This window comes from Phodopus roborovskii, unplaced genomic scaffold (assembly GCF_943737965.1).
Source record: "Phodopus roborovskii unplaced genomic scaffold, PHOROB, whole genome shotgun sequence".
Classification (NCBI taxonomy): domain Eukaryota; kingdom Metazoa; phylum Chordata; class Mammalia; order Rodentia; family Cricetidae; genus Phodopus; species Phodopus roborovskii.
The window spans coordinates 13011045-13155223 of NW_026126469.1; the positions used below are offsets into that span (position 1 = coordinate 13011045).

At 38.2% G+C, this 144179-nt stretch overlaps 1 protein-coding gene, 1 non-coding gene and 1 pseudogene across 3 annotated transcripts; 2 read left to right on the forward strand and 1 right to left on the reverse strand.

Annotated features, from left to right (window-relative positions):
* Positions 1 to 16531: 16531 nt before the first annotated feature.
* On the forward strand, positions 16532 to 83993 carry Ccdc50 (coiled-coil domain containing 50). Of its 2 annotated transcripts, XM_051191251.1 has the most exons (12): positions 16532 to 16682; positions 47234 to 47296; positions 48223 to 48349; positions 50468 to 50558; positions 62897 to 63014; positions 67741 to 68268; positions 73977 to 74092; positions 74786 to 74830; positions 74913 to 75017; positions 75758 to 75834; positions 81302 to 81408; positions 82897 to 83993. In XM_051191251.1, exons 1-12 carry the CDS (start codon positions 16634 to 16636, stop codon positions 82914 to 82916), a joined length of 1446 nt encoding a protein of 481 aa, XP_051047208.1. In that variant the 5' UTR covers positions 16532 to 16633; the 3' UTR covers positions 82917 to 83993. The 2 variants fall into 2 exon arrangements, with proteins under 2 accessions (XP_051047208.1, XP_051047209.1); XM_051191252.1 differs by lacking the exon at positions 67741 to 68268.
* Positions 19962 to 20874, reverse strand: LOC127227024 (40S ribosomal protein S2-like; annotated as a pseudogene).
* Positions 83994 to 96078: 12085 nt separating the features above from the next.
* On the forward strand, positions 96079 to 96211 carry LOC127227293 (small nucleolar RNA SNORA13). The gene has a single exon (XR_007834978.1). It is a non-coding gene; the product is annotated as a small nucleolar RNA SNORA13 (small nucleolar RNA).
* The last annotated feature ends 47968 nt before the right edge of the window (positions 96212 to 144179 follow it).

Below are 144179 nucleotides of genomic sequence, written 5' to 3' on the forward strand. Positions count from 1 at the left end.
AGAGAATAAGTCTCCAACTCTCCAACTATTCTGCACACAGCAAGGCTATTCCAAGCAAAGATGAAAGTCAGATGTTTTCAAAATTATGCATTTAAGATCAGAGCCAAAAGAGAAAAGAGTGGTGTGTGTGTGTGTGTGTGTGTGTGTGTGTGTGTGTGTGTTAGCCTCCTACATGGAGGCTCTGTAGTGAGGGAGTGAGATGGAGGGTAGGTAGCTGAATGTGACTTGATGACTAACATGGTATGTCAATTACAGAAATACAGATTTTGAGAGGGCGGGGAGAAGAGAGAAGAGAGAGAGGCATTCAGATATGGCAATAAACTATAAGGGAACTTATTGTGCCTGTATGTAATGTTGGTATCTGTGAGAACGAATTCTACTGAGAGTTACCGCAAAAGAAGATGGTGGGCCTCCTACAGAAACGGGGTCTGAACTAAGGGGGGGGGGCGGTATAGGAAAAGCCTTTCTACAAAATTGCCATCAAATAATGAGTCTCCCTGTAACTTGTGCAACTTTTCTCCTTCTGTGTGATGTTTGGATTTGGACTGTTGATTAATATAAAGCCTTTGACCCTTCATAAAGTCTGACTCAGGTGTAATATGTCCGCACTTGGCCCCTTTCTTACCTCTATTAGGTTCTGTTCTCTGGGGTTTTCTTTGCCCTCTTAAACCTAGATTTTAGCTTTTCCTTTTCTCTTTCACTGATCACTGTCTCGGACCTGCCTTACTCTACAGAGTAGGTAAGAGACTATCCTCAAGAGACCATTCTGTGTTCCCATAATTCTTTTCCTAGAAAATTCCTCATACTTTGCACATTGTACCTGGAAAATTGATTATTTTTAAATCAGAGGTACAAGGTCATACTTTCCAATTTAGAAGAATCCTTGATTTTCTTAATAGGGCAGAGTCGGTTGCTTCATTTTTTATCTGTTTATCCACTTTTTGCATTGTATTAGTGTTACAGCCATTTATCCAAACTCTGTCTCCCACTAAATTCTTGGGTCTGTGAAAATAAAGACAGTAACTCCCTGATTTTCCTCACACTATACTTCTTTTAGCTTGTCATGGGGATTAAAAGGAAAATGAATATAACATAGTGGGACATGTATTTAAAACAGTGCCTGGCACATGGTATTGATGTGTTGCCTTCTCCTTGACTAATGTTCATTACTCCTTCTTTAGGTGGACCGCATCCCTTTTTTGGTGGCCAACCACATCCAGAAATTCATATTTCTTGTAGTCAAAGCTGAGGACAAATTTGTTTCTTTCTATCTGGAGACCCAAAACTTTACAGGAAGTATAAAAGAGCAGCTCTAACCTGGTGCCTCATACAGAATGGTGATTTTGCTTGGTCACAAGAAATTCAGATGCCACCCTGCCCTGCTCCATAGGTTCTATGTTGCCTTTTATCACAATATTTTTCAGGGATTCACTGTGTAAAACTTTCAATGATACTGATACATCTAGTAATAGATGGAGTTATATACTGAAAAATTTAGCTTAATTTTATTAACTACATTTTTAATATGTCCACAGAGCCTGTTCAAATAACAATTCATTAAGAAGTTGCTGCTGGGCATGGTGGCATACACCTCTCATCTTGGCACTTGGGAGGTAGAGGTAGGTGGATCTCTGAGTTCAAGGCCAGCCTTATTTACAGAGTTCAAGGACAGCAAGGGCTTTCACACAGAGAAACCCTATCTCAAAACAAAACAAAAAAATCAAACCAAGAAAAGACTAATGAACAAACAAACAAAAAAGATGAGTTTCTAGAAGAAATTGTCATCATTCCAATGAGATTTCTTCCTCTGACAGAAACTATTAGTTGGTGTTCATATTTGTGGTGATTTTACCTTGACTTGTACAAATTGTAGTTCCTGCTGGGCTTTGACTTCTCAGCTCAACTAATCCTAAATCTATTAACTACTCTAATGGAGTGAATTCAGATTTATTGGCACTACAAAGAGCTTTGCTGACAGGTGGACCTGGAGACAAATTGATTCCCTGAAAGGCAGGGAATATATAAACAATCAGTTTTGCTGGCTGCTATGGCTCAGGTCTTCCTAGGGTTAAATGGATTCTTTCCAAACCTTCCTGTGTCCCATCAGGATTCAGTTCTTATCTTTATTTAGTCTGTCTTCCCCTCCAATCTGTTGTCTCCTTTTAAGGGATCTCTGTTTCCCAGAGAGATTAGAGCTATCAAGCTTTGTGTAAAACTACCTCATGCTGAGAACTTTGAGGACTTTTCAAGCTCTGGAAACACAGCACCCTACAGAGCAAGACTGAACAGACCCCCACCTGGCTGGGATTGCTATACATAGCTCTTGTCTCCCTCACTCCTACATCCTTGTCCTTTCCCTATGTAATACTGGAGCTAACATCAATATGGGTAGAGCTTTCTCTAACATATTTAGGTGTCCCAGTTTGGGAAAACAAAACCCTTACCTTTCCTGCTTGAATGAGAATGCCCTCTCACAAGCTTCTGTGGTTGGCTGCCTTGTCTCCACTGGTGCTACTGTTTTGGGAGGTCTGGTAGTGTGAGTTACTGTGTTTAGGCCTGTGAGAGTCATAGCCTTCACCACTCCTGATCCTTCATTCTGCTTCTGTCTTGGGGTAAGGGGCTGCTGCACAGTCCTGCCACTGTAAGCAAAGCCACAGCAGCCATGTCTTCCCCACCACAGCAGAGGGTTACCCCTGACACCATAAGATCCCACCACAGCAGAGGGTTACCCCTGACACCATAAGATCCCACCACAGCAGAGGGTTACCCCTGACACCATAAGATCCCACCACAGCAGAGGGTTACCCCTGACACCATAAGATCCCACCACAGCAGAGGGTTACCCCTGACACCATAAGATCCCACCACAGCAGAGGGTTACCCCTGACACCATAAGATCCCACCACAGCAGAGGGTTACCCCTGACACCATAAGATCCCACCACAGCAGAGGGCTACCCCTGACACCATAAGATCCCACCACAGCAGAGGGCTACCCCTGACACCATAAGATCCCACCACAGCAGAGGGTTACCCCTGACACCATAAGATCCCACCACAGCAGAGGGTTACCCCTGACACCATAAGATCCCACCAAGGCAGTGTTATTCTTGACACCATAAGATGATATAGATCTGCCCTCCCTTAAGTGACTTTGACTGATATTTTGTCACAGCTACTAGAAAAGTAACATTCCCCCCCCCCCAAGCCTCTATCCTGAAGTTGTACTGTTTTGATATGAGATCACCAGAATCAATCCTCTGGCCTGCAGCAGCTTTAGCATGAGACACATCCATCTCGATCATGAATCCCTTACAACACAGTAACAGATTTTCCCCTGGGAACAGGAAAATACACATAGAAATGTAGCAGAAGTATCTACAAATGCACTACCTAAAAAGAAAAGCAAAATCTAGCAATTTTTAAGTATCTGTTCAACCCTGAAAACATAACTTCCAAAGGTTATAGAGGAGGAAATTATTATGTTAGCTTATTTCCCTTCTTGTTTTACCCCACCAAAAACTGTATGAAACATACATTACTAATTAGATTCTGTATTAGTTCCAAAAGTTGCCTAATGCACTGTCCTTATTAACATCAAAGCACACAGGGCTTGGTTTGAGGTCCTTATGATACATGGACATCAGCCAGTCCTCTTGAAAGAGTGGGAAGCAAGGATGATGATTCCCCTGCTTGTGGCTGCTGCTTGACTTTTCATTAATTCCCTGCAGAAGCCTTGTTCACCTCTGACCTTTATCTCTCCTGATGAGACAGAGGAGTTACTGGCAGGAGTGATGTAATTAAATGAAAGGTCCTCAAGGACTTGTGAAGAGAACCAGCAACATCAGTTCCTCAATTTAATTAGCTAATGAAGGCCTGAGTGGCTTTTATTGATGTGGAGCCTTGTTCTTGCCACTTAGTGTGAATACAGAACTGCACATTGCTGGAAGGAAGCATGCCCTTAATCCTTAGGTCCACGATGAAGATTATCCATGATTTGAATTTAGCACAGATGTCCAAAATCCTCACCAACTATATTTCAATATGCCCTCCACATTCTGGGTTACCCCACCTTCACCTGAGTCTTTGGAAAGGAAAATCTGAGGCAAAATTTCATACTGAGGCTATATTGAAGGATACAAAGGAATACAAAACACACATATAAAAAGGTAAGAAATGGATGGGGAAAGACAACCATGTGTGATGCTGTTTCTTTCACATGAATGCTCAGTCATCAGTGAAGGATAAATCTACATAGCAAAAAGGAATGCATTCAGTATCAATTGCAGTGGAAAGGAGCTTTCTATTGTTGTACTGTTTCTGCCATAACCTGGTGTCCATCACTCTGCTACATTAACAAACCTGACATAAAGCCAATCAGAATGACAATGTTTATTGAATAGCTTACTGTGTGTTTCACCAAACATGGAAAAGATCAACATGTTCCGGATACCTTAGAATTATGTTACAAAGGAGAGTGGGAGAGGGAATAGAGCCATGTAAAGGCCTACTGTATTTGTTCCTAATGAGATCACTGATTTGATAATAGCATACCAAAGTTCTAGTGGTTGGCTCTCCTCAGACAAATAATAGGTTTGTTTCTAGTTTAGAATAAGAAAGACAATGTGCCTCACCAAGCCAAGGATCAAGGAAGATAGGTACCATTATAAAAGATTCAGGATGCCTAAGCTTGAGGCTCCTCTCTTGTAACACATCCATTAAGTAGGTAGATATCACCTGGCTGTCTTGCTACTACCCTGTGATACTGAGATGTTATGTTCTGACTATTGTTCTTTCCGTAAAAACAAATAGTCAAAAATCACTCCATTTTGTATCTAACTCTGAAGTATTACATTTTCTGTCAACATTCATGAAATGTAGCAGACTAACTTACTGACTAGCAAGTGGAGACTGTCCTAGGATCCTTCACCATTCTTTACAATTGACACTCAAGCAATTATGGAAGGTCCAATTTGGTTGAAGTTATACAAGTTTACTCACATCTATTGTGGTCCAGTTGTTTATTACAAAGATCACATAGGTGAATTGATTAGAAAATTTCCAGTTAACAATCACCTCACATAATTTAGATGGTTAATCGTGAGATTTTTCAAAAAAGAAAAATCAGTTCCACATTATTGAGACACATTTAAAGCAAGCTTTAATTAAATACTGACCAGGATGGACTTTGGTCAGGATCACTACCTGGAATTCCCAGCAAGTGGTAACTAGATAGACTAGATGGGTGTTGTAGGGGCTTTTAAGGACAAACCTATATTGCCATTGCATTTCCCATAGGTCTTTGTACAAGTCCCAGCATTCCTAGAAGTTACCTGGTCTTTGGTCAAGTGGGGCTAACAGATTAATTTTTGGCCTTACAAGATCTCTGATCATGGCTCAGATCTCTTGCATTCCTCTGGAATATGACATTTTGCCTTAATTATTATCCTTTGTGTAGGAAATGTAATTTCAGATGTTTAAGATTATTTCCATGGCTTTTTTTTTTATTTCAAAGGCCAGAGAATCATAGTCAGAGTTTCTGCAGTTGTGTTATATAGGTTGTATATTTGTTTCACTGTGGCATGAAACATAGGTTATTTTTACAAACTTGGTGAACCTACTTAGAGACAGATTTACAACTCATCTACTTCTTTACATACAGCTTTAGATAGAATCTCTTTATCTCACATACTAACTACATGACTTACTTCTACTGCAGCATCTCCCAGTGATGATGTGTCTGTTTATTAAAAAATATTTGACATTAATTGTTTCTAAATCTGTTTATAAACATAGATCTGGATTATTGAAAAATAGGCTGACATCTCTAGGTGTATACAATTAGTTCTTCTAATCACCCCAAAGGACATTTGCAGACACTTGACAACATAACTTGGAGACAAAAATATATATATATGTATATATATACACACACACACACAGATATATATATATATATATATATATATGTATGTATGTATATATGCTAGCTAGCGATTACCTCCAGACGGAAACACTTTCTCGTGGTATGAAGCTTACTATACTCACAAAAATTTTTACAGTAACTCTTAAGAAAGATACAAGACTCACAAGCAATAATTACATTGGTTTACCAAGCTATATTTGGGCACAATTTTTATTTGGTTTGCCATTGATACGGCACCTGAGGTAAATGTAGGGTAGATATAGGTTCATGTATTCTTTTGAATTATTAAGCTTTTACTTTGGGTCTGTAATTATCTACTCAAGGTGTTTCTATTCCTGATTCACTGGATTCACTCTGAAAACAAAAGCTGATGTCAGTCACAGGTCTTAAAGACAACAAGCATAGTCAGACCTCAGCATGGTCTTTAACTTAGACTGATTTCTTCTGATAAGCAGCAAGGACAGTCCCTCTGACAGGGATCTACTCTTTTTATTTGTCACAAGAGGTCCATCAAGTTTACATTTATTTCTCTTTTGTAACAATTTGGTAATTGCAATCAGTTCTGTAATGATTGGTTAGCTAGTTTTATGACAGAGATCTCACTGTTTAGCTCAGGCTTGCTTCAAACTCATCATACATCTGAAGCTAACTTTCAAAGTCTCTGTAGTCGTCTGCCTCATCCTCCCAAAGTATTGGGTTACTGGTTTGTGCCACCATGCCTGGCCCTAGGCCAGTCAACCGAAATGACCATTCCCCTCTCGGTGGCTGTCCATCTGAAGTAACTTCTACTCAATCAGAAGTGAGTAACAATTGTGACTGTGATAAGGGCCAGTCATTGCCACTAGGCTTAAGCATTAATGGGATGAGTCCCTAGATCCAGAATGGGTACTGTAGTCTCAGAGAACTCTCTGAAGATTAGTGTTTGTGTCCATTTTGCAGTTAGCTGTCTGAAGCCAAGGGAAACTGGAAGCTGTAAAGCTTGCTCTGCTACATTCTAATACTGTATTCGGGAGGCTGAGGTCATTGCCAGTAAAGATGACAAAAAAATGGGGCAAAAAAAAAAAGAGAGAGAGAGAGAGAGAGAGAAACATTAAATGGTAATGGTAATGTTTTATTTTTCTTTGCTGTCTATGTGTTTGCAGTAAATATAAGGCCATGTAGGTCAAGTGGCATATTAGTAGTAACTGTCAATATGTTTCCTACAGAATCACAGTTTCTTCACCTGTTGCCAGGATCATCCACTCATTGAATTACCTTGGCATCTTTATGAAATAACCTACTCAATTGTATGTCTACATGGACAGTCTCTATCATCCACTGACTCACTTCCTTTGGCAACACTGTAACCGTGAACACTGTAGATTTCTAGTAAGATAGAAAGCTATTTGCACCTGCTGACTTTGTGATGTGTCCCTATTGTTTTGACAATTTTAGTTTTTGCATTTCTACCCCAAACTCAATTTTTAGTGATGTGCTGTATATGTAGATCAAATTCAAGAAAACTGGCCTCCTAAAAGTACTCATTTTTTTTCAAGTGGGGATCAAGGAACAATTTCCTACTTCAGTTTGTCTTCAGTTTCTATGAGCAATCTACAAAGGCAATGCTCACATTTGAAGTCTTGCTTATCTTTGACAAACTTGAGCCTAAAAAAATGAGTATTCTAATGCTGCAATAAAGGGTGTTAATTAAAAATTTCTACTGATTGTGATGGAAAAGTAATTATTTATGTATATTAACCTTATACTCTGTTCTTGACTTTTATTACTAGTGGATTTTTTTTAGATTTCATATAGTTTGTTATTTATACAATCACAGCATATATGTAATAAAAATTACTGTTTATAAAGTGTGGATCACAGTAGAAAACTGGTAATAGTTCCTTAATACGCTTCCTCACAAGTACTACTATTACAGGTGTCCGCCATCACACCTAGTCCCATTGCTACTTATATTTTACCCTGTTTGCATACTTCTTGATTTGGTTTGCTAATATTTTGTTCAAGAGATTTTCCTTTCTCTTTATGACCTATTTGGGTCACTGTTGTAATTTTCATAAAGTCTGTCAGGTTTTATACTTGACCTGGTACATGGAGAGAGAATTGTGCCATGCTTTCTCCTCCTATACAAATCTTCAACACTTCAACCATGGAAATTTAGTTTCATCGATGTCACTTGGTGTTTGCTTTCAATATCATAATGTTTACTTCTACATTCATTTTACATGTCTGTTCATGGATTTTTATGTAGTTTTTACCTTCCTACTGAAGCTTTCCAACTGACAACTCACTAAGACCATATATTTCACTGTAGGTCAATTACATACATATGATTCTTGCTTATAATAATCTGTTTATGCCTTTGCCTACTAAATCCAGATATTGGGACATCTCAGTCTCTGTTCTTTTTGATTCTTTTTTTTTCTTTTTACACTTTTCTTTTATGTTTGCCTTTTTCATTTCTAATAAATTTTAGTTCAATGCTATGGATTATAGCAATGCTTTGTAAGAGTACAGTGTGTGATTTTTGGAGTAGATACTTTTCAGTTTGTTGTGGCAGGTAGCTTATTGTCTTGACATTTTTCATTTTTCCAAGCTTGGTTTTAGGCTCTCAGACTATGTACAAAGCATTCATTGTAGAAGGTCTCTTTCTGTCAAAAGCCCTGGATGTGTGGCTCATTTCTGTAAAGGTTCTAATAGTTTTCAGCTTAAAGATTTTAAAATTAAGATCTCCCTCCATACATAACTTTTAAAGAATGTTTGGTGAAAAGTATACAATCAAAACATCTTACGATTTGGTAATAATTGCAAATAAATTTATGCTTATTAATTGAACTCTCATGTTCATGTAAATATTAGAACTTGCTTTAGGATATATTTGTTACTTGTGTAATCTTCAGATAATTTTTAGTACATATATTAATTTATGGAACTTTCTGATAACGATTCTAGTATGACATAGAGATTGGGGACCTTTACAGGAGTTCCCAACCTGCAAATTATGGAAGTCATTTTATCAATGCTTCTGTTTTCCTAGTAACCTATGATACTAATCATAAAGATCACCAAGGACCATGGGAATGTGGGACATGATGCCTCTTGGAAAAGAAAATTAATTTACTTTGAAAATATGTATAATTGCTATCAGATTATTTTTGTTTCTGATACAGCCATAAAAGTAAGTCTGAGGAAGACTGGCAATTGGATGAAGTATATCAGGGAGAGATTATCACAATGGTGAGCAGATTATAAAGCAGTGGAGAAAAATACTGGGGAGAGTCAAGTGGGAGTAATTCCAAGATAGGAGGGCAAATGGGTGACAGGCTCTAGTGTGGTTGTAAGAGAGGGGGCACAATGCTGCTAATTAGCTCTGGGAGGGTCTGATTGAGATTTGGGTAGGGCAGATCATTGGAAGTGCTGTTTGATTTAAATCCTTGTCCTCTCTGTTATGTTGAAGTTTAATCTCCACAATGTGAGATATTAAGAGGGTGGAAAGAATCCAGCTGTGGGGAGAGGTGGGAGGTTATTAGGTTTTGATAAAGCCATCAGGATAAGTTCCTATGATTAAATAGTGTTGACTGCATAAGAGCAAGGAGAGAAGGACTTGTAAGTATGCGCGTGTGTATGTGTTTATGTGTATCATATATACGTACATATATATGTATATACATACATACATACATACATACATACATATATATATATATATGTCTTACCTCTTGCCATGTGATGCTCTGCACTGCCTTGGGGCTCTGTCAGCAAGAAGGTTAATATCAGATGCATCCATCTTATCTCGGATCAGATTATAAGTAAAATAAGCCACTTGACTTTGTAATTGACCCAGTCTGTGATGTTGTGCATCACAACAGCAGGGAACTGACTAAGATATGAAGTAAGGAGGTCAAAGATAAAGAGATGAGGTTACCAGAAGAATTGTCTGTGGAGACACTGACATCAGTGAGGCATAGGATGACAGGATATTTTGAGGAGTGAAACGTTACCCAGAAGTACAGATAACTGTCATGAGAGGTACAGTGAGAGATGAGTGTGAACATCAAAGAAACTGGGGGTACATAAGAAGAGCCACAGAACACATTCTGTAATAGGCCATGGGGCTAAAAGGAGATAAAGAGGCACTTTCAGTTCATAGGCTTATTGGTCCTCAAATCAAATGGTTACTAATTTAGGGAACTGGTGGGACTGGAAAATCTCCTGGTAGCAATCAGTCTTCATTAGGAATGGAAGGAAAAGATGAAATTCATCAGGATGCAAGAAGGATTTTGTGGATAATGGCTGATAAATTATACTGGAAAGGATTGGGCAACAGTGCTACAAAAAACTCTGGTTATGGTTTTTGACCTCCCCACTCAGTACAGCCACCAGCAGGGACAGAGGAACAGTTCCATTCTACCACCCACAGTAGCTGGAAGAGTTCTCTTTCCATTTTGGGATCTCTATTCAGGCTAACCCAGGATTCATGGCTTTGATGAAGGAAAGACTTTGAGGGTGAGCTGTAAATTAAGACATTGGTGATGCAAATCTTAAGCACAGGGGTCAATAGAAAGAGAGGAATTCAGGAAAGGAATGAGACACTGCTGAGCATGGATATCAGTTTCTTCCAGGAAAGCTGTCATTAAGTAGTGCCTTTGCAACGGTATAGGAAGGATTTGGGTAGCTCCCAACTCACACCTTCAAAGACTGTTAAGAACCCTCCTCAAGTTGTTCATTAATTTATTGTAAAATATTTTATTTTATTTTTTAAATGTATATATGTATGTCTCTGTGTGGGTATGTACATGTGAGTGCAGGTGCCTACAGAAGCTTGAGAAGGCATAAGATCTTCCCCTGGAGCTGGGGACAGACAGCTGTCATCTGCTGGAAAATGAAGGAGGTCTTCTGTAAAAACAGTGCACACTCTCAACTCTTGATCCATCCTCTAGTCCCATCTATCTATCTATCTATCTATCTATCTATCTATCTATCTATCTATCTATAAAGTGAAGGATTTTTTCTATAAATAAAACTGTGAGATGGGTGTTATTGTTGATGTAGGAAAGGGGGCAGTTCTATACAACACTCTGTCCCATATAGAAACACAGCTTATTTATTATCATTAACAAGGTATGTTTTGCTGGCATCTGCAGTTTCCTGTCTTTCTCAGCAGAAAAGGCAGATCATATCCTAAGATGAAGGTGCCATCACCCCACCCCTTCCTTCCATGCTATAACCCACAATTCTCTATCTTTCTATCCTGCTTCAGTGTGAAGGGCCATATGAAAATCCTTTGAAGCCTGACACAAACAAGCATGAGCAAATTTCTGCATGTGATGTCTTGGTAGTATCTGTCTACACTGAGTTATATCTCCCAAAGGAGATATGCTGAATGGCTAGCTCCACATACTTCTGAATGTGACTGTATTTGGAGATAGGGCACCTTTTATGGAAAATTAGGTTAAAATAAGAACATAACAGTGGGTTCACTCCTAACATGACTGATATTTGTGAATAAGGATAAGAAATATTTCTATATAGGCATAGAATAGACATAGTCATTGCATAAACATGGAACACACATTTCATGGAAACCCATGAACAAGGCAGACACCTGCAAGACAAAGAGGCAGAGGCTTTGGGAGAAACTAGATCTTTTATACCTTCTAATGCAGCTGATCTCGCTCCTAAACTCAGAAACTATGACTATCATTTAACCTATATATTGAATAATACTCTGATATGGCGTCAGGGGGTGGAAGGAGGTCACACGATTTCCTTGATGTGGGCAGAATGTCCTTCTATTGACAGCCTCATTTTGGAGCAGCTCCCTTATCTCTTAGGTAGATCCTCTTGATGAGGCAGGAACAATTGGTTGTCAAATGGGAGAGATGAGTCTTTCCTACTTTGTGTACCTGGATGTACAGCCCTTGTTCCTGTGTTGTCAAGAACTAGAATCATTAATCCATTTGTCCCTTCCTATTTGTGATGGTTACTGATAACACATTATATAACTTTGTTCCTTTCTAACAAATAGTTATTGAGTGCTTATTATGTATGAAGCACTAGTCTAAGTGTTAGTGAGGAGGGTCAGCACAACAGATATGAACCCTGATCATAGAGTCATAGAGTGTACATATTTCTAGTTGCTTCAATTTGTGGAGTCTTATGTTTTCCCAGCAGATTTCTTTTGATCTTTTTCTACACATTCTGACAGGTAATCTTTTTATTGATATAAAATTACTCTTGCCTTGTTCACTCCTTTTTTTTTTTTTTTTTTTTTTTTTTTTTTTTTTGTGAGATGGGTACTGATAGCCCAGGCTGTTCTCAAAGGTACAATCTGCTGCCTCTACATCTTGTATCTGATATTGCATATGCCACCAAACCCACTAACCTTATCATATCTTTTCTTAAATAGTAATTAATGGTACCCACATTGCTTCATAAATAAAAGTTCTTACATGTTAGCATAGCATTCAAATCATTACTTGACCCTGAAAGAAAAATTTTAGGATCTACTTAAGCTTAGGGATTTATATTTCTTGCAGGACTATTATCTAAATTACAAAACTGACATTTTAGGATACCAAAATACATGGTTATGGGAATTAATCACACATTCATCCTTATTAAACTCTTTTAGAAAGGAGATATTCCCTCACATTACTTTTAATCCTCTGCTAAAGTTCTCGCAACCCTGAGCTTGAATTGATCAGATTTGGGGCAGGTACAGCATGGGTGTGAGTCACTGAAGATGAATTCAACCATGCAGGGGGTTTCAAATCTTTGACTTTAGAAACTGGATGGGGAACCTCATTCCTTTTCATTACTTTCTCTCTTAAAAGGCTTGAGGAATAGGCAAGACTTTAACTTTTTTGTTTGTTTTCATTTTTCTTCTGGCCAGAAATGTGGGGGTTTTTAAAGGAAAGAGAAGTCATGGCCTTTTGAATGTGTCACTAAATTAGTCAGCTTCTCGACAGGAAATGTTTTATAATCAACATGATTTAACTGAAAAGGAGAAAACTAAGAGACTATTCACAGGGGTGTTGGCAGGATGAGGCAGGTAGCAACACTGGGAAGCCAAGCCATTGCACCCCAGCACTGCAGGGCATTGGAAGGAAATGTGACCATTAGAGAGACTCCTGCCAGCTTGAGGCTATAAAAAAGATGCTGTTGGGCTCTGATTAAACCTGTCATTCCCATTCTCAGGCTCAACCCACAAGGCCATCCCTTAAATCCTTTAATGAAATCTTAGACCACAGAGGAGCCCCCTCCCCCAATCCTCCCGTATCTCACCAGGCAACTGGTACACAATAACTGGATAAATCCAAACCCATCTCCTATTTTGAGTCTCTCCTGATCAGTGGAGGGGCTTCCAAAAGCAAACCAAATCAACACAAAATGAAACAAAAACCAAAAAAAAAAAAAAAAAAAGAAAAGAAAAGAAAAGAAAAAAACCCAAAGTAACATACACAACAGGCTCACTTGTGCTTTCTGCCCTTTTCCCTAGTTAGTAAAACCCTTTCTCTACTCCAAGCCTGCTGCTCTGCCTTCGTATCTGCTGCTAGTTTTTCTAGTTATTTAGAAAGACATATCCATGGTGCACCCTCTTTTACCCACACAATGAGATTCATTAATTTGCTTTTATGTTTTTGGTCTCTGTATCCAAAATTAAACAGATTTGATATTAATTGGCTGTAAACATTTTTAATATTAATCTAGGCTTTGATCTGTTTAAAACTGCTTACTGGGTTCAAAACCTTCCGTAATCTCCCCTTTCATAGCACACCTTGACCTCTTATCAGGGCAGCCATGACCCTTACTTTTCTAATGCATCATTAGAAACATCAACAACTTAGTGTTTTTCTTACCTCCTGCCTGTACTCATATCCAGGACTATCTACTGCACAGCCAATGGAACTGACAGATGAATCTTGTTATCTATCCTCCCCAAAATTACACTTAATAAGAGTATGCATTCTTATAATTACATATATCTCCAGCGCAAACTAAAAAGCCAGAGGCTGTCCCATTGTTAGTTTCTCTTGGCCTCATCTTAGCCATAGGCACAGGAGTGGGGAGAACTTATGAATGCCCAGAACTCCCTAGAACTCAACAAGGCAAATGACCACAATTGTCAGTAATATGGAATCAATTAGATTTACTTATTGCCATCATACTTCAGGCCTATCAGGCTGTAACTTGTAACTGCTTAAGCCAGATCTTGTCTCTATCAGAACAAATGGAAAAATCTTTGTATTTATTTATTTATTTAGCTAGTTAGTTTTTTTGAGATGAGGCTCCCCTGGCTGCTCTGGAACTCGCTTTGTATACCAGGCTGGCCTCGAACTCAAAAAGATCGCCTGCCTCTGCCTCCTGAGTGCTGGGAATAAAGGTGTGCCACACCACCATCCAGCTAAAACCTTCATCTTTAAAGTCAAAAAGTTTGAACAAGTTCAACACAGTCTACAAAGATATCAGTAAAAACAGTAATGATTTTCAAAAGCAAAGAATAAAATGGGGTCTTATTTGGTGTTTGTTCTTTTAAAAAAAAAAGGTTTATTTTATGTTATGTTTTAGTGTTTAACTGCATGTGCACCACATGTATGCTTAGAACCTGTTGAAGCTAGAAGAGGGCATTGGGTCCCCTGGAAGTGGAGTTACAGACAATTGTGAGCCCCCATTCGGGTGCTGGGAATCTAACCCAGATCTTCTGCAAGAGCAACTGTTACTCTTAAACACTAAAGCAGCATTCTAGCCCTAACTGGTATATTTTTAATAAATGTCTGTGGGCATGTGAGATGGCTTAAAGAGTACAGATGCTTGTGTCTGGTCCCTGAAAACAACTGGAGGAAAGAATGGGCCTTTGCAAGTTGTCATCTAGCCCATCATGGTTCCGTTTAGTGTATGGAAGGAGGATGTAATACAGACTCTGTTGTTTCTGTTTCTCTCTTTCTTCTGATTTTTTTTTTATTATTATTATTACTTCTGGTCAAACTCAATAGAAAGCACAAATGAGAGTCCCCAAGTGATATATCTATGGATGCTCATCCTCCAGGATAGTACTTGGTAAAAAAGTGGAAATAATTTAGAGAGAAGGAAAGAAAAGAAATACAGTCATTATAATATTCTCTATAACTATAGAAAATTCAGAACAGATCCATATATGGCAGGACAATTAAAAATATCCCTCAAGCCTACTTTGCTATGATTTTCTTCTTCACACTTAGTTTAAGAAGTGTTTCGTTACAGGGATATGCACATTTTTCTTGTAGAGGCTTTGCTTGTGCTTTAGACTTTGGACTTAAAAGGCAAAATTTAAGAAAGATTCGATGTTTTTAGCCATTTAAATTGTAGCATTTGAACAAATATAAAATAGTCTCTCAAATTCAGAAAGCTGGATTCGGTCTGTGGGCAGCTGCTTGTCAACTTCTGATCTAATTTTGCTCTAATTTTCATCTTAATTTTTGCTAACCAATTTTAATGTCAAGTAAAAACCACACCACTTCCCCCTGACCTCTGCACTGAGTTCTGCACTGAGCTAGAACAGTCCCTCATGCCAGTGGCTGAGGTGACCCAGTGAACTTTCAGAGATGCTGGAGCAAAATTACACAGCCCAGCAATCCTGGGAGCAAACCCTGAGGCTCTGAGGAGGAACTGTTTTTGCTACTGTGTTTCCAACAGAAAGTGCCTTTTCCTTTTTTATCTAGTTTTTTTTTTTTTTTTTTTTTTTTTTATTTTAACTTTGCTTATCTCCAGTTTAGTTTCATTCTCTGCTAGTGAGAGTGACCTCCCACTCAGGAAACAGAATACTAATTTGCTACCGTGCCCTTTATGTAGCAAGCCCAGGGGAGCATGCAGCTCCATCTGATTTGATCTCACACCCATTCTTTAATGAATATGCATGTTTTGTGGACTAATGGACTGAAAGATAAGAGCATGTTTGACACAAGTTTAGGACAGAAATGTTCCCCCTTAGAACCAAGAGACAGTTCGCAAAGGAAAGTGAATGTTGTACGCACGGGAAAGGATATTTGAGGGAAACACAAATGCCAGAATTTGTGTGGCTTGTTGGAATAGTGAGAATCCAGATTCAAGGCTTTGTCACAATCTCACCACCCAAATACCGAATATCAGATTTGGTAGACATGTGTTGGTTATTGCTGAATGACTGACTCACTTCCCCCTGGCTGGTTGTGAACACTTTCCAGCAGGCCCCAAATTCTATTAATTCTGTGGGCTTTAATTCGATGTGTTGTTCCCCCTTTAAAGCTCCAGACATGTTTAAACTCTAGATATAAGAAAGTCTGCTTGGCACTCAGCATTTTCCAGAAGTCTCAATCTCAGAGAGGGGCTCAGAAAGGACCTGTCAGGTCCGGCTGGCAGGTGCAGCCTTCGGTCCAGCGGGGCCTCCAGGACACAGATTTGCGGCCCGGCTGGGCGCGGCAGACACAAAAGCGAGGAGGAGGAGGCAGTCTGGCTCTGCGTGCGGTGCAGCCCTGCAGCTCCCCCCCCCCCGCCGCCGCCGCCGCCGCCGCCGCCGCCGCCGCCGCCTTTCTGTCTCCTCTCTCCCTCCGTACTGTACTCCGGTGCATTTCCGGCCTTGGGGGGGGGGGGGAATTCGGCATCGACCCGGCCGGGGCGCGCGGGTGGCTGCGGCCGGCCCGCGGGGTGGGCGTGCGCCGAGGTCTCCGTGCGCCCGCGAGGCCGAGCGGCCGCCATGGCCGACGTGAGTGTGGATCAGTCCAAGCTGCCGGGCGTGAAGGAAGGTAGGCCGGGCCGGGCTGGGCTCGCGGGGAGCGGGGCTGCGCGGGTCGCGGGGCCGGCCAAGGCGCGCGGCCACCCGGCCTGGCCCGCCCGCGGCTGCGGGAGGTTCCTCGGCCCGGGCTGCGGCCTGGCCCTGCCCAATGGACGCTTAATGTGGTAGAAATCACAGCCCAGCCAGGCTGGCCAGGGCCAAGGGGCGTTCAGAGTAGAGCCTTTGTTTTGAAACATGACCCTCTCCTGCGCTTTCTGCTCCGCTCTTCTCCCTTCTTTCTTTCCTCTACTTCCTCCCTCCTTCCTTCTCTCCCTCCAACCCGCTCCTTTCTTCTGGCTGGCTTTCTCACCTTCCAAAAGGCTTAACATTGTAGGCTTGCAATTGCCTTAAATGGATGGACCGAAGTCCATCTATACACATTCCCCACTCATTTTTTTTTTTTTTTTTAAATAAAGGCCAAAATGGAAGTGGTGGGAATCTTGCGACCCTCATTTTTCAAGGCTCCCGAATAGCTTGACTAGTCCTGGCCAGGCCTAGCACTGCAAACAGCCTTCATCACATGCCCCCGGGCCTAGCATTTTTTTTTTTTTTCTTTTTCTTTAAATATTTTGGTTATTGGCTCATCTTAACCTCACTCGTTGGCTCTCCATTCTTAGGGAGCACTGAAGTTCTAGACTTGAGCATTTCAAAACCTGGAATGGTCAGGAGAGCTACCACAAAGCCAGAAGTTCTGTGGGGGCCTTTGTTGTGAATCCATTTGTTTCTTCTGGGATCTGTGGCTGACACTGGGGAGTGTGGAAGTGAAAAATACAGACTTTTGTTTTCTTGGGACTTTGGGTTTCATTGCTAACTCAATGTGACTCAATTGGTCTTGGTCAAGCTAATTTAGAAATTCGGAGACTTAGAGACTGCTTGGCTTCATCTGCCCCAGCGTTAAAGGGAGCCCAGGGCTGGAAGTCAGTGATTTTACATTCAAATTGTTGTAGGTTTGGATCTACTTCTTTGCTTGTAAAGGGTAATGATGTCCTCAGGCTAAACTTTTAGTGTTAGTATTTTTCCACCATTTAGTTTCTTAGTTTGACTTTGGTTATTGCAGTTTTAAGTTCACTGAGACTAAGTCCCTGAATGCTGGGGAAGACAAATTGGTTCCTTATGATGAGACCTGCCATAGAACTGGTCTCTTAGAGGCCACCGGTTGCTTTTAGATATGGGTTTTGTGTACATGTGTGTGGGTGTGTGTACATGTGTGTACATGTGGTTTTGTGTCTGAGGAACAAGTGTTCCCATGGTAGTACTCTCATTGTTTGTGGGCATTGAGAGCATAAGACTTGGAGTTCAAACAAAGCCTGACACACAAAGCGTGAGCTCCCCTGTGCTGTGCCTACCCCAACCCTCCATCTTGCATTGGTGACCTGGAAAGAACTTAATGTTTGTGTATGCTTTGAAACTCTGAAGTCTTCAGATTTCTTCCTGAGACAGGCCTAGTTCGTCCTTGTTTCTTATTTTCAAGTTCTACACTTTCCATCTAAAACTGTTTTCCACTCCCAAACACTAACTTTTAATACATTCCAATTGGTTTTCATTCTGGATAATATGCCTGGCAATCCTGGTGCCTACTCTGACACATTGATAAGGAAATTTAGTGTGGCTCTTATACATGTCTTTGTTAAATTAGAGTTTGACACTTGCTGTTGAGGTCATTGTCCTTGGGAGCACCTGTCTTCTCTGACTCTAAAGATATGATGAGATGACCCCATCAAAGGACATGGTGGATTTACTAGCAGCATCCCCACAGTGGGGAGATTTTGATCTGGGAAGTATTCAAGTCTAATAACTAGTACCTTTCTTCCATATAATTCTTAATCATGGCCCAGTTCCCATGTAACAATATCTTCCCCCTAATTAATGAGAACTGGAAGGTGCCCATGAGGGAGCAGAGTGTGCCCTGACACTGTGTAGCCCTAAAACTCTCAGCTAAGTCCAAGGGACTTAGTAGCAGTTTGCTTAATATATTGAGTCAGGTTTTTGAATCTCATTAAAATGATCAGTATCTCTGTGTTTTCCTGTTTTCTTTTGATTTTAAACCCTGGTGGGTTTATTAATGTATAGTTACATTTGCCTTCATGGGGTGAACCCAGTAGAGACTGGGTCCCTTCCCACTGTCCTTTCTTTAAGAGAGAGAGGGTACGATACTTTGATCTTTGATGTGTCAAGAACAAGATTCAGGGTACCAGAATATTCCCAAGTGTTCTTTCCTAGGTTGACATGTAGTGCTTGCCTCTGTGGTTTTTATGGCGGTTAGAGCTTCATTGGGAAGACCCTTCGAACACACATAGCTGGGAAGTGTATATGCTTTCAAAAACACTGATTTAGGAGACAAAGACATCTGAGTTTGTATAGGTGAGAAGAGTTAAGTCAGTCAGTACACTCCTGTTTCTTAATCAAAATATGTTTGGAACATCCATGTACTTTTGTAATGGAAAAATGTATCTTCTGTCAGTCTTCTCTTTTTCTTTCCAGTCACTGGTTCTCCAAATCTTGTTTTGTGTTCTCACTTTTCAGGTGGCAGGGCTCATCATTTGCCATGTCTGCAATAATCTGCACCTCCACCCTAGTGTGTGTGTGTGTGTGTGTGTGTGTGTGTGTGTGTGTGTGTGTTGTGTGTGTGTAGCAACATGCTTGCCATCTAAAGTCAATGTACCCAGGAGTGACTTATTTTTAGAGTTTAGGCCCTGTTTGTGAGCCAGTTCTTTTTTTTTTTTTTATAATAAGTGATAAAATTCAATACAGTTTTAGAAATAGCTAAACAAAGAGTCATACCTAGAAGAAAGTGCTGTTTGATTTTCAAGACTCCCAGGTGGCATGGTGGCGTAAATTAAACTAATGGTATAACTTTAGAACTTCAAGAGGAAGCTAAAATAATGCCTGGTATGGTAAATTACCCAGTAGTTCCAAAGATCCAATACTTAATACCTGCCCTCTGGGCAGCTGATGCAGTATCAGCAATTGTCTGGTCCCAGGGTTAAGTTTGCCTTTCCTTTTCTTCAAAGTTCCACAGATTGTGCTGTCTTTAATGAGACCCTGATTAAGGCTCTTTGAAACATTTTATTTATTCACTGTACTCTCATCTACATTCATGTAAATGAATGAATAACTGAATGGGTACCTGTATTTTAGATGTTCCTTGTCTGGCTTAGAAATTCTGTCTATAATGTAACTTTCAGAGTCCTTCTCAACCTATAGGCTTTTATTTATTTATTTTTTTTCAGACTTAATTCACTTTATTTTTCTTGTATAAAACCCCTTATGTGGTGGCAACAGCTGGAGACTGGGTCCTCTGAACAGAGACTCTGATATGGGCTTTCACAAGATGGTCAGTGAATTCCTGATAAGGAGACTTGGTGAACACAGTCTCTTTCCAGAGGTCAGGGGTCAGGTAGCTGTAGGTCTTAGAGATGGCATCAAAGGTGGCCTTGGCAAAGTTGCCCAGGGTGGCAGTGCAGCCCCTGGCTGATGTGTAGCAGTCATCAATACCGGCCATCATCAGTAGCTTCCTGGGCACAGGAGCAGAGACGATGCCAGTGCCTCTGGGGGCAGGGATGAGACGCACCAACACAGACCCACAGCGGCCTGTCACTTTGCATGGAACAGTGTGGGGCTTGCCAATCTTGTTCCCCCAGTAGCCTCTCCTCACAGGGACAATGGAAAGCTTGGCCAAGATGATGGCCCCTCGGATAGCAGTGGCTACCTCCTTGGAGCATTTAACACCAAGACCAACATGACCGTTGTAGTCCCCAATAGCGACAAAAGCCTTGAACCTGGTCCGCTGGCCAGCCCTTGTCTGTTTCTGTACTGGCATGATCTTTAGAACCTCATCCTTAAGAGATGTCCCCAAGAAAAAGTCAATAATCTCGGATTCCTTAATGGCAGAGAGAAAAGGTAGATCTCCTCCAGGGACTTGATCTTCATGTCCTTAACCAGGCGGCCCAGCTTGGTGACAGGGACCCACTCCTTGTCTTCGGCTTTACCTCCACGAGCCCCACGGCCTCGACCACGGCCACGGCCTCGACCACGACCGCGGCCCCTGAGACCGCTGCTGAAGCCTCCGCGGAAGCCGCCGCGGCACGGCCTCCTAATCCTGGGCCCCCGGGCCCTCCCGCTGCACCGGCGTCATCCGCCATTTGGTGTTTTCCCGAAGTAGAAGAAGCCAACCTATAGGCTTTTAAAGACATAGTTCTTTTTAATTATATCATACACCAATAATACCACTGTTGAGTTTACAAGGAGACACACACACTTCTACATATACACATGCATATATACACATTTTGGGTACATATATATCTTGTAAGTAGAATTTGTCTAATATAAACATTTGAAACATACAACAAGAAGTTTTTTGCTTTATATTCTGGCTTTGGAAATAATACTGGAGTAAAAGTATACTAAAACCATTATTTTATTAAGTACAAAGCATTATGACACAATTTGGCAGCTGTAGGGACAGATTTTTTTTAAAATGTTATTTTTTGTTTTATGTATTTGGGTGTTTAGTCTGCTTGTACATGAGTACTATGTAGGTGCTTGGTGCCTACGGAGCACAGAAGGGGTGTTGGAACCCCTGCAACTGGCATTACAGATGGTTATGAGCTGCCATGTGGGTTCTGGAAAGTGAATACAGGGCTAATGGAAGAGCAACCAGAACTCTTAGCCTCTGAGCCGTCTCTCTCTCTCTCTCTAGCCTCCAGATACAGATTTTTAAAAATAATGTACTCGTTGCCATGCAAGGTGTGAGGGTAGCTCCATAATACAAGTGCCCTGGGCTACATGGCTGTGATCTTGACTGCAATTTATACTGCAGGGAAGTTTTCTAAAGAACCCTTAGATTTAGTTGTCTGTGCCATGCCTAGAATCTCAACAAGTAGGGTATTATAAATTTGAGGCAATTTTGAGCTACATAATGAGAACTTTTCTCAGAAACAAAACAAACTTGTACACATTTACATTCATATGTGTTCTAAAAATATTCCTTGCTTAAAAAGGTATAAACCTGTCACTTTATTGCACTATTTAGGCAAGTTATAGTTCTTGAATGAATAAGTACATTATTCCCCCCTCCCCCCCCCACACAATGGACACCTTGTAAAATAGAAAACACCAACAAAAAACTAAGTTTTTTGAGCTCTCAGGTTTGAGCAAATAAATTATTGTGTGAATTATTTGAAGTCACACTTCTGCTTCATTTCTTCTTTTAAAAAAAAGTACTTATTTTTTCTTGTGTACTCAGTCTTCATGAAAAGGTTAATGTTTAAGGATAGAAACTGTCTAAGATTAAACTTTTTAGGGACGTAAACTCAAGGGAAACCATAGTTCCTGATCTTTTCTTACTTCCTCTATGAATTTCCAGATGAATGAATTTTACTTCATGATCAAAAGCATTTTGAGAGCTAGCCACTGTGAGTGGCTGCTCCATTAGATAGAGGATTTCAACTGGTGACACACTTAAAAAAGATGTCCTTGCTTCATAAATAGACAATTAGGACACCTAGATCTATGGTAAGACCTACAAAGGATAATTGGTTTTGCATTCAGGAGATTAATTAGTTATATTCAAGAACTTATTCAGATACTGGAGTAAAGGAGTGCTCAGATACTAATTTTTTAATAGCAGTTGGCAAATGACTCTTCCCTTTGATTCCATTTCATTTAAGAACATACACTACACATAAACACAAAGGTGTGTGAACAGGGTAGTTGGTGGTCATAGTGTCATGAAAACCTTAAAATTTTCACTGTACTTGCTTATACATTACTGTCTCTTTCTTTTCCTTTTGCTTCCTTTTTCATTCAGTTATGATTCATATACAGTAAAGTATCATTCTTTCTAGTGTATGGTTGTGAGTAGTTGTAGAGTCTATTTAAAATTTTGCTTATTTTTGTAATTAGACTTCTTATTGAACTTGGACAATTCTCTATACATTCTGAGTGTACATCTTTAAGACATACAATTTACAAATGAAGTTAGTCTTAAATGTTAGTCTAATATCACAACATTGTGTGCAGCTTTATTAAATACCTGTGTGGAACGCTTTAAATGTCAGCTAAAACTCTTGGAGCTGGTTCCAGAAAGTTCTTATTATCATGAGACTATGTATACACCAAGCATTTAGAAAATACATGTAGAGTATACTGTGGCAGCCTCAATCCAAGGATGCTTTGGTTTTTAGAATTTTTGCAGTGACCATATGTGGTTTTTTCTAGCAGGTGTACAGAGGGGTCTTTTTGAGATTTTAATAGTTCAAAAGAGAATGATTTATAAAAGCTGTGAAGTGGAATTTCAGCAAGTAACACGTAGGAACAGTCATGGCAGAGGTGGTGGCTGCCACAATGTGATGCTACTGTCTGCTATTTTATAAACCAAACAGAAGATATTTTTTTAAGCACAATTCAGTGGGACTTACCGAGGATAACTCTTGACATTTCAGTTACCAGTATGAACACTATTAAAACTTTACCTTGGTGTGAAACTCAGGACTTTCCATGTGCCAGGCAAGCTTACTACCACTGAGCTACAGACCTAGTCCCAAGAGACCCAGCTTTAAAAATACGTTTGCTTTTTTTTTTTTTTTTTTACCTTATTGCTTAAGTAATTGGCTGTCTTCAAAATCTCTTTATGTGCATTTACATAGATGAAGTATTACTTCACAGACTCTGTGCCAGAGGTGTACCTAGGCCAGTTTGCCATCAAACCTTGAAAACTTTTTATCTGATGGATGGGCATTTGCAATGCCAAGGAGGCTCCTTAATGACAGACATGACAGATAATCAGGGAGGTCACTACTATGCTTTTTACTGTGTCTTTTGTAATGAGTCTTGAGGGTGGTGTTAACTTCCATCAGTTTACTCTAGCTGTGCATATAGTAGAAGTGTGAATGGCATCAGTCAGTGCTGCCCTTGCCTCTCTCAGCATTGACAGCATAGTTAGTCATGTTTCTTGACTGTAGGGGAACTCACAGTTTTCTTTAAGAATTATATTCTCTAATTTCAAGGACACTGGGAAATGAAGTAGAGAAAGATGGAGAAAGGACTCAATTAAGGCTCTCTTAATTCCCATTTGTAGTTCTCATTTGTCCTCACATCTGGGCTAGCAGCTCTTTTAGAAAGCACCAGTCTTCATTTATAGGTCACATCCTGGCTTTGCCTACAAAACGTTCCTTGTTTTGTCAGTGATAGCTAGATTCTAAGTTGAGGTCTGCTTCTATTGTTTTCCCAGATGTCTGTTGTTGGCATCATTATTTTAAACAATTGTATATTGTATGTGCAGCTCATTCTTTTGTTGTTTTTCTTCCTTTTATTGAAAATAGATTTTTTTCTTACACATTACATCTTGATTATAGTTCCCCCTTCCTCTGCTCCTCCCAGCTCCTCCCCACCTCTCCTCTACTCCAGATCTACTCCCTTTCTGTCTATCATTAGAAAAGACCAGGTTTTGAGAGATAGCAACAAAACATGACAGAATAAAATATAATAACATAAAGCAAAAAACATCATTTCAATGTTGGACACAGCTACCCAATAGGAGGAAAAGGATCTCAAGAGCAGGCACAAGATGGATACACCCACCCATTCTCACACTCTGGAGTTGCATAAAAATACTAAGCTAAAAAGTATAATATACAAGCAGACGACCTGGTGGGACCCATTCAGGCCCTGTGCTTGCTGCTTCAGTCTTTGAGTTCATATGTGCCTTGTCTTACTTAGTTTATTTTCAGACCTTTTTTCGTGGTGTCCTCCAAGCCCTCTGGCTCTTACGTTTTTTTCTGCCTCCTCTTCCTTGAGGTTTCCTGAGTTCTGAGTGGAGGGATTTGATACAGACATCCCAATTAGAACTGTGTGTTTCAAGATCTCTCTCTCTCTCTCTCTCTCTCTCTCTCTCTCTCTTTCTCTCTCTCTGCAAAGTACCTGTGAGCCTTTGCATCTGTTTCCATCTGCTGCTGAAGGAAGCTTCTCTGATGATGACTAAATAAGGCAATGATCTGTGAGTTTAGCAGAATATCATTAGGAGTCATTTTAGTTATGCTTTTTTTTTTTTTTTTTAAAGAGCAGTAGTGTTTGGTTTTACCCTAGGTCTTTGGGCTATCTGGTCACTGGTTCTTGGTTACCATAGCAGTGTTGGGGAAGGGTTCCATTCCACAGAGTGGGCCTTCAGTCAGATCAGACATTAGTTGACTACTTCCACCAGTTCTGTGCCAACCTTGCCCTAGCTTATTTTGCAAGCAGGACAGATTATAGGTCAAAGGTTTTGTGGCTTGGTATTTATGTTTCTCTTTTGGTAGCCTGCAGATTATCTTCCTGCATTTAAATTACTACTTTTGGTTGATGACAGTAAAGGACTATGGCCTCTAGGTTGGTGTTTCCTCCAAGGACACTGTGTTGTTCCATCCTTTGCTTCTGGGCCCATGCATGCAGTCTATTCCCTTGTTTACATGTACTTTCCAGGTGGCTTGGGGCATCCTCCTTGTGTTGAATGTCAAGCGTTCCATATCAAGGTTATTGTCACCCATACTCATTGGAATATTGAGCCATGAGCATGTTTTGTTGTTTTTATTGTTTCTCCATTAACGCTCCATAGAGTTGATATTTGAAAGCTGCTAACAGAAATGTGGCATTGCTGAAAGACCAGGGATAGGATGACTGAGTGGATTCTTGTTAGAAACCCTTTCTGGCTGTGTGAAGGCAAAGTTTCATAAGGCTGGTAAAACCTGAGGGGTATATGGCTCTCAAGACTGTCTTGAGGGTCTTAATTTATTTTTAAATTCATAGCTATTAAGTGAAACATAAAGTGTGCACCTTAAAAGCAGTAGAAATGATGAGGCCTCATGCATCCAGACTCTTCTTTATGCTTGCTCTCCGTTTGTGGTTTCCATGTGTATTCCCTAAAAATGTGGGGAACGTATGTTGAACTAATTTTGTCATAAAAGAATGCTAAGAAATATGTGTATTTCTGATTCCTCTTTAGCAGTATGTAATATAACTATCATTTTTATTTTTTATTTTAAGATCAGATACAGGAGGCTACTGCTTTGCTGTAACCATTTCTAGTATAAACTTTTCCAGTAACTGAGCCGCCCCTAGAATTACTTTGCAATATTTGTTTCAGTTTAGCAGTACATTCAATTTGACATCTGCTTGCAGTGTATAAAATTTCTATTGACAAGCTTCTTTGTAAAGTAAACTACTTTGTGCCTAGATCTGTAAGACCTGGTTTTATATTTCTCCTTTGCTATTGCTGGACCTGTGGGTTGCAAACCCTTTGGAGTCGAACAACCTTTTCACAGGGGTCGCCTAAGACAATCAGCAAACACAGATTTTTTACATTACGATTTATAACAGTAGCAAAATTATAGTTACGAAGTAGCAGTGAAGATAATGTTATGGTTGGGGTCCTCATAATATGAGGAACTGCATTAAAGGGTCACAATATCTTGGGAGGGTTGAGAACCACTCTATTAGCAATGTCCTAGCAACTCAGAGAAATCAGTCCTATCCTTTCCTTCCCATTTCCTTATCTTTTCCTCAGATAATGTTGGCTGGTCCAAGTATGTGAGCTTGCTGTGAGAGTATCTTAGTACTTGACAGTTGTGCAGTACAGTGGTGGACATTCCGTCTGAGGGCACTGCTGTCCAGGTTGCTTTGACCTCATGCCAGCATTGTTTCTGTGAGCCCCGACTTTAGCCCTGGCTGGAGTTTATGTCTTCACTTTGCAGATGTAGCCTTTCTCCATTTATAACCCCTGGCATACCTAGCTTACTCAAGAAGCGATTCTCTGTAAGTCTTAGCTACCTTGTTCCCATGTGTCTCATGAGCTCCCTTTGAAACACGAACTCCTTGAGTAACCTGCTTCATTCTCTGAATGGTCTACTAGTCTGTTGATTAGGCCACAAGCTGACTGCTCTCACTAGGTTTTAGGGTTTGGTACACTTGATAGTACTCCAGAAAACCGTGTTTCCTGGGCAGGTACAATTGAACTGCTACTAGGGTAAGAGCTAGGATCCTGTTCATAAATTCACTACGGGAACAGTGGGAATGGGGATTCAATCATGTTTTCTTTTGCTTATTTGAATTGTCTTATCTTTCAAATATCTAAAGAAGGCTTGTATCTGGTCCATTCAAGGAAACAATGTAATCTGTCTAAAGATTAGTGTTAGTTTTGTGAGACCCTGGTAAAATATACATATTAATCCAGTAATTGATGTACCAGTCTCATTGTTAATACCAGAAAATACAGTTTTTTAGATGGTCTTGCATTAAATTCAGAATTTTTATGTGTATTGTTTTCTCCTTTAGGCTTATTTTTGGATAAAGGACATTAAAAAAATAACATTTAAGCGAAACAGGCCAACTATGTGTTTTTAAAAATAAAAGGAGTTAATAGCAAAGAATTCTGAAAGTTGTGGATAAAAACCAAACATTATGTGCAGGTTGCAAATTTGTAATGGTTATGATGAAAAGAAGGGAAAAATAATAATAATCAAAAACTCGTGTTTTTGCTTTAGTTATGTTTAGTTTGTACTTATTTTAAAATTATCTCATTCAGTATAAGTGGCAAAGAAAAAGTTAGCACTCCTTTAAAAACACAAATGTTATACATGTATCCGAGAATTTCTTACATGAATACATTGATTGTGTTTTGATCATATCCACTCCTTTTCCTTCCAGCTCTTTTCTTTTCTTTTTCTTTCTTTTTTTCTTTTTTTTTTGGGGGGGGGCTGGCAAGAAGAATCATCTATATTTAGAAAAAGAAACATTTTAAATGCAAGAGGCATATAATATGTCCCAGAGACTAGGGGAAGGACTGTCACTTGGCACACCATCCACCCCAGTCCTAGCACAGAGTCCCCATAACTCAGTTCTAATACAGCACTCTACGAGGCCTCCTGTAAGAACCTCCTCCATATGAGGCCCAGCAAGAAAGAGGAAGAGCCTGGAGATCACAGACAGAGGCCTCTGGTCCTGGGAGCAAAGTCTGGGTGACGAGGAGAGACGAGGCACCACCTGCCACTTCTGTTTGACCGTGGTTCGGGAAATGACCTACTTTAAGACAGTTTCTGGGTGTTGGGAGAGCCTGCAGTTATTTCTGTCAGTTGACAGATAGCACCATGTCCACTTGGGAGCTCAACTGTCCTCATCCTGAGGTCTCTGTCACCTCTGCAGCAATGTTTGTCTAGATGAGGTATTGCTGTAATACCTACCTTCCCTGAAAATTAGAAAAAAATATAATTGAAAAAGATGAAGCATCATGAAAATATCCCAGGATGCCTTCCAGCTCTTTTCAAACCCTCTTCCCTATCACATCCCCTCCCGACTTCATGTATCCCTCCTCATTTCTCCTTTTCTCTTTCCTTTTAAAGAATCAAAAGTAAATATGTGTGTGTCAGTGTGTGGATATGTTTACATGGATTCAGGTTCCATGGGAGTCAGAGGCCTGAGGTATTTCTTCAGTTGGAGTTATAGGTGGTTATGGGTTATTTGGGTCCTGGGAACTGAACCTGGGTCCTCTCTAAACTTTCTTAACTGATAAGTTCTCCCCTAAGTCCTCTCCCCTTTTAATATGAGTCAGGTTTGTTCTGCACACATGTAAATCATTCATTAGAATATGGGTGCCTAATGTGTATTTATCCTTGCAGGGTGAGAGATGAAGATCAAGTTTCCTTCCTCTACATGTAGCTACTCAGTCATTTTTCCTCCCTCTCTCCCGCCTGCATCGTTGGTGCATGCCAGGCAAACACTGTACTGATGGACTACCTACCAGCCCTTCTTGCAAATAATTCTTATCTTTTATGTAACAAGCAACAGTGCATTTAGTAGTAGAGCTTTTGTCTCTGCTCCAGCACATAAAATAAACACAAAAATATAGTTAACACACACACACACACAAAACAAAACAAAAAAAAACTGAAGTCTGTTCTGTGCATCAGAAAGGTCTTTCTGTTCAAGATTCAGGCAGATGGCTATTTTCATGTCAACTTGACACAAGCTAGTGTCATTAGGGAAGAGGGAGCATCAGCTGAGAAAATGCTCTCCCCAACTCCTGCCAGGTGGTGGTGGCAAAGCCTTTAATCCCAGCACTCAGAAGGCAGAGGCAGGCAGAATTCTTAGTTCTAGGTTAGCCTGGTCTACAGAGCAAATTCCAGGACAACCTAGGTTATTATACAGAGAAACCTTGTCTCTGAAAATCCAAAAAGAAAAACAAGAGAAAAAAAAAAAAAAAAAAAAAAAAGAGACTGGTCTGCAGGCAAGCCTGTAGTGCCTTTCTTTAGGTCCAGTCCATTTTTGGTGGGGCCATTGCTGAGACCAGGTAATCCTGGTGCCTGTAAGATGGCAGGCTGAGCAGGCCATTAGGAACAAGGCAGTAAGCAACATTCCTTCATGGCTTCTGCATTAGTTTCTGCCTCCAAGTTCCTGCCTTAGCTTCCTGCACTGACTTCCCTCAGTGATGGACTGTGACCTCAGTTTTAAGAAGAAATAAACTATTTTCCTCCCCACTTGTCTTTTGGTTGCGGTGTTTATTACAGCAATAGAAACCCTGACAAGATACACATAGTGGAACTCTGAGCATCTGGCCCCAGGAAACCTTTTAGCAAAAGGAGCAGTCTGCATTTGTAACCAGACAGTTGATAACTGATAACATGGTCTTCCTTTACACTGATAGTGAAGGTTTTGTGAGGACCTCTGGCTAGAGTAGGAAAATGATGAATGAAAGCAAACATTTGTTACTTTGCTTACTGGAAATAGATTCACGAACTCAGCAGTGTGGAAAATGTTATTTGGTGTAGTACAAGGTTAACAAGTCAGTGTATGTGGGTTGTCTTAGGCTACAGTGGGATAGACTTCTATCATTGTAGTGAATAAACTTTGTTTCTTGCAATGAGTTCATGGGGATAGTATAGACATCCTTCCACAGCACAGGGTATGAAGCTCCTAAGTGAGAAGGAACGTGTCAAAACTCACTATTGATCAGTTGGCAGAGAGCATACAGTAAGGCCATTGTATTTCTGCTTATTGGTTAAACAATAGCATGTTTCCTACAGTTAAAGATACCAAAATGGTATATAGATATGAAGAAATTTTCCATTATAAGGCAATTTAAAGTATAGAAATTAGGAAAATCCTTCTAGTTCTAGTCATACAAAACCATTTCCTATAAATTTTAATGAGTTACTTGGGATTTGTAAGGCTGATGCTTTGATGAGTGTTCTGTTATCAAAAACTGATTTTCATAGAGAATGTTGCATTGCTTTGTTAATCTTATGCATTTGACTGAAAATTGGCAATGATGAAATACTCAAACATTTTTGACATTCTGTTTCACCTTAATTTACACTTACTCTATTCTAGAAATGTGCTGTGGTTCTATTTGATGTTAGTTACAAAGAGGTTCTGCTTCTCCCCCGTCATAGTAATACCTGAGTATCCAGCCTTCACTGAAAATAAAGGACTCTCAAACATCTACACCTGCAACTGGAGAGATGGGTGGCTCAACAATTGAGAGCATTTCTACAGATCGTTAAAGGCTTGTAGTGACTGCATCTTCCAGGGTAGAAGCCCAGGTCTGAGTCAACAATGAGTTAATAAGGCCTGTCTAGAAGAAATACTTAATAGAAAATAACTAATTACAAGATGTTATTAACTTTGATGATGCCAACACTAATAACAGGCTTTATTGAATTACTTCTTGTTGAATGGTATTTTTTTTACCCTTCCTATGGCATAATTTATCTTATTTTATAAAACACTTGCCCCCATTTTAAAGAAAATATTTTGTTGATATAAATATAAATAATTGTACATACTTATATCCTGGTGTTAGATACATGGGTATATAACATAATGTTTAAATGGGAGTAAATACCTACCCAGACATATATAAAAATCCTTTTAGCCTATGGAAATACTTATTTTATTGCCATTTTATATGGAGCTTTACTGTTCTATAATGCACCAGATTCCTGGTACCTAGAACTTAGCACCCACTTAACTATATTCTCCAGATGAGAAACATGAGGTTGACATTCCCCTGATAAGAAACAAAGAGATTAAAATAATTAGCTTAAGGCTTTTAGCTGATGAATAAGTAATATGTGAATCCTGATCCTAATGTTTTGTCTCCGTTGGAAATAATTCTGTGAATAATAAAGAAAATTCACAACATATGCCATTTACCACTGTATGTGTTATTTACCTTGGATCTTAGCTTCTTTACTGGAATCCATCTTTGTGATTTTTGCTTTCTTCCTCATGGTAATAGCTGACTTTCCAGCTTTTGTTAAGAAAAGAAAGTTGTCAATACTCCATATGTGGGGCTGGAGAGATAGTATAACAGTTAAAGACTCCAGGTACTTTTTCAGAGGACCTAGGCAGAATTCTTCTTACCACATGGGACTGAAGCTCACAACTGTCTATAACTCAGTCCCAGGGGAGCAAAGTTCTCACAAGCTACTTAGGCACAGTATACATGTATTATATACACACTAGAAGCAATACAGCCATACACACACACACACACACACACACACACACACACACACACACACACAGTAAAAATTTAAATATTCACACATAATTTGAATGCCATAAGATGAATAAGGTTTTCTTCTTCAAGAAGTAAACAAAATAACAAAAATCAAAGCTTAACCTAAAACAATTTACATAATCACTTTCTAAAGAGCTTTTATTCATTCCCTAATTTTTTGTATTGCAGTTTTTTAAACACAGACTAGTTTCTTCTTTGTAATTATGGCAGGATATCTATATAGGCTTTATTTCTGTAGTAGGATATCTAATTTTTAAAGTAAGTCTCCTTGTCTAACAGCTAGGAAAGTCAGTCTGATCTGTGTGGATACCTACATCATTCTGAAACTGAGTTGATTCTAGGAAGGCTCCTAGATCTCTGGGTATCTTCTGGGTGCATTCCTTATCCATGGACACGACCCGTTTCTGAGATGTGATGATATGTCAGAGTAAACTTGTGGGAATCTCAAGACTTGCTCATGTGTCTCTGACCTAATTTTTATTTTACATACTTCAAGGTTACTGGAAATTTATGTAGATTCTGAAGGAGTTACCAAAGTGAAATTTTGAGTTTTACAATTTATAGGAAACTTTTTAAGGGATATTTCACTTTGTTTGCTTATCTTGTCATCTATATCAGCAATAAAGTTGGAAGTTTTTAGTATTGGTTACTTATTTTTAATGAAATTGATTTATTAATGATAATTGGGGAAAACATATTAACCAAGCATGCATTTCCAGAAGAGAAGTTGAGAGTGTACAGTCTGGCTCAGGATAAACATGTGTTGTAGGAGCTATTACTTAAGGAAACTCTCTTGTTCTATGAAGCCACAGCCCAATAGGGCTTTTTTCCCCTGGTAAGTTGGGTTGGATGTGATCTTTTGGGTTTTAATGAGCACCACTAGGTTTATTCTACGGAGATTTAAGGAGATGAGTGGCTTTTCTTTCTAGGCTAAGGCAAACAGAGAACTAGCTGCCAAACCATATGAGGCCATTAGAGTGCCAGGGCAATCAATGCTCCTCAGAGAGTGAAACAGATGGGTGGATCCATGAACTCAAAGTAGGATAAATAAATTCTTATTATCTGGATAATCTTAGAGGAAAATGCTTTAAAAAAAACTTGTATATGGTATTGCTTATATTCTCTGGTTTTCTTTTGAGGATGCCCTGTGGCTAACAATTGCCTCTTGTTTTCTAGACAATGTGACTGTCTCTGTAGAATGAATCCTTTAAAACACCAAAGCTTTGCCCTGCTTAAATACTTATTGATGGCTACTTCTCTCATGTCACAGACGAGTCAATGTGTGTTTACACTTATGTGTTATCAGAATATTCAATTAGACACTCCTAGAGCTGGCCATGGTTACTCCTTTCTGCTTCCTTGTGCAGTGTGTATCCACTGAGTGCCTCACAGAACCACAGTGTTTACAGTGTACCACAGAAATGGATGAAAGCTCCATCTTTTATAAAGATGATTAGAAAATTTTATGTTGATTTGAAAATAATGAACATTTTGAAGCAGAGGTGCTTCCATTTTAGTAATTTTTTATGATAAAATAATTTAGTTAAGTTCAAATATTCCTGGATTGTTTGTTATAAAGTAGATCAACCACATAAAATGTAATTTTATGTAAGGAACGCAGGGAAGACAGTAACATTTAGGAGAATGTTTTTCAGTTGTGATCAGTTTGATTTTCAAGGCATGCATGAATATACATACACATTTGCTAATCTGATTTCAAGGTCCACGGTATGACTTGATTGGAGTAGGATGAGAGCCTTGTTGAGTGAGCCCTATTAACCATGGGCCTGCTTTCTTTTCTACTTGGACATTGTTTACTTTAGCTTTGTAGTTGTATCTGCACAGTGGTTGCCTCATAAATGCAGAATGACTGTCTTCCTTCTTATCCTTCTGAACTTACCAAAACTACTATCATTGCCAAGCTAAGAGACAAGAGACAGGAGAGATCACAGGATGATACAAGCATCTGAAGCTAAATTGGTGGCTAACACAAGAATACTAATGTGCTCAAGACCCTTCATTGTTTGTGATTGCAAAGTGATTTAGAAATATTGATTAAAACAGGTATACTTCCACATGTATGTGGATACACTCATACACATATCTGCACACTTGTGCACATGTGTTCACTTAAAGGTGGTGTTGCTTTTAGATATTTAATGTTGTAGAGTCTAATCTGGGTTCGAGTGATCCATTTATCTATATGAGCACTGTCCCATTTGTCCAGATCTAATTATTATCTAGAAAATTTTTTTGATAATGAAATTATGCTATATTCCATATGTAGTATATATAGTATACTATATATAACTATTTAGTACCTACCACCAGTTGCATGTGACAGTTTATCACTGGAAACATGGTTCATGGAACTGAGAACTGTTTTAAAACTTTGATGATAATTAACTCTGGCTGAAATAGAACCACGTTGTTATTGCTCCTGCTGGAGTTCAATCTCGCCTCAGCTATGGCCTGTTGGGCAATTCTTTGCCCCCACCTTGACCACTGATTTGGACATGCAGTCCTATGTGCTTGCAGGAAACAAATATAAAAGACTGCTTGACCTTGCCAAGTCAGGATAAGACAGCCATTCTACCTCCCTGCTGTTGTTGTGGTCTGTCAAGTTCTCTTGGCCTTAGCCAAATCTGGGTGTACCAACATGGCTGTGAGACCTCAGGTGACTGTTCAGGTGGCTTGCTATTTCTGTCCTTGCTGCACCTTTTGGAAGTTGTCCATCCGCATTTCCTGTCTACTCTAGTATTGTTAATTTCCTTCTCAGGTCTTAATGAGGTTGAAGATTAAACTATCACAACTATTATTCTCTCTTCCTAGTTAGATATATTAGGTGCTAGACTTACGTTTTCCAGCTTAGGACAACTCTATTGTAAACTCCATATTGCCCTCACCCTAGGACTAGATATGTAGGTCATTTTGTTCTCGATTTTCCTTTTCTTAGAGCACACTTGTTATTCCCTGTTTTGTATATAGTTTTGTATTAAGCCTAAATCTTTTCTTTAGACTAAAAGAAAAATTGTAGTGAGATAGTCCTTCTGTGGCACTGACCACGCCCATTGGGGGGTGGAGCCATGGGCGGAGGGACCTGTGGAAGGAGGTCGGAGGGGAGCCAGGAAAGGCTCTCTTTCTGGCATGACTCGGACAAGAAAGGATCGGGTTGAATTTCCTGGTGTTCAACTGTCTAGGTTGTAAGTTATTTCTCCCTAAATAAACATCTATTTGGCCTATTTGTTTATCCTGATCCTTATTAACTGCGATATCGTGATTAGTATAGTGTGAGACAAATTGTGTCTCTAGTCAGAGATAAATTACACTTCAGAGGAACCTTCAGCCTTTGGTCTTCAAATGAGCTCTCCCCTGGTGTCTGTCTGCCCAATGTTGGGCCATGTAGAATACACATCCCAGCAGTATTAAAGGAGCCCTTGTGACTACTGGGTGGACGGACTGTAAGAAGACAGAGCTCAGCCATCAGTTTGGTGATCTGCTTCAACTCATCTCAGACTGTGGTGTTCCCGCCAGGAGAAACCAACCTGATGCTGTTGTTCATGGAGTATTTCTATCCATCTGTGAGTCTGCATTTTCTGAGAGCAGACAGGATCTGAAATGTCATGTAGTTTTGGTTTGTTATTATTGTGAAAAGATTTAGGGTCATTTCTGCAACAAAGGAAATTTATGGAGTTGTGTTTTTCTGAACTCATAAAGGCAAGTTCACTCATGGAAAGTTCTCTTAAAAAAAAAAAAAAGGCTTTACTAGTATGAGTAACAATTCTTCAATTCTTCTATCCTGCCTGCTGCTTCCCCCCAGAGTTTTCTCTGCTGCTCTGAGCCCCAGTCATTTTCCATCTGATGGAAATTCCTGACTCAGCGTTTTTCTCTTTTAGTTCCCTTACCCAATTCACTCTGTGGTCTTGATAATGAAGTAGATGGCCTGCGATATTAAAGTAGTACTTCTGATTTGATGACTTGTATCATCTCAGCATTTTCAGAACTGCTGGCCTATAATCTGCTGTGTCTGTGGTTAGCTATAGTTCTGCTTGCCAAGTAAGTGGTTTAAGTTACTGGTTTTACACTTAGCTTTGAATTAGAAGGGAAAAAAAATCCCAAACCAGTGATTCAGAAATTTACTTTGATAATTTACATAATAGTAAAAATGTTGGGATTAGATAAATTGTTTTACTTTTTGAAATATCTCTCCTATGCTTAGCCTAGTATGCTGTGTGTGTGTGTGTGTGTGTGTGATTGTGTCTTGTGTTTATATGAGTCTGTATATTTGTTGTGTGTCTGTGTGCATGCATGTGCACATGTTCAAACCCATGTGTATTATCTTTCCATTCTATAATTTTATATTTTATTTAAATTATAACATGAATTTGTTTCCATATTTTATGCTAATAAACAGTACTGACTTTAATTTCTTTTCTGATGATAAGAATATACTTCTTAGTATTTTACATTTGTTGCTTCAAAAAATCAGAAAGATTTTTTTACTTTTCATAAAACACTGAAGCTGTAGTGGAATAGTATATACTGAATCAGTAAACCCCTCTGCTGAATCTGATTCCCCTAAGTACTTGTTGCCTTATGTTTAAATATTTAAATTGCAGTAAGAACACATCTTAATATAGATCTGTTAAAACACAGTTTATTATAAAATTATTTGAAAGGATTATAAGTATCTCCTTTATGGAAAATAATTTGTGAAAAGAAATGTTCCTAAAGAGAAGGGATTCAGTTACATTGTAATCCTACAGTTTTTCTGAAGCATTCTAAAAATTCAACTTAAGTTGAAAAGTCAGACATTTCTTTCTATTGTAGTCAGAGTATTATCTAAGGCTCTCCAAGATCACTGTTGGGCTCTGCTTTTACCACAAAGAATACTTGCCCTGAGCATTGGCCTGTATGATAAACTACAAAAATGGACATCTGTGTGGCGTATAAAACAGTAGGCTTTGTGGTGCTGGTGATGTAGGAAATGTGAATGCCTTTGAGACCCCACTGTTCAGAGTACCCATTGCAGCCAGTGGTTATGTTTTTCTGAAAACTGTTTTACTTAGGTGCATAACAAATTGGCTTGAGAGGAAGAAGGCTTCATGCAACAGAAGTATTTATGAATATAAATTATTGTGGTGCATGCCTTTAATTCCAGCACTTGGGAGGCAGAGGCAGAGGCAGGCAGATCTGTGTGAAGTTGAGGCCAGCCTGGTCTATGAAATGAGTCCAGGAGAGCCAGGGCTGTTACACAGAGAAACCATATATATCTTGGATTGAACAGGGTAAGCCAGGATTTGACAACTACTGAAACTTCTTGTGATTATCACTGTTAATTAAAATTTGGATGAGGTGATAAAGTTATTTCATTTTTTTCTGAATAGTGACAGAATTTAGAAATACTGGAATGCATTCTGTCATCCAGTACCCTTATTCTTGACATTTCTTTGGGATTAAAGGTTTCTGATACTTGGTGTATTGGTGCTCTAAGTGAGGTGGGACTCTTAGTTACACATTTGGAAGGACCTTGCAGAAGATGCTATTGTAGAACCTTTTAATATCAAAGTAGTTTTCTATCTGTTGTCCTTATTATTAAAGATTCTTTTCCTTTATGTTTTTGTCTTGTCATCCTTGAGTTCTTTTTATTTTTATTCTCTTTTCTTTACTAATATTTTCTAATGTTAACAGTATTTGGCAACTTCTGAGGGCATAGGATAGATTTTTCAAACCAGTGAATCAAGCAACTGGTTCTAAATTCTTCTTCAAATTCCTATCAGTATCTTAGCACATATTGCATTCTTTGCTTCAAAGTACCACATACATTCTAAATCTTCTTGATGCTTGCCTTAACACACACACACACACACACACACACACACACACACACACACACACCAGTTCTACATTTGGGCAGCATCACTCTTTCATGATCAGTTTTTTAATGCATTCAGTGATATTTTTTATTATGGTACAAGGAGACCAACAATGGATCACCTGTTTGAGTAGACCCTCTCTTTAGGTGTCCTAGGATTCTGTCAGATACAGCATACTGAATTGGTGTTGATGGAATTCGCTATTGCGTGAAGAAGTGTTGCTAGATTTGCAGTGTTTTATCCCTGCTTTGAATAAGGCGGAAAATGTGAGTGTATCAGTATGCTTGATGGAGATCTCTCTCTCTCTCTCTGTGTGTGTGTGTGTGTGTGTGTGTGTAATGAAATCCTCATTCTCTATTTAAAAATCACTGTCCAGGCACTGTTATCAAGAGTGGAAATAAAATGACCCATAACATATTCCCTCTGTTTGAGGACTTACAACATATCCTGTAGACTCAGATGAAAGATATTTGTGTCAGGAATTAGTGCTACAGTACCATCATATAACCCTCACGCTGATATAGCACTGAAAAAGAGCAAGTGTGTTAGATGGATGCTTGTGAGTGAGCTAGATGTGTTAGTATAAGTTTAGATCATTAAAAATGTAGCGTTTGAAACAGGATATTGAAAGCTGATTATGAATTTTTTACCCAGTAGTAGTGGGTGCATTCAGCAAATGGACAGGGTTCTCTATCACATATAATAATGTCTGAGCTTTTCCACACGTGCCAGGTCTTTCTTTTCTCTTTGTTCCATATATGCAACAACCAGACAAATGAAGATGAGAAATCAAACTACTAAGTATAGGGATCATTAATTAGCTTTTTATTTTAGCCTTTTAAAAATTTTCACACCTGAGTGTTTTGTATGTTTATGTACTGTCTCCATTCCTGGTACCCACAGAGACCAGAAGAAACACTGGATCCCCTAGAACTGGACTAATAGACAATTGTGGGCTGCAGCATGGGTGCTGGGAATAGAAGCTGTGTCTTACACAAGTGCAATAAGCACACTCTAATCACTGAACTACTTCTGCAGCACCAGTATTCTCTTTTATTATTGGTTAATAGTACTTGATCTTTCAGTATACACGAATATACAGAAATAAAAGTTTTTATCTTTTCTGATTTTGACAAAAATTTTAGAAGTCTTTTTGTATTTTATGAGTAATTCAGTAGAGGATGATGACATACAAATGTAGACGGTTTTTTATTTGGGCCGCCAGCTCACAAATAATGACGTGGAGACTTATTATTAAGTAGGGAAGCTCAGCCTATAGCTTAGGTTTGCTCCTAACTAGCTTTTAAAACTTAAATTAACCCATTTCTATAAATCTTCATTTTATCATGTGACTTTCTACCTTTCATTTGCTATGTTCGACTCACTCCATGTCTTGTTGGCGTCTCTCTCTCACACCTTTATTCATGTCCTATTTCCTTTTTCTTTGCCCAGAAGTCCCACCTGTACCTCTTACTTAGCTATTGGCTGTTAGCTCTTTATTAAACCAATCACAGCAATATGTCTTCACACAGTGCACAAATATCCCACAACATACCATGGATCATGTGTTACTGAACTATAGATATATGTGATTGACATGTTATATTGTATGTATGTATGTTTGTATATGTATGTATGCATGTACATAAATAAATACACACACACACAACACCCCTATATTATGGATCTCTTGACCAGAAAGGAACGTCTATCTTCTTGGCAGACGGAACAATATTGTAAAGAATGGGATTTGTAGCCTTGGTCAGAAAAATAGTATTCCCGACATTGCTCTTTTCACCTGAGACTAATATTGGAAGATGGAGCATTTGTACATTTCACCTGTTCAGCACCTGTCAAAATTACTTGTTCCCTTCTTTCTATCATAATGTAGTTTGAATTACTTAATTTTATGTAAAGGGACTCTCAGGGCCTAAAAGAGAGTATTATGACTTCAATCACCCTCCATTCCACAGCACAGCAATTGCTCAAATATCACTTAGATATTCCTTTGTTTTCAACTGTCTCATGTCATTTGTCAGAGAAACCAATTATCCAGAATTTTATTTGCTATTATGAGGTTCATAATTGGTCAGATGTTGAAGAGAACAGCTGCTGAAGGTCTCTTAACAGTTCTGTTTCAACCAGTGGTTGTCCAGGTGGGGTGGGGTTGTGTTAAATGTTAGTGCTGGTGATACTGAAGTCATCTTGGTGTGTGTGTGTGTGTGTGTGCATGAGTATTCATACATATGTACATACATACATGCACATGTGATATATCTTTTAGACCAGTGGTTCTCAACCTTACTAATTGCGACCCTTTAATATAGCTCCTCATGTTGTGGTGACCTCCAACCATAAAATTATTTTCATTGCTACTTCAAAACTGCAGTTTTGTTACTGTTGTAAATCCTAATGTAAATATCTGTGGTTTGACATGATCTTATATGACCCCAGTGAAAGGGTTGTTTGACCCACATATTGAGAACAGCTTTCTTAGACATATTAGTCTAAAATTTTTTAGTACTCTCTCTACCCTGAAGGGAGCTCTTTGATATGAAATGGAGGACCTGGAAGATGTGTGTGTGTGTGTGTGTGTGTGTGTGTGTGTGTGTAGGGGGTTTTGTAAGGTCCGCTAAGGGACTTTGACTCTTTCCCTTGATTTTTCTGCTCCAGTAAAAAATTACCACGATGTTTTTGCTGTAGATCTCCTTACAGAGCACTGCACATGACTTAACCTTATTGCTTTTCCAGAGAGAATTGAGACTGAGTCTCATTGGTAGTAGAGGCCTATTCCAAAAGACTTTGTGAAAATAAATTACCTCCCATCTGTTCTTTTGGGGGAGTTTAGAAACCATTGTATGAATACATATACATACCATCTTTCCTGAGATTTAATTTCCTTCTTCATTCTAAAACACCACACATATGTTTGTATTATTCTAACTAGTATTTAATACTACCACACCTTTCTGTCATTCTGAAATGCACATTGTTTATCTCAGTTCAAATTTTAGCACACTAATACTTGATACCAGAAGAGGTGAATTTAGTTAATTAAGTTTGTTTGTTTGCTGGGTGATCTTGCTTGTCACTTCTTTTTGTTTCAGTTTCTTCACAAATGATCTTGTCAGTATAGCTTGGTCCTTTAGATGATTAGGAGATATAAACACGTGTCTTATAAATGTCAATTTGTGGCTGTCTACCATACATTCCCAGTACAAACTATGTTTGGAATATCCTCATTGAGTGAATGAAAGGAAACATAATGCCAAACCTCTCTCTTAAAGGAATCAGTGAATATTCCCTCTGCTGCTTATAGTATACATGAAATAGTACAGTACATAAAATTCTACCATTTCATAAAAGGGGGATTGAAAGAAATAGTCTCTAGTGAATGCATTAGTAGTGTAGGCATTTTTATAGTTCTGGCTTGTGTTGTATAGATCGATTAGTGCACACATACACACACATACACACATGTACATACATGCAAATACATACACACACACACACACACACACACACACATATATATGCATATGCATATATTCACTCTGTAGCTACAATGTAGTGAAAGGAGGAATTCTTACTTAGAGAATGTAGTTTAATTAAACTTTTGAGCAGTATTAGTTTAGGGAAATGTTACCTTTCTCTTTTGAATCTTATTAAGTCTTTTCTTACCAGTATAACATGTAAATAAAAGGATGTTAGATGCTTGGTATTTGGCTAAAATTTGAGAATGAGTTCATTTGTTGGACAAATAAACAGAATTTCTATTTGCACTTTGGTATGTTTTTATGTCTGTACATGCTTGTAGAGCAGATGTGAGAGGACACTTCTCTGTCTACTACAAAAGGTAATAAAAAAAGATATATCCTTAAAACATGCTTAAAGAGAAGACTTGAAGAAAAAAAAAAAAAGAGAAGACTTGGCTTATAAGCGGCAAGCATGTTTTGAACGTGCTTTTTAAACCAATACGTTAAAACATTTTATGTAATTTATTTCTTTATTGGTAGAAAACTGAGATGATCGTAATCTGACACTATTAATGACTAAGAAAAGATTTCTTAAATACTATTTTTAAGACCTTGCATTTGTTTACTTTAGGCTGGAATTCTAACCATTGACAATTTTTCTAAGTTGTTGATAATTAAAGAAATGAAGTTTCTACTTTCTGATTATCAAGAAGAGAATGGATGGGGTGCTATTTGCATGAATTGTAGTTCTGTAACTGTGTAGAAAGCCCCACAGTTGCTGCAGGGAGAACTGGGAGACAAGGTAGTATCTGAAGAGGTAAAGCTGTTGCAGCAGATTTGTTTGTACGGGCAAATGATGAGAAAACCTAAGAAGAAACAAGTTCGTGATTGAAGAAGAGGAATAGAAAGAAAACCAGAAAGGACAGTTTTTGGTTGGCTTATAGTGGAGTCTGCCCTATATATCAGAGGTTTCTTATAAAAACAGCCCTGGGGATATTGGGGGTTGCCAGTGCATATGCTAGTGTACACAGGGTCTGCGCAGCTCACCACACTGCTGGGATTCCTGGACTTCTATACTCCAGGACACTGAGCTTCAGGAGATTCTGAGCAGGTTTATGTTCCTCATCTGTTATTTATTTATTTTTTCTTATTTTACATATCGATCCCAGCTCCCTCTCCATCCCTCCCTCCCATGCCTCCCCGGCCACCCTCCCATCTTATTCCCCCCCCCCCTACTCCACAGGGAAGGTGATGCCTTCCAGAAGGGGTCAACAAAATCTATCAAGTCATTTGGAGAAGGGACTAGGCCCTCCCTCCTGCCTTTAGGTTAAGGGAGTAACCCTCCTTGGGGAATGTGCTCCCAAAGTCCTTTTCGTGCACCAGGGATACATCCTGGTTCCACTGTCAGAGGTCCCTTAGACTGCCCAGGCCTTCTGACTGAGACCCATGTTCAGGGGGTCCAAGTCAGTCCAATGCTGGTTTCCCAGTTATCAGTCTAGGGGCCTATTGTTTAGCTGTGGGTGTCTGCCTCTGCTTCCATCAGCTACTAGATGAGGGCTCTATGATGGTGAATAAGTTAGTCATCAATCTCATTTTCAGGGAAGGGCATTTATGGTAGCTTTTCTACTGTTGCTCAGATTGTTAGTTGGGGTCAGTCTTGTAGGAGAGAGAGAGAGAGAGATAGACAGAAAATAAAAGAGGAAGCCATTATATGTTTCAAGAGAAAACTGACTCTAGAGAAATGTCATTTGTTTTTCTTTAACTTTCTCTTGAAATCAATTTTTACATGTTAACTTAAGAGTTTTTTGGTTTAAAACACAGAAATGGTATAGCTGCATTGTAAAGCAGTTCTGATTTTAGTTTCATGAAGGATAGCCACTGGTTATTCATACACTGTTGCAATCTCTTTCTTTTTTTTCTTCCTTCCTTCCTTCGTTTCTTTCTTTTTTTCTGTTTCTTTTTCTTTTAGTTTTTCGAGACAGGGTTTCTCTGTAGCTTTGGAGCCAGTCCTGGAACTTGCTTTGTACACTAGGCTGGTCTTGAACTCACAGAGATCCGCTTGCCTCTGCCTTCCAAGTGCTGGGATTAAAGGCATGTGCCACCAACACCCGGTTTACACTCTTTTTCTTAATGAATCAATTTTTCATATACTATTCTAATCACAGTTTCTTCTCCCATTTGGCCATTGGCTCAACTAGATATAACTCAATTCTGGCACTCAACGTTTTACTTGGTAGTGAAAGATGTCTAGTTGAGACATTGTCTTCCTTTTTTTTTTTTTGTGATCCCATTCATATTTCTTCATATGTGTGTAGTAGATTTCCAAATGACCCCTCAAATGACTCTTACTGTTACTTATCCTTCTTCATATTCCTTACCCCTGTCATGCATCCTCCTTCCCATTTAATCCTCCTATTGGAGTCATACCCCTCACTGCATCTGTCCTGTATGCTATTTTCCTTTTATTGGGGAACCCTCCCTTCCCTCCTTGTCACTTACTCAGTACCTAACCTTTGTTATTATGTAGATTTTATCATGCTTATTGAAGGCTGAAATGCTAGTATTCACATATAACAGAAAATTTACAACATTTGTCCTTTTGGGTCTGGCTTATGAATCTCAGGATGAATTTTTCTAGCTCCATTCATTTACCTACAAATTTCATAGTTTTGTTGTATTTTAAATTGTTCACTAATGTTCAATTGTGTAAATGTACCATATTTCCATTATCCACTCATCAGTTGATGGACATTAGGCTGTTTTCAATTTTGGGTTCTTATGAATAGAGCAGCAAAGAACATGAAGGAGCAGGTTTACATTCTTATTGACACAGTGACATAAGATTATTTCTTGTCCCCCATCTTTACCAGCCTTTGTTGTCATTTATTCTCTTCATGATAGCTATTCTGACAGAGGTGAGATGGGATCTCAGAAAACTGTTACTTTATATGCCTGATGGCTAAGAATAGTCAACCATTTTTCAACTATTGCATCATTTGTTTTTTTTTTTTTTTTTTTTTAAAGGCATCTATTTAGCTCACAGGTTCACTGGTCCATTTATTGACTGGTTGACTTTTGGTTTCCTTGTATTTGCTTATGTGTTTAGATGTGGTCTTGTGTAGCCCAGGCTTTCCTTAAACTCATGATGAAGCATAAGATGACCTTGAGATTTTTGATGATCCTACCCCTATTTTTGTGCTTGGATTATAGATGTGTGCAGTGGATAGAATGCAGGGCTTTGTGAATGCTGGGAAAGCACTCTACCAACTAAATTATACTGCTAGCCTTTTTGTTATTTATTATTTGTCACTCTTTATATATTCTAGACATTAATACTTTTCCAGAGGTATACTTGGCAGAACATTTTCTGTAGGCAGGGTAATGTTCTCAACTGTTTCTTTGAGTTTGCTCTTTTCAAATTATCACTGCCTACTTAGGGCAGCATTTCACTTTGGGGTGGTGGCAGGTTATATTCAGACACCTGACTTCTGGGTGTATTCTCTTTTCAAGCCCCCGGTCTCAAGAAGGAGCCTACTCATGGACCTTGAAGTTACATAGTATGACAGAATGGGTGGTACATTTCTGACCCATCACTTCAGTAGGATTCGAATATGTGACTGTTATGGACTTGTTCTGAGATTGGTCCCTTCACCAGGTCTTCAGGGCTTATCCTTTGGACGAGGCTTTTATTTCCCTTGCTTCTGCCAGGGATCCATGCTGCTAGAGGTGCTTGCCTCGACTGCTTTCTGTTATGCTGCCTTTCTTAGTTCTCACGTTTTTCAACTGTTGTGTCACTCATTGCCTGTGTGGATACTGGGAGCTCCTCCTCTTCTGTCTTTGGAATAGTCTGCCCTTACTCTGATTTTATTAGCTGGATTACATGGGGTGCCTTCTAGTTACTGATCTTTCTCAGTACTTTCAAAGTTTTGCATGTAATCATAATCTTTTACTTTTGCTGGGTTCATACATTGTATAGAACACTGGTAGAGATAACACCCACAGAGTCCCTGCCCTCAAGATTTTGCAATTTATGGAAATGCCTGGTGACTGAAAGTGAATGTGTCAGTGAAGGAAAGTTTGAGAAGTAGAGACATTAAAGTTCAGTTGTCAATGTTTTCCCATGTATGTCTTAAGGTGAGCTAGATGGTTAGTATTGTTGCTTCATTTGGAGTAGGTTAGAGAAGGATCAAAGGTTCCATCCATCTGCTGAACTTGGCCAGGTTGGAAGTGTTTTCTGCAGTGCCATTCTGGTTACTGATTTACAAAGATGTTCACATTTGTAACTGCTTCAGCTTGCTTTATAGTGATGCAGTGAACTCAGAGGAAGTCCTTGAATGGAAATGCAGTTGATATAGAAGAATAATATTCCTATACAAATGAAATTATGTATTTGGAAGCTGTTAGAAAACTCAGTAAACTCTGGAATTCCATGCCCATCAGCATGTTTGACAGCATACCTCTCTATGTGTACACATGTATACGTCCTATGATCTTCTTTCCCAGGCAAAGCGCTAATCATACTTTGTAAATACCAATTCAGCCTCTGCAGTGAGAAGACTTAAGGCCACTTATCAATGATTGAATATGCTTCAGTCCAGTCGTTTTGATATTTAAAAAAATCATTAAAAAGAAACCATATTTAGGTGATTGTTAACCCTTTGAACTGTTAATAAGACTGGGCCTGTCTTCACTTTTGAAGATTAGCAATATATGCTATCAAAATAAGTGGATTTAAAACATTGTATGTAAAAAAATCTGAAATTAAATTTCTGAGGTAGAAGAAATAAATACATTACAAAAAGTTTAAGAAATATAGAAACCAAGAAGCTTGTACATATCATTTAGATACATGTATATTTGTTTCTATTTCTACCTGTAATACTGAAAAATAATTTCTCCAAAGCATAATCCCATGTAGTATTATTATAGACTTTGTTTTCTGTTCAGTATTGTTACTGCTCTTATATGGAATCTCATACTGCCTGAACGTTGAGTCTTTCCTCATGTGCCCCTGAGTGCTGGGAGTACAAACCTGCCATTCTTCCTGCACCTTCTCTTTTCTTTTCATTTCCTTTCTTTTCAAAGTGCTTTCTCAGATATAGTACTCATGAGAGTAATCTAAAAACTTGACATAGTCTATCAGTGTAAATGTTTCCATTAATACTATAGTAAAGGTCAATTAATAAGGCCATGCATTTCTTTATATTCATCATTGGCAATACATTGGGAATACTTGTTCCTTATAAGTTGAAAGCACATGTGGATAGCCAAGGAAAATTCTATGTTAATTAGTTGAAATGTTTTAGAGACTCCATGTTGGTTAACATAGATTTTTTTTTTTTTTTCCTTTGTAGTCCTTTCTTCCACAGTTTATTGGAATTAAGAAGTGCAGTCAAATTGTTAGGGAAACCATGATCTCTTACTCATTAACAGTCACTTTAATTCTAGCCTTGCCACCAGTGACCACATTGTATGTATAGTCCTAATGTGGTCCATCTGTCTGTTCCAAGATATTAACTAGCATAATTGGAAAGTACTTTCATTTCATGAGCTAAAGAGTGACTCAAACTGGGCCTCAAGTTGTTAGAATATTCTGAAAATGTACGTGATGAGAATAACATAGATTTTAATTGGAAGTTGTAGTTTATCAGTTACATGTGAAAAGGAATAAGTGGATTATATCCAGCTTGACATACTTATTAGGCAGAAATTATTCCAGTGCCATAAAATCATTTAAAAATAATCCTGACATCTCGAAGCCCCCCTACATGTTTACACACGATCCATAGTTTAAGATTTCCCATTGTCTTGGATTACAGATTATTGGGGAGCAACCCTGCTTTATATATAACTAGAGGTTCCATTCTAATTCATGGGATTGATAATTTATTAGAATTCATTTCTAATTTATGCCATTAAGGAAGGTAACTCTCCTCAGAGTAGAGTTTTCCTATCTGAGGAATAGCAAGGTGAGGCCTCCCCACCCCTATCATCCACACACACACTGAAATAGGCTGAGGTGTATTAAGATGCTGTGACTCCTCTGACCCTGCTAGAAACCAGCTTTCCCTTAGCGGCAAGCCATGTGCAAAGCATTGTTGACTCTGGTTATTTTAACTATACCTTAGAGAGGTGCACAGGCATTTGTAGACCTCTGGGTTCCTAGGTAAGGGGAGGAAAGCTTAACATTGTTTTGTGGCACAGTTACTTGATGTTTAGCAGGCCCTATGGGTTTTTATTTTATGATTTATTTTTGTTTTATGAGTGTTTGTCTGCATTTATGTATGTGCAACCCATGGGTGTCTGGTGCCTGTGGAGGCCAGAAGAATGTGTCGGATCCACCTTTGTAAGATGATGTGTGAGGTGCTGGGATTCAAACCAAGGTCCTTTGCAAGAGCAGTAATTGTTCTTAACCAGTGAGCCATTTCTCTAGCCCATCACTAGTAATTATTGCAAGTATTGAATTAATACTTTACTAAACATTTTATGCACTGTGAATTATTTAAGCTATTAAACTGTAAAATATTGAATTGTTCTGAAGTTCTCAAAAGTCTTCTAATTTTAAGGAAAAGTGCAATAATACTAAGTTTTCTCTTCTGCTTTTCCTCCTCTACAGTGTGTCGAGATTTTGCTGTCTTAGAGGACCACACCCTGGCTCATAGCCTGCAGGAACAAGAGAGTAAGTAACAGCTCTAATTCATGAGCCTGCAGCTCTCTAGTGGCAGCTTGAGGCTAGTTTCTTCCTGTGAGGTAAGGAGAAAGTCACTAAGTATACCTCATATCTACCCTGAAGGATAGGTCTTGGCAAATGACAAGGGTAAATAATGAATTCTTCATGTTTTGAAGTGAGTCAGGGATAAGAATAGTATTCACTGTCTGGAGGAGAAGGAGAAAAATTTTCCTTCCCTTCCTTACAAGGGAGACAGTGGTTATAAATGTATCTATAGTGTGTTGGAAGCTTGCCCTTGAAATAGAAACAGGGACTTTTTCCACAGGTAATTGTAGTGTCTATGTTAAGTCACATTGTGGATTTGTTTGTTGTTTGAGATAGGGTAGTCCAGACTGATCTGAAATCCCTTATCTATATAAGCTCATCTAGGATGAGCTTGAAAATCTGATCCTGCTGCCTTTATGTCTCAACTGCTGGCATTATAGTAATGTGACACCACACCCAGTTGATGCCATGCTGAGGATGGGACCCAGGGCTCCCTGCATGCTAGGCAGGCACTCTGCCATCAAAGGTGCAGTTTTTTGAATCCTTACTTAGTATTTTAGTACAAAGTAAAACCCAATTTATGAGTTCATGATCTGTGAGTTCTTGGATGGCAGCAGAATTAGTAGAAAGAACAATGGTCCACTTAGCGTGTCTGTATAGACATATCCTGGCATTGCTACTTTTATGTCATACTTTCAAAAGCAAACTCACTCCTTTTGGTCTTCTTTTTATTCAGTGGAGTGATTCCTCAAGTATTTTAATCTATTGTTAAAAGCATAAAGTGGAGTAGTGGATGTATAGACCTTTTTAATGGTGAGGTTCTACTTAATTATAAGCTTTTTACTAACCGGTCAACACATTGTAACTCCTCTTTTAATGATTCTGTCCAGTTGAGCATCATTTGGCATCAAACATTCAGCGGAACCGCCTGGTCCAGCATGATCTGCAGGTGGCTAAGCAGCTCCAAGAAGAAGACCTGAAAGCCCAAGCTCAGCTCCAGAAGCGCTTCAAAGACCTGTGAGATCTGGGGAATGGTATTGATAAGAAGTATGCCTATGGGAACAGCAGCTGGGCTTACAAATTGTGTGGTGGCTATCTAGTAATTTTCTTTGTTACTGAAATGTGCAAATGTTAGTCATAGTAGGCACACTTTTATTCTGTGAATTTGTTTGTTTCTTTCAATTTAGTCTTTGTACACATGCCATGGAGAAGATAATCTCTTATCTTCTGATTGTGAGTTGTTTTTGAAGTACTGGAATAAAAGGTACCATCATGGGTTCCTTTAGTTTCCTTAGCTATTTGCTGCACCATCTTTCTTTGATTTCCTTGCCTTTCAAGAAGCACAATGTTCTAGAAAGCGCTGAGTTGTAGGATTATAGGTTATAAGTGCTAAATGTGAGAAATGCCATATTTTTTATAGGACTTCAAGCTGGAAATAGCAGCGTTCAGCATTTCCCTTCTGACAGTCTGCCTGGCTGCCACAGCAGAACTTTTCATTAATGGTACCTTTCACTAAGATTGGGACCTTTAGATACTTTCCAGCCAGGGTGACCAGTACTGACTGCTCCATACTCAGTCCTCCTGCCTCACAGTTCTATACATTTAGCCTATTGAGCTAGAACTAGCCCTATCTACAAGCAGGCTTTGAAGTTGTGAAGCTAAGTTGAAGCTTCATTTCTGTATCTTTGTGTCACTTGTGACCTTTGGAATTTGATCTGCTTTTTTCCTGGTCTAAGTCACCTGTTTAAGTTTATGTCTCTGTTTTAATGGATAAGATTCTAACATATTGACCTAAAGTCTAAACCATTTTTTATAACTTTTCAGTAGCATGAGAAGTCATAGCTCATATTGACCAAAATCAGGTCTACAGACTTCATTTAGGGATTATTTCTCTTAAAACAAAATCTGGTGTGTATATACATTAATGTATATATACTTCTACTCTTAGATATATCTATCAATTTCCAAGAATATTACAAAACCAACATTTTGTGATATAAATGAAAATTATTTTTATTTCCTTAGGTTTCTTAGAATATATGGGTTTCAGTGACTCCAGAAAAAGTTAGGGTTCCCCTGATAGTACTTTCTAACGTAACTTACTGATTCTCAACTTGGAGTATATAACCATGTCTGAGACTCAAAACATATTTGAAGTTCATTTGTTAGAGGGAAAATGAGGGGAGATATATTTATTTAGCAGGTGAAATGCAAATGATAATTTGAATTCTTCCAGCTTGTTTTGAAGTACTCATTTCTAAACATAATTTTGTTCATCTTTCCTAACTTGTATAAGAGCTAACTAACTTCCCAGAGTTATCACACTCTATAATTTTAAAACTCTCATTTTCCTTAAAACCTGAAACAAGACGACTGTATCCAGGATCATACTTTATAGTTACTTCTGAGAGAACCAGACTTCTTAAAGATGCTAAGGAAGACCCATTTGTTGCCCTGGGAAAGCCCTTGGGTTTTGTTTCCATTACCTGGGATTCTCCCATTTAAATGTATAAATGACTTATTTGTTTCCTCTGTTTGAAGCATCATGTTGGGTCCATAGTAGGTATAACTTAAATTTCTGTTTTATGTATTAATATGAAAATCAAGTAAATAAGCAGAAAACTAAAAATGTGACCCTGTGATAGCAACAGTGTTTCTAATGTCCAAAGCATTGAAAAATCTGACATTTTCCAAAAAAGCCTCCATTCTTAACTACAGTTAAAGAATGCAAGCTCTTTTTGTCTGTTTAAATTTTAACACATCGTTTAGTGTTTGTTTTTAAATTTAATTGTACTGTTTATACTTCTGTTTATCCTCTCTTGTCCCCACCTGTCCTTGTTCCTGCCTTGCTATTGGCCATTCAGCTCTTTATTAGGATCATCAGGAGTTTTAGACAGGCATGGTAACACAGCTTCACAGAATTAAACAAAAGTCCCACACCTTAAAATAATATTCTACCATACTTAGTGATCCATCTTTCTACTTGGTTCAGTTCAAAATTGGTCCTTTTTGTAACTCATGCAAATTGAATTAAAATATATAATAATTTACAATGAGTATCCAATAAACTATTCTGTTTAACAAAAATGTTCCTATGTGTTCTTTGTTTATATCATGTTTACCTTTGTTTTCTAGTGAACAGCATGATTGTGAAATTGCTCAGGAAATTCAGGAGAAGCTGACCATTGAGGCTGAGAGACGACGTATTCAGGAGAAGAAGGATGAGGTATGACTTTATTGAGGTTCTGCATTCATGGGAGAGAGAAGGTTAGCTCAGTGCAACCTTTCTGGATGGCAGGAGGACTCCTTATTTGTAGTGTAGTAGTGCCTAGGTGTTGGTTTCTGTGAACTACTGTTTTGTTTTGTTTTCTTTTTTTTCCTCTTTTCTTCTTTTTTAATTTCTTATTTTTATTTTAATATTGATCCCAGTTCCCTCTCCTTTTCTCCCTCCTTCCCTCCCTCCTCCCCTCCCTTCCTCTCTCCCTCCCTCCCTCATTCCCTCTCTCCCACCCTCCCCTGCCCCCTGACCACCCTCCCCTCCCACCAGTCTCCCCACACTCCACATGTAGGGTGATGCCTTCCAGGAGGAGTCCTGTAAATCTGTCAAGTCATTTGGAGTAGGGACTAGGCCTTCCCTCCTGCCTCTAGGTTAAGGGAGTAACCCTCCATGGGGAATGTGCACCCAAAGTCTTTTTGTGCACCAGGAATACATCCTGGTTCACTGTCCAAGGTCCTGTAGACTGCCCAGGCCTTCCTGCTAGCTGAGCCCCATATTCAGGGGGGTCTGAGTCAGTCCAATGCTGGATTCCTAGCAATCAGTCTGGGGGCCCGTTAGCTCCTCCTTGTTCAGGTCAGCTGTCTCTGTGTTTCTGTAGCCTGGTCTTGTCCTTCCTCTCTGCATCTGGATTCCAGTTCGGCTCAGTGTCTAGATGTGGGTGTCTTCTTCTGTTTCCATCAGCTACTAGATGAGGGCTCTATGATGGTGAATAAGTTAGTCATCAATCTTATCAGGGAAGGGCATTTATGGTCGCCTTTCCACCGTTGCTCAAATTGTTAGTTGGGGCCAGACATGTAGTCTCTGGACATTTCTCTAGAGTCAGTTTTCTCTTCAAACCTATAATGGCTTCCTCTTTTATGATCTCTCTCTCTTTCTCTCTCTCTCTCCCTCTCCCCAGACTCAATCTTCCTAGTCCCACGTGCTTTCCTCTCCCCTCCACTTTCCTAGCTCCCTCTCCACTCACCCCCCCCCCCCACTCCCAATATACTCTGGAGATGTTGTCCTTTTCCCCTTCTGTGAGGGACCTTGTATGAATCGCTTAGAATCCTCCTTGTATCCTAATTTCTCTGGTGGTGTGAATTATAGGCTGGTGATCCTTTGCTCTATGTCTAAAATCCATATATGAGTGAGTACATACCATGCTCCTCTTTTTGTGACTGGGTTACCTCATTCAGGATAGTTTCTTCTAGTGCCATCCACTTGCCTGCGAATTTTAAGATTCCATTATTTTTTTCTGCAGAGTAGGATTCCATTGTATAGATGTGCCACATCTTCTTTATCCATTCTTCAGTTGAGGGGCATCTAGGTTACTTCCAGGTTCTTGCTATTACAAATAATGCTGCTACAACCATAGTTGAACAGATGTCTTTGTTGCGGATATGGATCATTTGGGTATATGCCTAAGAGTGGGATTGCTGAGACCTGTGGTAGACTTATTCCAATTTTTCTGAGGAACCGCCATACTGATCTCCAAAATGGCTGTATACGTTTGCACTCCCACCAGCAGTGAAGGATTGTTCCCTTCACATCCTCTCCAGCATAAGTTGTCATTGGTGTTCCTAATTTTAGCCAGTCTGGCAGGAGTAAGATAGTATTTCAGAGTTGTTTTGATTTGCATTTCCATGATAGCTAAGGATGTTGAGCACTTTCTTAAGTGTCTTTCAATTGAGAGTTCTCTATTCAGTTCTGTACCCCATTTTTTAATAGGGTTATTTGGTGTTTCCTTGAATAGTTTCTTGAGTTCTTTGAGATCAGCCCTCTGTCAGATGTAGGATTGGTGAAGATCTTTTCTAGTTCGTGGGCTGCTGTTTGGTCTTGTCTACTGTGTCCTTTGCCTTACAGAAGCTTCTCAGTTTGAGGAGGTCCTATTTATTAATTGTTGATCTCAGTGTCTGTGCTCCTGGAGTTATGCTCAGGAAATGGTCTCCTGTATTAATTTGTTCAAGGGTACCTCCCTCTTTTTCTTCTAAGAGGTTTAGTGTGGCTGGATTTATGTTCAGGTCTTTGATCCATTTGGACTTGAGTTTTGTGCATGGTGATTGACTTGGATCTATGTGCAGTCTTCTACACACCATCATCCAATTGTGCCAGCACCTTTTGTTGAAGATGCTTTACTCCTTCCATTGTATACTTTTAGCTGTTTTGTCAAAACTCAGGTCCGTAGGTGTTTGGGTTAATATTAGGATTTTCGATTTGATTCCATTGATCTCTCTGTCTCTTTTTGTGCCAATACCAGGCTGTTTTCAGGATTAGAGCTTAAAGTTGGGGATGGTGATGCATCCTGAAGTTCCTTTATTTTACAGGGTTGTTTTGGCTATCCTGGGCCTTTTGTTTTTCCATATAAAATTGATTATTATCCTTTCAAGGCCAGTGAAGAATTGTGCTGGGATTTTAATGGGGATTGCATTGAATCTGTAGATTGCGTTTGGCAAGATTGCCATTTTTACTATGTTTATCCTACCTATCCAAGAGCATGGGAGATCTTTCCATTTTCTGGTATCTTCTTTAATTTCTGTCTTTAAAGACATAAAGTTCTTGCTATATAGGTCTTTCACTTGTTTGGTAAGCATTACCCCAAGATACTTTATGTTGTTTGTAGCTATTGTAAAGGGTGATGCTTCTTTGATTTCTTTCTCAGCCCCTTTGTCCTCTCTATATAGTAGGGCTACTGATATTTTTGAGTTTATCTTATATTCTGCTAGTTTGCTGAAGGTGTTTATCAGCTGTAGGAGTTCCCTGGTAGTTTTTTGGGTCGCTTATGTGAACTATCATATTATCTGTAAATAGTGACATTTGACTTTTTCTTTCCAATTTGTATCCCCTTGATCTCCATTTGTTATCTTATTGTTTTAGTTAGAACTTCAAGTACAATATTGAAGAGGTATGGAGAGAGAGGGCAGCCTTGTCTTGTTCCTGATTTTAGAGGAATTGCCTTAAACTTCTCTCTATTCAGTTTGATGTTGGCTGTTGGTTTACTGTATATTGTTTTTATTATGTTTAGGTATATTCCTTTTATCCCTGATATCTCCAAGACCTTTTTCATGAGGGTGTTCAATTTTGTCAAAGGCTTTTTCAGCATCTAGTAAGATGATCATGTGCTTTTTCAGTTTGTTTATATGGTGGATTACATTGATAGATTTTCTTATACTTAACCATCCCTGCAATCCAGGGATGAAGCCTACTTGTTCATGATGGATGATTTCTCTGATGTATTCTTGGATTCTGTTTGCCAATATTTGATTGAGTATATTTACATCAATGTTCATGAGGGATATTGGTCTGTAGTTTTCTTTCTTAGTTGTGTCTTTCTGTGGCATGGGTACCAAGTTATTGTGGCCTCATAAAAAGAGTTTGGTAATGAACCTTCTGTTTCTATTGTGTGGAACAATTTGAGGAGTATTGGTTTTAGCTCTTCCTTGAATTTCAGGTAGAACTCTACACTGAAGCCATCTTGCCATGGGCTTTTTTTGGTTGGAAGGCTTTTGATGCCTGCTTCTATTTCATTAGTGATTATAGGTCTATTTAAGTTGCCTATCTGTCCTTAATTTAACTTTGGGAAGTGATAGGTATCCAGAAATTTGTCCATTTCCTTTGAATTTTCAAATTTTGTGGAGTACAGGTTTTCAAAGTGTGACCTGAAAATTGTCTGGATTTCCTTAGTGTCTCCCTTTTTTTTTTTTTTTCTTTTTTTTTTTTTTTTTTAATTTTCATGTTCTCTCTCTGGCTTTTGGTTAGTTTGGATAGAGGTTTGTCTATCTTGTTGATTTTCTTGAAAAACCAATTCTTTGTTTCATTGATTTTTATTTTTTATTTTTTTTTTGGGGGGGGTATTGCTTACCTCGTTTCTACTTTATTGATTCTAGCTCTCAAATTGATTATTTCCTGGTGTCTACTACTCTGGTGTGAGTTTGCTTCCTTTTGTTCTAAGGCTTTCAGTTTTGCTGTTACTTCTCTAATGTGATTATCCTTTGTTTTCTTCACATGGGCACTTAGTGCAATGAGCTTCCTTCATAGCACTGCTTTCAAGGTGTCCTATAAGTTCGGGTATGTTGGGTCCTCATTCTCATTGTATTTTAGGAAGCCCTTAATTTCTTTATTTCTTCGTTGACCCAGGTGTGGTGCAATTGCACATTGTTCAGTTTCCATGAGTTTTTGTGTTGTTGTTGAATTCCAATTTTAAAGCATGGTGGTCGGATAAGTTACAGGGGCCTTATCCAATTTTTTTTTTTTTTTGTATCTGTTGAGGTTTTTATGTCGCCTAGTATGTGGTCAATTTTATAGAAAGTTTCATGTGGAGCAGAGAAGAAGGTATATTCTTTTGTGTTTGGATGGAATGTTCTATAGATGTCTGTTAAACCTAATTGAGACATAACTTCTGTTTGTTCTTTTGTTTTTTTGTTAAGTTTCTGACTGGTGGTCCTGTCTAGCATTGAGAGTGGTGTGTTGAAGTCTCCCACTATGAGTTTTTGAGGTTTTATGTGAGGTTTGCATTTTAGTAGCGTTTCTTTTACGAATGTGGGTGCCTTTGTATTTAGGGCATAGATGTTCAGAACTGAGACTTTGTGTTGATGGATTTCTCCTGTGATGAGTATGAAATTACCATCTTTCTCTCTTTTGATTGCTTGTGGTTTGAAGTCTAACTTGTTAGATATTATGTTAGCCACACCTGCTTGCTTCTTGGTTCCACTTGATTGGAAGATCTTTTCCCAATCCTTTACCCTGAGGTAATGTCTGTCTTTGAAGTTGTGATGTGTTTTTTTGTATGCAGCAGAAGGATGGATTGTGTCTTCGTATCCTTTCTGTTAGCCTGTGTCTTTTTATAGGCGAGTTAAGACCATTAATGTTGAGGGAAAGTAAGGACCATTGATTGTTAATTCTTGTTTGTTTTAGATTTGTTGTAGGCGGTGGTATTTTGAATATATTTGCCTTGCTTTACCCTTGTGTTCTGGTGAAGTGGGATTATCTATTGCTATGTCTTTGTGAGCATAGTTAACTTCCTTGGGTTGGAGTTTTCCTTCCAATACTTTCTGTAGGGCTGGATATTTAGATATATATTGTTAGGCTTTTTGTGGTTGTGTATCAGAGCACCAGGAGCACTCTGGCTGGGGACAGAACACAGGTGGGGGCAAGATTAGGGGCCAATCCAGGGAGTTCTCAGAGAAGGATGTGGGGAGCATTCAACCTGAACTTGTTCAAGACCCACCTGCAGCAGAAGCCTGGCGATGGGGGTCAAAGATCAAGCAGGCGTGGACTCCCTGTGGACCACTGTTTATGGCTTTTTAATGGCTTTTATTCCTGGGAAAGTCTTGACATGAAATATAAGTTAATTTTCTAGCACTATTGAAAGAGTTATCCCCTTCATGATGACTTAACTTCATAGAAACTTATTCTGAGGAGCAGGAAATCTGAGGTGAGCTTCACTGGGAATCTGTGCCCAAGATGCCCACATTATCCTCTATCTTCATTATCATAGGCAAGAAGCTCATGATTGGTTCAAAGACCATCTTGTATCCTATATGATCTTAAATAATTATATCCACAAGTTTCAAACAGGCCATATCTGATTCTCTGAGTTTTTGAAATGATCAGAGCATTCTTCAGGTTGCTAAAACTCTCTGAATCTGGGTAGCAGCTTTTGTAACTAAACCTAGAGTATAGCTCACACTAGAGTGAAGAGTCAGTTCTTGTGAGGTTCCAGGAGCTGGTATTATTCTCACTGTCTTTATATGCTGACCTAATGCATTTGATTCTTCCATACTTTTAAAGTTTGTTCTTAAAGCCAAAATGAATACATTGACAGTGGTGCTTGGATTGTAAGAAGATGAATTTGCATGTGTTTGATATTATGTTACTTATTTGTAATAATCTACACTGAGAATTTCATTTACATTAAATCTGTGTTACCTTTCACACACATAGCACTGTTAAAATTGACTGATTGGTCAATTTTAACAGTAGGTAGGCTCATAGTCTTACTTGTTATAGATCTAGAAACAGGTATCATAGCTTTGGGGTAGGGGGTGCTAAATGATTACATAAAGTGGGACTGTTGAGTTTTAGATAGATGTGTCACTTTTAGATAGATCAGGTTCATTAGTAAATTAGCATACATACAAAGAGCCATTCTTACTCCTTAAGATTTTTTTCAGTGACCAGTGAGTGTGAGATATCTGAGCATATTTAGCTGTTAAAGAAATAAATCATGATTAACTGATAACTACATCTGCAAGGAAAAATTAAGGTTGACTTCTGATCTATTCTGTTAGTATCACAAGAAAACTTTTCTTACTGCGGGATGTCTTGCCTTTTTAATGAAACCAGGCTGAAGTAAGTCATTGTATTTTATAGATAGGAAACTTCTGTTTGTAAATTCACAGATGGACTGACCTCTTACAAATGCTATTTATATTCTGTGGCCCTACCTCAATTCATGAAAATATGGAATAGAAAGAAAAACCAAACACTTGATTTTAGTTATGTGGGTTCAAGTTAGCAAGGTAGTAATTAATTCCAGTTTGCAGACCAAGAAAGTGAGTCTTAAGTGGTGACTTAATTTCAAGTTATAGTAAGTTGCTAGAAAAATGTGTTGGTACTATTTAGTTCTGACTTATATGTTCTGTGGTACAATAGAAAATATGTGTTTTACAGTTGGGATGCTCAGGCCTAAAGTTTAGCTTTTAACTCTTTGGTTTCTGTCTGTTCAGTTAAGTATGCAATCTTAGGTTCCAAAGTGGCCAGTCATGTCAGTTGATATACCTTTGCATCTGAAAGGCTGTTGAGAGGGTTTCAGTGAATGGTATGTAAGAGGCCTCTGCTACTTACCAAGTTGATAGTTTCCTTTTAGCTTTGGTTGGTTGGTTTTTCCACTTCTGTCCCTTATAGCAGAATAGATTTCCTTTGCAGAGTATATATGCAAAATGAGGGGGAAATTAAATAAGTATGGTTCTTTGTGGTGTGATTTAAGGGTCTTCTCTTTAGGCTTTCCACCTGCTTATCCTCTACTACATTGTGGTCTATCTGTCCCCTTTCCCTAGTAGAGTCAAAAGTGAACTGAGAAGCACACACAGTCAGGGAGATTTCAGCCCCGAGTCTTTATGATTAGCCGTAGAAACAGCCTTCTGATTGTTAACCACTCAGTTCCTGCCTGAGACCAGGGTGGCTGTTGTGGCAAGGTGTACTTTCTTCATGTGAGAAGGGTGACCTTTAATGACTACAGTGTCATCAGTGAGGGTGGGATAGCAGCATCCTTCAGAAGCAGAGCAGGAGTTTCAATTCTCCCAGCCTGATTCTGGCAAAACATTTCCTGTTACTCATAAACCATCCTGTTTTATTTCCCTCTGTCTGCCACTTCCCTTTGTTCTTCCTGTGGAGTCTGTGAGTCTGCTTGGTTAGTTTTTCAGTAGTGTGCCTGTAGAACATCCTCTTTGTATTTTTACCTAGATCTTTAGAAATCTTTAGAGATATGTCCACTCTGATGAGCAGTTTGCCCTCCTCAAAAAGTAATAAAGATCATAGGTATTTTTCTAAACAGTATTGTTCATGAGACATAATAGAAGTATGCAGTTTTGTATATGCGAATGAATATATTCAGCTATTATCTATCATCGTGTTTATTATAGTTATGGCATGTGTTAGCAGGGCAGATATAAGCAAAGTAGCCACTGTGCTAGGAGACAGATGGAGAAAAGAGGGTAGGGAGTTTGCTGGATAGCATTGTGAACCTCTTCTAGTCTCCATTTCACCTATCTCCTCCATCTTTCCCTTCCTCCATCCCTATATATCTTCCTCCTCCCCCTTCACTCTTCTCCCCACAGTCCTCATATATTTTCCTTTTCTGTTTGGAAACAAACAAAACTCTTTAAGGTCACATCTTAACCACACTAGTTGAATTTTATTTAGGTGTCTAATAGGCTGTACTGCAATGGTGGGGTTTGAGATTCATATGTGGGTTGGTTCCAGTTCTGTGTGTATCACTTTGGTCACAGTGTTTTTAAAGTAAAATTAAAGGATGTGTATTTAGTGGTTGTGGTGTGTGTTGTGTGAATATAGAAGCACACCATATTTTGTACACTTAAAATTTGGTGCAGATACATGTTATGTGCAACTATTTTAGGAAAGTTTTTTTTCTTATGTAAATACTAGCGTAGCTAACCCTGTCATGCAAAATTATGGTTCTGGTCTAAGCCATCTGTACGATGAATTGCTCAGAGATAAACTTAGTAACCAATTTATGATCAAAACAAATCCAGTGTGATGTGTGCTAATCCATAGGAATCAGAGTAAAGAGTAATAAGATTCCATAAAGGTATATTTAAATAGATTTTGTTGGTACACTTTTCTGTGATTTGAACTTTAAACTACTTGTATACATATATAGCAATAAGGCTGAGGGATGGGGGTTTCTAGTTGAAAAAACCCTGCTTTTCTACTTTTCTACCTGTAGCCTTTTCCAGTTTTCCTGGCTTTTTGGGGTAACCCATGGTATTATAGCTGCTTTGAGATGCCCTCTAAGTTAAGTATTCGTATGTTAAATGCTAAAGTAGACCTGCAGTCCTCTTCCCACTACTGACATTCATTTAAATCTTATATTTTAGATCTCTTTTAAGTTAAATTTTTTTTTTTTTCTGTTAACACTATGCTGATTGAGGTACAGAGGCAAAAACCTTAAGGGAGAACAAACCCTGACATAGTCCTATGTAGTGTAGAATTTCCCTTAGGTGCTTGGTCCTGGATTAATAGTGTTCACTCTGGGAAAACTCTGAGGGCTACCAGGGCTACAGTAGTGGCTGTGCTAGAGCCTTGAGCCACCATTCTCTGCGTTATTCTCCTGTGCCTTTGTCACTTGATAGATGTTATTAAGAATCCTAGCCTGGATCCAGATTCTTTACTGTCCAGAGCATGATATTTGGTCCCTTCAAGGGAGTCTGCAAATGTATATTTTCATTGATTTCTTCTAGTTTTCTAGAGGTCTGGAACACTGTCCTTCATACATATCATAGATACTAGAAAAGGGAGAGATAAAATATAATAGAAGACTTACATTCTAACTAATATGCTTATTGTGTGGTCCTCTGTAAATGGGTTATTTCTGCAAATTTGCCCAAAGTAAATCTACCTGATAAGTCTGATAAATTAAAGCTGATTGGGCCTGAGTTTAAAACGGTTAAGATATGTTGTCCATTTTGTTTCATAAAACATAAATTTTGTTAATTTATTAAAACAAGACTGAAAACTCCTAGGTTACCTTTTAACTTAAAAGAGTTCTCTCCAGTTTTAAAAAATGTTAAGATGAATTTAATTTAATTGATTTATTTTGGGGAGTAATTCTGATTGAACTCAGAGCCTTGGGTATGTTTGAAATACTTTTCTGCTAAGTTGTATCCTTAGCATGTGCATCCTTAGAATGTGCATTCTAAAGAGTTAACTACGGTGCATGTTTCGAACTGAGTGCTTTGAGTTTGTTTGGAGAATTTATTGAGATAGTGTGCTCTGTTTTGGAAGATGTGTGTTCACAGGAAGGGAGCTAGGATTCAGAAGACTGTTCATATGCAAGGTGACCAATTGAATGGCTGCCTCGAGCTCAGTGAGTAAAATCAGCAGCCTTTGGTCTCAGAGGAAAGCACTTTGGTCATGGCTGGGAGTGCATCAGTCTGCGATGAAGTTAGAAAGCAGGAAGAGGACCCCCTTAGAGTCCTAGGACCTGAGTACATGGAGCTGAGTACACTGGCAGCCGTTCAGTCTTGTCCTTGTCTTCAGCTCTAGAAAGCCGTTTCTTCTGAAGCACCTAGAGTCACTGAGAGCTTAGAAGGAAACATTTGATGTACCTGACGTGTATTCTCATTCTGACTGGGTAGGGCAGCCAGTACAGTAAAGGAGGTCATGATTCTTGTTCTTTTCCTCCAGGGGTGAACTGTGACTGCATTATCACCAGAACGTAACTCAGTACAAGAAAGCAATGAAAAATTTCAGAGTGTCTTTTATAGTGTTTCCTGGCCATTGGGCCTGAGCACTCTCTTTTGTATTCTTTCCTTCAGTTTTGAGTCAGGGTTTGTGCTCACTGTAAAGCCAGCATCATTTAGGGAAATGATATTTGGGATGCATAGGAAATAGTGTGACTTGGACATTTGTGCTGCTTTTTGCTTTTCTGACCAATTGCATAGGAACTTGGGAGAATATGTATATAGCATGATAGTTTCGGGGGTACAGGCTACCCAATCCCCCCTTTATAGTTTGTGTGTTACTTAGTAGGATCTCAAGGCAACTGTCTGGCACACTGGTACCTCGTGAAAGCAGGCAGCTTTACTTGGATGATTGTTGTCAGAGACACTCGAGTTTAAGGTTGAATAGCTTTTATACTTTTTATCATACTGAGCTTAACTGGAACCTTAAGAAATTTGTCTGTCTATCTCATTATGTCACTTTTAGACTATCTGATTTGAACTGGACTGAGAACAGAATCACCAAAAGGACATTTTTCTGTCGGTACACTGTAATTTTACTTTCCGAAGTGGAAAAGCATAAAGTAGGATTGTACCCTTCTCCTTTACTGCTCACTCTGGGCAGTACCTGCTCAGGTGTCTGCATTGTATAATCCGAGAGTTTAAATACATTACAAACATAAGTGGTTGAAAACCATTTGTTAATGACATTTAAAGTTTGAAACTGGACAGTGACATCCATATTGTCAGATATAAAATCTTTATTCATAACTGATAAAAATATCTGTGTTACAGCCATAATTTTATTTCCTGACATAGCATCTAACTTGCACATATCTATTTATTTGCTTTTTTATTTAGGGGGGCAGCATTTCTCTTTGTAATAACCCTGGCTGTCCTGAATTTCACTCTATAGACCGGCTAGCCCAGAACTCACAGAGTTCTTTCTGTCTGTCTCTGCCTCCTAAGGGCTGGAATTAAAGGCCTGAACCACCAGGTCTGGCTCTAACGTCTTTTTTTTTTTTTTTTTTTTTTTTTTTTTTGTGTGTGTGTGTGTGTGTGTGTAACAATTCTGCTTCCTTTGAATGGATTATTTCAATTTCTTAATTTCTTTTTTACAGTCTTTTACCCTGTTCATTTGGACACCTTTAGAAAACTCCAGAAAGAAGAAAAATACTTCTTATCCCCACTTCACTGTGTTCATTCTACATTATGAAGAGCTATCTCCAGTTACCCATGTTCTTACCATCACTTGTATACAATGAGCTTTCTTGCCCTGTTGTCTGAGCCTTGAACAACCTGATGGGGTATGGAGCTTCTCTCCAGAAAAGCACACAGTGTGCATGCATAAAAGGCTTTGTGTTCTTCTAAGGGGCTCTCATGGGAAGACTCTTGATGTTCAGAAAACTACCACCCCAAGCAGAGCTATTAGTAACCTTACATCTTTCCATATAGTGCAGACCACAGACCCAGAAGATGTTCAGGAGTGCCTGTGACCCACCCACCATCTTCTAGCCAACCATTTTGCTTCAGTATTTCACATCTTATATTCCTTAAGCTTTTGGCCATTCCTGGTACCAATTAAAACCCTAACAGCCTTGCTCATGCTGTGTTCTAGATATTGCCTGTTGAAATGTCATTTCTTGTTTGGAACCTAACAGTGCAGAGCTGCAATTGTAATTCTCTGAAGCATAAGCAGTATTCCTTCATTGGTGTCTCTATAGTTGTATTTGAGGCATTGTGTGCATGTTACTGGGATTGTTTATATGTACTTTTGCTGTCATTACAGGACATTCATATTTGGGGAGAGAATTAGAAGCCATAGCAGCTGCTCAGAACAGAGCCTGTGTATGCCAGGCAGAGGCTTATCTTCTCTTTTTTCTGTTAACACAGCAATATTCCTATGAAAAGCCAGCTCAGAATCACCACATGTATTTTTTTTTTTTTTTTTTACAATTTTTAGATCTAAATTATAAGCCAGCTTATTAAGTTTTATAACTTGCTATTTCCTTGCCAAACCAAATCATCTATTTGGATGACAGACTTCAAAAGTCATATTTTAAAAATTATGTTGGAATTAGTTTTAGACAAAACTACTTTGATTATGTTTATAGAATTTGCTAGCTTTTTGTTTTAATTAGGGAAAAACTAAAGCCCAGTGTGCTTTTCTAGATTGTGTGTCCCTTTTGGTGAGCAGTCATGTTGGCGTTTGAGTGATGTTTGACAAAAGCATGGAAGGCCGAAGAGCCTTAGACCTCAGAAGAGAGCGAAAGGAGGAATCCTGTTCACCAGCCTCAGCCTTCTTTCCTCCTTGGTAATAGTAGTTTCACTTCCTTTTTGCTGTTGTAGGACATAGCACGTCTTTTGCAAGAGAAGGAGCTGCAAGAAGAGAAAAAGAGGAAGAAGCACATTCCAGAACCTGGTGGGGGCCGTGCTTTTGGAGATGGCTACTATCATGAAGATGGAGGTAACAGCCAAATCCTGTATCATGACCTACCCCTTCCTTAGCTCAGCTACAAAACTCAAAACTCCCTTTTCAGTTGGTCCACAAAGACAGCTGAGGGATTATGGGCCATGGCTTTTATTCCAGACCCTGGGCGCATTTAGTCTTGTGCCGGCACATTTAGTCTTGTGGCAGTCTTCTGTTTAATTTTTAAATTTGTATCCTATTTCATTTTAATGAATGATTATATTTCTTGTTCATAGGACAGCCATGTTTTGCTTAGAACTTGAATATGGCTTTGTAACACTTAAGCTGTCTTGTGTGCTGAAGCCATTGTAGTGCTGTGTTACTGTCTGAGCACAGAATAGTGGAGTGTGGCAAACCATGGGTGCAATTCTGGGTTTCACATTTTCCTCGAAGCCTGAGCAGTGCTGTTTGAGTCAGGAAGGTGCGTCATGCATCAGTCACTGGGTAAAAGCATTCTTCGCCTTTCTTTCCTCTCTGATTACCTGCAGTACCAACCAAACTGTGAAGTTCACTGTCTGCTATGGTCTTGATGATTTCCCTGCTGTTTGATTAGCATGTAGAGTAATTGATGAAGCCCTTCTAAAGTTCCATGTGTCCAGTGTCACTTTTCATTGTGGTGGTGATGGTTTGGTGGTGGGGATTATCTCTAAGTGTGTTGGGAACAGAATATTTGCAAACACAGAACAAGTTCAGTTCTTTCAAAGATTTGTCAGATGAAGGAAAATTATAGTTTCATGTCTTCCTGATACTGAGGTTCAGTTTCAAGACTATACTAGGGGCACCAGTGAGCAAAACTGAAGAGCCCAGACAGTGAACATTGTCACATCAGTCATCCTAGAGAGCCTTGAAAACCAATTGTCAGCCTCTCTAGAAAGGTTTGTCTTTGCCTTTAATGAGCAGAGTAGGTATGTATGTAGGCACCAAGATTATTATAGCTTGAGAATACTGTTGCTCAGTCACTTTTTTTTCCCCTTTTTCACTAACATGACTGTAATTGGGTAGCAGTTAGCTCTCTGTCCTGTTTGGGGAGTAACGTGATGTCTTCCTCCATTCACTCAATTCTTTTTAAAGAGCTATCTTTATACGCATTTTTCATCTGAAATTGTATGTTGCATCTTACATAAAGAAAGAAGGTTGTCACTATTGTTTTACATAGTAGGAACCAGAAGGTATAGAGTTACTATTCTTTAGTGTTGAATAAAATCTTAGAAATGCAGAATTTGTGTGGTCCTGGGTTTTCTTTGTTTATTATTAAATTTTCTCTTGAAGCATACTCACTATAATAAAAATACTTCAATTTTTAAATTTTATTTGATGTGTGAGTGTTTTGCCTTCACATATGTCTATGCACTGCATGTGCCCATGGAGGCCAGAAAAGGGCATCAGATCCCCAGGGACTGGAGTTACAGGTGGTTGTGAGCCACCATGTGGTGTTGAGAATCAAACCCTGGTCCTCTGGAGAAGCAGCCAGTGCTCTATACCACTTTAGCCATCTCTTCTATTTAAAAAGCCAAGTCTAAAGCACATTAGGATAGCAGAAGAGTCAACTAAAATGTCCATTTTAGGTACTTGTACTAAAACTCACACTAACTTGAGCTGGTATTCAAGCCTGTGTATTTGGGTTACATTACTGGTATCCTGATGCACATTTATTGTTAGAGACTATTTAAACTTTGTATGTTTTTTTCTTTTTTCCTTCAGAAAACCTAAAATTATATTTATTTTATCTGCTTTTAAAAACTTGTAGGGAGTGGAGTGGAATAAATGCTTGTTTCAAGGTGTTAAGAGAATATTAATAAGTAGAAAAAGTTGGCTACTCCAACAACATTGGTATTTTTTCTGCTTCTTTTGTGATGTGTGTTGTTGACTATACTGTTGTCATTTACACTCTAGTTGGGTTCCATAGGGACTTTACAAAGCAGTCATATGCTATATGTAAGGATTCGTTCCCAACACACATGATCAATTCTTGTATTCTGCTGTTATCTTTTGTTTTAATCTGATTTTGCTTTAATTATGTAATAATCATAGTGTATCAATATGCTTGCCCTTTTGTCTTATAATGTGCTAAGCTTTAATACATTTTTTTAAAAAAATCATCTGTAGATTATAAATTTGAAATTATCTAAAATATTTGTGATTGTTCATAGAAAAATAGCATTAACTGTTTCTTTGTAGATCCATGTTTATCTTGAAGGCCTGATAACGTGTTCATATTCACGATTATTTCCTAATGCATAAGTAACCTTTGAGTATTATCACTTCAGTCCCTTAGGACAATTTGTAGTTTGACAAAGTTGTTTACTCTGACTACTCAAAGGCATTTTTCTCATCTGTAAAATGAAGTTAGAGAAATATAATACTCATACAGATTTTGAAAATATCAAATAATGTAATTTTGGTGAATTAAAAGTATTATAATAATACATATATAAAACACCTATACATATATACATTTGCATTTTGTTTAAACAAATCTTACTTTGGATGACAAACATGGAGGCACGCACTTAAAATGTAGATACATATGAGTATGTTTGTGTGCCATACATACCACACATGATTGACAGTGAAGGCATTAATTGTATTTGCCAAATAACTTGGTCTCAAGAACATTCAAATCTCTTTCTGCAACCACAAGGGGTTGGGAAAGACTCAAGCAGAATCCTTTGCTGTGGTCTCTCCTACTCTAGACTTAAAGATGCCATCATAGGTAAGTTATAGAAAATGAAAATACTGTCAACTGTTTAGGAAGAGCTAAATAAATAAACACATAAATAAATAAATAAATCATAGTCTCAGAAATACATCACCAAACAAAATCCTTTGTGTTTTCTCTGAGCTTAATAATGGACTCCACTTACAGCTCCATGAACAACACACTGGTATAAACATGCTGGTAAACCTCTTCCCTGAATGTGGTCATCACTGAATAGCTGGTCAGTATTACATTGATTCTTTTCAGTAGCCAATTATCTATTGTTAAGACAGAGTTAATAAGAGGTAAAGGAGCAGTTTTTTGTTTTTGTTTTGTTTTTCCCATAGAAACTGTTACATTTTACTTTTGTGTCAAGCACAAATGTGACTCTTGAGCTATGGAGAAAATTGTTTTATAAATATCCATTGAAGAAAGACCCACTTTTGAACGAAAGTTCCTTTTCTTTTAGGAAATGTACAAGGAAACTGAGATTGTTGAGTGAAAGCTATTTTATGTGTTGAATTTAGCACGTTTCCTTCTTTATATACATACATACATATATACTTTTCTTTGGGTTAGAGTCAAAATGCCCAATGTGACCAAGACCCCTTAACTCTGCCTACTGATGCAAGCTGTTTCAGAGTTCAGTAAATGCCTGCTTATAGCAAGGAACAGCTTAGTTATCTGAGCATTTTTTCATGGAATGAAAAATTTGTTTTTGCTATTTCTAAAGTGTAGTTTTACTTTAGAAATGTTATAGTTACTGTGGTCTTGCAAATGCTTACTAATTTGCTTTCTTGTTTTTATACTCTCCTTGAGCCTGATAAACAATATAAAAGCACCTTTATATGTAGTTTTTCTATTTTTTTTTTTAAACTGGGCAGTTTGTATTTATGACTTATACTGTTTTTTATATATAGACAACAGTATGGTTACTTATTAAATATATTTGGAAAATAATACCTGTTTATGCATTCCATGTGCCATTCCTTTTTTAGCTTTTTCATTGATAGACTTCAGCTAAAATGAGAAACAGAATTACCTCAATATAACAAGTCAATTACTCCTTAATATTCTGCTCCACTAGAACTTAGGCTGTCCCAGAAGCATCTGGGAATGCTTATTTTGAGCACATGGCAGGGTGGAGATGTAGGGAAGAGATATGTGGATCATTTTGAACTAAGCAGAAGTTAGGAACATTGTATTAAAACACTTCAGTGAGAATGCTTGAAAATCTACAACTGAAATCTCACCCTTTTAAATACCATCACTGTTTTACAAGACTTTACAGTCTCTAATTGTTGGCACCTCTTCTAGATTCAGATTGGCTTTATAAAGTAGAATCTGATGTTTGCTGTCTGCTTTAGGGTTTTTATTGCTATGAAGAGACACCCTGACCAAGACAACTCTTATAAAGGAAAATATCTAATTGGAGTGGCTCACTTACAGTTCAGAGGTTCAGTTCATTATCATCATGGTGGAACATTGAGGCATATGGGGAGACATGGTGCTAAAAATGGAGCTGAGATTTCTATATCTTAACTTGTAAACAACAGGAAGTAGTCTGAGACATGTGGCATGGCTTGAACATATAAGATCTCAATGCCTGCCCTCACAGTGACATTATTTCCTCCAACAAGGCTGCTCTTCCTAATAATGCTACTTCCCATGAGGACCTTTTTTTTTTTTTAAACTACCACGCTGTCCATTTTGTTATAAAGTAGGGTTTGATGACTATTGTCCATCATTTTCTTCTTGGCAAATATGGTGGTGCTAAGCTCTTCCCAATTAAATGATCAGATTTCTTCATGATTCAAATCATTTCACTTACCTTTTTACCTTTTTGGCTATGTGTGCATGGACCATTCCAGTAAGTATTCGTCTCCTCATCTCAATTTGTGACGTTTCAAAGCAATTTTATCCACCTAAAAATATGTTAGTATTGAGTCCCAACTTTCCTGTGTAATGATTTATATTCTCATTAAGTTATCAATGTTTATTTTTATACCCTCTACCTCCACTAAGACCAGCCAAGGTCAAGGAGGGCCAGGGAATTGGGTTCTGGATACTCAAGGTTTTATAGACTCCAAAATGATGGGAAGACTATAAAGCAGAAGAAGGAGAAACCAAAGCATGCACTGGAAAACTTGGAAGATCTGGAGGAATCTTGTTCATCAGAGAGATCTCTGCTGTCTTCTAACTCAGGCAGAAGGAGGGATGGTGCTCAACCTTCCAGTGATTTGCATGAAAGAAAATGGGCTGGTCAAGAGAGGCTCTGCAAACCTCCACTTCCGAAGATCAGTGGTGAGGTATTTCTGAGCACGGAATCTGATGACTGGGAGGCTAACAATAGCCCTAGAACTCGAAGTTGGGAAAAGCAGTCCCGACACCATGGCAGACCTTCACCCAAGTCTTCACAGAAAACAGGGTTTCCCTCTAAGGAAGTTGTGTGTGGGAGGGACCGTGGGCAAGGCGATTACAGAGAAAGGAGACGTAAGCCCAGGACTCCTTCCTTCTCAGAGGATGAAGATCTTCACCACCACCGTGACACAGGTAATGGATCACCTTGCTGGACATCCTATGTGTAAAACCAGTCAGTTCAACAAGCATTGTAAGCAACCTTAGTCTCTGTCCAACTTGAACTTCTGTCCTTAAAATGAGTCTTGGACCCAGCTACTGTATTCAGTATCCGATTGATCTTAGGTCTCTGGGAAGAAGGAAATATCTGAGTTGGAGAGTTTTCCAGGGCCAGGTTGTAAGTGCAGGTGCTGTTTCCAAATCTAGTCTTTGTTTGCCACAGCCTTGAATCAATTACTCTGATTCTGAATGGAAATTTCTTGGATTGTTGGTTTTATTTAGAAGATCTGGTTGTAATTGACTTAAGTGTTTATTTGCTAGTGGGACTAGAAGTACTTTACCATCTAGACCTCATCTCTCTCCTCTGTAAGGGAGATATCAGAGAGGCAGTGTTTTTACAGTACTTCCAGAGAATGGACATTCAGATTATTTTTACAGAGATAGCTAGGGTAGGATATTTTCTAGAACTGAACATTTCTGAGTCAATTTGGAATATTTTAAATCTACAAGTGATACATAATTAAAGCTTAAAAATCATTGTTTTAAATTATCTTTTATGGTTTAATTGCATCTCTTAACTCTGAAGTTCTTCTAAGTGCCAAGATGTACAAGTTCTCAGTTCCTGTAAAGAAACAAGGAGGGTAAGGGCTGGGGAGATGGCTCACTTATACACAGGTATGAGAGCCTAAGTTTTAATCTAGAAACCATATAAAAAGTCAGGCAGCCTGAGCAGCTGCCCATATTTCCAGTACTGGAGAGACAGACAGTGGATCCCTGGGACATGCTAGATAGCTAGCCTTACCAGAAACAATTAGTTCTGAATTCAGCAAGAGACCTAGCATCAATGTATAAAATTGAGAGGGAATAAGAAAACACCTGATAACTGCAGCAGTCCATACATGCACGCATTAACACTGTACACATTTGATACCATATAGATATGTGCAGAAAATAAAGTTAAAAACCACAAAATTAAAAAAGTAATAAATGAGTGTGTAAAGAAATAACTTGAAAGTTTTGGCACCTCTGAAGCTTATCCTTGTAGTCCATCAGGGGACACGGTAGAGGTATTGTGTGTTGTCAGGTACATAGTGAGGGAAGGTTCTCCTTGTGGCTGTCATAACAGCTCTAATTTTAATAAACATGATTTTCATCATTCTGGTTTCAGTCAATTCTCACTAAGTTTTACAGAGATGCAGAGGTTATTGTAACAGAAGGGTCGAGGACCTGCTGTTCTCTAGTCACATGTTGCTGGTGACTGCAAAACTAGTTTCTAGGCTGCAAATTTATTCTGACTCTGCTTGCTTTCTTATCATATCTCACATTAAAAGGACCTGGTTATGAGGACAGATGTGAAGAGATGGAGCAATAACTGGGATTGGAATGGGCAATGAGAAATCCACAAAGAATCAATGAAAGTAAAAATAAAATAAAAACTTAATAAAAAATGGACTTGGTTATAAGAAAAATTAAATTTTAGTTTAGCAAGCTGTACTGAATTCTATATACATTGTTTGAGCCTTATGACAGAATCTAAGCTTCAGAGATGGATGTATTTAAAAATGGAAAAATAAGCATTTTCATATTTGATGCACCATGTTAGGAAGACATGAACAAAGGCCTGGGAAAATAGAGAAGAGCTTATTGGTGTTCATTAAGTAGCCTTTGCAGAAGTTACAGTGTGGCTAGGTTAAACATGTTGGAACTCCATGGAGCAAGAGAGGAGACTTGGTGATTTCTCTGACCTCTGCATTCTGCAAACCTAATAGGAATGTGCTCAAAAGGCCAGTTGACTTCTAGAGCACTTATTCATGTGCCATTGTTTTTAAACTTTGGGGAACTGAAACTAAGCTTGACTTAGTCTTCAGTCCTGGGGCTGTAAGTACACATTTACCCTGTTAACACAGGGGTTTAGAGAACAGTGTGGCTATAGCCATTAACATGGTTACATTGGGAACTATTTAGTGCTTATCACCTGCTTTAGGCTGTTTATTTCCCAGTTCCTATTGGCATTTGACTTCGAGCTTTCTTGGCTTGATCAGGATCAGGAGATTACATTTAAAAATAATAATTAGGTACTAGTTTCAGCTTTTGTTGAAAACAACAGCAATTCTTAAAGATGTGGTATATGCCAGATTCCTTTTCAGTTATTTATGAATAAACTAGCAGGACGGCAACACTAGGTGGGACCTAAAGCATTTGCAAAATATGTTGAGAAATCAGCTGAAAATGGAATTGCTAAATTAAAGTGAGAATTGGTCGACTTTCCATAGAATAGTTGAACTATGGTGACTTCCAGCGGGACTTGCTGTGCTTACATCTGTAACAGCGTATTGGTTACACAGGTTAACATCTCACCTTCCAGGGCCTTAAATACTTGTACTTATCTTTTGTGAATTCTGACTCAGATACATTATGATGTGCCCTAAATGTCAAATGGCTTCTTTTAAAATGTGCATACACAATACCAAAAACCAGTTACATTTTGTTTTAAATCATACTTAGTGTAAATTTATCTTCAATGCTAGCATTTTTAGTTTTTATTGGTTGCAGGCACACACCTCTATTCCCAGCACTTGGGAAGCAGAAACAGTAGGATCTCTGTGAGTTGAAAGCCATCCCAGTTTACATCCCAGTCTACATAGTGACTTGTAGGTCAGCCTCGGCTACATAGCTAAGACTCTGTCTAGTGAGTTCTCCACTCCTTTTTATCTTACTATGTCAATTTTTATTTAAAAAGAACAGTTCATTTGTGGTTTTTTTTTTTTTTTTTTTTTTTTTTGGAAAGTCTGTGTATTCTCTGACTGTAGGATGTTAACAGAAAAAGATAAGAAACAGGTTAATTGTATGAAAACTAGAGGGGGGTGCACTTGCCTAATATGGTCATCGGCTGTACCACCCAAGAAGAAGGAGGGAAGGAGGAAGGAGTTGGAGAAAGAAGGGCACAGCTGAGATGTGGTTCATCTTAAGAGCAGTTTCCAGATTCCATTTAGGGTGTCGAAATGTACATCTCTGTTTTTATAATGATGACTATCCATTACTTACTCAATTTCTCACCGCTTCAGGTTGGAGAACATTGTAGTTGGGGAGGGAATCCTACCCATCCTGAAATCCATTGTCTTAGTCTGTGAGTGTTTCTGCACAAGGAGAGTTGCAAATGCCCATGCTGTGCAAGGATCTGAATAAACTGTCATCATTTATGTAGTTGGGTCTGAGAGATATAGTAGCTAAATTCTGACTTTTATTAATAGAGTTCTATTCCTTTTAAACTGATAGTAGTTAGAATTTTATCATTCTGTTAGCTTAATAATACTATTCATCTGACAATATCTCTGAATTTAAAGTGATATTTCCATAGTTAATTTTGTTGCATAGAATAAAAGAACCCACTGCTGTAAAATGTTGGCTATTTTGAAAGCTGATGGATACTTATAACATTTCATTAGGTAGAAAGTGAGGCATAATCTGTCACCCTCGGTGAGACTTTAAGCTGTTCACTGAACTTGTTTCTTTTCTAAAGATTGGACTATGGTACAACAGTTTATCCATTCACTGACTTTACCAAGTGTCAAGCTCCTTACTTAAGTTTACTTACTTTTTCTAAAATCTGCTTTTCTAAATATGGTCATGCAAATCATAATTCAGACAAGTTTATTTACCCAATTGCATATGCTTGGTTCTTGAGAACATCCCAAGCCAGTCAGAAATCTGTTGTAAATCAGGCCAGACCAGCATAGGATTCAGTACCACTAGAGATGATTTGTGGTGATATGTGTAGTCAGGTCCTGGGAAGTATGAGTTAAGAAAGACAACATTTCTCAACATTTTTATACGATGCACACGTGTGAGTCTATATTTTAAATTTATCACAATATTAGGTAGAATGTTTATAAAAGTGGATTTCATAAGCTAAGCCAAATTCTGTAAGTATAGTTTTATTTTCATGTATGTATGTGTGTTAGCAGCTTGTGAATCAAATGTAAGCAGGTATTTTGCTAGCTATTTTAATATATGCTTCTCTTGATGGCATAATGCACTGAACCAATGCTTCCATGTTGTTTGAAGATAAGAATCCTTTGGAAAAGCTTACTATAGATGCCCAAGGCAAGAGCTCATCCAGACCACTCAAGTAGGAGGATGTGGTGTTGGGGAAAGTATATTAACATGAGTGAGTTGCTTAGAAGTGATTCTAGTAGGTGTACTGGCTCTGACCTGATGATGGAAATTTCTGCCTGCCTGGTCCCGCAGCTGTTTTGTCCCAAATAAACAGACAGAGGCTTATATTAATTGTAAATTTTTTTGGTCGATGGCTCAGACTTCTTATTGGCTAGTTATCTCTTACTTATTAACCCATTTCTGTGAATCTATGTATCTCCATGTAGTATTGGCTTACCGGTGTTTCCTGTGCCACTTTCTTCCTGGGCAGCTATGTGGCCTACCTCTCTCTCTCTCTCTCTCTCTCTCTCTCTCTCTCTCTCTCTCTCTCTTCCTCTCTCTTTCTCTCTCTCTCTGTGTGTGTGTGTGTCTGTCTGTCTCCTCACATTCTGTAGTCCTCTTTCCAGAATTCTCCTAGTCTGGTAGCCCTGCCTATACTTCCTACCTGGCTACATCCTGCCTGTCCATTGGCTGAAATAGCTTTAATCATCTACCAATAAGAGAAACATATATTGACAGCATACAGAAGGACATCCCCCGTCACTGACCAGTTGTACAGAGAATTTATCAGATAAATTTTGTGTCCCTTTGTTGTCCATTTACTGATGATTATACTAGATGCTTGATCTAAGGGTTCTATTAAAAGGTTTTATTTTGATATGTAAAACAAACTTGTTTCAAATTTAAATTTAAAAAATTTGAAAAAGGTTTTATTATTTCTGAGGGCGATATATTCACGCTATTGACTAACTAACTTATAAAGGTATGCAGAGGGACGTATCCACAATTTTCAAATGACATTAACTTTTGCTTTATTTGAAATTTATAAAAGGCTGTGTATTCCTATAACATCACAAAGTAACAAAGCATAATTGTCAGTCAGTTCTCTTCATCCCTTTCTCTACAGAGGAACACAGTTCTGAGGTGATTGTTCTCTCTGATGTTTCCTCTATGTTATGTTTTCCCTAAAATTTGTGGTGTTAATAACAGACGGGTCAAAGCTGTAGGAAAGATTATAGCAAGTGTTTTTGACAGAGGGTGAGCAGGGTCATTTTTGCATGTTTTCCCCTCACTTGTAGGTGACCCTGTCTGATCTGCAGGAAGATGTATAGGCTACAGAACCTGAGAGGAAGCCTCTCCCTTTGTTGTCTAAATCACATTAAAACTGTGATTCTGGAACCTACTTTTCTCTTAAATCTTTTTATTTTCAGTGGCTTTGTTTTTGTTTTCGGTTTTTGTTTTAAAGACGTGCTTTCATTCTAGTTTCTTGCATGACTTTGTGCTGTTGAAGAAACTATATGAGAAATGTTTCTATCAGGTAAATTTGAGGAAGTAACCTTGTTAAAGTGTTTGAATTGTGTGTATTATTAACAAGCCCAGGAGAAAATTCATTTTAAATGTACCCCTCACTGAAATCTATAATTTACAATCATCATTTTAAATATTGAGAGAATGTCTTTTTCCTAATATTTTTCATCTTTTCAGGAAACAGCCCCACTTAACCTCATTGAATTGAACTTTTTTTTTAGGAATGAAACCAAGAGGAATAAAAGAGTCTGCCAGTACTCCTGCACGAATGATGCACAAGGACCAGGAATGGCACGATGCCGAAATTGCTCGAAAATTGCAAGAGGAAGAACTCTTGGTGAGTCCATTTAAGGTCAGGGTTCAAGTGAAGCAGTAGGACTGTATATACAAGCCGAATCATGACCATTATAGAGCAATTGTTGGCACCATGGTTGTATCAGTTGAAAAACTGGTGATTTTTTCCTAAGGGTTGAGAAATGAAGATAGTGGAGTAGTATATCATCCCATTTACCCATGGATTACCTTCTGTAATTTTGGTTAGCTATAATTAAAAGTGAGTATGTTACGTACAATGTTGTTAAAAAGTGGTATCTTTCATTATTGTGGTTTTTTTTTTTTTTTTTTTTTTGTCTTTTCCTGTGACTGATTTGTAAATTAAACCATTTTGAGTTTGTGTGCATAGAAAAAACAGTCTCTGCAGGGTTTGCCACCATCTGCAGCTTCCGGTATTCATTTAGTCTATAGGAATGTTTCTTATTGGATGAGGAGAGCTTTTACATTTAGCTGTGCATATTGATAACCATTAGCAACAGAAATCCATATACTGATTTCGGTATTAATAAGTTTTGGTAGTTCTCTAAAAATATCGTGTCAAGTGAGTTGCAAAGTCCCTTCATTCTGGCTAGTGAAAAATATGCTGTCAACTTCAGAATTCAGCTAGCACTAATTTCAAATTCCAATTTATTTTATATAGGATATTTTAAATGCACAACACAGATTCCAGTTACTTGTGCTTCTGATTTATTCACAGGCCACCCATGTGGACGTAAGAGCTGCTCAGGTTGCCCAGGATGAGGTCAGTTCATATTAAAGAGATTTCCCTAAATTGTTGAGAAACAATCTCAAATCTGTAACTAATGATATTGCCCATATCTTAGGAAATTGCTCGACTTTTGATGGCAGAAGAAAAGAAAGCTTACAAGAAAGCCAAAGAGCGTGAAAAGTCATCTTTGGAAAAAAGGAAACATGACCCTGAGTGCAAGGTAGTGTGGGTCTCTTCTGTTTGCTTCACTTTTAAATCACAATAAAATGAGAGATGGAAACAGGGCTCTGCTTTTAGGGTGAGGTTTGAACATGATCAAAATGAGTTTTGCAATTTGAGCAGTACCAATTCTATGATGTTTTCCTTCTGAAGCAACCATGACATGTTAGTCATGTGTGTTATGCAGGTATTTTACATAACCAAATGGATTTTCAAAGCTCACTCTAAAAGCAGAGTCCTGTTTTCATCTCTCATTTTATTGCTTTATTGTCTGGTTGGAAAGTTTTCACCCTGAGTTAGATATACAGAAAAGAGCTTAAGAACTCAAATCCAGAGTCTGTCAACTGTGTCTTCTGGATTTGGTCAGCTGTGCATCTCGTTTGTTACTAATTGTGGCTTGCATGCCTGTGAGGATCACAGTGTGTGTGTGTATGTGTGTGTGAAAGAAAGAGCATGTGGTGTGTGACTCACTCATCTACACATGCTTTTGAGGATTGTGGGCAGGTGTGTGTGTATGTATGTGTGTGTGTATGCGTGCATGTAGTATGTGACCCACTAATCTGATTACCCAAATAGACTGCATGAGACCATTGTGTCACTGGCTTGAATGACTGCATATAGAAATGTTTTGTTATTCAGCTAAATGTAGCCTGAAATTGCTAAAGGAAAGCTTGTTGAAGAATACATATTTTCTAAAGTTCACCTTTCCTGTTGTTTGGTGTTTTGTTTTTCTGTCCACAGTCAAAAGCAAAGTCATCACACTCTAAGTCAAGAGAGAGTGAAGAAGTATACCGTTCCAAGGTGGACAGGCCATCACGGTAAGATGACCCTGAAAGTGAGAGAGAGGGAATTAGCTCTAGTGAGCACACATCAGTTGTCTCAAAAGAGAACTGTTCTTTGTAGCAGAGAGTCAAAACTTTGCAATTGGGTAGTTTTGAGTGTCACAGGGTTATTCTCAAACCCTGTTCCGAATCTTACATTGGACTGCTTAAATCATGCAAGGGATAGAAGGAGAATTCTTTTCTATTTTTTGTTAAGACTATTTCTTGGCATTTAAACAATGCATACCCTCAGTTAGAGAGATGAGATTAACCAATTTCAAAATTAAACTCTCAGATTTTATACTTTGATTGTGTGTGTGTATGTGTGTGTGTGTGTGTGTGTGTGTAGTTAACTCCCTTGTTGCACACTGAGTTTCACTGATCAGGTAGCTGGCTGTGCTCAGTGCTTTTCTTTCCACACAGTCACAGTATTGAGGAAATGCTGTCTGGAGCAGCAAGTTCTTTTTTCTTTATTAGTTTATATTGCCTTTTCAGAAAGTTTGACTAAAATATGAGGAGAAACATTAAATATGGAAGGATGGCATGGAGGAAACGGGAGAAGAGTAGGGGAAGTTTGATTCATGGAGAGATTAATCTGTAGTTAAATAGGAACAAGAAGCTTTGGTTTAGCAAGAGCAGAATTATAAATAACAGTTGTGATATGTGTATTTCAAGTCCCTAGATAAAAGTATAGTGAAAACTTTCAATATAAAGAATGTCTAGGGGCTGGGGAGATGACCCACAGAGGACCCAGCCTCAGTTCCCTGCCACCCATGTGATAGTCCACTACCATCATAATTTCAGGTTCTGGGAGCCTGATCTGTTCTGATCTCCATGGACACAGAGTATGCAAGTGATACACATAATACATGTTGGCAAACACTCATACACAAAGCTAAAAATAAATACACCCTTAAAAAAAGAAATGATGGTGCTGGAGAAATTGCTCAGGGGTAAAAAGAACTGGCGGCTCGGAGGAGCTAGGTCTGATCCCTAGTATCCACACGGCAGCACACAACCATGAGTAACTACAGTCCCATGCACCCAACACTCTTGGCTTCCAAGGACACTGCACACATGTGTTTCACAGATGTGCATGCAAGCAAAAAACACCCATAGTCACAAAGAATAAAATACAATAAATAGTGTAATAAAAGCAATAATAAAAGAGGATGGGTATGTTTAATCAGTTTTGAATGTTAGACAACATACTTTTTTATTGAATTATGTTACCTTTTAACTATTCTATTTTTATGTACACATTAAAATTAGTTTAGATGAACAGATGGGGGCTGGGGATATAGCCTGGTCTGGAGAAGGGTTGCCTAGCATGATAGAACCCTGCATAAACTGGATGTAGTGGTACTTGTGTGTTGATCCTAGCAGTAGAGAAATGGAGGCAGAAGATCAGAAAGCCAAGGTCACTGTTGTCTATACAGCTTATTCTGTATTCAAGCCAGTATACAAGAAACCAGGACTCAAGGAAAGAACAACAACAACAACAAAAAAGTACACTACTAATATTTCAAAAACTCTGAATTAATAAAACCTTGACTTTTAATCCTGACTTAATAGTTATTAAAATTACTGGGCTTTGAAGATGGCTTCCCTTGTAATCATGAACTAGAGTTCTGATTCCCAAAATTCATGCAAAATTGTCATGCTTGGTAACTCTTGCACTTGGGAGGCAGAGATGGCATCCTCAGTGCAAGCTGGTTAGCTAGACTAGCTGTTGCTGCAGGCTCTGGTTTCAGTGGGAGACTCCCTCTATAAAAAAAAGTAGAAAGTTGTTGAGAGAGACATCAGGCATTATTATCAGATTTTTGTCAAGCACACATGTGCATATGTCTCAGCACACATATGTGCACCAACACAAGTTTGACACATGTACATACAACATACATACAAATAAAAGTTATTTTTAAAATGTGCATTTAAGCTTATGTGGTTTCAAAAGATAAATACCTTTCAGAAAATGATACTGGGTATATATTGCTCTGAGGACAATAGTAACATAATCTATGTAAAATCTGTTGGCCTTCAGCTTTTGCTGAGCATTTATAGAATGTGTACTTTTGTAGTTCTGTACATACTACAATATCCAAGCAAAGGAAGAGAGTTTGTTCTCGGGAGGTAAATGGCTGGTTTTGACTTAGTAACATGAGTACAAATCATTTTTAGGGGTGGTTTTGTTCAGCCTTCTAAGTCCTTTGCCTCTTTTGAACACTAGCATCTTTGACAGCAGGTAAAACAGCGCTCTGCAATGGCTGTTTTTAAAGGTTTGTTAAAATGGAAAACAAGCTCACAGAATATAAATAGGCCCTCTGAAGAATCCTTGGCATATTGAAAGTGAACAATCAAATGATATTTTAATGGCTGTTAAGAGTTACTATGGAATGGCACAGACATAGATCCTTACATGTTTTTTTGTACTGATAGGAACACTTGTTCTAAATATTATTTGCTAAAATATTGTGTATATGAGAATACAAATGAAGAAGGACTTTATGAAACATTATTTCATAGTATAAAACCTCACAGGCTTAACAAATTTGTGAGTGTGTGCATTTTGCATAGTATCTGTTTCCTCTTTCACATTTAATCATAGTGGAAAGGTTGGGTAACTATTTGCATAGACAGAGTTAGTATGAAGGACAGGATAGCATGGGTTTCCATGGTCATTCTGTGAAATTTTTAACTTATCAATGGCATCAGCAAACAACAAAACAAACAACAACTTTTACTGTCAATGTTCCAACTTCTTTTGTTATTCAAAGTTTTTTTCTCTTTCTTGTGGAATTAAGGATCAGTCATTGGTATGGATTAATTCCAAGTCAGAAACTTCAGAGGAGGGTGTGCTTGTGTACACTTCAGAACCAGAGGCTGTGCTTGTGCACACTTCATACACTTCAGAGGGTTTGCTGTGCATATTTACAGCCCAGTGAGGCTGAGCCAGGAGGAGGTTGTATTCTAAATCACTTGGGAAGAAAGTTTGCTTAAGGAAAGAAAAACAAAGCAAAGCTTCAGCTCTGAGGTTTTATACTGAAAATGCCAGTTGCTGCTTTTATCAGTATATTCATATGAATATCAGTGAAGAAGCTCAGACCACTGTGATGACTTAGTTAAGTGACATGGGTGAAATCACTGGGTGAGAGAAGGCTAGGAGCCACTTATCCTACTAGGGTGCAGGCAAAGTGGATGAAGAACATTTAGCAATCTTAGTAATTAAATCTTAGTAATTAGCAATCTTAATATTTAAAAATATAATTTCATGAGTAATTTCTACACAAGAACTACAGAATAAACTATTAGTAAGAGTTTTCCCATCCTTAACCATAAATATCAGTAACTTTGAAGCAATCCTTTCCATTGCAACATAATAATTATGTAGGAAACAGTAAGTCTAAGGAAGTCTGTTGTAAACTGGCCACTTCTAAAAATGGCTACATGAACAAGATCTGAAAAATAGTATCAATAGATATATTAACATGGAAGGGGGATGTTTTTTCTGGCTTCTATCTCTAAACAAAAAAACCACAGATAACTATTGGCTGCTGGGAGAAGAATTAGTCTCTCCCAGTTGGTTGTCCAATACAGAGTAGTCAGCTTAAAACCATATACACAGAAACAACATAAATGGATTCAGCAGGCTGTATTTTATACATGTGTGTATTTGTGCATATCTGCATACATGTGTTACATTCATAAGTGACAAATATAAGCAAATAAAAAGTGATTATCAACTTGAGAATGGGGAATGGCTTGTCAGGCTGGAGGAATAAATGGGAAGTGGAAGTGATATAATTATTTCAACTAAAAATAAAATACATAATATATGGGGGGAAAAAAAGGAACACAGCAACATAGAGAGAGAACCAAGAGTATCTTAGAGTGAATTGCTTGTCTCTGCATGGATGTCCTGTATTTTAGTCTTTAGGTTTGGGGAAACTTGGTGAGATTTGTGAAAAACTAAGGAGACATCTCTGCTACAGTGATAAATGATACACACTTTTCTTGGTCTTGATTCTCATCTTCAGCGACCTTGTAAAGCTAAGTCCTGAGGTCACTTGATCTGCCTCAGTTCTTCCTAACATGTCTTATGTCACTTTCTAAGGTGTTGGGAATATTAGTCAACATTGAGAAAACAAACAGACAACACAGTCAATATTTGTAGGCCAATGATTCTGAATGAAAGTTTTTCCATGCTCACTGTGCTTAAAGTGTTTTTATGTATATAAGGGACAAAATTATAAAAACATAAAATTAAAAGTGTATTTTCAAGTGACATTTGAATTTTGTGATACAAGGAAAAACAGATAATTTTAGCTGGCCCTTGATTCTCATACTTCACTGTTCTGATTGATTTGGGGCTGCTCAGAGTATATATTTGATTTACTGCTTCCATTTCCAAATATGCAGACACACATGTCATATGTGCAGGCACTACTGTTCCTGATGATAAACATATGTGGAGCTCTGCATTAGCCAGAGCACTGTTTCTGGAGTCTGACTCTGTTAATAGCAGTATTGACTATGCTTAACAAGTATGCAGTTGGATTGGCCACTCCTCTCATCTAGCAGTGTATACCATGCAGATTTATGTTGTAGGTTCCACATTGAGATATGTGGAATTCTCCCTGTACATACAAGTCATCATTTCTTTTGAAAGCGATTTCTGCTAGGGATAAGTGGAGAAATTCAAATGTAATTGCTGTAACTTATAGATTGATTACAATCAATTTTATAGTAAACTGATTACAACTTTTCAAACCTCAGCCTACTTACACCTCATGATTATACAAAAGATCCTGTAATAAGGTGTGTAAGTCTGGTTCAAAATTTAATGCAAAATTTTGACTATACCTTTGGAAAATTAAACTAACTTTTCATTTTCATAAATAGCAAGTATTCACAAATTTCTATATTAAATAATTAAGTTAATAAATGTTTAGAATTTAAAATTTTCCCTTTTGAACATTTTGTTTCTCTTTGGCAGAACTCTTTGTAAATGGGTTGCACAGAAAGTACCATTTGTTTTAAGGTCGACTTTGCCATCTGATGACTAAAGACCCCTGTTGTTCATCAATGTTCTTCCATTCTTAGTATCCTCTACCCTTTCTGGCTCTGTATTTTCTTCTTTCCTTAGCTTTATTGATTTATTTTCTTCTTTCTTTCCTTGGTAAAATCTGGCAAAAGGAAGTATATTAATGGCAGGCCATACCTCATTCCCATTTGCTTTTATGGCACAATGCCTCACACACTGGGAAATATGCTTAGTGAGTGCCAGGCCTCAAGAACAGTAAGATAAAAATGATTTATTCAAGAACACGCAGCTGCCCAGAAACTAAACTGGGAATTCTGAAACACAGTGGCGCTCCCATTCTACAGAAAAGCTTTGCCATGTTGCTCAGTGAGAGATGGAATTGTAGTAAACATCACATAGAAAAATTCTGACTCTTTGCAGACCACCACCACCTACAGTGATGGACCCTGAGGATCTGGACCACACCTATTTTACAAACCAGCACAGTGCCACTCGTCACTTCTCAAAGTCGGAGTCCTCACATAAAGGTAGGAGTGTCTGTTTGATAAAGCTGAGATCCTGGAGTAGGAAGTGGGAGTGGGAAATAGACCATCCTCCTCAGAAGACATTAAAACACTGGAAAGCCAAAAATAAATCACTTTAAATGAAATGCCATGTTTTCTGCATTTTTACCTTGTCCTCTATGTAGAAGTTATTGTTTTTTTTGTCACATATTGGAGGGAATTGCAACCTCCAATTAGATTTGCTGGAGTGCTTTATCTGCTCAGTTTTAACAACTGAAATATGAAGGCTGAAGGTTTCCAATACTGTGTGTTCTTCAGTTTCAGATATTTGGACCTTGTCAGAATAGGGGTTCCTCAACTGCCATCTGTAGTCATATCTATTAGAAGTGAGAAAGGATAGTTTATGCATATGTTTCAAAGAACAGTTTCGAAAACTAAGACAGTTTTGATTCAAGCTTGACATACAGCCATCCCTGACAGTAGGAATTAGATTTACAATGTGTACACATAGACACTGCATAGCTGCTCACAAATGAAAGGTGCAGTAGAGAAAATGGGGAAAGAAATAGTAGATTCATAATTTCACAGTGGAAGCATAGTTGGATGCATTTGTTTTTCCAGTGTATGCGTATGCACAAAGACAGACAAACACATTTGTCAGACTACTCAAAACATTGCTAGTAAAATAACTAGTCCAGAACTGTCAGTTATGAAAGAAGGCTGCATATGGTGCTATATTCCTGTAGTCCCAGCACTCCAGAAGCAGAGGCAGAAAGATTGGGATGCCTGGCAAATATGAACTACATACTGAGACCTTGGGAGGTGGCGAGAGTAAATGAAAGATGATTGTAGAACAAGTTTCAAGCATTAGGTCTTAATATTGGATGGAACTTATTTGAAGACTTCTTAGGTGATATTTTTATCATTCTTTTTCCTTTAATGATATTTTCAACATCTCTGATGTAGCTATGAGTTGCTTGTGGGTTTGTTTTTTTCTCAAGCTGAATGTATATCATTTAGGGTAGGGTATGTCTTTCTGTTCTTGACATATATTTGCTGCAAACTATTAAAATGACAAATTGATTCTGTACATTGCTATTTTATAAGACAGGCTTTAAAAAGAAAAGAAGCAAAGAGGAACCACTTGGAGTGCTTAGAAATGAAGATAAATCTTGGGTAGGGAGATAATGAATTTCAAAAACTTTATTTTTTTAAAATTTATTAAAACTTTATTATAAAAAACTTGCAAATGAAAAACCATTACACAGCAAAATTAGCCAGGTGCTGCGGTCACACATTTCAATGGAAAAATACAGTTAGAAAGCTTTGCAGTGTGGGCCTTCACATGGGAGTGTGCACTTTCACTCTCAGGACTTGACTGCACTTTTGCAACATCAAAAAATGAAAAATCCATGACGAGGTTAAAACTACAAAGACAGTTTTATATTCTTTCCTGACTGCAATGCGCATTACCTGTATTTTAATTGTTTTTCCTTTTTCTTCTTTCCCCAGGTTTCTATAATAAGCAGTAAAACAAAACAACAACAGAAATGTAGTACCTGCCTTGAAAATGGACTTGCTGTAGCACATATTAACTGAATGATACAAAATGCATTCCACGTTGGCTGTTCTCCTTCTATGTGCCATTCCTGGGAGTTACTCTCAAGTGTTTTCCTATAAAAAATTTCAGTTCACTTCAAATGTTTTGGTTGTTCTGGTCACTTGGGCAGTATAGGGAAATACAGCTTCTGAATAGATTTCCTGGGATGTAATTAACTGGGTGAAATGATACTTGGTAGGTATTGGCATCTAGGGACTAGGTTTTATTTAGCAATTAGAAGTGTACAGAGATACATTATCAAGTAAGTCTTAACATTTTTGACTCAAGAAAGTATAGTTAAGTATATGAAATAGCTGCTTTGTTGTTTATTCATTTGATATTTTGAAGGATATAGTGTTTGGTCTTTATCCTCTTCAAAAAAAAAAAAAAAAAAAAAAAAAAAAAAAAAAAAAGAAGAAAAAGAAAAAAAAAAAAGAAAGTAAAATCACAACAACAAAATATAGAGGGAATTCCCAGAGCAGTGAATTTTGTTACTCTGGACACATGGATCAGTAGATGCTCTGGATAGTCACGTAACTAACCTGTTAGGAAAGTTGCTCTGAGAGTCATACTGTAGCATCGTGATGCTATTTCCTCAGTAGTCCTTGGGCAGTACATCACATGCTAATATTTATTTGTAAAAACCTTAATTGTCTGATACTTTCACTCAGGTTCTTGAAGAATCAATTGAAAATTAAAGAAAAAAAATAGCCTTGCAAAGCTTTGATTTTCTAATTTAATGTGGAGCCAAAGGAAATGGAACGATTTTCTTAAGAGCTGATGCAATCAATCTTATTGCTGTGTACATCAAGTGTTTTGCTCCTAGGATGTAGGAGTTTTTGTTGGCAACCACTCAGTGATGTTTTATGAACCTGCAATGATTATACTAATTCAACACAAAGTTGAATTTGATGAAGTGAATTATTATCCAGGTATACAGTTCTGCTTCTATGTTGATGGCCATTGTATTCTTTTCCAAAAGACCTTTAAACTCCTCTTCAAAACTGGAGTCTTTGTCTGGCTACTAATTTATAGAAGTGTTTATTTGCCCATACCACTTAATTAATATAAATGGCAGCCAAGCTATTTCTATATCTGGTTGACATTCTCCCACCTGGACTTTCTGTTCTTTTCATTGTATGGATTTTCTTTCTTTCTTTCTTTCTTTCTTTCTTTCTTTCTTTCTTTCTTTCTCTTTTTTTTTTTTTTTTTTTTTTGTCACTTCAATATGCTGTTTATTTAGGAAAGAAGAAAATAGGTTGTTGAGAGAAATAATGTAGGGAATGCCTGCCTTCCATTGCCTTGTCTTTCTAGGCTTTTTAACTTATGGGAGGATTCTGTGGAGCTGTTCCCAACAGATTTTGATCTCTAATTTTGCATCTTTGGTTTCATAAATTGCATATGATAGAAATGTGAGTGAAAAAAAGCAGCTAAGAGTGAAGCTGTGGGCAAATAGTAATCTTGGAAGAAACAAACCGAGCAAGCAGACACTTGGGAAGAGTGGAGGAGAGGGGAATTGGAGGCCTGAGCGCCGGCCATGGAATACAAATAGGAAGATCTTTCAGACAAATGGAAAACCTAGCCTTAAGTCAGAGTTTGCACAATGGTTTCCATATCAAAGCTTAGTCTTGTTGGTTTATGCTAATGCTGTATCTTTCTTTATCTGCCCTGTGATTTTTACTTCATGTATTTAAAGGAATTTTGTAATGGTAACCTTAAAGGAAAAGTATAGTTACACTTTTATTTGATAATTAGGCAGAACAGGCAATATCTTTTGCCATATTTTTGTTTTATAAATGTTTATTTTTCTATCTCATGAAATGATCACTTTACTTTAAAAATCCATTTCTTTTGCTTTTCATGGACTTCATTTTATCATATTTATTACTGTAAAATGAACATGTTTCAGTTTAAAAAATGCCAAGCCACTTAACCAGAATGTTGGAGTCTTACTTGTTTTGGTGGATGGCCAAAGGCAGAGCTGCCCAGGTGATAGTCAGCTCAACATCAGTATTGGAAAATGTGTTACTTTTTAATTTTTTTTTAAAGTAGAGTTTTAAAATATTTTGTTTATTTTTTGTAAAGTGAACAGTTTTTTAAGAGTATCAGTAATTATTACTTATAACTAAGAAGATAGGAAAATGTTCTTAATTATTCTTAATGTTCTCAAATTTATGCTATCACTCAAATAATGTGTCTTTGAAATGATAGGAGCAACTAGCAGCTCTTAATGGGCTGCTACTCTTCACTGTGGGTTTTGCTCATTAATTTGTCATTTTTATAGAAAAATGAAAGCATTCATTGTGTTCCTCCAGCTGTTGAAGTACGTGCAGTTTAATTATTAGATCCTTACTGTATTATGCTTTGCTGTCAACTTGTAGACTAATTCTTCTGCCCTTGAGAATTGTTTTGTTTCTGAATTTCTCTGCAGGCCCTGCCCTTATGACACCAGAATTACTGAATGAGCACAGTGTGTTAAGGAGCCTCATCGCAAGGCCACCTGACATAATGCTCTCTCCTTTCCTTTCCTAAAGTGTTTTAAACTTTCACTTAGAAAAGAGGGGTAGTTAAAAGTCAGATTAAATATGCTGACATGAAAGAAAATTGATTCCAGTGTTTAAGCTATTGGTTCAAGCTACTCTTAGTCATAATTGCTTGTTGGGAGAATAAATAATTTCTTCTTTTATTCTCAAAGAGTATTAAGAAGTTTTGGAAGTGACTTTGCATGTCACTGAAATGTTATGGGTCAAGTGATTTTAGGACAAATGGCAGTATAGTAATAAACTAAAAACCAAAACAGCAACAACCAAACTATAGTTTTCTGGTCTTTGAGAATTAACTGAATTAGGTAGAAATATGTGCATAAATGTGCACCAGAAGAAACCTTTTCACAGTGGTCTTGGTCACGAGGATCTAGATAACCATGTTCTAAAATATGTAACTTGTGTTGCGTTGGACTCTTCAATACTGTCATAACTTCTCTAAATCTGTTTGTGCCAAACTGAAAAAAAAAAGCCTATTATAATATGGTGCATTCATTCTGTTTACCACATAAGTGGTTAACATTTTACAGCCTTGATTTTTCATGAGTATTGCCTTTATATAAAACTCACTTTGGAAAATATGAAGATCTATTATTTGATACTTTTAAAAGATAACTTCTGATTCAGATTGGCTGAGGCCATCAGCCTAATGAAGGGATGAGGCCCATGAAGAAATAACTCAGAGGAAAGACAGAATAGAGCTTGGAATAAATGGCTTCTATTTGGGGAGGAGAGTGTTTGGCAGGTGGGGCATTGACATTGAAAGGAAATATTGCTTGTCTTGATTTCACTGCCTGTACGGTGTCATGCTCTTGTAGCAGGCTTTTTAGAACAACCTCTGAGAAAATCAAAACCTGATCTTTCAGGAAAAAAAAAAAAAAGATTTTTTTAAAATATATATATATATATATAGTGTGTGGTGTGTGTGTGTGTGTGTGTGTGTGTGTGTGATATACTGCTCACAGCAGAGAAGTGACCCCATCTCTCTCCCTTCTGTTGGTATCTGTGCTTTAGAGCCATAGCTGTGTATCTGAATGGTGACAGGATGCTTAGTTCTTTCTACCCTGTGGTAGGGCAATGTAAGCTGAGAGAACCCTACTGTCTGGAGTCCTGTTAATACTGCATGGAGCAGTGTTCTCCAGATACCCAGTGGAAGTTGTTTTGTTTGGTTGGGGTTTATCATGATGATTTGTAAGACAATTAAAGGGAAGATTCAGAGGCTTTGGTTGCTTCTGCTATGTAACTCATCGGAAACACTCAAATTTACTTGTAGAGGCACCAAGAAAGCAAGAATAACCTAGGAAATCGTTAATGATAGAGTTACTTTTCTGATGAGCCCTGCACTTTATGTCAGCAATGTCTGTGAAGATCAGTTTTGCCTTAAATTACTTTAACTCCAACTGAGGCCCTTGTGTTTGGTGTATATGAATTCCTGTGAGCTCTCCATTTGCATATAGTTCATAGAAGCACCTCCAACATCATCAGCAGCATCAGCATAAGCATCATCAGCATCGGCAGCATCTGGAGTTTTGAACTTCTCTCACTAAATGTGGGTTGACTTGTAATATTAACAGATGTATTTCTCAGTTCCTTGAGGAGCAGAGGCATGGCCAGAAGCTCTACTAGTGGAGAATTCTTTGCCTGGAATATTCACATACAGTTATCACTGTCTGAACCATTGAGCTTCCTGTTCCTTTTTGTGATGATTGTGCAAAAGATATTCATTCTAAGGATTCTAGGGTTCTGTAACAACAGTAAGATTATTTTTTAAGAATTTTAACAATTATGTTTATGCATTAGAATGTTTATTTACCATTAACAAAAATAGGGGAAAAAAGCAAACAAAATGGAGATACTTATTTGACATGTTGATATGAAGACTTATAGTTTCTTACTTTTAAAAGAATTAAGCAAAAAACATTTGGCTATAGTAGAGAAGATAGGACCGCTTTTAGAGCCCGTGTTTGATGTCACAGACAAGCACAATCATGCAAGCAATCACATAAGTCTTTGCCACTGAAAGCCATTCTCTTTCCCTTATAAATCCAAGCACTTCTGCTAACATGTTCATCATAGAGTTAATATGCCTTTGTTCATGTTAAGCAAAACGGAAAGTGGTTTTTCTCTTTTTAAGTTGCTATTCATGGTATGCTGATTTCAGAATTTAGATCAGGACAGAATTAATTATGTAACTTTGTTGTCCTGGTCTTTATTGATGATGTTCAAATATGAAGAAGGATTTGAGTAACAAACCAACAAGGACTGCAAACAGTAAAGAGTAGGCATTGCGAGACTATACAATGATGAATTATATACTTTGAGTGTATTTTACTATACTAAATTTGAACTGTAGTTGCTGAAATTGATTCCAGCTAATAATTTGGTAAGAACTTTGAGTATTAGAAACTTTCCACTTCTGAGAAATTTTCTCTAAATTCCTACAGCCTATGGCTTTAGCCCTTGCTGTAATCTGAAAGGCAAATGTACTTTCTCCATGACAGCTATATGTTTCATGTAAATTTTAATGAGTAACTAGATATTAATTTCATGAAATCATGTAAATATTGGAAAGTAAAATGGGGAAGTGACATTCTGAAAGAAAAGTCTCTAATGCTGGCCATCTCCTAAGAACAATCAATTGCTGCAAAACATTTGAAAGGTGCTGAATTTGAAAGTACAGGTTTGTTCCATAAATCAAGTTTCTCAGGAAATTTGAGATGATACTGCCATTTGTCTTATAATTTAGAGAGCGAATCTCTTTAGCTAAGCTCTGCAGCCACTACACACTTCATTTGACAAGAGCCCTTTAGGAATGGTGAACTAGATACGCTTATACAACAGATGAGCTGGAATCCCAAGTGCTGTTCAACTTATAGTCAATGTGGGAGGGGAGGATAATGGCTGTGAAGTACGTATATCATGGAGCTGAACAAAACCACAATAGACTATTATCTCTTGTCTGAAGAAAGAGACCACCTCAAACCACATGCCTATGTAGATATTGAGTAAAACTGTGAGGGACACTGTGTGAATGCCTTAAGGTGACTGGTGGAGGTTTGGTGGTCATGTATGCAGCCATCTGAATTAGGCTGTGGGGAATAGTCTATTCCAAACCATCTTTGTACAGCCTCAGTTACTCCTGCCCATAACTTTGTTGAGTAAAATGAGAAATATGGTGCTGGTTACTTTCATGTGTGTAGGGAAGCTGATGCCATTTGTTAACATCATAAGGCACTGTCCAGTGTCCACGCCTTCCTTCAATGCCACTTGTACATGTACATCAGTTCATCTATGCAAGCTTGTGTTTTTGTGGTTTGTATTTTACACCTGAACATCAGGTTTAGCATTGGTGTTATAAATACTTTTTAAACCAAAGTATTGTATGAGTAAGTTTGTGCGCTCTGTTTTTGTGGAAGGTTTGGGGTAAATACCTATCTTGTCTTCTCTTAATAAAGTCACCTGTTTATTATGTCAATGATGGTCTCATGTTTTCCATATTACACCCAAAGTCTGAGGAAGCCATAGCAGTTTATTTCATCTATTATTTCAATGATGGCCTCCTGTTTTCATCATTATGCTTGAAGTCTGAAAGACTCATAGCAGTTTATTTCATTTTATTTTCCTTTACTTTTAGATGGAAGATCCATTAGATCTTTTTTAAGTACTAGTAAAATTTTACCACTTCCTTGTTCTTTGCTTGAACTCATATTATAACATGGTATGGTTACACTGTACACTGAAGTTTCCGACACATAGTCAAAAATGTAAATCATAAAAATACCTCAATTTTGCCTGTGTTGTTTGTTGACAGAATTGATATATTTTGTCGGGTGGCAAAAAAAGGTAGTTTGTAGTTCACGTAGTAACCCTCATGACTACACTAGTATGAGTAAATTTTTTGATAGACACCTAAGTGAATTTTGAGAAAATAGAATTATTAACTGGAATTTAATATTTTATTTTTATAAGGATTGTTCTTACTGTTCCAATAACCGTGGTGTAAAAGAATTGTGCAGAAATAAGTCTGTTTTAGAAGTAAAATGCTATTTTACTTTACAACCGAATTTACTGTTAAATACCCCTGGAGCAAACACTGAAGTTCAGTTTCTTCTCTAGTAAATATACCAGAAAGTTGTACTGGTTAACTTTTTGTCTACTTGACACACAAGTCACACTCAGATAAGAAGAGGGACCTCGTTGAGGAAGTGTCCCCCATCAGATAATCCTGTAGGCATGCCACTGACTGGGACATTTCTTGATTGATGGTTGATGAATATCTTAACTGCAGAATGATCTGTAGGATATACTGGGAAATTACATGGAGCTGAGAGGATTATCTATTAAAGATTAATATAAGGCTGGTGCTATTTTCATATAATTGTAGGAAGAAAAGTGGCTAATGAAAATTTTAGGTTAACTTAAGAGGTTAAATTGTATTTAGGAGGTATAGAAGCTATAATAGGATATTCTTTATTTTGAAAATTCTGTCTGAATTAGGTATTCTAAATAATTATGAAGCACCATTTTATAAATAGATAGTAAACATCATATACAGTAAATGGTTTCAATTCTCCATATTTATGTATCAATTAGCCCTAAATTTCTCTACTGGTATCTTTGTAACTATGTTTTATTGCCTCACTTATTTTTCTGCCTATATATATGTACCTATGTATATTTCACCCCTCTGTTTCTCTGTCTCTATTTACTTATATGTTATGTATCACTTTTCAAATTTATTTGTATCTATGTATATTTTTCTTCCTATGTCTGTGTAACTGTGATTTTTTTTGCTCAAGTTTCTTTGCCAATATTTATGTACCTATTTATTTAACTGTATCCCCCATTTCTCTACCTGTTTCTATATACCTATGAATTTATAGTCCCCTAGTTTCTCTTCCTACTTCTGTGTGTTTATTACCCCCACCAATTCTTTCTCATATACTCAGAATATTTAAAACATATTTGACATTGTCACTTCACTAATAATGCCAGGAAACACTGACTCAGTAGAAATAACTACCATTCATGGTCATATTGTAATTTTAAATAATACTTACTACAAAAAGGTAACAAACCTACACACACAGATTTTTGGGTTTTTTTCAGGGGAGGAAATATATATTTTATTTCTCAATATAGTTTATAGCATCATAAAGGGAAACCAGGGCAAACTGCAAGAATCAGGACTAAATTCAATGACCATGGAGGAATACTGCTTACTAGACTGCTAATTGTGGTATGTTTAGTTTGCTTTCTTATACATTCATTCATCCGCCTAGGGGTATCAACTGTTCTTAGACAGTTGGTCCCTCCTACATCAGTTATTAACCAAGAAAACGTCCCATATTCTTAATCACAGGTAATGTGATGGAGGCAATTCTTCAATTGAGGTCCCCTCTATCCAGATGGCTTTAATTTATCTCAGGTTGCCAAAAAGCTAACCAACACACATGCCAATCAAATGATGATTGCATGAAACAGGATTTGAATCCAGGTAAGTTGGCAGTTATAAGTGCTGTGCTACAATCCTTTTGCTACTAGTTGCTTTTGCCAATGACTAGAAATGTGTGTGAAGTAATTATATTAGTCGGTATGACTAAACACCTGACTGAACATCTTAGAAGGAAAGTTATTTGCTTTAGTTTACAGTTTCAGACGTTTTAGTCAGTGATGTTGGGAAGGGTTTTAAAAGTATGAGAAGAATGTAAAAATTATTACACTTCTCAAAAACAAGCAGGGAGCATGTCTGGAAAGATAGCTCGGTAGTTATCACACTTGATTTGCAAACCTGAGAACTTCAGTTTAGATGCCAAGAATGTGGAAGTAGAAAGCAGTAGTTCAAGTGTTTATGATCCTAATATCTCCTACCTGAAAATAGGAGGTGAAAACTGGAATAGCTAGAAGCTTTCAGACAAACCAGCTTGGTGTAGGCAATAGTGGCAAATGCCTGTCTCACACTTAAGGTTTCTGTTTCATCAAACATGGAGAAGTATAGATGGTGCAGAACTGGAAGTGTTATACCTACTGACCAGCATTCATGGTACTAAAAACACTTTGCATGGATCAGAGAAGAAAGGTAATTCACTTACTAACCCTACAACCTATAACATTGACCTCCCTGGGAGATACACTGGTGCAATTGATGCACAAATATTATGATAGAAACCAGTTACTTTATGATTGAGTTTTAAGTTTCACTCCATGAGTCAATATGAACCCTTTCCTGACACTGTTAAAGTGGTCAAGAACCTGAGACTAGATAGGCCATGGGCTCGGGAAAACCAAATACTATTATTCTGCCAAAGAAATGTAGCAATACAATGATATTCTACTATACTCCTACATCGTTGTCACTCAAGCTTCCCCAGAGACATTGCTTCTTGCAGTAAATAGGAACTAACACAGACCCACAACTGGAAAATGTCCAAAGATTGGGAGACTGGGGCACTTATTCTCAAATGGGATGTCTTTATCAAACCCCTCTAAGGCTCAGGATGTATGTGGAAGAGGGGGTGGAAAGATGGTTAGAGTCAGATGTGATGGATGACTACACGGAGACTGTTAGGAGCAATTTTACCGCCAGCCTTGTCCCAGAGCTGGGTCAGCCCCAAATAACAGAGACACTGGATTAGATATATAAAGCTGTTGACCTGTTACTAGCATTTCTTATTGGCTAGCTCTGTCTTAAATATTAACCCATCATGTAGGTGTTTCCACGTGGTCTTACCAGAGAAAGGGTTCAGACCTCTTCCTCTCAAGTCCCTACATCTTGAATCTCCTCCTACATCTCCCAGAATCCTCCTTGTCTCCTAGTCCTGCCTATCTTGCCTTCATATTTGCCAACAATGCTTCATTTGTTAACAATAAGAAAAAAACATATTTACAGAATGACATCTCCCATCTTCTCCTCTGTCTAGAATATAAAGGTTTTAACTTTAACATAGTAAAATATATAACAAAACAGTTATCAAATAAGAACTATAGTTATTAATATTTAGTACATTAACATTTAGCAAGGTTTAAAGAAAATATTCCATCATCTATCTTATCTTTGTGAGTATAAAGTCTTATATGTAACTTATCTTTAATCCCAACTAAGGAAAACTGTAACCACAACTATCTGTCCTCAACTCCATCAAGGACCATAGAAGGATAGTATATAAATACTAGAAATGAAAGAAATATCTCACTACCTGGACAGTCACCCAAAGTCTCACAGCAATGTTGGTGCAACCAGTTTTGGCTAAGGCCTAGACTATCTGACAGACCACTATAGAAGCAGGGAGGTAGAAAGGCTGTCTTACTCTGACTTGGTAAGGTTCAGCAGTCTTCTGTTTGTCTCATGCAAACACCATAGGACAGCATATCCAAGTCAGTGGTCGAGGTGGGGGCAGTTCTTTGCTCAAGAGGCCATTAGCCGAGGAGAGGATGGACTCCAGAAAGAGTGACATCAGTGCCTGCTGTTTCTGTCCTCGCTGAACCGTTTGGAAGCTGCCCATCTGCACTTCCTGCCTACTCTAGTATTGTTATCTCCTCGGTCTTTAATGAGGTTGAAGATTAATTAGACTATCACCATTATTATTCTCTCTCCCTAGATAGAAATATTAGGTATTAGACTTAAACTTTCCAGCCTAGGACAACTCCATTATAATCTCTGTTATGCCTCCACCCTAGGACTAGATATGCAGGTCTTAAGTTTGTTCTTGATTTTCCTTTTCTTAAAGCATACTTGATATTCACTGTCTTGGTATATAATTTTGTATCAAGCCTAAATCTTTTCTTTAGACTAAAAGGGGAATTGTAGTGAGATATCCACCACACCCGCACCTGTTGCATTGACCACATCTATCAGGGTGGGGATAGGGACCAACATGACATGGAAGAACTAGGTCTGGGGTTGGGAATCCTGGAGCTCTCTCTTGCTTCCTGGATGGAGACAGAGAACATCTGGAGGCATCCTTGGGTCTGGAACCTGATGGCATTCATCTGTCTCTGTTGTAAGTTATTTCTTCCTGAATAAACATCTATTCAGCCTTGTTTTCCCAATCCTTATTTTTCTACAATAGGAGACAGTGTCTTCATACACAACAGACCTGATGCATAGATGAAGTCACAGTACTGAGAACGGAATGTGGGCATGGGCTCCCACACCTCACCAAGAAGCTATATGCAGTTGCTATCCACTGGCAGAGGAAAAGTTAGTTTTCTCCACTGGATTCTCACTGGGTATATTAACCACACCCCAGGGCAGGCTCCATGGCCAACACAAAACTAATTCCCTGGTGTTTTGGGAGATTTCTTGTCTCATTTTACTTAGTTTGTAAATTACTGGTTTTTTTTTTTTATCATATTTGCCTTTTATTTCTATATTTTGGTTTTTGTTTTGTGGTGATATTTTGTGTATCGGTGTGTGTGGGTAATGGGAGATGTCATTCTGTATATGTTTCTCATACTGGTTAATGAATAAAGCACTGTTGGCCAATAGGAAAGGAAGCTAGGAGGGACTAGGAGACAAGAAGGAAAGAGGAGGTAGTAAGGAGGAGCCAAGATGGAGAGACCGGGGAGACCAGACGCCTGCCTCACTCCCCGGCGGGCGGAAAAACAGTACTACCTACATGTCTGGGCTGTTTTTATTTCTTTTTTCGTTTTTTTTTTTTTTTTTTTTTTTTTTTTTTTTTTTTTTGGCTTTTAAAGAGAATAACAAATTTGGATAGGTTAGTGAGGATCTTGGAGGAATTGGGTAAACGGGAAGATGATCGTAATACATTGTATGAAAACAAATTTTTCAATAATAAAGAAAAGGGGGAAGGTTTCTGTCTGGACAAGTGCAAGACCAGAACAACATCTGAGCTTGTCCCTTTCATCCACATACTCACCATGGCATGTGCACACACACACACTTCAAGCCTCCCTCCCACACACAAGTATGTCAATAATATTTACTAATCCACTACAGCATGGTGGTAGGTCAACTCATTGTTTTGAAAACTTGTAAATAATTGAATAATTATTCTCATTTAAGAAAAATAAGATTTGTACCTCAGAATAATGAATGTGTACCAAGGGTTAAGCACCCTTGATAGGAGTATTTTAATTAACTCCTAAATGAAGACGATACTAGACTATGGTAATTTTCAGAAATATGTTCGCATAAAATGAAGGTGAACTAGACATTCTATTTCTGCACATGGATGCCACATTATTAGAAACAATCCTTAGGTGTCAAGATGTGTGCCCTTGTGTATATCGAATAAAGGCTCTGGAGAGCATTTGTGTTGTGTGTGTGTGGGGGGGGGCTGGTGGAGGTGGGGATTGTGCATTTTGTGGAGGTTGTCATCCATCTCTTCACCTTGTGCTTTGAAACAGTCTTTCAGTGAACCTAGAGTTCATTATTTACGCTGGACTGGCAGTCCTCAGTCAAACTCTGCCTCTCCCTCCTCAGCACTGGGATTATAGGTATGCTACCACCTAGATTTCCACCTGGATTCTGGGGCCTGAACATACATGCTCATGCTTGTTCCGCATGTACGTTATCCATTGAGACATCTCTTTCTAGTCCTTGAAAAATATTTAAATGTCAAGATAAATTTACATTCTCGAGAATCCAGAAAACTTAAATAAATAAATAAATAAATAGATAACAAAAGTACCTCCAAACTACATATACTTGAAAAAGAAAATTGGAGAAAGGACAGGGATGTTAGTTTGCGGTCTTTTAGTTACAAGGCAACTGAAAAGAAAAATCTGATAATTGAGAAACATGAACACTTTTGATAGTTGATGCTATTAAGAGCTGAGTGTTAATGTTTTGGGTTCAATCGTGATCTTAAGATTAGACCATAACCTAAGGACAGTAGTTGCATTCCATGGAATGGAAGTACTACTCAGCGGCTCAGTTGGTCTTCCAGAGGACTGGTGTGAATACCCATGTGGTGGCTCATAACCATGTGTGACTTCACTTCCTGGGATCTGATGCCCCCTTCTGGTCACTGGGGGCATTGCACATGGTGCACTTTGTGCAGTCAGGGATAACACTAATTCATAAAATAAAAATTAAAATATCTAAAAAAGTTCAAAGTTGTAGTTCAGAAATAACAAAATGTTTGCAGATGAGTACAGATAGTAATGGATATGAAGAGAGTGGTGAATAGGAGACAGTGATCATATTTCAACCACCAAGGATCTGTACATCTGATTCTGCAGATTTTCTCTTGTAGTTTAATTGAAAACGAGCCTGGCTTTTCTATGCTCTCATGAAGTGTGCAGCATGGCGGTGCTGGTATCTGGGCCTTGGTGGGTGGTTATGGTATGGGAATCTGAAGTGTCCACGGTGACTTGAACTCTTCTGTCCATTTCTGGAAAGTGGGGAGACAGTGAGGAGCACATCCTGCCAGATCCCATGTGAAGTGGGTCCCGTGAAAGCCAGATGCCGTATGTTCAGGTGTAGAACTGGACAAGAATGGAGTGGATGACAGGAGTCAAAGGGTGGATTGATTACCCCTTTCCAAGCTTTGAGTAGGGTGGAGGCGCTTGGGGCTCTGTTCATATAGCCTTTGTGTTGCTGGTTCACCTTTGGTCACTAGAGCATGTGGTGTCAAAGGGGGCATAAATTAATGTTTTACAGCCTTTTCTTACCCTGGAGTTTGGTATCTTGGGTGTAGGAGCTGCATATGTAACATAAAATAAATAAGAAAGAAATACAATTTTTAAAAATCCTGATATTTTTTAAGTGAAAGGGAAATACACTTTTCAGATAAAACCTCAATGCAAAATGCATACTGACACAAATGTGTATATGTGTGTTTCGGGCAACAGAAAATTCTTGAATTAAGGACAGAAATGTTATAACTATAATTCAAAAGTCTGTGTTTGTTGTCAATAACAGGTGAGTGCTAACTTTTTAAACTGTGACACTTTTGGATTGAAAATTCAAATATATGAAGGTGACCATAAATGATGAATAATGGTATTAAATTACTCCAAGGTAATAATATTTCTGGAGCTTTCTCCTTAAACATCTAAGGAGTTTGTGAAATCAGAGATCAATATCAGAAGATCCTATACTGGGATCTAGATTTTTTCATAACCGACAAGCTTGCACAGGTATCTTTATGCTGCTTATCTAAGTACAGATTCTCAGTTGGAAGAGGTTTCTTCTGTATCCTGGAAGAATCAAAAGTACTATTGTGCTATAATTTTGTGTAATTATAACTAGCAGAGAGGACAAGAGAGAATATAAAATAACCAAGAATCTGTTTCCCAACTTCTAGTAAGAGAGCACACTTTTAGGCACAACATCTATGAATCATATTTACAGCTTTCAGGTAGGCACAAAGGGACAGCAAAACACAAAGATTTCTAGCAAGCCAGTTCGCTATGCTAAGGAAATCTGCAGGGTGAAGGACAAACCCTCCTCAAATGCCCAAAGCACTGCAGTTAGGGTCACTGAAAGTCAGCCTACCCAGAGTTATACACACTCCAGGAAGATGTGACCACTGAGCCACTCAATGTGTTGACAGTGACTTGTTTGCAGAAGACAATAACAGAGCCCAGGATTTCCCATCACGTCCCTTCCTGTTTCAGGATGTTCGAACTATTTTCAGTCTTTTGTGGAACGTACATAAGAGGAGAGTGAGGGCTTGGGTCAGCAATGGCTATCTAGAGAATTCTTTTGCCCAGCAAACAAGCACTGGGGGAAATATGACAGTAAGATGTCATCAGTCTGGAAGGAACACAGAAAAGGGGGTCAAAGGGAGAGCCAGAGTTTAAATAATAGATCCAAACTCAGTTTGAGGATCTATTAAAAAAGTTTTGGGCTCAATGTTCCTTTTGAAAGAGACAAGACTATCTGGATGCTAAAGTCCATCCACTGATTCTTTATAAGAACCACTTGAAACAAACACTACAGAAATAATGAAACTCATTTTTTTAAAGTTTCATATAAATTAACCAAAATGTGGTGTGTGTGTTTGTGTGTGTGTGTGTGTGTGTGTGTGTGTGTGTGTTTGCTAGAGAAGCAGAGACACAAACTGTGAAGGTAAAAACTTTATCTCACTAGGAACTTTTTGACAGAATGGGCAAACACACTTCCCTTCAAGTCAAAGCTATTTGAACAGGCTGCATTATCAAGCAGACAATTACCCACCGCTCTGCTTCAGTCATTCCAAAGCCATAATCAAACCCTGAATTCCACTGTAAGAATAATGAGAATGAGTGACCATTGAGTAAAAGCTCCAGTGCTGGGCATGGGAACCCTCTCTTCAAGCTGTTGGTCATCAGAGTCCAAGAGACTCCCCAGACAATATAGGCTATAGCCATTGTCCTTGCCTTCCTCCCGGGACTTCAAAGTAGAGTTCTAGTCCTGAAAATGTCATGCACTTCATACACATGGATTGAAGGATTTGACGTGGGTCCTAACTGGAAGATTACCTCTTGAGGATTAGGTCTCCCAGTATACAAAGATGTTAGGCAAGCTTCCACAATCAAGAGTTGTAGCCATAACGCTATAAACTATTCTATACTCCTGATTTTCCTGTTTGTACCTGCTAAATGTTAAGATTACAGGCCTGGTGTACTACCAGGCCTACCTTTGGGGATAGACAATGTTTTGGGCTTTAAGGTAAGTTTTTGTGCTATTCTTCAATGTTGCCAGCAGAGGGCACTCAGAGATGGCAAGACAGCCTTATCTTTTCCACTCTAAGCTGATGAACTGATTTTGCTGAACAACATATAGGGGGGGAGAGGGGGGGAGGAATCCGTAAGTTTACAAAGAGCTAGTTTATCTGCACGTGCACCAAACTGTTATGATAAAATAACTTTAGAATATTAATAAGTATAACATAAACTAATGAAAGCACTCCCTGGTCCACTGAAAAGCACTTAAAAGATTCACTGTCTTGTCCCAAGCTCTGTTCTGTAATCACTTATAGTTACAGTTACATTAAGAGAGATTTGGCACAGAGGGAACTCACACATGCTTAATCAGTGTTGAGAATGAGCAACAAGAAAGGGAAAAACTTAAAATACATGGAAAGTGTGTTAACAACAAAAGTTCTGGTATAAAGAACTGGAGACATGTAGTATGACACAACGTATATGCATCTATAGACAGAGAAACAATCAACTGCACATGAACCATGGGGTACGTCACAGGCAAAATAGGGACAGGAGAAAGCAAGCTTCTTCAAACAGCGTGTATTTCCCCTACTGAGAATGAAAGGGACCCTTTGGGAGATTGAGGAATGTAATATGGAGGGGGTAAGGTGTAGTCAAAACTAATCTGGTGGCACTTGATGGCTTGTGGAGAGTGGTGACAGTTTAGAAACAAAATGGCTGATGGAAATGATGGAGGGCCTGGACTAGGGTTGCTGAGTATAGTGGATCTAGAGAGCAGCTGTGATCAGATTCTTGCATTTACGGCAACATCAATCTTTACGGCTGCTTGGGTTTAGCAGCTGCATCAGCAACCCATATGCACAAGCAGAAATAAATGGATGAAAGTGACCCACGCTGAGGTTGAGGTGGGACTGAACGACAGGGAGGTGCAAGGCCAGATGTAAGTAAAGAAATTGAGGAGAAGCACCTTGGAAGTGACTGGGGCTAGGGAAAGGAAGTAACATTGTCAGTGGATAGGAAAGTATAGTCATATATGAGCGCATGTACCAGGAAATAAAGAACTTATTCTCAAGAATGAATTGTTATAGTCATAAAACAAATACTTTAGATATGGAATAGACTTGTAGGTAAAGGAGTAAGAACTGCAGAAGAGAATGATAACCACGATGAGGGTTCAAGGATATGTAGCCCAAGGGCGCCAAAGTACGATTTTTGTGGGCAGCACTGATCTCTGGACATGGAAAGAGGCAGCATCATGGAAGTTTGTATTATTACAAGAGAATTGATCCAGGGGAAGCAATGTCTTCTTGTGATGATCTTCCAGGTAAACCCTGAGACAATTTGTGTACATTTCTAGACATACTACTTAACAATGCAAAGGGGCCATTAAAGAAAATTGAAAATACTTTTGGCTTAATGACCTTTAACTGCTATGAAGCCATGCACTGTGTGATATCAAATAGCTTTAAGTTAGAAATGAGTTTGTCAAGCTATGTGCAAACTCTGAAATGTAGTGTGTTAGTTACCTTTCTCACTGTTGTGACAAAATACATGACAAAAAACTTAGAAGAGGGGTTAGGAGAGGGGTTTAATGGGCTCACACTTTGAAGGTTTAGTACAAACAGCAAAGAAATAGGTAATGGCAGAGTGTATGTACGGCAACTGATTATATTTTTGGTTGTGAGCCTGGCTTTTAATGTTTGAGCCATCTCTTCAGCCTGAGGCAGCAGATCATGTCTTGCCTACCTGCTGCTTGTCTTCCTTTTCCTTTCTTATTCAGGCTAGGACTACAGCCATAGGATGATTCAGCCCACATTCAGGGAGATTCTTCCATGCTCAGCTAAATTTTCTTTTGGAAACACTCTCATGGATGCACTCAGAGGTGTGAGTCTACGGTGATTGTAAATTTAGTCAGGCTAATAATGAAAATTAACCATGACACCATTTCCCTATATATGAAATTGGGGTAAAAATACAAATATTGCAAAAACCTACAGTGGTATTTTCAAGGAAATGATTTAATAAACAGTAGTTACTGTAATCAAGGGTAAAGAAAACCACCCATGCATTTGCTGATGAACACTAGAGCATGTTATCAGGTCAAAGTCATGACAGGATCTAGCCAGAACCTAGAACACCTTCCATCTCCTTCTTAGACTCTGCAGCCTGCAAATCCCTTAAGCATGGCTGCCATGCTTTGCACATAGCCCAGGGTGGAGAGCTCACCATTGTTCAAGAAAATCACTTTTCCCTGCTTTATGACAGACTTTTTATTTCCGTGTGTGTGTGTGTGTGTGTGTGTGTGTGTGTGTGTGTGTGTGTATGTGTGTGTGTCTGTGTGTGTGTGTGTGTGTGTGTTAGTGGTGGGGTTTGGGTCCTGTGGTGGTTTGAAAGAAAATAGTCCACAAAGGGAGTTCATTATTAGGCGGTGTGGCATTGTTGGAGAAAGTGTGCCGTTTTGGGGACGGGCTTCAAGGTCTCCTTTGCTAAAGCTTCCTTCAATGTGACTTTCAGTCAGCCTCCTGTACCTGCAAGATGTAGGACTCTCATCTTTAGCAACATGTCTGCCTGTGGGCCACCATGCTCTCCACCATGGTGATAAGGGACTGACCCTCTGAAACTGTAAGCCAGCCTCCTTATAACAGTTGTCGTGTCATGGTGGATTGATGTCTTTCGCAGCAATAAAAACCCTAAGACAGGAAGCATACCTACAAGACATGAGTCTTTCCTTTTTAATGCGGCAGATTTATTTTCCACATCTTCAATTTTTTTTTTTTTATTTTCTTTGTGACAGCTCTCTCAGCATATTGAAGATAACAACTGTCTTATGTGAATTTCTAGTTCTCTAAATGGAAACCTTAGGATCATCAGTTTCTTTTTCATTTTACTTATTTGTATAAGTATTTTTTTTATGTTTGAGATTATAAAGTAATTACACCATTGCTCCCCTTCCTTTCCTCCCTCTAATCGCTCCTGTATACCCTCCTTGTCCTTTTTTCAAAATGATGGCCTCTTTTTTCACTAATTGTTGTTACATGCATATATGTATATCACATTTACTCTTAAATACAAGCCATTCAGTCTGTATAATGTTACTTGTATGTGTGCTTTCAAGGCTGACTATTTGGTACTGGAAAGCAATCTGTGTGTTCTCCCTTGGGGAAGGCTACGTCTCCCACTCTCAGCATTCTTTAGTTGCTTATAATTCTGAGGCCTCATGGTCTTTCTACTGTCCACTGTGGCAGACTTCTCTTAAATACAACCCAGGGCCTCTGCATTTCTCATTTCCTCCTTTAAGTGGTTCCTGTTGGCACCTCATCTGCAGGCAGGGTGTGAGTTACAGGAAATTCAGTGTGTCACACACTTTTTAAGATACAGGCGCAGGCTGTGCATTGACAACCTACAATGACTGACCATCTAAATCTGCCCTAAATTTTCACTCTCCTTGGTCACACACCACAATTACTGACTTCCCAGGGTTTTAGCCCATTGTGGGGCATGTCTTGCCCTGTTCCTAGGTTAATTTTATTAGATTTATTTACAATTACAATTTGGTGAAATTACTATGTTTTTTTTGTTTGTTTGCTTGCTATGCATCTTATTTCTGAAAACTTGGATTTATGTGCAGCTTTGATGAACACTGGCTTAAGCTCCAGTGTCCAGCAGCTGATACATTCGGTACTCTGGACTGTGCCTGTTCCTTTAGAGCACCAGAGATCAGAATCTCTCTGCATACATTGGAAGCTGGGAGGAAGGGGGTTTCATACAGTGACTGGCTCCTTTATTGCTAGGGATGAAGTAGAGCTAATGGCATCAGTGTGTGTGCTGAGCCTGCTCAATAAGAACATGCTTATCATCAGAAGCAATGGGTTGTTTTTAATGGGAATGATTACTTTCTGACAAAATAGTTCTCCTCTAGCATTTTGAAGTTAACCTCTTTAGTTTATAAGGCATTCATGCCAATGAATGGGTAATATTTTTATTTTCTCACTTGGAAAAGTGAAATCTGTCAATCTGTTGAGGGAACTATTAATGTTTCCTTGTTAATGGACCCGAATTTGTACACACAAAACAATCAATAAACTAGATTTAACATTGTATGTTAGGACTTGAAAGTCTAGCAAGCCCCAAGCATCTGAACTCACCATTACTCCATAAGGTTGCCATGCTGAAGGAGGAAGCTGTTTGAGTCCCAAGGCCAATACGGGCAGAATGGATGCAGTTTTTAACAAGTTCATTTTATGACCTCTGGGTATTAATCCAGGAATTTAAAAACATGGCCAGCATGCGTATGTAGCACATGATGTACAAATGGAGTTGTACATCAAATAGGAAGCTGGGTGACAGTTGGTGATTCAGTTCGATTCTTCCAGCTCACTTTACTCTTCTATTTGGCTTTGTTGTATCAAGCTCTGCTCTAGCTTTACAGAAGTATGTCATTAAGTAAGTAAAATGCAATGGAAAAAAACAGAAGGCTTAGCCAATGAAAAGAAAGGAGTTTGTGTGCTCTGATATACATAAACTTATACATACATACATACATACAGCACTTGAAAGGTTCCACTAATGGAAATATATGATATTTACAGAAAATTTTAACTAGACAAATCCTTTCCGTTTTCTTTGCTAAACAGGCAAGCTAAATAAGGTCAAGTAAAAATGGGCTCTACGCTCATGGTGTGTGGGGAGAAAACCAACCCATCAATCAGATAGTATCACGATGACCACTAAAAACCACGAACTCATGAGGAAACAGGCTTCTTGGTAAATGGCAGATCTTCCATTCATTTTCTGTACTCTTTTGCTGTATTTTAATTGGTGTGTCCGACAGTTATGACCTGTCATATTTAAGAGAGAACTGGTCAGGATTCTTAATATGACACTAGGGCAGAAGGGACAGAGGAGGCACTGCCTATGCCCAGGAGTCTGGGCTGTCAGGATATGACAGGGCCCTTCCCTACTGAAGGGGGTGGCCTGTGCCAGAATTAGGTGCTGTCACTTAGAGGTAGCAATATTTTTGAATTAAGAGTCTGTGCACCAGGCAGCTGGCTGGGAATAGGAGGCCAACAAAAAAGAATCATATCACATCTGCAAGAGAAGGTGATCAAAAGCAACAGGGCTCAGGCAGCTGGGGAAAGGTGACCCTTAGATGCATGAATGCTTCCAAACAGAGCTGATACTGAAGACCTAGAAAACGAATGAGGCCATTCACAGCAGGCTCTGTGAAGATAAATGCCATCTACTCTCCCTCCCTCACTTTCTCCTCCCTCTCCCTCTCTCCTCTCTGCTTTCCTCCTCTTTAAAGCTTATCCTGCATAGTGTACTACTCATAAGCTATCAAGGCATAGTGTTTAATTGTGGGTCTTATCTATTCCAATTGTATTCCAGTTATTTCTTGGAGAAATCTATTACTTTGTTGAATACACCAGAGACTACATGTGTGTCTTCCTTGCTTCCCATCAGTTAATTAAAAGCCAGATGTTGAGATGAAATTAAAAGCCGTTTGTAGGAGATGGCAACTGTAACCCCTGCTTCGTGGTTCTTTGGTCACATTTTCCACTGGCTGTTCCCTTCAGTATGTGACTAAGTAAAGAGAAGAGGTCACTTTCTCAGGAAGATAATTTAATTTTTCATTTTCTTTATAATTAAATAGTTACTGGGATGTGTTCTCAGCAGGACCGTTAACCTTTTAGAATAAATACATTTGCTGTTATTAAACTGCCTGTAAAATGTTTATTCATTAATGGCAAAATTAAAAGTCTCTACTAAGAGTACTTTATATCCTAGAAAACCAAGTCATAATTCTATTGTGAAGGACACACTGAGAACAGTTTGGCCCCCAAAGTTACAGGCTCTGCCTATGTCACCCACCTCATTAAGAGCTGAGACAGGCCTTGAAGTCTTTCCCCTTTACACACACAGTCCTACTCTTCTCAAACTTTACAAATAAAAATATATTGTCTGGTAAAAGTCAATAAGAGGTTTCCATGTCCTTGTTACTCAAGGTGTGTTCTGAGAGCAGCTATCATGGATGGCCCAGGTAGCAGGTTAAGATGCAGAATCTTAGCACCTGTCTTTATCCCATGGGTGCACAGTTTGAATTTTAATCAACCCCCAGCAGCTACATAGGCAAACTGAAGTAACTGATACACAAAGTGCTCAAGTAAGGCTTTTAAGTTTAATTGATGGGTATTTCATTAGGGTGTGTTCTTCAGGACTTATGAAATCATAAAGTGATACATCAAATATGTTTCCATTCCATGACTCAGGTCTCTCCAGCACAGAAGTTTGGGGTACAGACTCATCCTATGTAAAAGATGACCTCATCTCAAAATGGGTGGTACATCATACTGACCTTGGATAAGGTAGCACCCGGTGGCTTCTACTCTAGGTCTGTCTTAATTTGATGTACACTAATAAGGGATTGTAAAAGTTTTACAAAGAAAAAATTAGATGTCAAATGAAAAGATAGGAAACAGATAAAGTGTTCCCCTCTGGAGAATAAGCAATTTTTTATAACTCAGTCTTAAAAGTCCTTTGCAAACAGGTTGATGGCCAAGAAAACTTCATATACCTCTTATGGAAGTGAATTTTCCCAGCAGTAAAGACAGGTCTGATGATGCACATTTTAAAACTATTTGTTCCTACTGCAGGATGTGGATAGGAGACACTTTGGAGGCCCCAAACAATAAACTTGTGTATTTTCCTTATGCTCCCAATATGGCATGAGGGTAGAGCACTCTACAGCACATCCATGGCTTTGTCCAGCCAGACTTCAAGGATGCTGCAGAGATCGCTAGGGTCAGACAGACAAGTCCTGCAGATGTTCAGCTGCCGGAGCCAGAATTTGCTAGTGAAGCCCTGGAGGCATGGCGGCTCTCAGGAACCCAGAAATGCAGACACACAATGGCATATTGCCAGCAGAAGAGAAATGCAGGCATCTAACCCCTCCAAACAAGAGCCATGCAAACTCTGATCAACAAAGTCTGGGGGATGAACCAGTCCTCATCTTCATGTGTCTGGATTGGAGGACATATAGTCAGAGATGATTCTCAAGGCTGACAATCTAAAATACATTGGTATAATTGTTGACTTAGACATATTTGGTATCTGTTACTTCTCCCTCCCTAACGTTCCCTTTGCAATGGGAGCACCTAGTCTTTGCCTGTCCTCACCAATGGAAGTCCATGATTTATTCAGTGTCAGGGGTTAAATCAACACTGAAAAGATTTAAGATGTCTGAGGCTACTGGGACTGAATGAAGGTATAGCATATCTGAGGAGGACATAAAAAGGCATGCTGTACTTTGAATGTTTGTGTTTTCTACCATATTTATTGAAATTTGATTGCCATATGCCAGGTGGAATCTTGAGAGGTGATTGGGCAATTAGTCTGTACCTTCCTGAGTGATGCTATAGTTAGAATATGGTTTATCCCTTCTGATCACTTTAAATTTGATTGCCACAGAGATGGTTCTGAGAAGTGGTGCCATTAAATGGCAATTAGGAAATTAAGCTGGTTTCATGTCTTTCTTGATGGGGTGGGTTTGTTACTATGAAAAACTTGTAATAATTCAACCATGTAGTTATGTCTTTGCATGTTTTGTGTTCTGTTTTTTTCAACACTCTTTTATGGAAGCCCACTAACATGCTATGATGCACCAGGTTTAGCTGCCCTATTATAGATCAATCTCCAGAATTAGGAGCCAAATAGACTTCTTCCTGTTGTAAGTTACCCAGCCTTCTGACTCAGATGAATATGCATAGAATGAGTGCAATTTTAAAAGGCAAGTCATAGGCACCTGTGGTGAGACTATCTTTTAGACGCGACAGGAATCTATACCCATAAGTTTCAACAATACAGTCATCAAGGCCTACATAATGATGATACTAGTTGACATGCCAATGTGGATAAGGAAAGTTTCCCAAGGTCTCATCCCCAGATGAAGAGCTACAGGCAATCAGTGGCTGCTGGAGGAGAGAGAATCAGTCCTCTCCAGGAAGGACTGTCCTGAGATGTTATCCAATCCCAAGTGGTCAACCCTAAACACAGGTACATATGAGCAATGCTAAACCGACATAGTAGATTTTGTGTGTGCAATTAAAGAAGAGGTCATAAATTTGTGAGCCAGTATTTTTGGACACACAGGAGAAATAGGGGGAAGAAGGGAAGAGATGCAAATGAACTAAATACAGTACTCAACTGAATATTAAAAGGACAAGTCATTCCCTTTGTCTGTGTCCATTCCACTTTCTTTTGTGTCGTGACAAGTCAAAAGGCTCACTGCCAGAGGCCAATGCCTTCATCTTTGGTTTTCTAACCAGCCTCCAGAATCAGAATCAGACAATTTTTTGAGATGGTAAGACATTTCTCCCTTTCCTTTCTTCCATCTAAACTCTCCCCATTCTCCTTCAAATTTCTGGCCTCTTTTTCAGTACTTCATGCATGTATGTATAAACATACATATTCCAAAATATAACTTGCTCAGCCTGTATCTTACTTGTATGTATGTTTTCTGGGCTGACAAATTTGATAAAATTGCCCAGGTATTGTTTTGGGCTTGCCGTTGTTAATATCACAAAAGCAACAATCCAGAAAGCATGGGTGGTAATGAGGACATATGCTACAGAATGTGGGCAGTTAAGGAACCTGGGAAAAATAATTTTAGGATTTCTTTGTGTTATATACAGCTATTTTCTGAGTATAATTTTCAAAATGAAAATGCAAAGTAATTTAAATTTTTTGTCAGATTGTCACACTGACCATCTGTCAGGCATACCCTTTTATTATAGTAATCTCCATGAGAGGTATTCATGACTATGTTTGTGTTCGTTTTGTTTTTGCAGCAAGTTCTTCCTATGTGGTTTAGGTTGGCCACTAATTGCAATCTTCCTTCCTCAGCCTCTTGAGTGCTGGAAGTACAAATGTGTGCCACCATGTCCAGCATGACCATTTTAATTAATACACATTGCTTGCACATATTGTGATGTTTTCCCTCATGTATATAGTGTGAAAAATCTGCTTTCCTCTACTCTATCCTCCACCCTGCATAGTCCCAGGCTTTACTCTCAGGCAGATATTTTTTTTTAATTTCATATATAAGAGAAGTTGACTTACATTTTAATAAAATAAAACTTCTAAGTAATAGGCATAACATGATTCAAATGATGTAAACTTTGTGCACATATCTATCAGGGGTAGAACACCATTTGAGATGGTAAGCTTATGAATGGGAAGTGTGGTTATTCCTTGTCAGTGGCTTTTATGTGTTATTGTAACATTTTTTTTGCTTATCTACTTTTAATTTATTCAAATGACTGCATTATTTGTTAAATGAAAAGAATAAATGTATTAGACTTGCAAATTCTTCCTTTGTTTCTACATTGCTTGGAAATTAAGATTACAGGGAATGGATTTACTTTGCATTTCAGTTTACAAATCAGTACCTATTTTAACCTTGATGATTTCAGTTATTCAATTGTTTCTTTTATGTTTGCTTTTGCTTAGTTGTTGGTTGACATTGAATAAAAGGAGAAGAAAAAAATCCTTTCATTCTTTTTTAAACCTCAACCAATAGTTTCCACTTACTTTGACATTTGAATTTTCTTTGTATCTGCTAGAAGTGGACAAACTAAATGGTATACTTTAGAAAAGGAAAGGTCTTTTTGACATGATGTTTTTAATTCTAAAACAATCTTTTCTCATTTTACATACTAATCCTAGTTCCCACTCCTTCCCCTCCTACTACTCTGTTCTCTCCACTCCTCAGAGAGGGTAAGGCTTCCCATGGGGAGTCAAGAAAGGGTGGCACACATCTCTTTGAGGTAGGACCATGGCTCTCTGCTCTATGTCTAGGCTGAGCAAGGTATCTCCCCATAGGGAATGGACTCCAAAAAGCCAGTTCAAGTACTAGAGAAAAATCCTGGTCCCACTGCCAGTGGCCCCACAAATTACCCAAGCCACAGAACTGTCACCCACATTCAGAGGGCCCAGTTTGGTCCCATGCAGGTTCCCCAGCTGCCAATCCAGAGTCAGTGAGCTCCCACTAGCTCAGGTCAGCTGTTTCTGTGGGTATCCCCAAAATGGTCTTGACTCCTTTGCTCATATTATTGCTCCTTCCTTTCTTTGGATGTTACGAGTTGGTTTCCCGCCGGCCTGGTCTCACCGCCATGCCAGCCCCAATAACACACACAGACTCTGTATTTGATATTATGCTGTTGGCCAGTTATTGATTTCTTATCTTAATTATTAACCCATTTCTATTAATCTAAATATTTCCACATGGTCTCATCTTACCGGGCAGTGGGGCCAGCATCTGCTCTCTCCAGTCTCTACATGCTGACTCCTCCCTACTCCTTCTTCTTTCCTCCTTGTCTCCTAGTCCCTCCTATCTTCCTTTCCTATTGGCCAACAGTGTTTTATTCATGAACCAATAAGAGAAACATATTTACAGAATGACATCTCCCATCATCTCCTCTTTTCTGTCTAAAATAAAAAGGATTTTCACCCTAGCATAGCAAAATATATAACACAACAGTTATACAATAAGAATCACAGTTAACAATATTTAGCTCATTAACATTTAGCAAGATTTAAACAAAATATTCTATCATCTACGCTATCTTTGTGAGTCTAAAATCCTATATGTAACTTATCTTTAATCTTAACTAAGAAAAACTATAATCATAACTATCTGTCTGCAACTCCTTCAAAGACCACAGAAGGATAACATATAAACTCTAGAAATGACAGAGACAACTTGCCTGGTCAGTCACCCAAAGTTCTTCTGTAATGTTCCATCTTCAGCCCATAGGCCATAGTGTATCTGACAGACTCCTCAGCAAAGCAGGAATCTTTAAACTGTCCACCTGCATTGGCAGTTTGTCAGTCACTTTTTTCTGTGTCTTGCAGACTGTATGGCAGATTCTTCCATGAAGCAGGAACCCTGTAGCAATGTCCATCTTGTTTCAGCAGTAACTTTCCTGTGGGTCCTGCATGTCCAGTTTATACAACATAAAGTCGAACAGTCCAAACAAGAGCAATATCTTGCCCAAACGGCTAGTCTTGCCATATTGAAAGCAAACTTCATAATTCAGACTCCTTACACATAATGCCTTTCTTCGATGTCCATCTTCTTTTCTGACACAGGTGGTGGTGCCAGAAGCAGTTATGTCTATCAAGAAAAACCATAAACCATTTTAAATGCCATATTCTGTAGGTCTTTGAAAGCTTTGAAGAATTCCTATCCATCTCAAATACATCTTGAAAACCTAACTAAATTAACTCTAAGTTTTGACTATTATAGGTAACTATTCTGTACTAAATTATACATTACATTTCTAAATGAGCTATATAAACACAATACCTAAACAAGAGAAGGAATATACATATCACAAAATTGAACTTAATTTGTATCAATAAATGAAAATCCATTCCAAAATAAAGTATTCATATCTATACCATAATCCCCTTTTTACCTTTAAAAAGATGGTTGTGGTTACTAACCATTTATAACCAAGCCCACTTAAATGAAAACAAACATTTATAAACAATATTTGGGAATTTGGAGGTCGTTTTTTTTTTCAAACTGCTTCCTGCTGGTAGGGGGTGCTGTCATGAGGATCCTAAGAGGATGAAGAAACCCTGGCTGTAGTCTGCAAGGCTGGCTTGTCCCAACTGTTTTGAATGTTGGATCACCTGGGATGCTGTTTCAGGGGGCCTGGCTTGCTCAAACTATGTTAGTCTGGAAGGAATCCACAGGTTTTCATTTCTGTGGAAACAAAAATAGAAATCATTTTCTCCAGGAACTTGTCCTTAGACTTAAATTTTGGAGTCAAGGCATTTTTAAAATATATAAATTGAATTAATCCAGCAGCATTTCTTTTATCAGTTGTTGTTATTTCCTCAGCAGTCAAACGATACAAAGACAATATAATACCGTACAGTATCCAGATTCTCTCCATCTTTACATGGCTTTTTTATTACTCTTTTTCTTTTACTTTTATTTTTTTATTTTTTTGAGACAGGGTTTCACTGTGTAACTCTTATCTGTCCTGGAATTCACGCTGCATACCAGGTTTACTTTGAAATCACAGAGAGTTTCCTGAGTGCCGGGATTAAAGGCTTGTGCCACAACACCCAGTTCCTCTCTGTCTTTTTTAAAACCATTTTATTCTTTTTCTCTCCCAAGCCTACATATATTTTAAAACACACTGTAAACCTTTAGAGGTTTTCTTAATGTGAATCTGTCTTTACTGTAAATCTTTATTTTTTGTGACCGTGAGTCTTTTATCTGGTAAACAACAACATTGCTAAAATGAAAGCCACAGTTGTTTCAGCCTCAGTCAATCAAAGATGGCGGTGAGTACCTTTACCGCCAGAACTGAGAGCTGTGCTTACTGCCTTCGTTTACACTGCCATCCAGCAGCATTCTGCCAGCTTGGAGATGTGGGCACTGCCATTGCCAGCTCTGGTACACACCAATGAATTCTTAGCAGTGCTTCTTCAAAGCCTTGCGGTTTTTTTGCCGCTTATGCTGAGTCAGGAAATCTCCCTTAAAAGGAGCAGCACAAATCTTTGCTTGTCTCACGCAAAACAGAGTCCAACTCAGAAAAATGCTATCAGCAAGAAGCCTTGCTTCTCTTTGTTCTTTTGTTTCTGAAACCCTTTTTTAAGCTTTTGTTAAATTTTAAGTGGAAGTTTTTATTAGCCACATTGTGTTAGGAGTACTTTTTCTGCCGGCCTGGTCTCACTGCCATGCCAGCCCCAAATAACACACACAGACTCTATATTTGATATTATGCTGTTGGCCAGTTACTGGTTTCTTATCGGCTAGCTCTGTCTTAATTATTAACCCATTTCTATTAATCTAAGTATTTCCACGTGGTCTCATCTTACTGGGCAGTGGGGCCAGTGTTCTGTTCTCTCCAGTCTCTACATGCTGACTCCCCCCTACTCCTTCCTCTTTCCTCCTTGTCTCCTAGTCCCACCCATCTTCCTTTCCTATTGGCCAACAGTTCTTTATTCATTAACCAATAAGAGAAACATATTTACAGAATGACATCTCCCATCATTTGGACTCTGGGAGCTCAGCCCAGTGCTTAGCTGTGGATTTCCACATCTGCCTCCATCAGTTGCTGGAGGAAGGTTCTATGATGATATTTCACGTAGTCATCAATCTGATTACAGGGGAAGGCCAGTTCAGGCACCCTCTCCACTAATGCTGAGAGTTTTAGTTGGGGTCATCCTTGTGGACTCCCAGAAATTTCAGCAAAGGAAAGCTTTTCTCAGCAACTGAAACTAATTCATGTTTATTTTCTGTCTTTTCTTCTGCCTACTGCTGTTTGTCTCTGCTAATAGAAATACTCAGATGACTATCACTAATATTAACTACCCATGTACATTATTAAATATTTTTCTCAGGAAAAAATTGGAAAAGATAACTACTAACAATTGTGCAGTTTTCATAAATCCAGTTTCAAGTAATCTGATAACCTTTTCTGGCCTCCACAGGCACGCACACACACGTTCCATACACTGGCATAGACTTTTTGTTTTGTTTTGTTTTAGATACACACGTACAAATAACTAAAAACTGAAAAAGAGAAAACTACATTGGATAAATAAGATAGAGTAAGTGATACACACACACACACACACACACACACACACACATATTACAGCTTGAGAGCTTGAAAATATTATCTTGCTATAAAATACCTATTATTGGCTACTAGAAATAGCAGTCTTTGAAGGTGCTTACTGGCTATGCATGCTTCTTGCATAGCTGGTCTTTCATTTTCTAACTAATGATGAAGTGCTAAATTGTGCACCCATTCATATGGGTTCCTTTCTTTGTCCATGTAGATCTTTAGACTAGAGAGCTTTACTTCAACAGCATCATAGAAGGAACTCTTGAAGATGAAGATGCCTGCAGAGACTGAGTGGGGATCCTTGGGAGCATGAGACAAAAAGCAAGAAAGTTGTTTTGAGGAGAAGTTTGTGTAATAAGATAGGAGATAAGGCTAAAAGAGCATGTCAAGACCAATCAGGAAGGCTGGTGACACAGTGGGTGATTGCTAAAAGCAGAAGTTGAAGCCAGCAAGAGAGCTGGGTTCAATATGGACCTAGTATAACTAGAAACTGACAGCTAAGGCATGAGGGTAACATCTAGGACACAGAGGAATCTGGTGAACTACATTGATTTGATAGAATTCTTGCTGAAGGTAGTTTAGGGCGCTAGGTGTCTTATAGGATTGAGGGATTCAATCAAGTACTTCAGGTTTTTCTTTTCTATAAAGAATTTTATCACATATTTATAGGGATTTCTGTGTTAGCCTTATATGATTATTTTTCTAAATTGAGACAATTAATAAATGAGTATAGGATTCAGATTTAAAAAAAAACTCAATGGGGTTTGAGTTTATCTAAGTAGACTTGGATGGAGGAGAGAATATTTACCATGGGAAGACACACAGGGAAAGGTAGACCAGAACATGCAAAGAAAACGGGTGCATACCATCTTCCTCTACAGGTGGCTAACTCCACAGGGGAATTGCAAACCTTGAGTATGTTTCCAGGAATAAGTCAGTAGAAAGGTTAAGAAAAGGTAAGAGGAATGGAATTATGATGAAGGCTCCTATCATGCAGGAGGTCCAGGGCTATGAACTAACACTGCCAACTAAAGAAATGTTTCACACTCGCGAGTCTTATGATACACCAGAGGTCTGGCTAAAATGTTAAGTCTGGTGAAAAGGTCTACATACATTCTGTATTTCTAATTGTCTCCTAAGGGAAGCAAGTGTCACTGCCCACTGGGACATAGTAAAGGAAAATACCTAGCTCATTCCCTTCATTTTAGAGATGATTCACTCTGAACTCAGATATTAGGACTTACATATATATGTATATGCTAGCCTACAGAACAGAAATCTGTCCTCAACACCCCCACCTCCTGGCTTCACAGGGCAGAGAGGTGCTGAATGAAATGTGGTTGAATCTAAATGAAAGCACATCTGAGCTTGAATTTAATTATGTAAAGTCTGCAGGTGTACCAAAGAGGAAACCGAAAAGCAGAGTGTAAGTCCATAAGCTTTCCTGGAAGACACAGAGAAAAACTGATCTTATTCTCCAAGTGCATTCTGAAAAGTGGGGATTGTATTCTGTAAACCCAGTGCACAGTAATTTAACAGAACTCAGCTTTCATCCAGGCTTGCTTAGCTTGGAGTGTAGCACGGGGGGAGTTAGGAGAAACTAAAGGGAAAGGCTTTCTTTTCTTTTCCTTTTTTTTTTTTTTTGTTTTGTTGTTGTTGTTTCATTTTGTTTTGCATTTTCTTTCTTTTTCTCTTCTTTATTTTGTTTTTGTTTTTGTTTTGTTTTGGATTTTTCAAGACAGGGTTTCTCTGTGCAGCTTTGTAGGCCAAGCTGGCCTCAAACTCACAGAGATCTTCCTATCCCTGCCTCCCAAGTTCCAGGATCAAAGGCTTGTGCCACCACTGCCCAGTTTTAATAGAACTCAAGGAAACTTTTATCCAATGTCGATGCAGGAACAGCTAAACCTTACTATAATTGTGCTGTAATGAAATAACACCCAAAGGGGAGAAGACAACTGGATATCAGACCTGGTGAGTCTGAGAGACCTATGGGGCTTGTGGGGAAGAATCAGTGTGAGGACAGTTCCTTGGTGGCATGAGCACTAGATGGTGACCCTAAAGAAAGATGAGGGTCATGGTGCAACCCAAACATCTCCCATATTGGGAAGTTGAGGACAAGAGGAGGAAAGGGAAGCATTCTTGAGAATAAGTGACCTAAAGGGAGGAAACCCTTACAGGCACTGTCCTCTAAGGTGTCTCGGCAGCAGGAGAGAATGACCACAAGAGTGCTGTCAGGACAGTTGCTATGGAAAGTTCTTATGATTATTATTTGACTTTGTAATGAAAAAGAAACAAAGCAATTAACCCAAAGTGCAAGTGGAGAAAGAGGAAGTGGGAAATTTTCTCAAAAATGATTATGAAAATTGGTCTTAAAAGAGCAAATAGAATGAAAATTTGTATGTGTGTTTCTGTTGTAGAACATCATTTACATAAATCCTAAAGTATGAGTGATATGTACATGTGTATAAATATGTATACATGCACACATATAAACATTTACTTACACATTTATGTATAACATAATATCAGCAAAATGAAGAACTAATAAACAGTTTTGTTTTATTTTTGAATTGCTATAGTAAACACATTTTTTTCAGTTTTATAGAAACATAGAAATAGTTGGTCTCAAAGGTATTTATTAAGGTTACTGTCAGGGCATGTAAACTTCAACCTAAAGGCATAACCTCAAGGAGGGTGTGGCTCAGCAGATTCTTGGGTCCCTGGAAGATAATTCAGCCTTATTAAAGGATGAGACTTTGTATGTTGAGAGAGTTTCTGTATTTCTTGGTCAGTTTTGGGATACCATAAAAAATATGGCAGATTGTGTGGTTTATAACAAATAGGGATGTATTTTTGTTCTGATGTTGGAAACAGGATTAAAGTGCTGACATGGTCCAGACCCAGTAAGGGTTGCATATGGCTACCTAACCTCACATGGTAGAAGGAGATGAGAACAGAGCTTCCTGGGGTGCATATTATAAGTGCATTAATTTCATTTATATATCTGTTTATGTTAACCTCATGACCAAATTATTCCAATAGTGCACAAATGCTCATGTTGGAGTGAGGATTTCATCATAAGAATGTTAGAGTACATAAGTAATCTACTGCATGCCCTTGGTAGAGAAATTTCTCTGGATGCTCCATGCAGGGAAAATGGAGATTTCCAGGAAATAACTTCCCCATGCATAGTAGATCTTGAACACTTAATTTTAATTGTTTTTATTTTTATAATGCGCATCACTAACATCAAGATCTTGAGATTGGAAGAGACATCCAGTCATATGCCTCTTCATATGTTTACATAGTGCCAATAATCCCTCAAATCTCCTGCAAGTTCACTTAGGAAACTATATTTATTTTAAACTGAGTATCAGCTAAGCAGCTAATACACACACAATACACACACACACACACACACACACACACACACACACACAGGGACCTTTTTTTCCCTGTCTCTCTTCTAGACTAAGTTTGCCCAAAGGTAACTCTGCAGAGATCTCTATATTGAGCCCTTTTGTATATGAACAGAACATAGTCTATAGTTACAGGTTTAACTCAGTTCCTAACAGGGTCAACCTCACTGGGATCTAATTGTGTGCCAACTTCAATATCTTCATAGTTATTGGTAAACTTAGAAAAGGATACTAGCTAATGCCACCTGACTGATCCAAGTTCTCTTTGTGCCACAGATATTCTTAAGGTTAAACATTTCAAATGAGGGGGTTGTTTACAGTTGTGAAATAGAACTATCTTATGAGAGGCTGAAGTCTGGGAACTCCCTCCTCCAAGAAAAGATTGTTACTCCTTGCCACTCTGCTGAGAGGAAATATTAAGTCCAACATATGGGGTCGAGGTAGCCAGTTGTAAACCTGTATATGAAGTTCTTGAATACTGGATCTCTTCTGGCTGTATGGCATCTGTTATACAAGCAATGGAATGTGGGGCACTTCAGACTCCTTGGAAAGAGCCTGAGAAAATACCTTGTTTCCAAGATGACATTGATACTAGAATCCACTGCAATCCCATTGCTTGCTTGCTGTAGGACTCACTAAAGCACAGCTTTTGCTTGCTGGCATGGCTAGCTATCTTTGGCAAAATTTCACAGGTCTTGGCTTATTTAAGAGGACAACCCTGACACTTAGAGGATCTGTGGGTGTTTATGTAAATTATTTATGGTCTGAAAATTTGTACATTCTGTCTCTAAGGGAGTGATGCAGGATGGATGAAGCCCAAATTCTGCTTTCAGTATATTAACCATGCTTCATATCCTTACAGAAAGGTCTTCCCCGTGTGAGTCTTTTGGACAGCTCTGTGCTTTTTTAAACCTTTATGGCCCAAGCATCTCCCAAGGTGAATTGGATATGTGTGGGAGTTTATTTCTGTTGTAACTTCCTTGTGAAATGGTGTTTGATGTTCTTTTTTCATTAGAGTATATCTGAACTGTGTTTTCTGCATCAAAGCAGGGTCTCTTGTCTATTTAATATTTGAAAATAATACAGAGGAAGTATTATTGTATTCATTTTGCTGAGGAAGTTGACTCTGATAAGTAGTCTACTCAAGATTACATAGTAAATGATTGAGTATATTCACAACATCGACATATAGACCTTGTGCTGAATTCTATCATTCATTAGCCAGAGATTCTGAAACATTGGCACACACCAGAATTGCCTGAAGGAATTTCTGAGATGTAAATATCTGGTTGCCAACCCAGTGTTTGTGACTCACTGTGTTAAAATTCTTGCTTTTCCAACACACTCTTGAGCTCCCCCACCCCTCATCCATATGCTGAATTCTAAAGCAATGTCTAAGGCATTACCCTTGTCAAAGGGATTTAGTATCCGTCTAAGGAACCCCAGAGAATCCCTTTCATCTTTACACCTAGAATCAGTTGTCAAGAACAAGACAGTGAGTACTCACTGGATATTCAGTGTGTCAGCACCTGACCTTGACTTTAGACTTCTCAGACTTTGGAGTATGAGGAACAAACCTCTGACACTTATGAGCATACAGCATGCCCTGATGAACTAAGATACCGGTGCTATTGATGCAAAGAGATGTTCTGAACTCTCCTTTCCAGACTATCCTGGCCTCTTGAAAATGCTACATTTCGGTAGTTATGACTGAAAAGTTTATGTTGCTTTTTAATTTGGAGACTATCTTTTAGCACCTTTCATATTGTTATACATAATAGAATATTTGAATTACCCAAGGGTAGTTCTAGGTTATGTTAGAGGTTTTATTCCTGTACTTTCTTCTTTGAAAGAAAAACTTTAGCTCCTTAGGGAGGTATGTAACTCAATAATTTGGTTTTATTTCCCTGTGAATATAGGGCAAAGCTTTGCTGGAATCTAACTGAAATAATTTTGCCTGTGAAATCTTGGGAATAAGTTCTTGGTAAAACTTTTCCCTTTCTTTAGAAGTCATTTTAAAGTACCCGGTTGTCCTCTTTCTGCTTGGGGACATGGGGGGGGGGCGCCTTTTGGAGCTTCCTGATGACTTTACCCACCATGTATAAATATCTTTGTGATGTGTGGTCATGGCCCAAGACCCCATTTCCCATGAGTGTTGATATTTTTTATTGGTTAAGCCAGGGTGTTACGTTGATCATGCCAGATGAGATGGGGAAAATTACATGAACATTTGTTTTTCTAAAAACATGAAAACTATTATATTTGAAAAAAGTCAAATAGTATTAGTAGGAGCAAAATGATTGTGCATGGTTAATCTGTCTCTATATACATTTATGTAATTAACTATCATGTCTGTCTAAATTCTTGCAGATAAGTAGGAAAGTTCCAGATATCCCTGGCATCTGTTTTCAAGATGTTACTGGATCTTAGTTTCCTGACAGGTTGTATGTTCTTGGGTTGGTAGTGGGCTTTCCAGAGAACAATAGTTTGGAATCCTCAAACTATTGTTCATTTATAGCTTATGAAGCTATAAAACCATGTCTCAAATGAACTTTAATGGGTGCTTTTACTTCTATTTATTTTGTTATCCTAAAATAAATTTAAGTTGTCATTCTGTTTTCTGAAACAAAAATATCGAACATTTAAAAGAACATTGTCTTTAATCCTAAAGATACTTCAATATGATTATGATGCTACTGTTTTCCTTTGCTTCCTCGCTGAAAATAATGAGTAGCTACTGGGGCCAACATTTCTGCAGCAACTTTTAAAGTAATCAGAAATTGGTTGTTGTTGTATAAAATCTCTGAGCTCAGAAACTCATGGTGAATTATGTTTGTGTGTGTGTGTGTGTGTGTGTGTGTGAGAGAGAGAGAGAGAGAGAGAGAAAGAGAGAGAGAGAGAGAATACTTAAATTACCCATAAAACTTTCATGAACAAAGCCGTTTTCAAAGTTGAAAAGCATAAAATAGTGTAGAGGCTTTCAAAGTGAAGAAAATAAAATTATTCCTTACCACTTCAACAACCATCCTCCTTGCTTTTGACCTAGTTTTGGGTTGAAAGCTATTTTATCATATTGGTCTCCTCCCCACTTCTCTGAATAGCTGGCGTTTAGCGAGGTCTGCTTTTCCTTGGGTGACTTCAGGGAATACATCTTTAGCATACTGGGTTCAGCGCGTTTGTGTCTATACCATTTTCTGGCTCCAGAGGGCTGGACACTGTTCTTAGCTTTCTCTGAGTCTTCCCATCAAGCCCAATTTATAGTCATCAGAGATGGTCAAGACTGGCAGAGTATCAACACTTGAAAATCATGCAGTATTTTATTTAAGATACAGTGGATAGAGACGGGTGAGATGAAAGAGGTCATCAGTGGACTGAGATAATAGTTACAGACAAGCCTGGGGGAAGGAGTAAGGGCAGCAAAATTGGACCTTCTATGCTTCTATGGTCAGCTTCAGGGCCACAGAAGGAAGAGGTCCAACGGGACGGATGTCATCTCTGTTCTCTTCCTACTTCCCCATAGTTCCCTGTAACTTTCCCACAGTTCTCTGTGCCATTCCCATAGTTCCCTATAATTCTGCCTGTCTTTTTTTTTTTTTTTTTTTTTTTTTAATTTACTTAGTCACCTGACAAAAGAATCTGGAAATGGAGTTTGAGTCCCCTCATCTCAGAGTGAAAGAAATGTAGAAGAAAGAGGAAATAATAATCCACATAGTCATAAGAGTTCGAATACAAAGAGAGTCGTTTTCACTATATTTTGTATTTATATAGAGTCATCACTGCTGGGCTTCTTATGTAAATAATTACACTGTGAAATTTGTCAAAATTTCCTATTATTGTATTATTCTTTTTAATGGAGACACTATGTGTTTATTCTCTAATTCATTAGTTTCTACCTCTCAGTTTTGGTTACAGAATATTTTAAGTTAACATTCATAATTTACAGTAAAGGATTTTTTATTTCTTGTGCTTGTTTATAATTGACTTTCTATATAAAGTATAATTGTACTTGGTCTAATAATATAGAAAAAACAAGCATAATCATTTAAAAAGAGTAAACATAGCTGGGTGGTGTTGGTGCATGTCTTTAATCCCAGCACTAAAGACACAGAGGCAGGCAGATCACTGTGAGTTTGAGTCCAGCCTGGTCTACAAAGCTACATAAGAAACCCTTGATGGGAGATGCCATTATGTATATATGTTTCTCATACTGGTTAATAATAAAGCACTGTTGGCCAATAGGAAAGGAAGATAGGAGGGACTAGGAAACAAGGAAGAAAGAGGAAGTAGTAAGGAGGAGTCAGCATGGAGAGACCGGGGAGACCAGACGCCTGCCTCACTCCCCGGTAAGGAGACCACGTGGAAATACATAGAAATGGGTTAATAATTAAGACAGAGCTAGCCAATAAGAAAGTAGTAGCTGGCTAACAGTATAATAACAAATACAGAGTCTCTGTGTGTTATTTGGGGCTGGCGCGGCGGCGGGACAAGACCGGGCAGCGGCAGGCGGAAAAACCTGTACTCCTTACAAACCCTGACTTGAAAAACAAAACAAAAACAAAAGAAACAAAACAAAAACAAGTAAAAATATGTGACAAATTATTTTCTTCTAGTTAAAAGACTCTGGGGGATTTGTTGAGGCACTTAACAGCTTATCTAGTGGATGAACCTTCAATTTCTAGTCATTTCTTTATTTCTTTCCTAGAAGAATTTAGTACTATTCTGAGACAGTATTGGAAATGATGGAAAGAGATTTCCTCATTACACACATGACTTCAAGCCCAATTTTCCTGACTTGTATCAATGTGGAATGTTTGAAGGATATGAATGAGTAAAAGGTACCCAACAAGGAAAAAAAGTGGACTGAGGTGAGATACCACCCGAATTTTAACTGGGGACTGGAGGGAGAGATAGCTCAGCAATTAAGAACACTATTCTTCCAGAAGACCAGGTTTGATTCCCATCATCTATCTAGTAGCTCACTGTCTGTAACTCCAGTTCCAGGGGATCCAATGCCATCTTCTGTTCTGGGAACTGCATGCATGTGGCATGCAAGCATCTTTACAAAATACCATACACATAAAATAAAAAATAAATAAAATCGCAAAATATTTTAAAAGCTATAATTAAATATGCACAAGATATGAGACAAGTATTATTTTTGTCTGTTCAATTATCTTTGAAGCATCCTCCTTCTGTGTACTCAGAGGGAAATGTTTTAATTCTTCAACAGAGGAATTATCAAACAATTTATGGTGGTGAGACTAGAATTATACAGATATTTATTTAGTGGGACCTTACATATGAGAGTGTGACTGCAGTCTGTTCCTGCCACATAAGAGCTAGAAGACAGTTGAAATTAGCAGTGGGGCTCATTTCTCCTGTGTAAGAGTTCAGAGCTTTTGTTTAACTGCCCACCACTCAGTGTCTGCTCTGTGGCCTTCATTGTCATTCCTACTCACACTGTCCTTAGGAGGTAGTGAAAGGCCTGCTCTTTCTCCTTTCCCTAGGTCTGTGCCCCCCCCCCCCCATGGCCGATTTTCTCTCAGCATGAAACTCCTGATGAAATCCAACCTCTCTTTCAAGACTCAGTTCAAATTTCTGAAGATTCATAACCTCTTCCCAGATTCTCTTATTCCTTGAAAATTTTCCTTTTTTGCTGTGTTTCCTATGTCTATAATCCTTTACTTCGAGGTAAGATCCTTTGAAGATACTGCTGTGTGGTACTGTAGGTGACAGTCATGTGACAGCCTTACATGCTTCGTAGAAAGCTGTGCATACTACACTCAGGAAAGTTTACATTAAAATTTGCTGATAGTGAGCTGGGATTTTTAGAAGTCTACTTTTTTTTATAATTTTTTTATTTAATTTTATATAACAAAGTCCAATTAAATGAAAACAAACATTTATACACAATATTTGGGAATTTGGGCGTTGTTCTTTCCAAACTACTTCCTGCTGGTAAGGGGCACTGTCTTGGGGGATTCGAAGAAGATTCAGATATCCTAGCTGTAGTCTGTAGGGCTGTTTTGTCCAGCTGTTTTGAATGTAGGATCAGCTTGTACTCTGTTTCAGGTGGTCTGGCGTGATCAAACCACATTAGTCTGGAAGGAATCCACATCTTTTCATTTTCTGTGGAAACAAAAATAGAAATCCTTTTCCCTAGTAACTTGTTAGAAGTCTACTTTTTCAGATGTTTTTAGTACATCTTTTTTTTTCCTCTTTGTCCTCCATCCTCTCCTACCTTCCTTCCTTCCTCCCTCCCTCCATTCCTTCCTTTTTTCCCCTTTTCACTTTTAGCTTTAAGCTTATCTTTCCTCTATTCAAGTGTCTTTTAAATGCCTAAATAACGATATTCCTTTCTTTAGATGAATGCAAATCTTGATAAATGAAGATCCTGGAAAACATAAATTGATATTACTCACTGACTAACTTAGTTAAATTGTTCTCTGCATCTTGTCATGTGCTTAGCATCGCTGTAGGATACAGCAGTGCAAATAACTTGGAGCTCAAAGGCAGCAGGTTAATTTAATGGTTTGCAGCTGATATATATATATATATATATATATATATATATATGCATATGCTAATTAATAGAATATGCTTTAACCTATCATCACAACAAATAAATGTGTTTATATGATTGTAGAGACCATGAAATGTCCATATGAACCCACTTTTTGAACTTTAGATTAAGTTGTAGAAATTGTTAATATTTTCATAATGACTAAGAAGCCATATAATGTAAGATCATATTTAAATATGAACCTAAAATATGTTCTAGAATACCTAACATTTCAGAGAAGGCAAGAAGAGAAATTTGTGAAGATCTGGGTCAGGGAAAGTTTTAGAAAATGTCTTATTTATTGCTCCTTGTATTTTATCTCATTATAAAAGGCAAAATGTAAAGTTAATCTGTCTCATGCACTGAGTTAGTACAGTCTGTGGGATAACTGTGCAGTGGAAGTGGGAATATTCTATGGCAGACAAAACTTGGTTAGCTTCTCAGCATCCTTTGGCCTAGACTCTATCTCAAATGTTGTCAGTATGATCCTGGGGATGAACAGCTCGCTAAGGGGAAGTCTCAAAACTCTTTTCCTCTGAGTAACTTTTCCTGTGAATCACTGCTTCATGTTTCTTTAGGATGCTTAAGATGCCGCTGGCACTAACTCATTCCAGGTTGTACTGCCTAGGTTACACTCTAGGTGTCAGGAGCTAAGTTTTGACAACAGAATTGCCCTAGTGTTATCCATGGCACTTTCCCATGAGAGCCTTATCCTGATTGAATAGTACTACAGAGAATCACTACCCTTGATTTTTGTCTTCAAAATCTAAACTGTGTTTTAAAATCCCATAAAAGGCCTCAGAAGCCACGAAATTGAAAATTAAGCCCGTCATTAACAATAAAGGAATGGGACAAACAATTTTTTAACTTCTAAATTTTTTGATGTTTCCAGTTTCAAAATCTATAATTTCACTCATACCATTTTTCCAAGACTAAATTTCTTCTTTTAATATGAAAAGATTGAGCTGTACATCTTAAATATCCTTTAACCTCTAAGATGCATTTGGTTATCAAAAATAATGTTTTAATGATACTTATGTATGATGTTTCTGTTTAAAATAATTAAATTTGCCACATATATATGTATCTATGTAATTTTCTCTTTGTCTTTTTATCATTTTGGTACTGAAGATTGAACTAAGTGTCAATAGCCCTGGTCTCCGAAGAAAAAGATTTACCAGAGAACCATAATCCCTCAAATACAATTGGAATTCCTTCATATATACAATGCCTCAGTTATATGTGCCTAGTTATAACAGTCTTTCATACTCACAAAAGCATTTTTAATAATTTGAAAATTGATGTTTGCTAAGACAGCATTTTGTATTTTTATGCAACAAGAAACCTTTGTGCATATGAACTTGTGTGTGAAAAATTATGAAGAATGTTAGTGTGGTAATAAGAAAATTAAATCCTGATTTAATTTTGGTTTCTACTCTTACTGAGATGGTTAATATTGGCTGTCAATTTGATAGGATATACAATCACCTAAGGGACCTCTGGGAACATCTGGGAGTGAGTTTCTAGATGGAGTTTTTGGGAATTGGAGCCCAGGACTGAACGTAAAGGAGAAAGCAAACTGAATACCACCATTGATCTGTACTTTATAGATGTGACTAGCTGCCTCTTGTTACCATGCCTTCCTCATTGTGATGGGCTGTATGTATCTCCTCAACCTGTAAGCCTAACTAAACTCTCACATTAAGTAAGTTGCTGTGTGTGTGTGTGTGTGTGTGTGTGTGTGTACTAATTGTTGTGTGAGTGCATGTATCTGTTCTTAAACATGAAGTTTAGAAGAGAACGCCTGGATCTTGCTCTTTCACTCTTTATCTTATTCAGTTGAGACAGGATATCTCACTGAAGCTGGAACTAGGCCAGCAGCAGCAAGCTATAGCTGTTTCCACTCACCACAGTGCTTGCCTCCACACCCTACATTTAAACGCAAGTCCTCATACTTGCACATCGAGTCTTGTGCCCACTAAGCCATCTTTTCAGTCCCTTTTGTTGCTTTTGTCTGGTATTTTTCTCATAGTAATGAAAAAATTAACTAACACATTGAAATAAAATTAAGCACTTATAAATTTAAGTAAGAACATATGTATCTTTTCATAAACTGATTAACATAAAAGGATGTTAGTAAATAGTACTTGAATTCTTTTGTTCATCACAGATGAAGAATGTGGTATGTGCCAACCATCGCAAAGGGTAATAGGGAAGTGAGGAAGTCCATGACCTTAGGGAACACTGAATATATCTGCCTAGAGAACACAAAGGTAAACAAAGTAACCATTGCAATAATTAAGAAGATCCAGTAGCTAAGACAGGCTCAATGAGTTTGAGGGTGAATGAACACTGGGAGAATGGCCATGCTCCAGCTGTATCCAGTGAGTGGTATGTGCTGTGATGAAGATGTTTAAAAGCACAAGTTCTCAGGCATTCATTCCAGGATGGCTGGAATGTCAGGATTTGTAGGGTGCATTTCAGTCTGATAAAGCTTAGGCTGCAGGACAACTGTAGTGAGAGGATGCTGCCCAGACTGGCAGCTCTGCACTGGCAGCTGGGACTCAGCAGGAGCTATTTGATTTTGGAGACTGGAAGAAGCCAGTTAATCATTTGGAAGCTGGAGAAACAGAATCTCAGCTTGATTGACTTTGCATTTCAGAAAGTTTGCATTGATAATGTCATAGGGTTTACGTTAGTGGTGGCAGAGCCAGGGACAAGGAGCAGAGCTAAGTGGTTAAAGTAAATACCAAGGGTACAAAGCATTGGAACTGTTCTGCTGAGAACCATCTGACAGAATTGGGGGACTTTTGTAGACTGACTCCACAGCACTTGGTGTGAGTGTGAAGAGCAAAGGGCAAGAAAGTGTTAAGTCTAATTCTGGGTTCTTGTTTAGACAGTGGGGTAATTACACTGACAAGGAAGGGAGGGGTATGGTTTTCTTTGCACTAATTGAAAAACACTAAGGACTATCTGTCAGGGATTTTTTTCCCACTTTGTTTTTGGTGGTATATAACATTATATCCAATAGTGAAAGTTTCATTTTTGGAAAGTAAATGGATAGAAAATATCATCCTAAGTGGGGTAAATTAAATCAATAAAGACAAATATATGCATTCATTTATGTGTAGATATTAGCTGTCAAGTCAATGGTAAGCAAGCTATAATCTATAGAATCACAGAAATTGGGTACTGAGTAAGGGGTTAGTGGTGACAGAGACCTCTGTAGGAAAGGGAAATAAAATAGATTGAGACTGGGGACTTCTGGAATGGAATGATCAATCAGGGATAAGGGAATATAGGGAGAAATAGATAAAATGAAGGACCATCTGAGGAGTAGCATAGAAAACTAATAAATAGAAACTCCCTAAATTATATTCATGTGTGAAGTCAATTTAAATGGAATTGCCAAATATTAGGGAACGGAACCCCAACTGGACGTCCCTTATCACCAAATGAAATCTCTATCTAGCATTGAGAATGATTTACATCTAATTAAGTTGTTGGTCAATGGGGTCCTAAGGGAACCAGCAAAAACCAAAGCTATTGCCAAGGTTATAGGTTGCTTTTCAAAAACTGACTACAAGGCCCTATTGCTGAAATCAACATTTGTACATCTCACTGAACCATGTTCTGAACTACACAGTGGTTGAGTTGATGCCTATATAGAACTTTCACCCCTATAGACTAGTGCTCTTAGTATAGGAAAGTACTCTGCATGCTACCAACGGAGAAACATAAACACCAACCCAATTACAAACCCTTCAATTTACGATGGTTTCCTTTTGTCTGATATGGTAGTGCAATGGTGGCACAAAGCTTATGGTTGTAACCAACCAATATCTGATCCGCCTCCACAAGACGGAACCCATGCCTGATGCTGCTTGGGTGACCAAAAGCCAGAGACCTAGGGTAAAACCAAATACTACTGTTTTATTAAAAAGACATTGTAAAAAAGTGACTCCTAATGACATTCTGTTGTACTCACAGATCAGTACCTTGCTCAACCATTATCAGAGCAGCTTCCCCTTGCGTAGATGGGAACAAATACAGAGACACACAGCTAGACAATATGTAAAGAGTGAGGGACCTGTCTCCATCAAATCCCTTCCCTTGGGATTCACCTGAGGAAGAGGAGGGAGTAGAGTGTAAGAACCAGAGTGGATGGAGGACACCCAGGAAACAAGGCCTCCTGAACACAACAGGATGAAAGCACACATCAATTCACAGAGACAGAGGCAGTAGACCCAGTGCCTACATGTATCTGAGTCCCTGTGTTGAGAGGAGAAGCAGACACAAACATCTATAGCAAACCACTCGTAAAAGAGAACTTTGTTTTCTGCATGGGAATCTCACTGGGGGAAACAATGCACCCTTAAGAGTGCTTTGATTATATTTTTTATCAGCCCACTTCTGAAACTTCAACTGTTTGTATCCATTCTAATACACACACACACACACACACACACACACACACACACACACCTATTTATAGATAGAACTACTGACTGTGTGATGTTTGACATGTAAAATGAGAGTTAATTATCAAGATCGGAAGAGAAGAAATTGTTCACATTAGCAGCATTATCAGGCATATTTCTACCTTTAAAAGTGCTGTACTTTGTGATTTTATTCTAATTCAAGAATGCATTATAAGTGTGAAGAGACACAAGCATATTAGAAAAGCACATTGTTTCTAGATTAGTGTTCTCAAGACAGTACCCATATTTGTGTGAAGTTTGAGACTGTGGTATGGCAACTTAAAATTTTAATATTACTATCTCTATAAAACTACTTTGAGAGTTTCTAAGATCATCATTAGTCCTGCCCATAGAAGCATAGACTTTTCCCTCCAGGTATAAAATGATCATCACTATTTTTGAGTAGAAATTACCTTGACCTAGTAACCATAGTAACTAATTGAATAGAACAATACAGTAATAGCTACTTCTGTATAGTGGTAATAGAGCTATTGACACTCCCTAATAGATGTAACAAGGCAGTGCTACAGGAACCTCACATTGAATTCCAGCCATGACTTCCTCTTGCTTCAGTCTCTTCTCCCCACAATTGCAAATGATCATGCTGTGTTCTGCTTGAAGTTTAAAAACAGCAAGTTTTTAAAAGACTATGCCTTGACCTGAAAGCCTTTATTTTGAAAGCAGAATTTAACTCCATTTTGAGTGCAAATCCAGAGAGAGGCTGATTTTCCACCTTGGTGGCAATATAAACATATTTCTGGAAACCCTCCTTGAGGCACAGAATGAGTTATTTGTTGAAATGAAAATGTGCCTTTCTATAGACTTATCAAAGTAAATTGGGGCTGCATGTTAATGGAGAAGTATTAAAATAATACCAAGAAATCAAGGCCCATGAATTTCTTTAAGACACTGAATTGAGAAAAGTTTGAGACATTTTCACCAGGACATAGGATATCTATTTATCAAGGTGATGGCATCTGTCACCACCAACCTGTCCTCTGACCAGCTGTTATGTCTAACACCAAGCAGAGAATCTTAACTATACTGGGGGCTTCATCTCAGCTCAGTCCTCAACTAATGCAGCTTAATTTCTATATCCCTACACCAACATCCTCTGGCTGGACCTGCTGTCCATGTGTCTGCTTCTGTAGAAGATAGACATCCATCTAGACCCAGTCAGACCATTCATCTCTATGGTTTCCATGATCCTGCACATCCCCCTTTAGCTTGACTCAACACCAAGTTTTATCTAAAAACTCTGACCTTGTGACAACTCTGAAGCACATCTTTCAGCAGTCATGCAATAGAGCTCACTATCTGATTCCCACAAGACTCCCATTACATTACTGCCTGCATCCTGCTTCTGCCTCTGCATCTTTGAAACTCCTTGAATCTCTTTCACTGCCATGCCCGTGTGTGTGTGTGTGTGTGTGTGTGTGTGTGTGTGTGTGTGTGTGTATGCATGCACATGTATGTGTGGAATTGTGGAATGCATGTGATTTGAGAGTTAATATTAGCAATTAAGATTGAACTAAATTAAGATTGAACTAAAGAAAACTATGTTTCCTGTTTGTCTTAGCTAGCTATTAAGGTAATCAAGACTACTTGGAAAATTGCTGTCAACACAACTGCTGTACTTTGTAAATTTATTTGTACAAAGAGAATTTGGACATTGAGGAAAGACACAAATGTGATTATCTATTTGCATAGAATTGATGCTATAAAGGACTCACTAATTGATTTGCTTAGGAGACATTAAGCCACCCAAAGTTGAATTTAGCTTAAGGAGTGCTACCTCCAAAAGACCCCAAAGGTAACTAGTATGCTAATGAGCTGTTACAGATAAGGGAAACTAAGGGTGCTAGGAGGCTAATGTTTGTTTACTAAGATTCACCTCCAATTAGGCTCCATTTCCATAACAAATAAAACTCTGACTTAATCTGGCCATTAGGCCTTTCCCTGTATCAAAGAACATGCCTCTGAGGGCAGTTTAAGACCAGTAAGTCCTGGTCTGCCTTTGTGTTCTTATTAGGAAAATCACAACTCTGTCAGGTAGGCAAGCTCAACCTGGGTGATTACTATTTGAGAAGAGCAACATCGATGTGCTTAAGAAATAATGTGGCAATATCTTTGCTGTATAAATATGCCATCTGCCCAAATGATCAGACTTGTAGTCTCTTGTCTCACTTTAAACTGTTCAAAGTGTAATGTGGGGCTGGGACCTGAAAGAGATTTAAAGATGACAATGTTTATGGAATGCATAAGCCTAAGGTGTATATAAGTTAGCTAAATCTTCTAGTGATGGCAGGCTCTTATCTGGGCATAAACCACAGGTAGAAGAGAGCTGTATTAAGGAACAAAGTGAAATAGAATGAATTTTCATTGGGAAATCATATTAATATTAACTCTAGAACACTATGAGTAGTCAGTTACCACTCCAAAGAAAACTGGAGGGACAAACTATCTCCTAAAACACTATACTGGGTGTAAAGATTACTTGCTCAGTCAGGGATGCCTTCAAACACCAACAATGTCTGAGAAAGAGTCAGTGTCAGTGGCTATAACCTCTTTGCTGGCCTTGAGCCTACTTGACATGGGTAGCTAGCCTGTGACAGGCCAAGGCCTGTCACAGCCTCACTGCAACTATTAGGGGTGGGGAGGCTCATGGTAGCCCCATGGCAGTATCCTAGGATAAGGAAAAAACATGGATCATGGAAGGTGATTATGAATTATATAAAGCTAAAGAAAAGAAGGAGGGGAAGGAGGAGAAGGAGGAGGAGAAGAAGAAAAGGGAGAAGAAGATGAAGAGCCTTTCACCTCTACTGCTGTACCCAAAATAACTCTTGTGGAGAAATGATAGAAGTCACAGGGTGTTTTCATGCTATATTAGACATGTCTAAGGTTTTTCCCTTGTTATCTTCTAAGCTACTGAGTTGGAGTCCAAATTGTTCTTGTTTGGAATGGGCAGTAGTGCATCTTCAAAGTTCCTTCCCACCTTCTACCAAACACGTTTTAGCCTGAGGGTGATATAGAACTGTGGTGGTTATTGATTGTCAATTTGAAATACCTGGAATGAGAAAACCTCAACTGATACATTGCCTCAATCAGATTGGCATATGGGCATGTTTTCAGGGCATTTTCATGATTGATAATTGATGTAGGATTGCCTTATCCATTACGGGCAAATGTCACTCCTGGGCAGTAGTCCTATGTTGTTTAAGGAAACAGCTGAGTAGAATCTGGAATAAAGCCAGTCAGAGGCATTCCTCCATGCTTTCTGTTTCAGCTACTGCATCCAGGTTCTTGTCTTGGGTTCTAACCTTGGCTTCCCTTGAGGATGGACAACAATCTGTTAGCCAAGTAAACCTCTTTCTCCTAATTTTGTTTCATTCAGTGTTTTATCATAGCAACAGAGGCCAAACTAAGGTAAGCACTAATCTCTAAGTGTCTTACATTAGAAAAGCGACAGCTAGTGAACTTAAAATGAAGTGTCTTAAATGGGTAAGGCAAAGCAAGGTTGTTGAACGAACTGCCAAGAGTGACTGAGTTGTTGGTCAGTAAGACCCCCAGTGCCTGTTGCCACTGCTTTTGGCCGTATTGACAAAACCTTGATTCTAAAACTATTGCTGGAGACAACACACTTATTGGTTAAGGAAAAGATCTGAGAAATCAAGCTGGAACTGAATTGGAAGCTCCATCCTGGTAGGATATCACAGCGTATAATGAGATATCCACCCTGCCCTCACCTGTTGCACTGACCACGCCCATTGGGGCGAGGGGACAGGTGCAGGGGTGACCTGGGGAGACTAGGTCTGGGGTCTCAGACACCAGTTTGCTCTCTTACTTCCTGGTCTGAGACAGAGAGCATCCAGAGGCATCCTTGGGATGGGAACCTGTGGTGGTCTTCTGTTTCTGGTGTAAGTGATTTCTCCCTGAATAAACATCCATAAGCCTATCATTTTCCAGATTCTTATTTACCACACATCAATGGTGCCAAAAGATATACCTTATGTGATGTTGGCAGAGAATCATCACCAAGTTCTACTCTGTTGTGAACCCTGAATTTGACAATAGCAGTATGCCAGACAAAATGTGCCCATTAGTATAATTATCATGCAACTGTTACAGTTGCAACCAATATCTTTCTGACTGGATTTAAGGACTGGTTCATGGTGTGTATGTGTGTGGGGGGACTGTCAGGTAATTTCAGGTTCTGTTAATCAGCATAAAAACCTCTGACTGGAGAGGTCTTTTCAGTGGAGAATAAGATGCTATAGTTTCTTTAATGGATATGGTATATTTTTTATTCAAATTTATTTATAAATATTCGTGCTTATGCCCACAGATTGTTGGCACTGATTGGAGGGGGAAATTCTTAATAGTAGGCCATAACTACTGATGGAGAGATGCAAAATTAGTCAAATTGCCAAGATGAATGATGATTGTGTTGGTAAGGGTTGTATATAAACTGATAACCTGGCTTCATAATATCATTAAGGGGAAGTTTCTATTATAGAATATGAAAGAGAGAATATCCAAAGGCATCTGGAAGAGTCCAAAGCAGAGACAGAAAATAAAGAGTAGACTGAACATGGCCAGCAGACTGGATTGGACCATGAGGAAAGCAATACTGTGTATGTGTGTGTGTGGGGGGGTGTGGGTGTGGGTGTGTTGGGGGGCACAGAGAGAGGGCAATCACAGGAAAGTAGAGAAAAGAGGAGGAAGCCAGAAAGTCAAAGAGAGTGAGCACAACCAAATATGAATAGGGAAGTGGTAGTAGCTGATAGTAGCTGGCCCATGATAAGCTGGCCCATGAGCTGGGTGTTAAGGGTTGGGAAGGAGGTGAAAAGAACTAGGATGTTAGCACAAACTTTGAAATGTGACCAGTACTTGTGATTCTGAAAAACCTGAAGGCTACCTTTAGTATGCTAATAGGCACCACGGATAACCATTTGTCCCTTCTGTATTATTGGAATTTGGGGAAATGGAGTTTCCTTTGGACATAACAGATTGGGGTCTGGGCTATTTGTTTGTGTTGTAGAATATTAAGTTAAGGTATATGCTCTGGAACATTTGCTTAATGATGCAAAGATGTGTTTGGTTAAATAAAATTCACCTGTGTTCAGGAGGCTGGGTCAGCAACTAGCTGACAGGAAGTTGTATGGAGGAGCCATGTGGAGAAGGGTTTATAAGGAGGGGAGGAAATCAGCAGAGGACTTTTTGCCTAGGTGAGCTGCTTGCCATTCAGCCTCTCTGGCAAGCAGGACTCTACCTCAACATTTGAATGTTGAGTTCTTTAGTGGGATGGAGATTTAAATAAGTTTCCAAAGTAGCTTTGAAAGAGTAGGTGCCTAAGGGCACTCCCAGGCTTCAGCACGTGCAGTCCTAGCTACTGCTGGGGTGGAGCTGCAGTTTGCTGAGTAGGATAGCCTAGTATAAAGGGCCAAAACAATTAAAAGAAAGCAACAGTTCGTTTTCAACTCATCAAGTATCCAAGTACTCATATATTGAAACAAAATCTCAAATAACTTTGCAAAGTGGCCATGTGAGTGTGGGTTTTTGTTTGAGGCTTCTGTTTAGAGAGCTCAAAAAAAGGGGGTGTGTGGGTGATGAGGGCATTGCATATGTGGCCCTTTATCTTGATTGATATAACATCTTTTCTGCTACACATGTATCCTTTCACAATGCATCAGATTTTAGCAGTTTAATACATAAGTATGCTTAAGTGTAATATGGTAAATAAGTGTTTCCCGTAAGAGTTTACTTGGAGGATAGAGTTTGCCTCTTAAACATACGCCTATCAATCCAAACCAGATCAATCTCATTTCTTTTATTCCCTGACATAAGTATAGTTGGATATATTCCATTTAATTATGATGGTCATTAAGGGTAGAAGAAACATTTCTTTGTTCAGTCAGAAGTGTTTGTACATCTTGATGCAGGTGGGAGTATTAAGTTGATTACAGGATGTTAGGTGCACAGTTCTGAGAGATGTATATGTACATATTTTATGCAGGTGAAGTCCTAGGCTGCCAAGTGTATTGTTTTATAGAGGTGTGAGTATAACATAAGCCAAGTGGAGTCCCAGGTTGCTGATCTATTCCTTATACTTACATGACACATCTCCTGTGCTCAGAAAATAACCTTGCACTTATCACCCCTTCCAAGCCTCAGGGAGCATTGCAATAGACAAAGGCATAGAAAGAATGTAGGAGTTAGGAGGAAGAAGTGAAATGATGCAATATGGCTTTTCCTCTCCAGGGATAATATTACCATCTCATCATCATTTTGGAGTAGAGGTTACTTTGGATCTGTAGCCATGGTAACTAGCTGAGCAGAACAACAGTGATAAGTTTATGATCATCGTAATGGAGGTGCTAACATTCTTTTAGTAGGAAGAGGAAGGAGGGATTCCATTACCCTCAGCCAAGATTCCAGACATTATTCCCTTTTGTCTCCAGTCTCAGTTGCAAGTTATCTTAAATACTAAAGTGTTTAGGAAATGGACGGTTAAATGAAAGTGAGATTCCATGATCTATCTACCATGAAGCTTTCATCTATGTAGGGTATGGCTTTTTCATCATGCAGCTGTTTTGGTGTTACCCATGCTCCTGTAAGTAACACTATATTTGTGCTCTGTGAATAACACCCCCCCAACAACAATAACAAAACATAACTGGTTTTCCAACCTAGACTTTAGATTGTACCTTGATCTTTCATGTGTGCCTTACCTGGGCTGTATAGACATTTGCTTATGTCTCCCAATGAAAAGTTAATGCAATAAGCCCACAATTCATTTACTACTGCTATGCAGGATGTAGAGAGCTCAGCAATGTCTGAACCCTTTGCAAGAATTTAGGATAATGGGAAACAGAACGAATGGTTTTTCTGTCTCATCTATGATTACTGTGCTTTTTCACCAAATCATCATCCTTAAGCTTTCCCTTAACATATACAACCAGATGGTCAGATGAGGAGTTGGTAGGACAGTTGCCTCTGAACTGTTAGGTGTTTACTTCTTTATTTAGTTCAGGTGGGGCACTTAACTCTTTCCTCTGTTATGTCTTATTAGTGCTTGGGACTGGGTTTCAGGGTGTAATTTTTAGTATACTCATGTGCCTCTCTATATTCCCAATTTACTCTGACAGATTTATATAATGATACCCTCCTCCTTCCAGGATGGGTGATATGGCTGCTTGTAAGATGGTATATCTAGGAATAAACAGGTTGGAAAACATTGTGTTCAGCCAATATGGAGTAACTTAGGACTTAGAGCAACCTGATACCATCACACTGTTCAGAAGGCACCAACACTTGAAAAGAGCCATGCCACAACAGCCATTTTCAGGCAATTCTACTGCCCAAGACTTCTGGCTTTGGGAGCAGCAATGTCCAAGGTTCTGGTGTTTAGTATTGCTGTTGATACAGGACTAAGCTTTCTATCTCCTGGACATTTCTCTCATCTTCATCCACTAATGGACTTACAGTGTCTTTGTTCTGAATAAATTACATTATTTTATGAGCCTACAGTCTCATAACAGTTATTTACTTTTTTCCTTATGAACAAAATTGATTTTCTCTTAAAATTTTTATAAACTTTACCTTATGGAAATTATTTTTAAAATTGTTAAGCAAATTCAATACCCTTATATTTGTAACATGGCCATCAAATTTTTGGAGAAGATGGCAGAAGAAAAGGGAACCAGAAAGACTTATAGGGCCACAGGTGTAAGAAATGAAATACACATGATTTCTGAAACACTAGAAAAGTAGGAACTAGCAATTTATTTTTTCAGTTTACCTGTTAGAATTTGTTTATCCTTATCAAAGCAAACTTGCCATAAATAGTCACAAAGAGTAACTTGGATGCCTGTGTTTAGTCCACATCCTCTGTTTAACTGTGTGTTTATATAAACATAACTTTAATTTTTAAAATTTATTTTATATAACAAAGTCCAATTAAATGAAAACAAACATTTATAGACAATATTTGGGAATTTGGGCGTCGTTCTTTCCAAACTACTTCCTGCTGGTAAGGGGCGCTGTCATGGGGGATTCGAGAAGATTCAGAAATCCTGGCTATAGTCTGTAAGTTTGTTTTGTCCAGCTGTTTTGAATGTAGGATCACCTGGTACTCTGTTTCAGGCAGTCTGGTGTGATCAAACCGCATTAGTCTGGAAGGAATTCACATCTTTTCATTTTCTGTGGAAACAAAAATAGAAATCCTTTTCCCCAGTAACTTGTCCTTGAACTTAAATTTTGGAGTCAAAGCATTTTTTTTTAAATTTAATTTATTATTTTACATGTCGATTCCAGTTCCCTCTCCCTCCCTCCCTCCCTCCTTCCCTCCCTTTTACCCTCTCTGCCCTCTCACATGCACTCTAACCACCCTCCCCTCCCATCCCCCCACCCCAATTCCATATGTAGGGGAATGCCATCCAGTTGGGGTCATGTAGATCTGACAGGTCATGTGAAGTAGGGACTAGGGCTTCTCTCCTGTCTCTAGATTAAGGCATATTTATTTGAAGTTAGGGACTGGGTATACTGTCCACCTGAAAAGGGTGCTTGCCTATTATGTAGACAGTAGAGGAATAGAGATGAACTTCGTGACTAGTAAGAATTGTAAAGATTGCTATGTCTAATCTGTATTTACTTCTAGAGTTCTGATCTTTTGAAAACCCCTAAATGCTCCAGAGAGTTGGACCATCCCATGGCAAGAAGCTGCCTCCTTGCATTTTTAATGGAGGCTAACCTGATAAGATAGACAGCACCATGTATGTATAATCACATTAGAGCTAAGAAAAAGTTTCACCATTTCATAATTTAGTCTTTCTCTGCTAGAATTCTAAATATAGCCTAATTTATGAACATTGAGGAACAGTATGCTTTGTTTCATAGGATTTGGAAAGTAAATGGAAGGAATGTTTAATATATCTGAATTCAGACCTCTACAAACTCTGTTTGAAAGTGCATTCCTTACACCGAGTTGAGTTTACTGGTAAGTTTCTCATTCAGACTCTTTCGGTGCGGGAACAAAGTTGCCTACTTAAAGCACTTGATTTACCTTCTTTCTGGTGAGTAAGCTCAGGAAATAAGGTTTTCCTTATATAATAATGCCAGCAGTGTCACCTATGTTCTCATTGGCCTAGACCGAGTGACATGTTCTTTGTGAATCCCACCATTGAGGTTGTAGAAATGGGGTTCTCTAACAGCCCACATTTGGATCAGATGCAGAAACCCACCGGTGAACTTACAAGGAATTTTGAAGTTCAAAAGTTTGTAGTGAATGGGAAGGAAGATTCAAGATTGACAAGTTGAGGAGAAAAAAATGCATCAATGGCAGATATTCTGAGAAGCAACCTCAACCAAAGTATTAAGAAGTGTCTGTACAAAATTATTAATGTTGCCATAAAAGGTCACACATGCTATAGCTTCCATGTCTAGCAATCCATAATGTGGACATTGCTCCTGTTACCTTGGGAGCAGCATTCATGAGGGCATGGTGATTGTGCTACTGTAGAGGTAGAGAGGAACAGAAAGGTTTCTGCATGGCGAAAGGAGCAAGAAGAAAATACCAAGGACTGTGACTATTTGGAATCTGATATTCTGAAATTTATGTGAAGGGCTACTGGCACATAGAAGTTTCATCCTTCCTCAAAAGCACTTTGGAGGGGACTACCAAGAAGGCCAAGCAATCAAACAAAGTAACCGAGTCTCTGCAGGGAAGTAGTGCCACTGTTTTCATCACTATACTTTTTCTCATAATATATAATGTGAGGCAATATGGCATTTTCCAGTGTTAAGAGCAGTTGTGCATAAGTGGGAAGAGGCCAGTTTCACCTTTGCTTTGGGGACATATGAGTTCTTATTATAATACTGTCTTAGATATGTCATATGGATTCATAAGATAGAGCACTTGCCTAGCAAGCCCAGGCTCTGGCTTTGGTCCCCAGGATGAATACATATGCACAAAAAAGAATATCTTATGTGTCCTAGCTTGAGTCTCCTTCCCCAGGTTGATGACTTTTGCATCTTTCTAGAATTTCTTCTTTAAACCCAAGGAGACACCTCCCCATTATATCTTTTCTTACAAAACTTCATATGTGCCTTTCAAATGGTATGTTTTTGAGTGTTTTTCATATTCCTGTACAAAGCACTTCTTCATGCTCTACTTAGCTTCTTGCATTCGTTATTTCCAATATTTGTTCTTAGAGATAATGATATATATGCAGATATAGCTGAAGGGAAGAAACTGATGGAAAAGTGCAGGTAAAAGGGTAAATGCTTTCATAATTTATATTTTCAGTCACGCCTTCTCTTTGTGTCATATAAAATTATCTTCAACATGAAGCATGAAGAATGGCCTGATTCTTCACAGGCTTATCAACAGTATATATAAACACAATTAGGTCTTCAGGATTTAATGCATTAAAATTGCCATCTTGGCTCAGTTTTCCATTTGTATTTTCTTAGTAAGAAGAAATAATCAGATGATTGGATTCTGGCATGTTTAGAAATTTTGTTGATCTACTTCCTAGTGACCCTGTTGAAAAATCACACACACACACACACACACACACACACACACACACACACAGACACACACATAACCACCTAAAGCTATGGGAAAAAAATTCCTACAGGCAGGCAGCTTTTGGGGGCAAAAAGAAAACTTAAAAGGAAGTCTTCATAAATGCAGTGAGAAAGGCCAGAATCAGTGATATTTAACCAGGATCACTCCACACCTCTGTCTGTGTAGCTCAGTGAGAAATGACATTAGAGAATCTGCACAATGACCCCTATTCGCCAGCTCACAGTCAGAGGCTTTCCTCCTAGAAATGAAAGGCTCCAAACCTTCCCATCAGGCCCTGTTACTGACCTGGGAGAGGGTAAGACTTGGGCTAGGCCAGTTGAGGGAAGTTCTTGTCTTGTGCCCATCATTCACTCAGGAAAACGATGTTCCATTATAGGTACAATGTTCTGAGGACACTGAAGCTGCAATCTCTCTTCTCTTAACTTCAGTGGCAAGAAGTCTGGTTATAGGAGAGCTAAACAATAATAAAGGTGATGATAAAGGCTGGCCACATTTTTTCTTAACCCACCCAGAATCCAGCTGTTCCTGTAGGTGGTTATGAAAAGAAACTTTCTATCATGCTCAGCTCAGTTCTATAGCCCAGCCACTGAATTACACTCCCAAGAAAATGGGTATAAAATAATTTTTAGTCTATTCCCATGGGAGCTGGTTTATTTACAAGACTGATCATAGAATGTTCATGCTTAAAGTTCTCTGTAAGACTACTAGAGGTTGTGGGAAAGGGCAACTTGTTGAAAAATGTCCATTTTATCAAGATACAATCTAAGTAGTTGAAATCTACAGATTCAAACACCTAAGAACCCCTGGAGTGAAAAGAATATCTCATCCTGTACTCTGACCAGTTGTGAGTGTCTGTATCAATTATAACCAACTGTAAAAAGAAGCATCTCTGATGAAGACTGATAGTTATACTAATCCACAGGTATAAATATGTACTTACTTGGCATTTTGATACTGCACTGGGCCCAGTAAGTACAATAATAGCAGCAGTGCTCCCCTAGGACTTGTGATCTCCCATGTATGGGTCTTGGCTCAGTTTATAGTGCCAAGCATCAGTATTGTCTTATTCAGTTGGCCTTGAATCCAATCAGAAATTTGGTGCTACTATTGCATTAGTGGACGTATCTTGTCAGGCCAATGGTTGTCATATTCCATGTGATTCACAGTTAGGGAAGGATGCAGATTACTCTTCCAGCATTATGAATTTTTATCTTCTTCTTTTGTTTATCATTGTAGGGAAGACTTCAAATACTGTGTGAAGTAATAGTAGACACCCTGATTTTAGTGGAAATGCTTTGCGATTTTCTCTAGTTAGCATGATGTTGGCTATAGGTTTGTTGCATATTGTGTTTACTATGTTAAGATAGGTCCTCTGCATCCCTATTTTATTTAGGACTTTTATCGTAAAAGGATGTTGGATTTTTTTTTTCAAAATCATTTTCTGTACCAACTGAAGTGATCATGTGAATTTTCTGTCCTAATTATTTTCATGTGCTAAATTGTATTTATTGAATTACATCTGTACATCTCTAGGATGCATCTATCTTAATCATGATGTATGATCTTTCTGATGTTTTCTTAAAGTCAGTTTGCAAGTATTTTACTGAGACTTTTTGAATATATGCTTGTTAAGGAGACTGGTGGGAAATTCAATTATTTCATTGTTTACTAAATATAGTAAACATATATAGTAAATATATATATATTATAAAGAGAGAGAAAAAGAAAGAGAGAGAGAGATTGCTGGTTCTTAAAAACAATTTGGAAACATTCTTGTTATATTTCATGAGTCATTTGAGAAGCATATTTTAAATTTTCTTTAAAAGTCTTTTTTGGATTGGAATGTTTTTATTGCCTTATCCAATTTCATTATTTGCTATTAGTCTGATCTCTCTCTCTCTCACTCTCTCTCTCTCTTCCTTCCAATCTTGGTTTTTTTAAGGCAGGGTTTCCTCTGTGCAGGCTTGGCTGTTCTGGAACTCTGCCTCAGATATCTGCCTGCTTTTGCCTCCCAAGTGCTGAGATTAAAGGAATGGGTCATTATTATCATGCTCTGTTTAAAAAATTTTTTAAATCATATTTGGCTTAATTTTAGTGGGTCATATACATTTAGAAACTCATCTATTTCTTCTGAGCTTTCAAATTTGGCTTTTGGAAGTATATTCTTATGCTCTGGGTCTCATTGGTATTATAATGTCTACTTCTTCTCTCTTCTTGTACCTGTTTATTAATTTTGTCCTTCCCTCTCTTTCTTTTGATTAATTTGGCTAAACAATTGGCAATCTTGTTAATCTCAGTGAAACAATTGTTGTGGGATACTAGCTTAAGATGTGTTACATTCATTCATTTTGTGGAATATTTGTTTAATGATGCAAGGATGTGTTGCATTCTTTTATGCTGCATTTGTTTAACTCTGTAAAGCTGTGTTACTTTGTCTGTCTAAACTCGATTGGTCGAATAAAGAGCCGAATGGCCAGTAGCTAGGTAGGAGAGAGCATAGGTGGGGCTGGTATGCACAGAGAATAAATAGGAGGAGAAATCTAGAAAAGAAGGGAGGAACAAGAAAAGGAGAAAGAGAGGAGGACCCCAGGGGCTAGCCACATGCCAGCCATGAAGTAAGAAGGAAAGAAAGATATATAGAAGAAAGAAAGGTAAAAAGCCCAGAGGCCAAATATAATTAAAAAGAAACCAGATAATTTAAGTTAGAAAAGCTGGCTAGAAACAAGCTAAGGCTGGGCATTCTTAAGTAAGAATAAATCTCTTATATTTATGGTTGTGAGCCTAGCCTTTCATGGCTGAGCTATCTCTCCAGCCCAAATCTGCATATATTTACTTGGGAGCTAGGTAGCAGCCCCCCCCAGACCCTACAACTACATGTTTAATTATTCATATTTTTATCTCATTTTTATTTCACTAATTTTTGCTCTGATTTAATTACTTTTCTCTTTTGCTTTGAGTGTTTTTTGCTTTTGTTTCCACAAGGCCTTAAAGCTTATAATTTAGTTGTTTGAGTTCTTTCTGATTGTTTTACAAAGTTATGTGGATCTATAAACTTGTCTTTTAAAGACAGCTTGCAATATAGCCCATAGATTGTAGGTATTTATGTTTTAAAATAGATTTTATTTATGTTTTAACTGTGATTCAATCTGGGCATTACAAATTTTTTTGTTATTATTCCCTCAGTGATCTATTCATTATTCAATACTGTATTGTGCAATTTCCATACCTGTATTTGTTTTCTATTGTTATTTATACCTAGATTTATTCCACTGTGATCAGATAAAATGCAGAGAGTATTTCAATTTCCCTGTATTTATTGAAACATGCTCCAAGTCTCAGTATGTGGTCTATTTTAGTAGAAGTTCCATGGGCTGCCGAGATGGATGTGTGATTTCTAGCTTTTGGATGGTGACACATATAGTTATCTGTTAAGCCTATTTGATTTATGATACATTTTAGTTCAAATATTTTTTCTCTTTGCTTTTTGTCTGGATGGTTGGCCCATTGGTTAGAATGGGGAACTGAAGTTGCCATCTTCAATGTGTTGGGTCTAATCTGTTATTTATTAGAGTAGTATTTATTTTAAGAGGGTGGGTGAATCCAAGGGTGCAGTATACATGTGTAGGACTGTAGTGTTCTCCCATTGATCAGAATGAAGTAACATCCTTTATCTCCTCTTACTGCTTTGGAGTGAGTTCCCTTTCATCAAACACTAGAATGGTAATTCCTAATTGTTTCCTGGGTTCATTTGAATGGAGCAACTTTGTCCACTCTTTCACTATTAGACAGTGGTTCTCTTTTGGGTTGAGCTATGCTTCTTGGAGGTCATAAATAGGGGATGTTCTTTTAAAATCCAGTCTGCTAGTCTTTATCTTTTTGATATGGGAGTTGAAGTAATTGACATTTGTAGTTATTGGCTATGTGTTTATATGTATGTATATATGTATGTATGTATGTATATAGTCACTGATATAATACTGTGATTTTTGTTTCATTGTCAGTGTTAGATGTGCCTATACATTTTTTTTCAGTCCTATAAATTCCATCTGGGAACAGTGGTAATAAACTGTATGTCTGCTTTTATTATGGATTTTTCTGCTCTTTCGATTGTGATAGTTATGCTGTGTGTAATAGTCTGGGCTACCTTCTGTGGTCTTTCAGGACCCATGTGGATCAGTCAAGTCCCCATGGCCTTTAAACTCTTTATTCAAAGGTCAGTGGTTATTCTGATAAGCCTGGCTCCGTATGTGACTTGGTATTTATAGTAGCTTTTCATTATCCTTTCCCACATTTAGTGTTTTGGCTATTACATGATATAGAGAACTTATTTTCTTGTCTTGTCTATTTGGTGTTCTGTATGTCTCTTGGACCTGGATAGGCATCTCTTCCTTTAGATTTGGAAAATTTTCTTCTATGGGATTTTGAAAACATTTTCTATGACTCTGTCCTGCATTTCTTCTTCTTTTGTGTCTATAATGCATAACATAAGTTCAGTTTTTTTTTAACAATTCCTTTAACTTTGTGTGTGTTCTGTTTATGAGTGTTTTAGATTATGATTTTATTTGAATATATGGTCTAATTTTATGTGTTACTGATTGGAGTACTGGAAAACCCTTTCTTGTGGTGAAGCAACAAACTGATTCTGCTTTTATTACCTCTGAATCATTTATGGTTATATTAAACGGGATGCCTCTATATCTTTAGTCTATTTGGAACTTTCCCTGACAAAATTATGAAGCATGCATATAGTGCACTTTTTGGCAATCAGCTCTTTGTTACCGTATCCTTGTCTCTCAGCAGACTTGAAACATCGCTCTTGAGACTCTTCTCCTCCTATCAGGTTGCCTTGATGTCCTGTTGTATTTCATTTGGTCCAGTTTGGCTGTAGTCTGTTGGAAGCTTGCTCTTTTCTGAAGAGGAAAAGGATGGGGAGTGGATTTGAGGGTGATGGGAGGAAGGAAAGAGCTAAAAGTAGTGGAGAGAGGGGAAACTGTGATTGAGAATCTATATTTAATAAAATAGATTTAATAAAAAAATTAATAAAAATGCAATAAAATTCCTTATGTGCTTATTTTATTGTTTGACAGCCCTCCCAGTTCCATTCATTGTCCACCAGTCTGTCCAGTGTCTGAGCTTTGAAAACACTAACATTATGAAATATCTTATATTGACTATTTTTCAGCAGATATAATTTGCTTAATTGCCTTTTATTTTGAGAGACTTCTTCTATGTTTTTGCTTAGCTTTATTTATGAATTATATAATTAACTTTCTATTTCAATTACACAATCAAACCCACAAAACAATAAAAACAGAATACCGTTATTGAATAACCACAAACAACACAGGCTTATTAGTTAATTTTCTTAAATATTGACTTAGTTAGGGTCTATTGCTGTGAACAGACACCATGGAAACTCATATAAAGGAAAACATTTAATTGGGGCTGGAATATGGTTCAGAGGTTTAGTCCATTAGCATCACAGCTGGAAGCATGCTAGTATAAAGACAGACAAGGTGCTGGAGAGGTAGCTGGGGCTTCCACATCTAAAGCCACAGGCAGCAGGAAGAGGAAGTCACACTAGGCCTGGCTTGAGATTTTCATATCTCAAAGCTCACTGTCAGTGACACACTTCCTCCAGCAAGGTCACACATACTCCAACAAGACCATACTTTCTAATAGTGCCACTCCTTGTGGGCTTTGGGGGCCATTTTTATTCAAACTTCAGCAGATATCAAATTACATTATAAATAAAATGAGTGGACATTGACAAGCTTCTTATGTTGGTTCTTCCATGTCTCAGTTTATTCCCTTGTTTTCCGAGACTAGTATTACTTTAAAGTTTTCATTATCATTTTATCTTTCCTTTGAATGTTGTTGTAAATGTATTCCCCTAGCATTCTCTGTACACTTGGATCCTTTGATTTCTCATTTAGAATTTGACTCCCTCTTACATCACTGAACCTCTGGTTCTGACAGGTTCCCAGGTAATTGCTTGCATTTTCAAAACTAAAATCATATCACTTGAGAATGCCATCTAAGTTCTCATTTCCTGAGTATAAACTTCTTTCCATTTCTTCTTTGAGTTGGTTAAAGTAATATTAGAGAAACAGGAATCCACATGGAATTATTTCTTTTTCCACAACCTATGAAAAATGCCTTGAGTGTTGTTTTATAATGTTGTGTTTTCTGTTGAAATTTATACCCTTTAAAATCATGAATATATTATTAATTCATTAATTTATCTTTTCATCTTTTTTCATAAGCACATTTTTCTTATTTTACATATTAATCCCAGTTCCTCTTCCCCTCCCTCCCATGCCCCCCAACTACCCTCCCATTCCATCCCACCTACCCCCCAAGGTGATGCCTTCCAAGAGGGATCAACAAAATCTGTCAAGTCATTTGGAGTAGGGACTAGGCCCTCCCTCCTGCCTCTAGGTTAAGGGAGTATCCCTCCATGGAGAATGTGCTCCAAAGTCCTTTCATGCACCAGGAATACATCCTGGTTACACTGTCAGAGGTCCTTTAGCCTGCCCAGGCCTTCTAACTGAGACCCATGTTCAGGGGTCTGAGTCAGTCCCATGCTGGATTCCCAACTATCAGTCTGGGGGGCCCATTAGCTCCTCAGGTCAGCTGTCTGTGGTTTTCTGTAGCCTGGTCTTGTCCCCATTTTCTTCATAAACACATTTTTTACTTGTCCAAATGTTTAACTGGATATGTCAAATCATATTATTCTTATATATTTTAACATGTTATATTTTAACTGTATACATGCATATATATATATGTTTAAATAAATATAATTATATTAGGTATCCTAATATTTCAATAATCAACACAATTTAGTAATAATGTGCTTACTAAAGGTTAGAATATACTAACCATACATAATAATGTATTATATTATGCTATTTTCCTATATCTATATACTGTATCTTGATGAGAATAAGGTGATAAGTTTCAGTTACTAATATAGTAGTACCTTGGTTTTACTGGTAGTTGGATATAAACAGAGATAACTCATATCATTTAAATATAATAATGGGTGAGCATTATTTTATTAATATTATTTACTACCTTTAAGTCCTTTGGACATATGATATTAAGATGGTCACATCTTGGCTTATAGGCACTTTGATATGAAAGGGTAACAATGGAAGATTCCTAAGATGGAAAGCAAGAAGACTTTGGAAGATACAAGAGCACAGTGTGATAAAAATCTGAGAGGGTGGAAACATTTGAGCTTCTGTGAATATCACAGGCACCTTCACCAAGTATGTGGCACTTTGAATAGATGATGAATAATGGCAAATATTTTACCAT

Bases quoted from the DNA above. Each gene is read 5' to 3' on its own strand.
- Ccdc50 (XM_051191251.1), top strand. From the start codon at position 16,634: ATGGCCGACGTGAGTGTGGATCAGTCCAAGCTGCCGGGCGTGAAGGAA. The intron at 47,297-48,222 runs GTAAGTAACAGC...GATTCTGTCCAG, and splicing joins TAGCCTGCAGGAACAAGAGA to TTGAGCATCATTTGGCATCA. The intron at 50,559-62,896 runs GTATGACTTTAT...TTGCTGTTGTAG, and splicing joins TTCAGGAGAAGAAGGATGAG to GACATAGCACGTCTTTTGCA.